General features: G+C 39.3%; 1 protein-coding gene across 5 annotated transcripts; it reads right to left on the reverse strand.

The window, feature by feature from the left end:
- Window positions 1-2,187: 2,187 nt before the first annotated feature.
- SYTL5 (synaptotagmin like 5) lies at window positions 2,188-114,510 on the reverse strand. Of its 5 annotated transcripts, XR_014136629.1 has the most exons (19): window positions 114,196-114,510; window positions 92,244-92,453; window positions 63,010-63,125; window positions 61,460-61,568; window positions 57,748-57,882; window positions 44,580-44,721; window positions 40,680-40,812; window positions 38,211-38,317; window positions 31,932-32,024; window positions 31,251-31,316; window positions 27,965-28,143; window positions 26,073-26,172; window positions 23,269-23,430; window positions 12,778-12,886; window positions 11,285-11,420; window positions 7,990-8,198; window positions 6,759-6,903; window positions 4,500-4,549; window positions 2,188-2,998 (listed from the first exon to the last, which is right to left on the reverse strand). XR_014136629.1 is itself a non-coding variant. In XM_081792364.1 (18 exons), the coding sequence occupies exons 1-17, from the start codon at window positions 114,312-114,314 to the stop codon at window positions 6,761-6,763; spliced, it is 2,265 nt and encodes a 754-aa protein (XP_081648490.1). In that variant the 5' UTR covers window positions 114,315-114,510; the 3' UTR covers window positions 2,188-4,549; window positions 6,759-6,760. The 5 variants fall into 5 exon arrangements, 4 of the variants coding, with proteins under 4 accessions (XP_081648490.1, XP_081648489.1, XP_081648492.1 ...); XM_081792364.1 differs by having other exon boundaries at window positions 2,188-4,549; window positions 40,680-40,809; XM_081792363.1 differs by having other exon boundaries at window positions 2,188-4,549.
- Window positions 114,511-144,179: the final 29,669 nt, after the last annotated feature.

Raw genomic sequence — 144,179 nt, forward strand, 5'->3', positions numbered from 1 at the left:
ATAAATTGGCAGCCAAAGCAGGTGGGTGGCAGAGACAAAGCAGAAATGAACACACTCACATGTAGGCTACCCAGCCTTTGGCAGTTTGGAAAATTACCCCTCTTATTTCTTCCCAAGGAGAGCTCCTGTTCTAATGTCCCAGTGAGCCAATGATCGGTAGCTGTTCTTAGGATATTGAGAGTTTGTCTTCCTTCTCCAGCCCACTAAACTCTTAGACTCATCTTCAGGCCCAGAAAAAAAAAACCAAATGGACTGCTTGTGACAACCACACTCAATCTAGGAATGGAGACCAAGTACATTCAGTCGGGCCAATTCTTGCACTGATGATATGGTGCCCCTCTCAGAGGTTCTGTAAATAATTGTATAACACTTGAGGAACACCTGCCTGGTGGAAGGGGTACAAAGGAAACCCTCAATGGAGGCACCCCCCCCCTTTCCCTATGTCCTTAGCAATTCATGTCTAGCCCAAACTGTAAACCTTATTCAACAAAACAAACGCTTTACCTCTAAATAGACCTGTCTTTCTTAGAATTTATCAACCATGAATCGCTCTTCAGGCATGGGTTCCCTTCTTCACTTATTTATTGAAATAGACATTATTTCATCCTCCTAATACCATACTCTTCCTTAGAGAAGTTCTCTGCCTCATTACCTTTTCAGGGATGTTTAGTGCCCCTTATAACTTGGCACCCCGGGAAGTAGCCAGGACAGCCCCTACCCAACCCCGTAAACTGGCTTTGTGCATTCAGATGCTTTGCAAGCATATGATTCTAACAGGGCTGGGTTTTGAGGTAAAAGGAAAAAGCTGAAAATTAACAATAATATTTCCATTAATCCATGTGGGATCATGAGGAGTTCCTAAGGTTCTTGTATAAACCCCATTAGTCAGAGGGACAATGTAGGAAGATATTTAGGAATTAAGGAGGACAAATTAAGTGAGGGTGATGAAGGTCAAAAGCAAAAAGATTCAGGAAATTCTAGACATCTATTTCTTCATATCAACTGAAAGCCAATGATCTCTCTTCAAAAATGTCCATTTGTGAATAATGAATATGAGGAAAGGATAGAAAAGAAAATATATTCCCAACCTACAATTGCTCTAACTATAGTTTAACCACAAATGATGGACATAAACTGTCTTGTAACAGAATGGTTCCCTTCCTTGTTTCCAAGTGAGAAAGATTTGAAAAGTTTTATTGTTTGGACTCATCATTTCTCATGGATTTGCACAAACGTTTGAGTGTCAACTTTCTGAAGACAAAATTAACCTTGGGCGAAGCAGAAAAAAATGCATGGAAGGAGCAATCAGACTCTTTCCCAAAGTAAGCAGATCTAACAATAAAGAGGTGAAACGAAAATATTTAGATTCAAACACGTATCTAGTTCTCTGCTCTTCGATAAGGAGCCTTTTTTTCCCTCACAAATGCCAATGACTTAAACTTTTGCTTTAAATTATAATAAAATATTTTACTTTCTTGCTGTGTTAATCTCTGCCTCAACCAAAGAAAAAGAAAAGCAGAGTTAAGTCTCCCTTTGTGCTGAAATACTAAAGATAAAAATATGATCTACTACCCCATATGAGTGTTTTGTCATGTACAGGCAATACTAACTACATATTCCACTTCCCTTTTCCAAATATGGAAGGAACCCCCTGCCAGAATAGTTTGATGAGTTCTAGGGAGGCAAATGAGGTAAAAATGCTGATCTTTGAAACACTGTGCATTCCTCATAATGCCAAGAGTAGTTTGTATTTCTATGGAATTTGTTTCAACAGAACGGTAAATTTCCTTCTGTAAATAAAAAGCACAATTCTGAACAACAACCCTGTGAGGAAGGCAGGTTTGATCTCTCTAGCATGAAGGATAAGCAATGGGCCACAGAAAGAGATGGTCTTTACACCAAAAGAGGGTGTTACGGAAAGGCATGGCAACATGGTTTGCTTGTAGATTCCACAACCTGTTAACAAAAAAACTGACCACAGTTTTTCTCCCCATCAAATAAAACACATTTTGAAATATTTATTATCTAGTCAGATGAAGTAGGAAATTCCAGCCTAAAAATAAATTACTATTACCCACAATGGGTAATATAGCACAAAATAAGATCGATCTTTCTTTCTTTCTTTCTTTCTTTCTTTCTTTTCTTCTTCTTCTTCTTCTTCTTCTTCTTCTTCTTCTTCTTCTTCTTCCTTTTTTTTTGTATTTCTATACACTGGAGACCACTTAATTGTACATAGAATGATTAAGTTCCAGCCAAGCACTCAGGAAAAGAAGGGCCCAAGAGATTATGAACAACAGAGTGCTGTATCTAGCTCACCAATGGCCTCCCCCACCCCAGTGGTTAAAATTTACAAAGCATATTTACATATATTACTTTCTTTCATATCTTCAGTAACTCCAAGTTATCCTGATTATTCCTGTTTTACAGGCAAAAAGATCAAGGCCTAGATTGGATACTTAACTTGACCGAGGTCACATAGTTGGTAAGCAGTCAAGACTTGAGCTAATGTCATCTGAGTCCGAGGTTAGGCTCCTTCCATTTCACCATGATTGCCTTGCAATGAACAATGTCCAAGTTAGGCAAATCTAACCTGCCATCATGACATAGAGTGAGTCCAGTTATTACAGTTGAGTTATTTTGTCTTCTTATGCAGTGTTTCTCAAACTGTGATCCATTTGTATCAGAATCACCCAAGAATCTTGATTAGAATGATGGGAATTTCTGAGGATTTTGTTCAGTAGGTTTGGAGCAATGCTCTGGAATCAGTGTATTAAATTCATACTCCGGATGATTCAGATAATCCTTTGGAATCCTCGATGTGGCTCAGTTTCCATGGCTATTGTTCAAACTTTGCTAGATCCAATTTTTGTTATAGTGTTACCTGTGTAGATTTCCTCCTCCTGTTTGTTTTAATTTCAGAGGCCATAAATGACACCATTATAGGAGGAGAGCCCTTCTGCCAACTTCTAAAGGCAATGCTCTGTTTAATGTGAAATATCTATATGGAACAAAAAAAATAAACATTGATCACAGTCCCACATGCCATAGGCTTTTACTCTGAGGTACTTCCGGGATGATTCAATATTTCGATCTACTTTGCTTCTAAAAGTAGGATTTGCCCTTGTTTCTTCGATGACTTTCTCCTCCCCCATCAAATATAAACCTTAGGGTAGCAGGTGATGATGAGATGATATTACTGTGAATCAGGCGGGCCATCCATTAGTTACTTAAACACTTAAAGATCAATGGTCATATATTTGTGTGGGTTTATTAAGGAAAAGGAGACTAGGATTATGAAGTTCCATCAAAGTATCTTTGTGTTTGGCATTTTTGTGTCCTGGAAGATCTACAACACGATGATTCCAGTTATAGTGACAATGTAAGTGAAATGAGAGCTGATAAATTATCTTCCAGATGTCCTGAAAGTACTGTTGACAATCTGAATGGATAAAGTCAGGCTTTAAAGCTTGCCCATGTCCCTTTACAACTTGTATGATTCAAGTGAGGGAATGCTGAGGGCTGAGATGTCCTGACAAGGACACTCCAGCAAGGTCATGGTATCTTCTGAGAAGGCGATATGGAGAGCTGGGCTGGAGAGCACTCTCTGTGCTTTTATCTGTGCTGAGATAGACTGGGCTGAACTGTCCAGCTGAACTGGCTCAACTGGGTAGATGACAGTACAAGGCACTGAGACAGGATATACTAGAATAGGAAGAATTGGGTACAAGGGGAAGGTGGAATAAAGGGTTCCATTTTGACTATGTTGAAAACATGAGCTATGCTGGTGGATAGGTCATATAGGTAGGTGGGTCTGAGTCTAAGGCTGAGAGGAAGGGTCTGGGTTGGAGATGTGAGTTTGAAGTTATAAGCATATAAAACTACGAGGGCAGCATACATGATAATGCCAGAGATGGTGTATGAAGTGATAAGAAACAACAAGCACTGAAGAATCCGATGCTTATCATTTAACAATCTTTAACAGAGAAGGAGAGGGAGCAACTAACGACACAGAAAAACTAGGCATATATGATATTGCAGAAGGCCTCTACTGAGGGGCTACTGGGTTGTTTTCTATCTTTTGCAATAAATACTTTTGTATGTACTCATTTCTCACATCTGTATCTATCTCTGTAGGACAAATACCCCAAATTGGAAATACCCAAAAATCTCATTTTGAATTTCGAAGTGTTGATGTTTGAAAGAAAAGGTTGTTCAGAAAAGCCACCAAACGTAGATAGCTTAGTTAACCATATTTAACATGGCATTTGATAGGAATGGTTAAATAAATGTGCTATATCCCTATAATGTAATACCCTATATGCATAAGAAAGAATGAGACTATCAATCATTTCTGCTATGGAAGGGGAGGAAGGCAGATGGACTTTTCACAATTTTGAACTATTTGAATTGTGTGCCATTCACATATGTAATCTAGATTTAAAAATATTTGTACTCCTACACAATACTTAGTAAAAAGAATGACATGAAGATCAATTTACCTTTTCTCTCTGAGAACAACATCGCAGGTTTCTGATGGACTTCTGCATACCTAGGTTTCGCATTGTGGAAATACCCAGTTAGATGTTGGATTTTATGAAACCATAATACAGAAAACTGCTCTAAATGTGGCAAAGATCTGAACACATAAAGTTTATGCTCATCTAGAGTTTAAGTTATAGATTTTAGAATTTATTATTTTGCCACTTTTATTGTTAGCGAATAAATCTACTTCATTTTGTTTACTGTATTTTTAAAATTTTTTTTAAATTTATTTTTGAGAGAGAGAGAGAGACAGAGAGAGAGAGAGAGCAAGCACGGAAGGGGCAGAGGGAGAGGGAGCCAAAGAAGTAGACTCCAGGCTCCAAGCTGTTAGCACGGAGCCCAATGCGGGGCTTGAACTCACAAACCGTGAGATCATGACCTGAGCCAAAGTCAGACGCTTAACTGACTGAGCCACCCAGGCGCCCCCATTTTGTTTACTTTAGAGATGTCTCCATACTTCACCATCATCTCCCTCTCACGTGTCCCCAAAATATCAATGAAGACAGAATGGGTCAGGTCAAGTCTGAAGACAAGTTTTCCAATACAGGAAGTAGTGATGATCTTACACTTTGTGTTTTGTTTCTTAAGAAGGGCAACATAGGGATGGGAGTTTGAGTTTTTAAAAAATATTCCATATATACTGAGCTACACTAGACTGGTAACTTTAATTTTTGAGAATTAGCCTTTTTTGAATAATACTGAAAATGGACTGCTTATTCCCTCAGAATAATGCTAAATATATTCTTAAATCAGTTTTCAAAATTCAAGGAGAAATTTAGAATATGGAAAAATTAGCTTGAATAAGCCTAAAGATGATTCTACCTTTCTTACCACTAAAATTCAGTTTCTATCCTTTCAAAGATTTTATATGAATCCAAGTAAAAAAATGAGCTGAGGTGCTAGACTAGGACTCTGGCAGAAAAGTCGATCAGGTACTTCATACTGAAGTAATCCGACTCTGCTCCACCTTCTTTCATCTATGCCCTCCTCTCCACCTGGATAAGCACAAGATTATGCCAGGGGCTACAGTAGAAAGAATACTGGCCTATAAATCACAGCCTGGATTTAAGTCTGAATACAGTCATAGCTTCTATATGACCTTGGCCAAGTCATGTCAGCTCCCTGGGCTTCAGATTTGGAATATGCAAAATGAGGAACAGGTCTGAGGTACCTTTCTGCTTCAACTACCTTTGCATTTAAGTTTGGCGGCTAAAGCATCTAGAATTCCAGGTAACAGAAAGTATGGTAGACTGAACTACTGGTAACAATTCTTCTTCCCTTTCTGCATCATCAGTCTTGCCATGGCTTCATCGTGCACAGATGGATTTTCCTGCCTCTTGATTTTAGGCTTGGCCATATGACTTCCTTTGACCAAAGAGATATCAGTAAATATGATACAAGCAGGAGCTCAAAATGTGCATTAGTTCTTACTTCCTTGTAGTTAGTGGCTTAGAATATTTTATAAACTAATTGTTTATCATAGAACTAATTGTTAGGTCATAAGTAGGGTGACCCTACATCCCAATTTTCCCAGTTCAATCCTGGTTTACATCTGTTGTTCCAGTATAATAATTTCGTTCTTCTCATTCTCAAAAGTGGGCTGATTTAGATTATAAATTATATAGTCACCAAAAAAACCTTTCAGTTCATCTTGAAAACTTACCTGGTTAATCCACAAGTTTGCTACAATAACAGGGCCACCTCCTTGTCCAAGCAACCATCCCCACCATGCCTTCTTTGGACTGCGGGGATTCCCAGGGTGAGAAAAGGGCAGCCAGTATTCCTTCTTACTCTTCAAGTGATCTATATTATGAGTGGCCCTTTGATCCCTCAAACCCTTTTAAGAAACCCAAAATAACTCATTAATAGAAGTTTAGGGACTCCAAATCTCTACTGTAGTTTCAAAGAAGCTTGCACCATTTCCCTTATGGTATAAAGCCCATGAATCACTGTACAATTTGCTTGCTGACAGGACAATGTGACACACTTTCCATCATCCAATCAAAAAGGCCGTGGTCCACGGACATATGGAGGTACATGCTCTTATAGACACTCAGCAAGTCCCTAAATGTTCATAACACTGACATCTCTCCCCGCATGTCCCAGTTCCCTCAGGTGAGAAATGGCAGGGAAACAGAATCCCAGGTACCAAGCCTGATAATAATAGGAAATGGCAGCCAGACAGTGCCTGGAGGCCCCATTTTGGAGACTGGTACCTTCAGAGTCTACACTTCCCCATGCTGGAACGGAGCATGAGTACACCCTCTACGGGAGTCCCGGGATTGTCGGCCATCTTCTGCCAAAGGCGTTGCTCTTCCCCCTGAGAGTCCATCCAATCCACGTTCTTCCCATGGCTCATACCTGAAGAGGGGGAAAAGGAGTGTTACACTTCACAGATGAAACATTTCGATCTTCTGGAAGACACTTATCAACCTCTAAGGGGGTCTTTTGAGCAGAGAGTCCTTCACTGGCTTGTTTTTCCTTACCACATCTAGTGAGTAGTGTTAGTTAGAACGAAAGACTTCCTTTGTAGTCGGACTACTCACTTCTGCCAAGATGAAGAGAAACAAATCAGGACGGCCCTAATGGGTCATTTCCACCACCCTCCAATTTGGTAGTTTATCACAGAGCAGGCTCTCTTGTGGACTGAGTTAACCTGACAGAAGAATAGGCTGAACGGGTCTCTGAAGCACTCGCTTTTTAACAAGGCCCCTTCTTAAACTCCCCACTGACCTGGGGATTTTTCACTTTAGTGGTATAGATATTCTTGGCTCTCCTTAATCTATAACAAAGTAGAGCATCATAGAGGCAGGGTTGTTCTTAACAGGAATATAGACCATGGTGCATGCAGACCCTCCATGTCTTACTTAAATTATGGAATAATGAGAATCTGGGGGGCTACATGTGCTCTACCACTGTCATTTCCCTCCAATTCACTCTGTTGGCTTGCACCTTGTGGCATCGGTAGTATGCTTCCATAATCTGTTTAAACAACATTAGATGTTATTTTTTAGCGGGGAAAATGGGTTTCCTTTCCATTCAACCAGTGAGTAATCTGAGAAGAGGATGAAGTAAAGTTGGTCTTGGAAATTGTTCTCTCCCTGTCAGAAGTTTGTGCTGTCTTGGTGATCTTCTCCTGAGCAAAACATGAAATAACACCCAAGCAGGTAGTTGAAATTCACTTAGACTAAGATGTAGGTGATATTTTATAAAAGGACTGAATACAAACATTTTATATCTTAAACTTATAGCCAAAGGATGCAGACTTATGTAGTAGTATTTTTAACAATGAACAGATTCTTGGCTAAAGGGATGGAGCATGTGTGGTAATTTCAGGAATCAGTTAAGCTGAAACTATGTGTGCATCTACTACACGTTAACCGGCAGGAACCACTCTTCTGCCCCGTGCCTCGTCACAGACCATCTCAGGGTCCCCAAGTCCCTCACCAGTTCCAGAATTCAAACGAACTCCTCCCAGAAAGATGTTGCTGGAAAAGGCCTCTTTGTCCCAGACAGTAAGTTCTAGGCAAACATTCCTTATGTCCTGGGGATGCAGGCCACTGAACATGAAAGTATGGTTCCACTGAGGGTTAACACTCTTTTTTATTACCAGAGTTTTGTGCTTGGTGGCTTTGCTATCATCAGGGAGCAGGTAGCTGCAAGAGAAAATGCAATCAAGCCATCGGTGAGACAGTAGCAATGGCATCCTTGAGTAGTCATTTCAATTCCCCATCATTCTTTTAAAAAATTTGTTTTAATGTTTATTTATTTTTGAGAGAAAGAGAGACAGAACGTGAGCAGGGGAGGGGCAGAGAGAGAGGGAGACACAGAATATGGAACAGGCTCCAGGCTCTGAGCTGTCAGCACAGAGCCCGATGTGGGGCTTGAACTCATGGACTGAGATTATGACCTGAGCTGAAGTCAGAAGCTTAACCGACTGAGCCACCCAGGCACCCCCAATCAATTCCCCTAATTCTTAGTATGTGTGTGTGTGTGTGCATGCGTGCATGTGTGTATGTGTGTGTGTATTTGATTTTTTTCTTCTAGGTTCTTCTATGCTTAAATCTAGATTTAAGTGGATTGGTTTATTGTTTATTTTAAGTAGGGCGATAGTAAAATTCCTGCACTTTCCTTTCTAATCCTATTTTGGTCCCTCATCTTGAAATGAAAATATCTCCTATAGTAGGTTCTTACAATAAATAAGACACCTTGCAACACTTGAGATTTCATTTCATGTACCAAGAAAAAGACTCCTTATCTCCCAATATTCATTCTCTCCTCCTTCTTTAAAATACTCATTTTTTTTTTAGTTAGGCATAAGATTGCCCAGAATAAAGACAACATTCCTAGCCTCCCTTGCAGCCTATATAGCTGTGTACTAAGTTCTGGCCAATAGGACACAAAAAGTGGCTCTATATGAAGTTTCTGGGAATTACCTTATGGCTGGAATTCGGATGGCATAGCTGAAACTCCAGCAGCTACCTAGGCCAATGAGGTGAATACCATAACAAGACAGAAGAAACATGGGTCGCTAATTATCATGAACCTTTCATACCTGCCCTAGATACTTTACCTTTTGTGTTTGTTTACATGCAACAGAAAAAACTTTGCTTTCTCAAGCTCTCTTAAAAAAATGTAAGGTCTCTTGAAAATCAGCTCAATATTTAAGTGTAACTAGGGAGACAATTTACTAGAAAGTCATAGGCCCTTTTTCATTATAGAACAAAGATACTATCTTTTATTATCTCTGCTTTGTAAATGTTCAACAAGATACAGTGAAAACTATTTCAAAAGATGTTAAATCACCCCTGTAAGGTGACAATGAGGCCATAGGAAGGAGCCATCCCCTCATCCCACCAGACAGTGAGCAGGAAGAGGCCGGAATGGATGGTGGGGCTGACGAGAGAAAATGCAATGGCAGGATACAAATAAAACATATCTTTTGTGCTTAAAACTATTGTGAGAAAGAATGAAGGACAGATGGACTGGGACTCAGGCCCACACACTCACCAGCAGGAAAGTCCCAGATATCTGCTTCTCTTTATTATTTGCTTTATCAAAATTAGAATGTTGTGAGGGTAAAAGTTTGACTCATTTTCTTATAGAGACAATTATACTTTTCTAAGAAGGATTGATGAGAAGAACAGTAATGTGATTGACTCAAAGAATTAACCTCATGCCTAAAATCTATAATAAATCCACAAAACATAAAGAGAAAGAAAGCCAAATATAACACTACAGAAAATCATCAATCACAAAGAAAGAGAGCAAGAGAAGAAGAGAGGAACAAAGAAGAACTACAAAAACAACCAGAAAAACAATGAACAAAATGGCAGTAAGCTCCTACCTATTCAAAATGATCTTAAATATAAACGGCCTAAATGCTCCAATAAAACGACAGAGGATGGCAGAATGGATAAAAAAACAAGATCCATCTATATGCTGCCTATAAGAGACTCACCTCAGACCTAAAGACACATACAGAGTGAAAGTGAAAGGATGAAAAAATTTTACCATGCAAATGGAAGCAAAAAAAAAAAAAAAGTCTGGAAGAGCAATAATACTTAGACAAAATAGACTTTAAAACAAAGGCTGGCTGTAACAAGAGACACAGAAGGGTATTACATAATGAGATAAGGATCAATCTAACAAGAGGGTATAATAATTGTAAATATCTATGCACCCAATATTGGAGCACTTAAATACATAAAACAAATATTAATGGACATAAAGAGAAATTGGTGGTAACATAATAACAGTAGGGTTTAACACCCTACTTAAATCAATTGCAGAAAATCAATAAGGAAAAGGTATCTTTGAAGGACACATTAGACCAGATGGACATGACAGATATATACAGAACGTTCTATTCCAAAACAACAGAATACAGATTATTTTCAAGTGCACATGGAACGCTGTCCAGAATACATCACATCTTAGGCAACAAAACAAGCTTCGATAAACTTAAGAAGACTGAAATCATACCATGTATCTATTCTGACCACCATGGTATGAAACTAGAAATCAATCACAAGAAAAAACTGGAAAAAAGAACTATGCCTCTGCCAAAGCACTCTTCAGTTGATATCTCTGGGGAAGGTGCTCTGAAATCTCTACTTTTTACAATTTCCTCTAAGAGAGCAAAACACCAATGATCTAATATTTTTGTTGCTTTTGTATATTACCAGTATCAAATGATAACAAAGCACAATAAAAAATATATTACATGTAGAAAATCATATTTTCTCCTCCTTTGAGAAATGAATCTTACAGGAAAATCTGCCAGTATTGAGGATGAGAGTGATGAGAAATCCTGAAATATGCTGGAAGCAAGCTGAAAGCTAGAATAAGCAGCCCCCTCTATACTTGTGTTGTTTCATATCTAAAAGCCAGTATTTATGGGGCACCTGGGTGGCTCAGTCAGTTAAGTGTCTGACTCTTGATCTTGGCTCAGGTCATGATCTCACAGTTTATGAGACTGAGCCTCGCACTGGGATTCAACTTTTGAGATTGTTTGGGATTCTGTCTCTCCCTCTCTCTGCCCCTCTGCTGCTCACTCTCTGTTTCTGTCTCTCAAAAATAAATAAACTTAAAAAAAAAAGGCAGCATTTAAGGGTAGCTCTTACCTTGTACATTTAGAGTAAGACTAACACAGAAGTCTCACAGCCACCACTGTCTTATGGATCACAGACCCTCTCATCTCCCATTAAGTATTTTCTAAAATGAGTTAAAACAAAATTACCCCTTCACAAAGCTATCGCAAGTGCCTCCCGACTTCACTGCGGTCAAATTCTTTGCCTCTTTGATGAACACTTCCAGTATTCCTCCAAATATTACAGGTGACTCCTTCTTCTTTCCCCTTTTGAAGCTCTTCTTTCCTGCATCAGCCATCAAAATGAGAGAGATTGAGAGAGACGGAGAGAGAGGGAGGGAGAAGGGAAGTGAAAGAAGGGAAGAGAGAGAGGGTTCTATTTCAAAGTTCAGAAAGAAAATCTGCAAATACTTATTTCATTTGCTGACTGAATCAGGTCTTTATGCTACCGTGTATTTTTCCATGTATTTATTTAAATGTTTTTTACCCCACTGGATTCCTTCTGGATAGGTCTCCCATTTGTGTTTGTTGAAAAACAAGAACAAATAAATTTATTTTTTTCAATATATGAAGTTTATTGTCAAATTGGTTTCCATACAACACCCAGTGCTCATCCCAAAAGGTGCCCTCCTCAATACCCATCACCCACCCTCCCCTCCTTCCCACCCCCCAGGAACAAATAAATTTAAAACTTTATTCCCCAACAAGGAATATCTTTTCACAGGTATATATAGAGAGAAAAGGGAAAAGACCCTGAGAGCTGCCTGAGCCACATTCTTGCTCTCAGTGAGAAACAGCTACAGTGAACACCACACACAAGTGTGCAGACTCCAAAAGAGAAAATTCCATAAGTTCCTTCTTGGATGTTTCAGTCTTACAAATTGAGAACTGTGCAAGGCCAGCTCCAAAGGCAATATATAGCCCAGGCACAACTACATTTCTGAGTGAGAGAAAACTCTTCCTGTGTCACATTTTTATTCTGATGAAATGTGCTCAACGTGAATAATCACCACCACCACCACCTTTATTTAGTGCTGCTTTAAGCACTTTACATGAATGAACCTATTTAATCCTTGCAATAACCCTATGAAGGAAACGGAGGCTGAGAGACGGTAATTACTTGCACAGGGTCACAATGAAGAGGGTGGTAACGAATGGAAGGACAGAGGAAGCTGGCTATAGGAGTTGATGGTAGAAGGGCAAAAGGGATTTAAAAGTTGACTCCATCTGGATTTTTCCTTTGGTGTGTTCTAGTCAACTTCCTCCTCAAGACTCCCTGAGTAACTGTCAATATCATAAATAGGTACAGCAGCTTTTTACACCTCCCCTCTCAGCAGACTGTACCACTCCCTCCCTCCCCACTCCATCCTGGGGAAGATTCTAGATCTCTGGGACTTCCAGGAAACAAATATCACTGTTAAGGCTGGTTTCTAAGTATGAAATTTGCCCTTTACTTGTAAAGATCTTGCACCCTTCCCCATATGTCAGATATACTTCTCAACTCTCTCCAGTTGGTGACACCTAATCCTTTACATTTTCATCCGTGTAATGGGAAAGTAACATAATCCAACAATTCCTGAGCCCTATTCCCACGCTTCTAGATACAGAATGTCCTTGATCAAAGTCACCAATTTTTACTCTACCTTGAACTTGTTCTAGAGGAAGCACCAGGTTCTCCTCTGGGGGAATGTAACGTAAGACAACTGTCAGCTCTCCTTTATAGTGAAGGCCTATGTCAGCAGCAAATTCCACCTGGCCAACAAAAACACGTGAAAAGAAAAAGTGACAACGCTTGCTTTATTATTTTGTAGCCCATGTTTGAATGTACAATATTAACTTGCTGGATTAAATATGACAATCCATTTCCGTTCAACTATGTTAGAATTTACTGGTTTAAGATATGCCTTAGGTATAAGAAAAAGAGAGGCTGGAAACTCTATGAAGGTATTTCTCTGCAACTTTTAACATTAAAGTAAAAGGAATTTGAGAGGAGATATAGGACACACGTGTGGTCAGTCAGTGGCTACTGACAGTCTATGGTACAATGAGGACTGGAACCCATCAATGAACATATAGGTTGGGGTATGAGGTGGAAATAAAGATACCACTGAAAACAGCCCCAGAAGATCCTTCTCCTTGTCTGTTCTTGAGGTCTCAAGGCTTTCCTAAGTGACCAAGAGGGGGAAAGTAGGCAGTAATGCTTGGTTCACATTGGGCTGCCAAGCCACCAAACATTAAAAACAATGTTGGTAATTCACATCATTAAAATTCAATGTGGAAGCGCTGCTATAAACATTGGGGTACATGTACCCCTATGGGTCAGCACTCCTGTACATACAATGGAATACTACTTGGCAATGAGAAAGAATAAAATCATGCCATTTGCAGCAACATGGATGGAACTGGAAGGTATTGTGCTGAGTGAAATAAGTCAGTCAGAGACGGACAGATATCATGTTGTCACTCATATGTGGACCTTGAGAAAATTAACAGAAGACCATGGGGGAAGGGAGGGGGAAAATAAATACAAACAAAGAGGGAAGGAAGCAAACCACAAGAGACTCTTAAATATAGAGAACAAACTGAAGGTGGATGGTGTGGGGGGGGGTGGGGGGGAGAGGGAAAATGGGTGATGGGCATTGAGGAGGGCACTTGTTGAGATGAGCACTGGGTGTTGTATGTAAGCCAATTTGACAAATTATATTTAATATAAAAAATAAGTTGAAAGTTAAAAAAAATTAAATAAATAAATCATTCAATGTGGAAAAACTGGTTCACTTGGACATTGCTGGTGGGAATGTAAAATGGTGTAGCCGTTTCAGAAAACAGTTTGGTAGTTTCTTATAAGACTAAGCATACAACTACCATACAACCCAGCGATTGTACATTGGGACGTTTATCCCAGAGAAATGAAAGATTATGTCCACATAAAAAGCTGTATGCAAATATTCATATCATCTTTATTTCTAATAGCCCCAAATTAGAAACAAACTAGATGACCTTCAAGAGGTGGCTGGTTCAACAAACTACGGTATAGCCATACCATGGGACACTACTCAGCAATAAAAAGGAATGAACTAGCAATATACACAGCTTGGATGAATCTCGACAGAATTATGCTGAGTGAAAAAAACCCATCTCAAATGATACATGCCATACAATTCCATTTAAATGACATTCCTGAAGTGACAAAATAAGCGGTTGCTCGGAGTTAGGGAAGGGTGGCAGGAGGGAGGTGGGTATGGTTATAAAAGATCACAAGGGATCTTTGCCGTGACGGAACTGTTCTGCATCTTGGCTGTAGTGGTATATAAACAAAGCTACACATGTGATAAAATTGCATAGAACACACACACACACACGAGAACTGAGCAAATCTGAAGAAGATGGGTGGATTGTATCAATGCCATTACCCTGGTTGTGGCATTGCACCATAGCCTTGCAAGATGATATCACTGGGGGAAACTAGGTAAAGGGTACATGAGATCTGCCTGTATTATTTCTTATGACTGAATGTGGATCTACAATCATCTCAAAACCAAAAGTTTCAATTCAAAAATTCAATGTGAACATATACCAAGAGCCTTTGTTCTGTAAGGCTCCTACTTGCCATGGAGTCAACAGAACTATGACTTTTCATAAGTGGGGTAAGAAAAGTCATATACTTTCTTAGGCTTTTCCTTCAGGTACCTGACTCCTGAGCACTGAGTCAAGGGCTGAGAACTGCTGTCTTCTGAGAGGGTAGACCAAAAGAATTCAGAAACCCCAAAACTCACAGTGAAGCCAGAGGCTGTTCAAGCTTCAGCAAAGACAGAGACCATTACCAGGAAAAGGAATCCTTCCCTGACTTTCCTCTTGGTCGTGGTAAAACTTATTAGTAAGGGTGGGAAAAATCATTTGAAGTATTTTATTCAATCTTCTTACTAGGGGTAAACATGAGATTGGATGGTGAAATAGACTATCCATCTAATTTTTAACTGTTGTAAGTCACGTGCCTTGTAAAAGGAATTTTGTTTTGACAGTTTTAGTAAATTTTACTTAATGAGAATGTCACAAATGGAAAGTTCTAATGGACACTGTAGAAGATTAAAGACGTCATAACTTTTTGATACTACAGCCAATGAGAGGTGGGGTATTTATCCTCTCTCTTTGGATGAGTGGACCTTGTGATTGCTTTGAATAGTAGACCATGACAAAAGTGACAATGTGCCAGTTTCTGGGCCCCAACCCTAAGATTAACAGCTTCTACTTCCCCTCTTAGAATGGATATTCTTGGGGTGCTCTTTTGAGAAGCCATGATGTTGAGGCCCAAGCTACATGGAGGAGCCACATGTAGGTGCTCTGGTTGGCAGGCCTACCTGAATTCCCAGCTGGCAGCTAACATTAAGTGTGAGACAGCCAACTTGAACAACCAGCAGAGTCAAGCCTTCATATGACTTCAGAGCCTCAGTCTACCATCTAGCTGCAACCACATGAGAGACCTTAAATGAGAACCACCTAGCTGAGCCCAGTCACCCCCAGAATCATGTGCAATAAATTGTTTTAAACCACTAAGGTTTAGGGGCACCTGGGTGGCTCAGTTGGTTGATTTCAGCTCAACTCTTGATTTCAGCTCAACTCATGATCTCACGGTTTGTGGGTTCAAGCCCCATGTCAGGCCCAGCACATAGCCTGCTTGGGATTTCTCTCTCCCTCTTTTTCTGACTCTCTCCTGCTCACATGTCCTCTCTCTCTCTCTCTCTCTCTCTCTCTCTCTCTCTCTTTCAAAATAAACATTAAACCACTAAGGTTTAGGGTAGTCTCTATACAACAGTTAACCAATGCAGGCTCTATTTGCTTTTGGCTGAAAGTTTTGGATAGGAAAATATGTTGTTAGGAAAAAGTGATATGTGTGGGTATCACATACTAATATATAGTATATTAGTAGAGGCTAAAACATGCATTATTGGGATTTATTAATGTTCCATTGGTATTTAGCTTAAAATATACTGGTGACTTTTTGTAAATACAGTCTTCAAATCTTTTTTTAAATGTTTTATTTATTTTTGAGAGAAAGACAGACAGACAGACAGACAGACTGTGAGTGGGGAAGGAGCAGAGACAGAGGGAGACACAGAATCTGAAGCAGGCTCCAGGCTCTGAGCTGCCAGCACAGAGCCCGACGTGGGGCTCGAACCCACAAACTGTGAGATCATGACCTGAGCCAAAGTCAGTCGCTTAACAGACTGAGCCACCCAGGTGCCCCCAGTCTTGAATTCTTATGAGAGTAGAAAATAGTACAGATAAAGTCCTGTAGCATTATAAACACATACCAAAGAAATTCAGTGGAGTGAGTTATCCTGTAGCCTGCATGTATCTAATGTCTTTGGGATATGTGCTTGCTTTGGCAGCACATATACTAATGTCTTGGGATATTTTTGGCATTCTTGCTCAGAAATTCCAAGGCAATGTCATCTTCTGACATACCAACATCTTACATTATTAAACCACCTTCTGCTCAGAAAAATGGTATAATGCAACGCATTCAATTCTACCAACACATATGGAACACCTTCTTGTAGTAATGCTTTTAAGGCATTTTGCTGAGTGCTGTAGGGACACATAAGACACAGACCTTGCTTTCTATGAGTTTTCACTCTATCCAGGAGACATATATTCAACAGAAGCTCTGTTAATCTGCCCTTATTTAACTGATTCATCAGATTAATGTTCTCCATTCCCAATGAAGAGCAGATCCTCTATACAAAGACCATGCATGCCTACTTCTATCAGCTGAACTGTGCTCATCAAAAGCTAGGTGAATTAGTCTCCCAGGCTCTTTATGCCAGGCATGTTTGTGGTTCTAATTATATAAGTTAATATTAATACACTAAAGAGAAGAAAAAGACAACTACTACTATAAAAATTAAGCTGAATATTTTTAATTTTTAAAAAATATTTATTTATTTTTGAGAGAGACAGAGTATGAGCAGGGGAGAGGCAGAGAGAGAGGGAGACACAGAATCTGAAGCAGGCTCCAGGCTCTGAGCTGGCAGCACAGAGCCCGGTGCGGGGCTCAAACTCACAGACTGCGAGATCATGACTTGAGCTGAAGTCGGACGCTTAACCGACTGAGCCACCCAGGCGCCCCAAAATTAAGCCGAATACTTCTGAAGACCTAAGTATTTGAAAATAAATTTGCTATTGGGTTATGTTTGGGCTCAAAGCTGTAAAAGATTAGAAAACAATCATGAGGGGCACTGGGTGGCTCAATAGGTTGAGCGTTGGACTCTTGATTTTGGCTGGAGTCATGATCCGAGGGTCATTAGAACGAGCCCCACGTCAAGCTCCATGCTGAGCGTGGAGCCTGCTTGGGATTCCGCCCCCCCCTCCCCACCCCCTACCCCTCTCCTGCTCATGAATGCTTTCTCTCTCTCTAAAATAAATAAAATGAAAAAATAAACTGAAAAAAATAATCATGAATATTTAGAAAGCTTTTATGTTTGGTTTACTTTGAAAGCATTCTTAGGTTCTTATTGCACTTTAGAAAAGCTCAAACTAGAAATTACTGATTATAATGCATTAAGGTCAGAATTTATGCCAGGAAGATATGGAAGAATTCTAATCACTGAAACTATACTCAAACAAAATGAATTATTACTATATTAGAAGACTTTAAAATAAATGCACATTTAAGTTAAAATAAATGATTAAGAAATGCACTGGGGGTGCATGTTTGTAGGTATGTAATTTCTGTGGTTTTATTAACTGACCTACTATTTCAAACTCAGGTCAAAGGATGACAGTTGCTCTGATACAGATGCAAAGAAACTACTGTGGGAAGAGAATAATCTAGATTGGGATAAAGAGGTGGCCTTTGCTTGGTGCTTAAAGGAGAGGAGATATGATGACTGATAAATACAGGATGGGAAGAAGGTCAGTCTGGGTTAAGAAAGAAGTATGAGCAAGATACTCACGAGCAAAATATAGTGGGGACTGTATAAAATGTGTTTAAGAACTGGTAGGAAGTCAGGTGTGATTAGAGGTGTGTGTGAAGGGAGGTTGTTGCAAGGAGGATGGAAACAAGGTGTCTACTCTGGGTTGCCTGGAAGACTTTAAGACACAACTTTATCTTAGAGTGTTTTATTAGGAAAGGGAGTGGAGAAGTGGGACCACAAAATGAAGACAGACTTAAGAAGGCTGTGATATCAGGCAAAGTTTTATATGGTGAGCAACTTGCTCAGTTCCACAAGGGAGCTTTGGAGACAAGACAGATCACATGTCAGAGCTGTCTCAACCAGAGACAAGGGAATCAGAGTGTTTATTATGTATGTTCCTTCACCCATCACTTACTGATCAAGGGCTCTGCCCTCAACCTCCAGGAAACTTACTCAGGCTGCTCTGGCTTTCCACTCCCACAGACCAAGACCACATCAGCAGCTTAAGGGCTGGCTCCTCCCCTACAAAGACTGGCAGGTGTTGGCTTATGTGAATGAAAGCCATGGGGAACCACATATGCATGAATGTGGGGGTACAGGTAGAGCACTGGCATCCTCCTCTGTTACAGAAGGCTGGGCCATATCAAGGGGCCACTAAGTACCAGGGTGATGGGTTAGGATTTATTCAAACCATATCCATAAGCAGTTGGGAACCAGTGAAGGCAGCGGACCAAGCAGAGGTGTGGCGTCATCAGGTAACACCTGTTATCGTCTGCGTTTTGAAAAGAGAGAGAGATCCACATTCCATCAGAGTTGAAAGCGGAGTTTCTAGTACATTTATAGGTGTAAGGTGGTGGTAATAAATTATGGACAAGTGTCTGCCCAAACTGCCAAATACAGAGAGAGCCTTTTAGCTAGGTAATAATTTCACAGGAACTTACATTTACTCTCTGCCTGAAGGCAGAACAGAGAAGATTTCCTTGGAAAACACTTGAGCTTGCTGTGGGTTTTCAAAGCTCCTTGTTTTTATAATAGCACCTTCTGGGAAGACATGAAAGGCAATTCATACTGACAAACACTTCTTGTCTAACTACCTAACATGCCTTTCAGAAAGATAATGAGTTACAGCTAATAAACAAGCTCATGTCATGCAGCGAAATAGAAGTTATACTGTGAAACTACTTTGCGGTACGCGTGACATCTTGAGCTCTTTCTCTGTCTGCACCAGCCTCCTCACCGGCTTAGTGCTGTAAGACCTAGCAAAGACAAAGGCAGGTGGCAAGGGACTTCCACTAACACAGAGTCAATAAGAAATAAGGCACTCTGTCCTTCCAGTATTCCCACTGCAAAAGGATGTCAGTATTTCCAAATGCTTTAAAGGACTATTAATTCTGATCCTCTATCCCTAAAGAAATTGGTTCTCTGCAGCTTACACTTTACCTCCTCAGCTGGATAATCTACAAGAAAACATCAAGACTCCGGGCTGCTCATCCTGTAGGTACAGCTGATGAAGTGACTACTGCCTTGAAGTGTCTGAGACAGGAGACTGAAAATGAAGTGACAGCTCTCATAGCTGTCACTACAGAGCCCATACAGCTCCTCCTGAGGACGGGCCACTAAGGGACAGGAGGCAGTGTACAGAGTTATGGTGCACCTGCCCTCCCCATTTCTGGAAGGCATGGCACCTAAGCGAGGCCGAATCTGCGGGCTTTCCTCTATGCGTGTCAGAGACACTTATATGTATCCATAGGTGTCATCTATTTCTTTGCAGAGAAAGATGATCTGGATTAGAGACGTGAACTATATTGAGTTCCCCAGAAGCTGACTCTGAAGTGAGCATTCTTATGCACGTGACTTATTAAGAATTGCTCCCAGAGTGCCGATTCGATGAGGCACATGCACCCCAATGTTTATAGCAGCACTGTGAACAAAGGCCTAACTATGGAAAGAGCCCAAACGTCCATCGACTGATAAATGGATAAAGAAGATGGGGTGTGTGTGTGTGTGTATATATATATATATATATATGTACACACACACACACACACACACACACACACACACACACAGTGGAATATTACTCGGTGATCAAAAAGAATGAAATCTTGCCATTTGCAAGAACATGGATGGAACTAGAACGTATTATGCTAAGCCAAATAAGTCAGTCAGAGAAAGACAAATACATGATTTCACTCATATGTGGAATTTAAGATACAAAACAGATGCACATAAGGGAAGGGAAGCAAAAATAAGATAAAAAACAGAGAGGGAGAGAAACATAAGAGACTCTTAAATACAGAGGACAAACTGAGGGTTGCTGGCGGGGTGTTGGGCGGGGAGAAGGCTAAAGGGGTGAGGGGCATTAAGGAAGGCACTTGTTGGGATGAATACTAGGGGCTATATGCAAGTGCTGAATCACTAAATTCTATTCCTGAAATTATTAGTACACTCTGTTAACTTGGATTTAAATTTAAAAAATAAAAAATAAAAATAAAGCCCTCAACAAAAGAATTGCTCCCAGGACAGACCAGCCAAGGGGTGATGGGAAAAAGGTCAGGGAAGGAGAGGAAGCCAGGTAAGGGCATAGCCTGATCTGGCAGCAAAGCTGTAGAGTCTAAGTAATGCCTTGGGGCACCACTCCTTCCCCCCCCCCCCCCCCCCCCCGCCGCTCTCAGGGAATTAACTGTGCTTTCAGACTCCCTCATCTATTAGTTATTGGTAAAGGGTTGCCTTGTGGCAGGGCGTATGTAAGCTCCTAGGAGCTTCTGGATCTCTGCTCACGTGAGAAAAAGCTACAGTAGCCTGAGGAGAGGCTTCTAAACAGAGACTCAGGTGAAAGCTGTTGGAGACAAAACTCCTAACAGTCATGGTGAAAGGAATCCAAGGCGACCTGGTAGAGGACCGAGGAGTCAGAGCTCCTTTCTCTGGAAAGACATTAAATGCAATCAGAACTTTTGAGCAGGCTCAGAGAACTACTTCTCCCTTACGATAGAAAGTGAAATCACTCGGTGGTAATGTGAAGGTGATTGCCACGGAAAGTGGTTGGTCCCTGAGCACAGAGGATGCCTGGGAGAGCTCAGATAGCGCCCCAGTGCACATCCTTCAACCATTTCCAGGCAACTGTCTGGAAGCCTCCAAGTTGTTTTCCAAATACCCCCTCTGTGTTTTAATGTTAAATTTATGACAGACAATTTTATGTATTGAAATGAATGTTACTTGTCCTTCATCTGTGTCCTGCATCGCATAATGTCTCGAACATCTTCTAACTTAAGAGTCTATGGTGCTCACCCATTATGCACAAAAGGAAGAAAGTGACAGGAGACTGTTAAGTCAGATTAAGTGCTATCCTTTATTGTAGGGCTTGTCATTCAATTCCAAGAGACTTAGTGTTGTGATGACCAAATATTTCCCCTAGTTCATGTCAGGGGAATGCTAATTCTACTGTGGACTTATTTCTTGTTAATATTGCACTTCCTATTTTTATCATATTTATGTGAGTCATGGGCTTGCAGTTATTTTAAGGACTTTTATTATATTTTATTATCACTTTACCCCAGCCCAAATATACTTCCCGAAGATTTTCCATGAATTATTCACACCAAGCTTAAGGTCTACAATTATAAAACTCCACCAGAAAGCTGTATGTAACTTCTGAGCCTCAATCTCCACACATAACACGGAAATAATGACACTTATCTCACAATGTTTGTTGTACCTTTAGCTGTGAACAGTGCTGCTATTGATGATGATCAATGCATGTTTTGCTGTCTGGCATCCACTCACCCACCATTCCTTTAGATTTCCTTTGGGGCAATACCACCTTCAGGACCAGAGTAGGTTCTGATCGTCTTAAGTCAGCTGATGTACCCCACCTCCCCGGCCGGCCACAGCAATTAGCTTAGGATGGGCAACTGATGTAATCAGAATGAGAACCAGGCCCAGGGCACTGGTTGGACTGCTGGAGGAGTAGGAAATCTTTCTTCTCCTGGACAGTGTGGTGCAAGCATGAGAGGCTTCCAGGTGTTGTAGTGGCCAAGAGAAGCATACTGGAACCAGTGAGGGAAGCCAACTGCAATGAGGTCTAAAGATGAAGCCGACAGACAGAAGAGAGACCAAGAGTGTCCAGGGCCTTGATAAGATTTGAGCATCTGGATCAAGCCATGCTTGATAATCACTGGCCAATAATTTCCTTTTATTTTTTGAGCAGTATGAGCTGGGGTTTCTGTCACTTGCAACATAGGGACTATAATGTAACATAAATACTACCTAGCATTGACTGAGAGCTTAAAATGTGCCTGACGCAGTACTGTAAGCATCATATAGAGTGCTTCTTCAAGCCTCAGAACATCCCAGTAAGATATATCCAATTATTGTATCACAAATGAGAACACCAAAGCCTGGGAAGTTAAATAATTTGCCTAAGGTCACACAGACAGTCACGAAGCCAGGACTGAACCCCGAAAGTCTGATTTGAGTCTACTATCTTTACCATCATGTTCTTTTTGCCTCTCTGTATATAAAGAACAATCTTTGGTTACGTAAATGTGACCTTTTTTTTTAAATCTCACTTTTGACTTAAAAAATTACTGTAGAGAGACTCCGTTGCATAGAGTGAATCCAAGGTACTGCTGGTCTAGTTCAGAACATGCTATATTGCACTTAATTTCTAGAATCAGCTTTAAGATGGCTTTTCCGAATATAACTCAAGACCTAGGTTAAGAATCTCAAAAGTGGGAATGTAGAAAACCAGATACTTTAGCTACTGGTTACTTCCTTATGTGAGCCAAGGCAAGATCACTCCTGCTTCGGTCTGTCTGAATAGTGGAGAATCAGGAATAGAGAGAATGCTTTGATACCGATTGGCTCTATGGATCTGTTTTTGCTTATGTGAAATTGAGTACTTTCTATTATGATAGGATCACATAATGCATTCCTTTTGTTTATCCATGGAGACCTGCAAATGATGAATACATTTTTAGCAAGTCAAATTAATAATATACATGACTATGTGACTTGCATTATACAGTCTGTATTAAAGGAGGAGTTCCAAGGAACAGATTTACGTTTATTATATTATTCCAAAATTAGCTGCACTAATCTGTTCAGATTATCACTTGAATATTAGAAGTCTTCAGATTCTTTAGGCCTATGACATCAATTTTGTTCATAACTTGTCTCACTGCAAAACTGTTTAATTAATCTGGAAGCATTTCCTACCTTGGGCTGAAGCACAAACCACTCATCACTTGGATTTTCAAAATTCCATGAGTCAAAAGGAATCTCCACCTCCCCAAGGAAGCTGTTACGTCCAAATCGATCATAATGCCAGACTGAGAGCTGCAGAGTTCTTGTTTCCAGCTGGGTATGGCTGATGGTGTACTGCAAATGAGATTCACAACATCACACTCCACATGGAGGGCTCTGCCCAATTCTACAACGGGCTGAAATGTATTTCCACCATCTTTCGGATATGCATTATGAACCTTATAATATGAACATTATATATAATGCATACACAATATGCATTATAACATTATAATATGAACAACAAACACAAAAACTTTATTTTTCTTTGTTTACGCTACAACTGGGGTTCTATTCCATAAACTGATTTTGTGTTAGACCTCGCGCTGAAAGATATTTCAGCAAATCATTGAGGACAAAGTCAGTAAACTTCAAATATATTAATAAGTGATGAAGCTTGTCTCCTTTCCAGTTTTACTTGGGTTTCATTTGCTAATCATTTTTCCAACATCTACTCTGTAAGCTTAAGGTTTGATATATCAACTCTCCAACTTTTTTTTTTTAATGTTTATTTATTTTTGAGAGAGAGAGAGAGAGTGAGCGAGCGAGAGAGCACACTAGCAGGGGAGGGGCAGAGATGGAGAGGGAGACACAGAATCCGAAGTAGGCTCCAGGCTCTGAGCTGTCAGCATAGAGCCCGACAAGGGACTCAAACTCATGAACCGTGACATCATGACCTGAGCCGAAGTCAGACACTCGACCAATGGAGCCACTCAGGTGCCCTCCAACTTCTTTTATTTTATTCATAATGAGAACCCCCAAATCCAGAAAAGTGTTGTCAGTGAGTGTGGGGAATAAGCTTAGGAATTCCCTGAGCTTGCACTGATGGGTTAAGGAGGCATAAAGAATTAGAAAGTCATAGGATGAACACACCCAAGTTTGGGTAAACAAGATTAGGTAAACAGGGCAAAGGCCCCCAGTATAGGACAAAGATATAGGAATAGAAAGGCCTCAGGACGAAAGCATGAAAACTGAGGTAAACAAGATTAGGAATTCAGGGTGGAAACGCCCCTCAACTTAATACAACAGCAGAAAGCTGCTTTCACAGGAAGGAAGGACCAAAATAGGTAAACAGGTAAACAGGACTTTAGACCCCAGCGGGGCAAAGTTGCCAAGAGTGGAGCTAATTAGCAAAAGAAAGGTGCCTTGTTGGCCCTGAGGTAGCATGCTCCGTCTTTCTTGCGCCCTAGGCCAGTTTAGGTAAACAGGTGGGGCCTCATGTATGCTATAAACAACCTTATGCCTAGCACCAGAATTTTGTTTTGTATTGACCCAAACCCCTAACACCACGTATCTTCAAAACCCCCTTGCCCCCATGCCTATGAGTTAATGTTCACAGTTTCATTGTCTCTTTGTGCACACCCATCAGGCTTATAAGCCTTCCTTTTTTTTTATTTTCAATTTTATTTTATTTTTTTAATTTACATCCAAATTAGTTAGCATATAAGCCTTCTGATCCTAATAAAAACGGAGCAAGGACCCTTACTCTGGGCACTTTTCTCCTCTGGGACATTAGCCTCTCTCACATTTCAATCCTGCATCTGCTCTCTTGCTGGACAAGAGAGAACGACAGACCCAGAGTCTACAATAAGTGAGAAACTTGCAAACACCAAACTCCATAAAGGGTAGCATAAGTGCAGGAATAAAGAGACAAATATGTAGACTGAGCAGAAAGAAAATATTGCTGGGGTAGCTTTTCTTTTTCCAGCAGAACATTATCCACTGACTCATGCCTACACACCCTCAAATCTCCTGCTTGCAACTACCACCTGAGACACACTTCAGACCTCTTCTTGATCTTGGATTTACATCCGTACCTGTCCTTACTTTTCCTGACATGGTTAACCTTGGCTTCCTGCTTCCTGAATTTGCCAGGTCACTCTATCTATTCTGCTTGGACTCAGCTTTGCTATCCTATTATGGCCACTGGATTCACCCCCTGCCTATATTCATTCGTTCCCATTTTGATCTATCTTCATATTGGCTCCTGCTTCTAAACGTGACCCCACTGATGGATGTTCCCATTCACCAATTTCCCGCTATGGTGGACTCTGACTCCATCACTCTGGGCACAAGGTCGATAAATTTCCCTGCAACTAGCAATAACTTCTACATTCCAGTCTCCTCAGATCGTTCTTACCAGGCTAGATTGGCCCAGGGTGAGAGAAGGGGTTGTCACATAGAAACCCATGGGGAAAAGTAATGTCTCTAGGATTGGAGACTAGCCAAATCCAACCTTGCATCTCCACTGTTCATTACCCACAAGCCTAAATTTAGCCAAATTCTGAAAGCTCACAAGAAACAGTACATATTCATGCTGTGCTAGCAGAACAATGAGTGTGTACAAAGTGACTTCCTGAGTTAGTGTCAAAATTGTGACAAACTCCTCTTAAGGGGAACTAGGCAAAAAAATAGCTTTCCCAAGTGTGAAATGTCTTTTAGACAAGATGCACCAGCTCAAATGTAATTTCACTGGATCATATTTACTTAAGGTGTAACTTTAGCAGCAGCAGAGAAATAAGCAGAGTAAGAGCGATTTACAGTTGTTCTCTTCCAAGAACTGTCAGGAAAGCCAAGGGTATTACACTAATTTATTCACATTCTACTTTTCTAAAAGATATTTACGCCTGGACATGCAAATCCTCCAAAGTTACTTTTAAACCCAATGAGGGTGTGAACAGTATCACCTGAGTTAATACGAGAGCGCACGTACTTACCTTTAATGTCTCGTTGAATTCTGGATTGGTGCCTGTTCTGATCTTGGTCTTGCGTTTGTTGTTTCTGGACTTGTCAGGAAGAAGGTACGACTTGACATAACTGTAAACGATAACACATGAAAGTAATTATTGGGAAACTTTTACTTTGCAAGAAATAGGGACTTCAGCGAATAAAAGAGGTGAAAGGAATAGGCCAGCACACATGAGAAACCCAAAGAGAATATAGTCTGCACAGCAGGACACCTTAAAATATAACTCTGGACCTTCAATAAGAGAAAAGTAGTATAGTGATAAATAGTGTGGGCTCTGGAGTCGATCCAACTAGGTCTGAATCACTCCATGCCTCACTGGTTTTGGTAAACTCAAGAAATTACTTAACCTCTCTATGCCTCAGTTTCTTCATCTGTAAAACTGGGATAGTAACAGTAACTTATAGCATTCTAAGAATTAAATTGGTTGATACGTACAGGGAGCTGACATATTATACTACTCAATAAATGTCATCTATTTATAGGATCAATGGTCTCAGAAAATACCACAGGGTTGTAGTCTTCTCCATTCAGATGCCAGGACTTAAGATGAGTGGAATCAATGGTGATGGGTAAATGAAGGAAAATGACGGAAAAGAACAAATAGGAAATCATAACCTGATGTCACAGTAACAATTCTACCCAACACCTTGTGTTGAGCTATCCCAGGAGTCTCTTGGAGCGGGGGCATCCAAGTCAAGGCAAACTTAGAAATGTACAAGACTGCAATGTACAAGATGGTGAAGCACATCTACCAGAGCTCTAAATGACCTGTTTCCATGCTACTCTAAATGACTATATTGGTCCTGAAGCCCACTGATAGTTAGCTGAGGAAGTAGGTAGACCAAACTATTCTCTGATCTTAAGACACTTGGAAACAGCTTCTTTGAGTTGTGTATTGAACCTAGGTCACCTATTATGAAGGAAAGGGGTGACATAACACAGCAGGCCTCATTTTGCTGTCCTGAGAAACGCTTGCTTACAAGGTTAGCGGTTGGCTGGCATCTGGAAACTTGGATTCCGGGAGGATTCTCATCACTTCCAGAACAGATAAAGGGGCTCACTGTGACTAAACTATGTGTAAAAATAATATGGCTTATGCAGAACACCTGCTCTCCTTCTGGGACACTGGAATTTTGGTATGTGACCAACTGAGTCTCTAAATGAGCTCCTCTGGTGGACAACATTGTACATATGCTGCCATAACTTGTTGCTGGGAAAATTAAGCACATCCTGTGTAATTCCAGTGGGAAAGGACACTTGGAGGTTTAAGCCTGGATTCTTTAGAACTTCACCACATATGCCTTTTTTCTTTGCTGATTATCACTACATGTGGAGTTCCGGGAGTCCTCCTAGTAAACCAGCAAACCTGGCAGTGATCTTGGGAAGCACTGACACATCTTTCATCTGGTTCCCTTCCAATGTGTCATGGTCCCCATCTGCCTCCCAGCTGATACCTGGAATCCTGAGAGCCTCAAAATTGTCCTTTTGAGTCGTTCAAGTGGGTTAACAGCTTGGTGATTTTCTCTGGAGGTTCTCCCAGAACAGGACACTCACATATCCTGGGGGGTGCCCATGTGTCAGCCAGCCTGTATCTCAAACGGCTGCCTCTGCGTAAACTACAAATGTGCCAGTCCTGAATCACGGTGACTAACAGCTTTTTAAAAACTCAGATAATCACAGACAAAATCGTTATATGTACACCTAAGAGAATATCTGGAAGTGTAGCACAGGAGAAAAGGGACAACCTCCTGAAAAGGCTCCGAATCAAAAGGAATGCTAAGAGTCTTCTGAAACAAAAACACACATACTGACAAAGGAAGCAGTGATTGAAAGAGTCTGAGGAATATGCTATATGCTTACGCATCCGTCCTCTGTTTCTTTTCATCTCCTATGGCCAGATTTCTGCAGTTCTTGACAAAAATGTAGAGCCCGCCAGTTTTGTAGCAGTAGCTGATGTGAAGAAGGATTTCACCACTGACCTTCACGTTGCCATAGTCTCCTGTTTCACTGTAAACACTCATCATGCTGTTAAGGCTGGTCTGGAATAAACGAGATGAAGACAGGTGTCCGGTGTTATTCTCATTGTCTCCTCACAGAAGCCACCCCCCTCATTCAATTACAATTCTTATTCGTTATAATGAGCAGGAAGGTGTAGGGTGAGAGAAGAAAGCAAAAATCACTTGTTTTGCTTGTTTCTCTGGTATTGTATAAAGTCCAAGCCTGGGAAGGGACAAGAAGATTTAAGGAGCATTAGTAAGGGAGGCAGGAAACTTGCTGAGAAGGGAAGCATTGCCTTTCTGGGTGGCAAATAGCCTTTGTTTGTTCACTTCTAATGAATACAGGGTCACTGAGGCATTTCCAATCCCACATCCTCTCCCGATTCATGTAGCTTTCACCTTTCTCACTGGTAGACTCAAGGTCTGTCTACTTCAAGGTCTAGAATGCATCCATCAGGACAAAGAAAAGCTCATATATTCTGTGCTAGCAGGAGACACAAGGTTTCCTCTCTGACACCCCCAGAGAGCATCCCATCAGTCTCTGGGAAGCCGTAACGGCAGCTTTAACAAGGGCAGGCCAGAAGAACATCATATACCCTTGGCTGTTGTGAATTCCCTGAGCAGCTGTTGTGGTCACATGGGTAGTATGAGACCAGAACTTTGTAAACCTCTATAAAATAACAACCCACAAAATCGGAGAGTAAGCAAAAAAATTACACACCAACCAACAAATAAAATAAAATGTGAGAGAAAAACAGTCCAAATCTACCCGAATGAATAAATGGCAAGGGACATATTTAAATTAAATGTAACAAAAGTATCCTTGAGTGCCCAAACTGTATCTTAGCAACACAACTGTCGCAAGAGACCACTTGAAAGGCTTTCATGAGTGACCCAGTAGTTTCAAAAGCCCTGTCTGTGAACTAGTGGGAAGGATTATAGTGAGTACAAAGAGAGCCCAGGCTTCCCACTTTTCAGATATGCCTAACAAAAGTCATCATGTTCCTCTAGTTACTCAGAGTAGAGACCGATCAAAGAACAGGATGTGGGTGATGTGCCTAGCATCTCTTCTCAGCTGGAGTCTAGGGCTTAAGAATTCCATGATTACTTAAAAATGATAATTTCAAGAGAGCCTAATGAGTGATCTAATTTGTCTTTCCCAGTCCTAAAACGCAACAAATTTTTCATAATAACAGGTGGCTTTGAGCAGTGCTTTTCAAACTTTAATTGCACATAAATCACCTGGGGATCTCTGTCAAATGATGATTCGGGTCCAGTTAGTCCCCAGTGGGGTCTGAGAGTCTGCTTTTCTAACAAACGCCTAGGCCCACAGCTTCCAAAATGTGTATTGAGGCATCCCAGAGTACCGCAGCACATGCACAGGGGCAGTACAGGATATTTTAAAGTTTCAAGGGAAACACAGCGACATCTATCAGACATGGTGCAAACTGTTTACGGTAGTTCACGATGTCAACATTAAATCACAATTTATTCTTTTCAGGTAAGTCCTAACGGTGTGAAGCTGAGTTTTTGACAGTTGCCGTGAAGAAAAAAAAAAGTGCTGCATAAAAATCAATGTGGAACAGGAAATAAAAGAGGTGCTGTTCAATCAGAGTCCAAGATTTGACAAGTTGTGAAGTGCCCAACCGGCAACCACATCCCATTAGTAAGGAATAAGAGCTATTGAAGAGTGGAATAAAAATATTTTTCTTTCAATGTATGTGTATTATTGTTCCACCTGTCTACTAAGTTGTTTGCATAGCAGTGCTTATTAAGTTTTTTAACCTAACTGATGTGGAAAACAAAGGCAAAAGAAATCTAGAAAAAATTAAATTTTCCGTTTCAGCCCATTGACAAGTCTGAGACAGGCAGGGTGACTTTCCTCCAGGAACTCAACTGCCTTGATGCTAATACTTTGCTAGAGGCAAAAGGCAACCTTAGCTTGACATCAGCCTGACCTCCAGGACCCTGTAAGTCTCTAACATAAAAATCCCTTTGGAAACTTCCTTTATCTCTACCCACCACTCCCCCTCTCCCTGCAAGATACATGTTTGCAATCATCCTCCAAGCATACGGCCCCCTGGTATGTATCTGAAGGGTCTCGTGACTAAGGTTTTACTAGACTATGTAAATACCCTTACCTTTCACAGCAGCTAGCCCCTCAAGGTCCCGGAAATCTTGCTTCCAAATTCCTTAGAGGCTTATACTATCCCTCACCCCCTCCCACTTTGAAAGTATATAACCAGTCCACTCCTCACACCCTCAGTGCAGCTCTTTCTGCCCACAGAAAGCTCTTCCTGCCTGTCCCTGTGCTTTCACAAAACCACCTTTTTCCACCAAAGACATCTCAAGAATTCTTTCTTGGCTGTTCACTCCCAGACCCCAACATTTCACATCACTAACTACTCGATACATGGGTTGGTCAGGTGTTATTTTTGGCTCAGGAGTAGGATCAAAGAATCACTAGGGGTTCTGTGAAATGGACAGTGTGAGAGTCTCTGCCCTAGGGGATGCGATGTTGCTGGTGCATAGACTATGCTTTGACTTTCAAGGGCTTCGAGAATACGCCTCTACTCCCTGTTACAGAAGACGAAAGTCTAGCCTCCAGAAATTACTGGCAGAGCCAAGGCAGGAAGCAAGATCTTCAGATTTTTAGTCTGAGGACCTCCCTACCATGCCTCCCCACTAAGTTGTGTCGACATCACATCCCTCAGTAGCCACATTTTCAAAAAGGTCCTCAGTAAGCAGGGGGGCCCTATAGATAGAAGAAAATGTAAGAACCCACAAATGCTGGAGCTTGGGAGAAATTAAGGCAATTTTGCTCCTAACCGACCGGTATGCTCTTAACCAAGTTAATGTGATTTAAAATAGAGATGTTCATTTCAAAGAGGTTTCGTAAATGGTAAATCATTTTGAACCATGTGTCTTTTGACTGGCACTCAGGTTCTCATGTTTAATGATCTTTTCTTCCCTTGGACTACTTGGATTCTGATAATGTTGTTTACCCTTTAAAGAGAAATTCTGGTTAATTACACACAAGGCAGGAAAAGACAAATGCTGGAAAATGTGCCCACCTTATCAGATTTCCCGTACCATGAAATTTGTGAAGTATGGTTGGAAAGAAGGCCAAGGAAAGACTGAAAACTCACAGTGTCTGAGTCAGCATCAGGGACATTCAGGTAGGTCCACTTCCTGTCAGAGCCTGCTGGAGAACTCTTTAAGAAAGTCGCCCAAAGGTCAAAAGGAAAAAGGTATTAGAGCAACAGACAGAAATCAGAGAACCAAAAAAAAAAAAAAAAAAAGACCTACAGGCATATACACATAGATGGATATGAGAACACGGGGGCTCCTAAAGCCTACTTCTCAAGCAAAGCCTTGAACATGAAAGTAAGAAGGGACTTTATTCCACAGGCAGTGAAAAGCTATGGACAGTGTCTGAGTAGGAGAGAAACCCGACTGGGTATGCATTTGAGGAAAACGACTAGCAGCAGCATGGTGGACGGTTGGGAAATAGAGAGAACGGGGGCAGGGAAATAAATGTATGCAGAGAACTATGATAGTTTATAGGTTTGAGGTGATGAGAGCCTGAACCGGGGAGGGAAGATGTTTTAAAAACTGGGCGAGGACCATGGAAGGAGAGGGAAGGAAAAACCCATACAAAATTAGACCAAAAAGTTTTCTGTGGCCAAAAGGCAAGCAGGTGATTATAATGACGTTTAACTCACTATCACACATATTCCCAAGAACATTCCTATCTCCTTTGAAAAAAAGTACAGAGAATCAACAAGAGAAAGAAGCAACTTCCAGTCACAGGCTAGATAAATGCTTACGGTTGACAGGCCACTTGCTAGACTGTGGGTGTTTGCCAAAAACCGTGAGGACACTAAGTCATTAATGCCTTCCCCAGTCTCTTCCAAGGAGTCCTAAGGAAGGAGGAGAACATCAGTGCTTTAGTTTCTTTCTTTCCTAGAAAGAGTTTTCACTTCCAAAACCACTTTGTTTTTAAATACCTGAACTATTAGATACAAATATCTATAAATCACCTTATTCTGAGGTTTTTCTCTTTTGCTATCCATTCAACGTGATTATTTCATCAGAGGATTGGGGTCTCCTTCCTACTGGTGCTTGTTTTATGAAAAGAACATGAAATTTAGAATCACACAAACCTGGGTGTTCAATTTCTACCTCCCTGATCTCTAAGCTTTGGGCAAGGTACTTAAATTATTTAACTAAAAAGAAAATGGGTTTATGCATGTGTGTATACTGTCAATATGGGGAAATAGATTTTAAAAATCTCTCCAACAGAATTAACTCTTTTAGACACTGGATTCTTGTCCAAAATTCCAGATTCTGCTTTTCTTCTCCTACATAATAAAGTGGCTTTTCCTTTGGTTAATCATGCAATGCATTTTTACAGTAAAAATTTGCAAGCAATATAGATAAATATAAATTAAACTCAGGACTCCCACTAATATCTTAATGATCAAGTTTCAATAGTTTTATGATATGTACACACACATGCCTACATACACAACCACACATAAATGGAATATATCATGCATACTTTTTTTTACATGAACACCTTTTTTGCTTCTCCTCTCCTCCGTTTCCTCTCACCCCAGGTTAAACTAATATTTTATATATTCTATTCCATATGTCCTTATTTATGTGAAAAATCATATAAAATTGTGCACACAGAAATCTGAGCAGTCATACATAAGAATTTCCTTTAACCATGTTGTTATAAATTGAGATACATACATATATATATATATATATATATATATATATATATATATATAATTCTGTGCTTTAAACTAAAACAAATTCTAAAATATCACACATGGAGAAAAGTGCATCAAACATAATTGTAGAGTATAATAATATTAAGTGATCGAGTAGAAGCCCCCTTTGTGCTCTGTCAATGTCACAGACCTCTTTCTCTCATCTTTGAAATAATATCTTAACTCTTATGGTAATCACATCTTTACTTTTCTTTCTATTTTTGCTACCTAAGCATTCATTCCTAAACAATATATTGTTTTGCCTGTTTCTAAATTGTATGTAAATACAATTAAATGTAAGAGGCTCTTTTGGGTTTTGCCTCTTTGTCTCGACATTATAGTCTTTTAAGAGTCATCCAAGTTGTTGCATAAGGTTATCATTTGTTCATTTTTATTTATTAGTCAATGGTTTCATACCCCACACTTTATCCATTTTCTGTTGCTAAATGTTTGGGTTGTTTCCAGAGTTTTTTCTATCATTATCAAAGTTGCTATGAATATTCTTTTTCGGTTATTTTTTTGAGAGAGAGAGAGACAAAGAACAAGGAAGTAAGTGCGTGCACACGAGTGGGGGAGAGGCAGAGGCCAAATCCCAAGCCCGCTCTGTGTGCTGTCCCTGCAGAGCCCATCGCAGGGCTCCAACTCATGAACTCATTCATTGCCCACCCCGGTCTGCTCTGGCAATCACCAGTTTCTTCTCTGTACTTATAGGTCTAGTTCTGCTTTTTATTAGTTTATTCATTTGTTTTTTTTAACATTCCACATATAAGTGAAATCATATGGTATTTGTCTTTCTCGGACTTTTTTCACATAGAATTCTGCCCTCTAGGTCCATCTGTGTGTGTGTGGATATATCTTTATCCACTCATCTATGGATGCTTAGGCTGCTTCAATATCTTGGATATTACGAATAATGCTACAATAAATGTAGGGGTGCGTATATCTTTTCAATTTACTTTTTTGTCTTATTTGGATAAGTACCCAGTAGTGGAATTACTGGATTATATGGAAATTCCCTTAATTTTTTTTTAATTTTTTTAATGTTTATTTATTTTTGAGACAGAGAGAGACAGAGCATGAATGGGGGAGGGTCAGAGAGAGAGGGAGACACAGAATCGGAAGCAGGCTCCAGGCTCTGAGCTGTCAGCACAGAGCCTGACGCGGGGCTCGAACTCACAGACTGTGAGATCATGACCTGAGCCAAAGTCGGACGCTTAACCAACTGAGCCACCCAGGCGCCCCATCCCTTGTTAATTTTTTGAGGACCTTCCATACTGTTTTTCACAGAGGCTACATCAATTTGCATTCCCACCAACAGTGCATGAAGGGTCCTTTTTCTCCACATCCTCATCAACACTTGTTATTTCTTGTCTTTTTGATTCTAACCATTCTGACAAGTGTAAAGTGACAGCTCATTGTGGTTTTAATTTGCATTTCTCTGATGATTAGTGATGCTAAGCATCTTTTCAAGTGTTTGCTGGAAATCTGTACCTTTTCTTTGGGAAAATGTTTATTAAGGCCCCTTGCTCACAGTTTAATTGGATTTGAGTTGTATAACATCCCTCTATATTTTGGACATTAACCCCTTAACGGATAAAACATTTGTACATATATTCTCTCATTCAGTAGGTTGCCCTTTTTTGTTGTTGACAGTTTCCTTCATGGGACAAAAGCTTGTTATTTCGGTGTAGTCCCAATAGTTTAATTTTGCTTTCATTTCCCTTGCCTGAGGAGACATATCTAGAAAAATATTTCTACAGCAGATATGAAAGAAATTACTTCCTATATTTTTTTGCTAGAACTTTTATGGTTTCAGGTCACACATTTAGGTCTTTAATCCATTTTGAGTTTGTTGTTGTGTGTGGTGTAAGAAGCTAGTCCAGTTTCATTGTTCTGCATGTTGCTGTCCAGTTTTCCCAGCACCATTTGTTGGAAAGACCGTCTTTTCCCCCACTGCATATTCTTGTCTCCTTTGCAATAGATTAATTGACCATCGAAGTGTGGGTTTATTTCTGAACTCTACATTCTGTTCCATTGACCTATGTGTCTCTTTATGTGCCAGTGCCATACTCCTTAGTACAGATTTGTAGTAGATCTTGAAATCTGGGATTGTGATACCTCCAGCTTTTTCTTTTTCAAGATTGCTTTGGCTATTCAGGGTCTTTTCTGGTTCCATACAAATTTTAGGATTATTTGTTCTAGTTCTGTGAAAAATGTTGTTGGTATTTTGGTAGGGATTGCATTAAATCCATAGATCGTTTTGGGTAGTATGAACACTTTAACAATATTGGATCTTCCACTCCATGAGCATGGAGTATCTTTCCATTTGCTTAAGTGCACTTTCTTTCATCACTGTTTTATAGTTTTCAGACTATGAGTCTTTCACCTCCTTGATTAATTTTATTTCCAGGTATTTTATTATTTGTGGTGCAATTGTAAATGGGATCATTTTCTTAATTTCTCTTTCTGCTACTTCATTATTAGTGTATAGAAATGCAACAGATTTCTGTGTATTAATTTTGTATCCTATGACTTTACTGAATTCACTCATCAGTTCTAGTAGTTTTTTGGTGGAGTCTTAAGGGTTTTCTATATACAGTATCATGTCATATGCAAATACTGAGCATTTTACTTCTTCCTTATCAATTTGGATGACTTTTGTTTCCTTATTGTTGTGGCTAGGACATGGAGCACTATGTTGCATAAAAGTGGTAAGAGTAGACATCTTTGCCTTGTTTCTGATCTTAGAGGAAAAGCTCTCAGTTTACCACCATTGAGTATGATGTTTGCGCTCAGCTTTTTCATATATGGCCTTTATGTTAAGATATGTTCCCCCTAGTTTCCCTTTGTTCAGGGTTTTTATTATGAATGGATATTGTACTTTGTCAAATGCATCTGATGATCATATGGTTTTCCTTTGTCTTGTTAATGTGATGTATAATGTTAATTAATTTGTGAATAATGAACCACACTTGCATCCCTGGGATAAATCCCACTTGATTGTGAATGATTTTTTTAAGTTTACTTATGTATTTTTGAGAGCAAGCGAGAGAGAGCGAGCGAGAGAGAGCGAGCGAGAGAGAGCGAGCGAGAGAGAGCGAGCGAGAGAGAGCGAGCAAGCGAGCAGGGGAGGGGCAGAGAGAGAATTCCAAGCAGGCTCTGTACTGTCAGCACAGAGCCCAATGTGAGGCTTGAACTCAGGAACTATGAGATCATGACCTGAGCCGAAACTAAGAGTCAGATATTTAACCAACTGAGTCACCCAGGCATCCCGTGGTGAATTATTTTTTAAATGTGCTGTTGGATTTGGTTTACTAATATTTTATGGAGGATTTTTGCATCTCTGTTCAGCAGAGATATTGGCCTATAGTTTTCTTTTTGTAGTGTCTTGATTTGGTTTTGTTATCAGTGTAATGCTGGCCTTGTAGAATTCATGTGAAAGTCTTCTTCCTCTTCTATGTTTTAGAAATTTTGAGAAAAATAGGTATTAATTCTTCTTCAAATATTTGGTAGAATTCACCTGTGAAGCCATCTGGTCCTGGACTTTTGTTTGTTGGGAGTTTTTTGATTACTGATTCAATTTCATTGTTACTAATTGGTCTGTTCAAATCTTCTATTTCTTCTTGATTCAGTTTTGGTGTTGAAGTCCTTTACCTTTTGTTCATCTGGGCAACTCTGTATCTCATTTTCAGTTCTGAATAACTTTGCTGAGTATTCTTGGTTGTAGGTTTTTTTTTTTTTTCCCAGCACTTTGAATATACCATGCCACTCCCTTCTAGCCTGGAAAGTTTCGGATGAAAACTCAGCTGATAGACACATGGTGTTTCCCTTGTATGTAACTATTTTCTCTTGCTGCTTTTGAGGGCACTTGTCGGGATGAGCATTGGGTATTATATGGCAACCAATTTGTCAATAAATTGTATTAAAAAATAAAATTCTCTATCATTATTTTTTTCCACTTTAATTATTATGTGTGTTGATGTGAACCTCCTTGGGTTGATTTTATTGTGGACTCTCTGTGCCTTTTTGACATGGGTGTTTATTTCCTTACCCAGATTATGGAATCTTTCAGCTATTATTTCTTTAAATAAGTTTCTGCCTACTTTTCTCTCTCCTTTTCTTCTGGGATCCCTATAATGTAAATATTATTATGCTTAATGATGTCACTGAATTCCCATAAGCTATTCTAATTTTGTATTATTCTTTTTTCTCATTGCTGTTCAGCTTGTTTGCCTCCCACTACCCTGTCTTCCAGATCATCTATTTGTTCTTCTTCATATTCTAATCTGCCATTGATTCCCTCTAGTATATTTTTAATTTCAATTATGGAGTTTTCTAGGATCAGGAGTAGTTTCATAATGTTGGAATTAGCTGTTCTTTAAAGGTTGAACACAAGTAAGCTTTGAAACCATTTGATCTTATTGCCCCACCCCCTTTTGTGGTAGATTTTAAAATACTTTCCAGGTTTTTTTTTTACTCTAGTAAATAACAGTGAGCTTTAGAACCCAAGTTTCCTGGCTTGCTTTGGAAAATTATACTACTGTCATTTAACATTGTTTTATAACTTTCTTTCAAAGAGTTCAAATTCCATTATAGCAATTACACAAATCAGAATATCAAGGTATTAGAACTAGAAGGAAACTTAATAATTTAACTCAACCTTCTGATTTCAAAAACAAGTTCACATTTGCACTAAATTTTACATAATTTAATCTCATTTATGAAGGTAGTTTATTAGGGGTAACTTGAGATGTACAAATGTTCATATAAAATATACAGTCAGATAAATCTGGTAATATATGATTTAGAAAATGTTAGCATCCTTCATTTTCCAGGTTTAGATTAAGTGATGTTAAGCCAGGAGTTGAAATCCCCAAGAGGTATTTTTTTTAGGGATAATCTTCACCCATTAACCTGATTACCAGTTAACTTTTCTAAATCATTATTTTTTCTTTTTTTTTTTAATTTAGAGAGAGAGAGAGAGAGAGAGAGAGAGAAAGCACGTGAGCAAGCAGGGGAAGGGGAGAAGGAAAGAGAATCTCAAGCAGGCTCCACATTCAACATAGAGCTCAAAGACGTGGGACTTGACCTCACAACAATGAGATCATGACCTGACCTTAAATCAAGAGTTTGACTCAACCAACTGAGCCACTCCAGGAGCCCTTCTAAAACATGCTTTAGTTGTTTTTATATATTGGTTGTGAAGACCAGTAGAAACAGATTCCTGTATATCTTCACTTTATTCTCACCTAAAAGTGGGAAGGTTTGGAACAAGACCGTGCCCTTTCCTCATGATCATTAGACTTTCTTCCACATCCAACTTACCAAGTCTTTGTCTAAAGCCCCAGGGACAGACTTGCTTCTTATGTTTACAGTATTCTCTAAATCTTCTGGAAATGACCCACTCAAATCTAATTCAGATCGACTCCGGTCTGGAGGAAGGAAGAGAACAGGAGGGATATCAATCAGCTAATTTTGTTAGAAGATTTCATTTTTTTAAATGTTTGTTTAGTTTTGAGAGAAAGAGAGAAGAGAGAGAGAGAGGGAGAGGAAGAGAGGGAGAGAGAGAGAGAGAGGGTGCCCATGTGAGCCAGGGAGGGACAGAGAGAGTGGGAGACAGAGGACCTAAAGCAGACTCTGCACTGACAGCAAAGACCTCGATATGGGGCTCAAACTCACAAACCATGAGATCATGACTTGAGCCAAAGTTAGATGCTTAACCGACTGACCTACCCAGGTGCTACAATCTCATTTTTCATTGCCAATGTTTTATCATTATTTCCATTCTTTCTAGGCACAGGGCATGGAGTGTTAAGAAAGCAACAGTCAGAGAAACTTCATGCTGCTTACACTAACATACTTTTTTTAAATAGTATTTTCAAATTTTCTTTGACAGCATTATCAACAATGATGCATTCATTTCACATTTGGTTAAAGGAAGTTAAATGTTCTGTTGTAAAATGCAAATTTTTAAGATAAGACTTCTGTTTTTCTCATAGACTAAAAAACTCTCACAGAACGGGGCCTTAAAATATAATGAGCTCTTAGAAAAAAATAAAGCATTAATCATTCTTGATTTATATATTTAGAGAATTCACTGTATTTTTACATTTGACATACAATGCAATTAAAGGATATAACAAATTTCTTTCACATAAAAAGGGAGTGGCCATAGGAAAACTGAGAGGAAGTTCCATTTCTTCAGACACAAGAATAGTCTTTCATCAGAGGAACATCTTGCTTTCAAATATGTAATTGTTTGAAATTTTTAAAAAAATTTTTATTTAATTTTATTTATCATTTTTTTTTTGAGAGAAAGAGAGACAACACAAGTCAGGGAGAGGGGGGGACAGAGGAGAGAAAGAGAGAATCTTAAGCAGGTTCTGCACTCAGCACAGAGCCTGACGTGGGGCATAATCTCATGACCATGAGATCGTGATCTGAGCCGAAATCAAGAGTCAAATGCTTAATCAACCGAGCCACCCAGGTACCTCTTAAAAATATAATTTAAAGAACAATGCACCACTCAGTAATGCTGTAGACAACTTACTAAGACAAAGACAGTTCATTTACACAGAGTGGTGGTTCTATGTCAAAGCCCTGCTGGGATAGACATAGTTGTTCACTACGAGAAAGATTAAAGAGAGCAAGTTCGTACTTGAGTTTGAAATGGTAAATGAAACACTGCAGAAGTGCTTAGCACAGTGCCTGACACAGAGTATGTGATCAAAAAACAGGAGCTGTTGACTAGAAGGAGTAGAAATATAATCTATGAGGTTGGCCTGTAGACTAGTTAAAATATTTTCTATTAACAGGAGAAACAATTTTGCAGTCCTGAACAAAATGCAACAAGAACCACATATATTTAGAAAACCCTTTGTGAGCTACATGACTAGGAAAGACTCCTCAACTCAGCACACAGAATCTAGCCTCAGGCTTTATGCAAATATCATCATTAGGTAACAGTTAACCTTTCCGTGTTGAGGATTCTGTCATGATTGTAATTCTACATAAAGGACTACTGCAAATGTCTCTAAAGAATTTTCTTATTCGTAGGTAATAAAATTGCAACATAAATAACACCTGTTTCACAGGGTTGTTGTGATGGAGAAGTGAAATGATATACAGTATTTGAATGTACCATCAGAATGAAAAGGGTTATTACTCACTTTAATGCAGCTTACAAGTAACATTTTATTTAAACCACAGGATAATTATTCTTTCTAGATATAGGGCATTTTAGACCATCATGTCTACTGAACTATCATTTCCCTGAATTCTGGAAAAGTGTTATCCTTCTACCAAATGAACCAATTATATTTCCTACACTCCTATACTGATGTTTGGTATAGCTCTGAAACTTGACTGACAAGCATATACACTTAATAAATGGATTTTGCATGAATGCAGGAGGCTCAAGGTGTCGCCTGGGTCCACATTTAACCTGTTCTTATGGAATGGACCTACCATCACGGGTCAAGGGACAGACGATTATTTTCTAAAGCATGAAATATCCATTTAATGTCACACAAGACTGTCAATTCCAAAACTTAGTCAAGGGTGCCTGGGTGGCTCCGTCAGTTATGCTTCCAACTCTTGATTGTGGCTCAGGTCATGATGTCAGGGTTTGTGAGACGGAGCCCTGTGTCAGGCTCAGCGCTGACAGCGTGGAGCCTGCTTGGGATTCTCTCACTCCTCTCTCTGCTTCTCCCCTATGTTCACGTGTGCGCTCTCTCTCTCTCTCAAAATAAATAAATAGATTTAAAAGAGAGTAGTCGTGCTGTAAATACCCACCTGAGGAGAGGGAGACCTCAGACACTGCTATGGACGGTGTGCCAGAAGTGTTTCTGCGACGACTCTTTGTGAGGTCGTCAGATGTGCTTTCAAGGGCAGCCAAATCCATGGAATTTTCGAAACCATGTTCCTTCTCACAAAGTAAAAATGAAAAAAGAACATTATGATGACTGTAGTTTACTTTCAAATCATATTAATATACTTCAGTATAACCACATTTATGTTGTATTACTCTTTAGGAGGGGCTAGTTAACATTAGCGGTGGGGGGTCCTCATCAGGGGTCCATATAACTCTAAAACTTACTATCAATAACCGCTCTATAAAACCCATTTGTTAATTAGGACAAAAGTTGTTCCAAATAATTTTACATTCACAAAACTGCGAGTGTTCCAATATATAATTAGCAAGAAAGATGATATAGGTACAGCTCCAATCTTAAATGAACTCTATATAAGAATATATAGAGGGGCGCCTGGGTGGCTCGGTCGGTTAAGCGTCCGACTTCAGCTCAGGTCATGATCTCACGGTTCTTGAGTTCAAGCCCTGCGTCGGGCTCTGTGCTGACAGCTCAGAGCCTGGGGCCTGCTTCAGACTCTGTCTCCCTCTCTCTCTGCCCCTCCCCAGCTTGCACTCTGTGTGTGTCTCTCTCAAAAATAAACAAAACATTAAAAAATTTTCAAAAAAAGAAAAAAAGAATCTGGCTAGCTTTGCATCCTCAAGTTACACACAAGCTTAGTATTCTGTTTTCTCCCATGTTTGTCCCCATTCTCAACACTCTCTTTCCCCAATGACCCCCTACCTCCTACACCCCCATTTAACAGAAGACCATGACCCACAATCCAGGTTAACACATGGCACAGAAGGGCTCCCAGGATACTGCCCCAGCCTTGCACCAGAGTCTGTTCTGATAGCTCAGTGCCTCTGCCATATCAGTTACTAAATATTTTGAATATCATTCCTTGTTAGGTTGCCAGCGAAGTAAGGGTAATCGCCAACTATCAATGCACTTTTCTGGGTATGGAACACTACTGCTTGCTGAGCTTAGTATAAATATTTATAAATTTTAAATCTGCCTTTTACCTTATCAGCAAGTACAATTCAGACTGTAAGTATTTAAAGAAATCTTCTATTTTTATTCAATCTGTCTGGATGCCTTTTAGCTTTTCCTTAAGAATATTTATAGAATCTGGCTGTTTACAATCTCTGCTTTTCTTTTTTAAGTTTATGATTTATCTTTCCGAAGTTGCACTATAGGAAGAGTCGCTATTTTAAATAAATATTTAGTTTTTATATTCAGTATTTAGATAACAACTATTTTTATTAAAGTATCATTGCCATATGATGTTAGTTTCAGGTAGATAGCATAGTGATTCAACAATTCTGTGCATTATGCAGGGCTCACTACCATAAGCATAGTCACCATCTGTCACCATAGGATGTTATTACAATATTATTGGCTATATTCCCCATCCTCCACTTTTCCTCTCCACGACTTACTTATTTTATAAATGGAAGTTTGTACCTCTTAATCCCCTTCACCTATTTCACCCACCCCCTCATTCCCCTCTCCTCTGGCAACCACCAGTCTGCTCTCTGTATTCATGAATCTGTTTCTGGTTTTGTCTTGGTGTGTTCATTCATTTTGATTTTTAGAATCCACATATAGGTGAAATTATGTGGTATTTTTCTTTCTCTGTCTGACTTCCCTTAGCATAATACCCTCTAAGTCCATCCACATTGTCACAAATGGCATGAACTCATTCTTTTAAAAAAATTTTTTTTTATATTTATTTATTTTTGAGAGACAGAGCACAAGTGGGGGAGGGGCAGAGACAGAAAGAGACAGAATCTGAAACAGGCGCCAGGCTCCAAGCTGTCAGCACAGAGCCTGATGTGGGGCTCGAACCCACAAACCGTGAGATCATGACCTTAGCTTAAGTCGGACGCTTCACCGACTGAGCCACCCAGGCGCCTCATGAACTCATTCTTTTTTACGGCTGAGCAATATTCGATTGTATACATTTACTACTTCTTTATCCACTTGTCTATTAGTGGGCACTGGGGCTACTTCCATATCTTGGCTATTGTAAATAATGCTGCAATAGGCATAAGGGTATGTGTATCTTTTTGAATTAATGCTTTCCTTTTCATTGAGTAAACACCCAGTAGTGCAATGGCTGGGCCGTAGGGTACTTCAATTTTTACTTTTTGAGGAACCTCCATACTGCTTTCTACGGTGGCTGCACCAGTTTGCATTCCCACCAACAGCGCACAGGATTCACGACCTCCATTTCTATCTCCTTGTTCCAAAGCCCAGTGTCTCACTTGCGGGAAGACAATGGCATCCTAACTGGTCTCTTGGCTTTTCCACTTGTTCCCCTACAGCTGCTTCTCAGCACAGCCTCCAGATCCTGTATAAAAGAAGCCACATCTTCTGCCTATTTTTCATTGGATTATGTCTTGGGGTGTTGGGTTGTGTAAGTTCTGTACATATTTTGAATTAAGGAGCACAGTCGTCACGATGAGCACCAAGTGATGCCCGGAATTGTTGAATCAGGATGCTGTACACCTGAAACTAATACAATCCTGTGCATTAACTATACTGGAGTTAAACAAACTAATAAAAAATAACAAAAAAAGAAGCCACATCGTGTCCCTCTTCTGCTCAAAACCCTCCAACTGTCCCCAGCTTATTCCAACTCAATGTCAAAGTGCATACGGTGGTCAGTCCCTATTACCTCTCTGAGCTCACTTCCTCCTCCTCCTCCCTTTGTTCACTCACAACAGCCAAACTGGCCTTCGTGTTCTTCCTTAAATATACCAGGCACGTTCCCACTTCAGAGTCTTAGCACTGGCTGTTTCTCTAGGGGCGTTAAAAATATTTTAGGCACTGGTTGAACAGTGCCTTGACCATCCAAGAGGGAGGCCGGCCGTAAGTAATTGGAACAGCCTTCCCTGTATGTGTACCTACTGAATATCAGTGCTGTCCCTACCTGGAGAAACACCTTGCTCCAGACTCCTGCATAGTTAATTCTTTCACTTCAAGTCTTTGCTTGACCAGGACCAAGATTTCTTAAACATAGATGTCAGCTCTATGTATGGAGCTTCCTGCTTAACAAAAAATCTAGATGCTCATTGATTCAAAAGAACCATTTCCATATATGTATATATGGAAGGTGTGTGTGTGTGTCCACACACACACACACACACACACATACACACACACACACACGTTTGTTTATTTTTGAGAGAGAGAGAGGGGGAGGGAGGGAGGGAGGAGCAGGGAGAGATGGGGACAGAGGATCTGAAGCGGGCTCTGTGCCAACAGCAGAGGGCGCGATGTGGGGCTTGAACTCACGAACCCTGAGATCATGACCTGAGCGGAAGTCGGAGGCTTAATGGACTGAGCCACACAGGCAACCCATATTCTCTCTATATTTTATGTATAATGCAATTTAAGTCTTTATGGTGTGTCGATCCCTAATTTTAACAGGTGTGCATAAAGAAAAACTATTCAAATATTTCAAGATTCTACTTTTCCTGATCTAAATCAGTCTGGGAAAGTTTTAGTGCAGTCAACTTAGGAATTCTTGGCAAATAACATGGAAGATCAAACTAGGAGACTTCTAAACATTATTTATATTTTGTTTAAGCCACAAAGCCATTTAACCCCCCATCATACAAATACCACCCTTGAACCTGCTCCTTCCCTTTCCTTCACATTTCTGGCTTCCCACCAAGAGCTAAGGGTGCAGGAAGTTCAGTCCTGATAACGAAGCATCTACAATTAAACGGCATAAACAACATGCTTCAAGATCCCGAGAACTCAGACCCAACCAGGCAATGGTGGTGAGGTCAAGTCTCGGAAGCTGGGTGTCCTTTCGCATTTGTGGACTTACTCTACTGCTGGCTGAGGTCACGCTGCGTGTGCTTGGGGCCGGTGACCGCTGCGTGACGGGGGTCACTCCACTGCTCCGGCTGCTCTTCCGAGTTGCCGGGCCGCCTTCCTGGTCATAAAGGTCTGATGAACCAGTGCTTCCCCTAAATGAGAAAGAATATTCTGACTTTAACTAGGATGCAGACCAGCAAGCAAAGACACAGCCATGGAAAAGCTTCCAAGAAAATGATGATGACAAGTGAACCCCCCCGAAACGCACTGCAGCCACACTGGAATCGGTCGCTATCTTCCTCAGAGACTCACTAGGCTCAAGCCCATTTGTCTGACTCCAGGGTTTCTGTAACTGAGCTTCACCGGACCATTGCAGCCTTATTTCCTACTGCTCACCAGCATCCTCCCACCTGCGCAGGTTCTCCGCTCCCCTCTCAACTCACCACACTCACGGCACCCACTCCAGCTTCTACCTCTAAGGCTTTTTCTCATGTTCTCTCCACCTGCTATGCTCTATTTGCCACTCTGCACTTATGCAAATCTTCGCCATCCTTCATGGCCCAGATGAAGGCCAGCCTCCCCTATCAGGCACTTCCTGTCATCTACAAGCCTTGTGAACCTCTGCTCTGCTCCGTTCTTACTGACTCACAGTCTTTGCCAAACTGTGTAGCACTTCACTCCAGGATGTCTTATTTGGCTTCTAAGTGATCCACATATATGGGCCTTGTTGCCTCTTTCAACCTGAGCTCCTTGGGGACAGAGTTCATGACATATTTACCACATTATCTCTACCACCTTCATAAATGCCTTGGTGCAAAGGAGGCACTCAGTACATACTTAATCAAAGAGTGGGAATTATGTTTTATTTCCCTATGTTGTTTCAGTGTCTGGCTCATGGTACACATTTAATAAATGTGGCATAAAAATAATGACATTTGGTAAATGGGCTTGACTCACTTTGTTTGCTAAAACTGATTCAATCCCATTCAATAATGATTATAAAATAATAGCTCCTGCCTTTGAGGTGATCATGATTTTCTGATTACATGGAGTTTCGTAAGTATAAGTTTTGAACAAATTAGATTTTAAGAGAAGTGTTTGCTCTATTTTATTCTTTATCCTCGGTGAACACAAAATACGCTAAGTGGTAAAACATAAGCCTTTGTAAATTTCACTATTTGATTTACTATTTAGTAAGTTATAAGTGCATCTATAATCATAAGCATGTTAAAGCCTAGACGTGATAGTTAACAGTGATTAGAACTTACGTTTGAGCCAATCAGAAAAGATATGCAAAAGAATAGAGGAAGAGTGCTTTAAAAAAAAAAAAAAAAGGATGTCTCATTGTGCATGTGACATTACTGGAAGACAAATCTGGCAGAAGAAAGAATCGGCAATGACCACTGCAGCTATCAACCACAGCTCCTAACTTTTTCAAGGCTCTGCACCAGAGAAGCCACCAAAATCAAATCAAATATGCCCTGATTTTTACTCCTGGCTACCACCACCCTCAAAAATTATGCAAAGAGAAGCTACATTTACTGAGTATTTTCTAGGTGTTTGACACTTTCCATGTCCCAACATCCCTGTAACAAAAACATTCTTATTTTAAAGATGGGAACACTGAGTCCTAAAGAGGTTAGACAACTATTCCATGTACGTAGGCATAGGTGTGTGTACACACACAACACACACCACCCCCCCCCCCCACCACACCGTCGCACAGTTCGTACATAATAAAGTCAGGATAAAAACTGAAAATTGCCTGCCTACCCAAAGCCTATGCTCATTCTAGTTTCTCCTGTTGCTTACTCATCACTCACCAAGATCAAATTGATAGAACCAGGCAGGCTGTACATTGCTAGAAGGAGCTATCAAACAGAAAACAATTCAAGGGTGAGAGAGCTGGGGGTTAGTTTCTTGGAATCTGATGAAAAGATCTAAAAGTTCTCTGGGTAGCATTCCTACGATACCACATAGAAACAGTCTCTGGCTTCTTCCTCTAGATATGGCACCCTGAATGAATTATAGATTGCTCAGAAGGGTCTAGGACTGTGTCTTGATTCTGACAAGAGAACAAAGTTTTATGATTAAATAAATTTATATAATTCAAGATTCTAAGTTCCTTGGAGACTTTCCAGAGCCCTCCAAGCTCAGGTGCTACACTTTTACACTTGACGACAGTTAACCATCTGAGTGATTTTGCTCATCTCAGAAGTCCTACCTAGAAAGATCTTAGAGACCTACCCAGGAACACTGTGGTGGAACCACAAAACTTTTCTGCTATTTTAGGTAAAATCTCCTTGAAAAAACAAGGGCTAGACATTAATCTTGCAGAAATGAGCCAAGAAGTTAAGATCCAAAGGGACTCATGTCGATATATCTGCTTGTGCCTGTCCTGAAAGTTCTCCTTGACCCAGGTGGTTTTGAAAAAGTCCCCATCTCAGATGAGCTTCGCTAGAACCAAAAGTCCTACTTATGTAGAAGCTCTGGCAGAAGTTGATTAATTGTGGTGATGACATTCAAGAGGCTATCCTGTAATAATAAAAAAATTCTTATAAGTCAGCTACTGGAAATTGTTGCCAGAAGCACTACCTCAAAAATGACATATAATTTCACATTTGTCCCTGACATTTACCGTGAGCTTCTCAAAAATATTTTCCTCTCAGTCAGTTGTTTCAGTTGGTCAGACTAAAAAAGATTCAGTCTGATGAGGCATAATATCATAAATAGTTGGGTGCCAACTCTCTTAGATGTTATATAAAATATGACATAAAATACATGAATCATTGCCACTTAAATAGGAAGAGGATAAAAGAAGTCTAAATTCAAGAAGTTTAAAGTTCAGTTAAGAAACAGCTATTTTTTGGGTCAGAGGACCTGAATAGGTATCTTCCCAAAGAAGGCATACATACGGCAGACACACGAAAGATGCTCACCATCACTAATCATCAGAGACATGCAAATTAAAACCACAACGAGATCTAACCTCACAACTGTCAGAATGGCTAGATTCAAAAAGACAAGAAAGGGGCACCTGGGCGGCCCAGTTGGTTAAGCATCCAACTCTTAATTTTGGCTCAGGTCACAATCTGCCATGAGATCGCGCCTGCATCGGGCTCCACATCCAGCTCCACATTGGGCATGGAGCCTGCTTAAGATTCTCTCTCTCCCTCTCCCTCTCCCTCTGCCCCTCCTCTGTGTGCACACTCTTTCTCTCTCTCTCTCTCAAAAAAAAAAAAAAAAAAAAAAGAGACAAGAAATAACAAGAGTTGGGTGAGGATGTGGAGAAAAGGGAACCCTTGTGCACTATTGGTGGAAATGTAAATTGGTGCAGCCACTATGGAAAACAATGTAGAGGCTCCTTAACAAATTGAAAGTGGAAATACCATATGGTCCAGTAATTCCACTCCTGGCTATTTACCCAAAGAAAACAAAAACATTAATTCAAAAAAAATATATGAACCCTTAAGTGTATTGCAGCATCATTTACAATGGACAAGATATTGGCGCAACCCAAGTGACTAATGATAGATGAATGGATAAAGAAGACGTGGTATATAGATAATGGGATATTACTCAACCATAAAAAAGAATGAGATCTTATCATCTGTGACAACATGGATGGACCTATAGGGCAAGGGTATAATGCTAAGTGAAATAAGTCACAGAAAAATATATCATATGGTTGTATTCATATGTGGAATCCAAAAAACAAACGAAGAAATGAAGAAACAAAATGTAGAATCAGACGTATAAATACAGAAAACAAACTGGTGGTTGCCAGAGGGGAGGGAGTGGGAGGACAGGCAAAACGAGAGAAGGAGAGTGGGACATAAAAGCTTTCAGTTATAGAATGAGCGAGTCACAGGAATAAAAGGTACAGCACAGAGAATATAGTCAATGGTATTGTAATAGTGTTGCGTGGTGACAGACGGTAGCTATATCTCCAGTGATCGCAGCATAACATACAGAGTGGTTGAATCCCTGTTGTACACCTAAAACGAATGTGACGCTGTGTCAACTATTCTTAAAAAATGAAAGAGCTATTTTTGATTCAGATATCAGGTCACTGATACTTAAATTGGAAGTGTTAGAAATCAGTGTCAACAAAACTTCTAGCTAAAATTTGCTTAAAGGGAAACTGACAAGAAAGAGAGAGATTTTTCCTGTTCTAGAAGGGCCCAGAGTGTGGAGAAAGGACACCGCCTGGGGAGCTCAGACATCCCAGGTTACCTGAAAGACACATTGCCTAGAGTAAGAAACCGTCTCGTTTACTTTAGCTTATGAAATATACTTTAAAAGCCTTCCATTTTGTTATCTCTAATTTCACAATGGCCCAAATCTTGATAATGGCTTTCTAGATTTATTTTTAGATAAAGGATCTAAGGACAAGGGACAGAGACTATAATTTAATGAGTTGCCTTTGTGGATTATATAACCATCTCCCAGGAGTTGTAGTCCGGAAAGCATTTCCCAGGATGCAACCCTCCCAGAGTGGCCTGACAATGTTGAGTCTGTGCCCGCATGGTTAAATGAATACTCCCCTAAGAAAGCTCAACCAAAAGGCAGCATTAATATCAGAGATACTAACACTCACTGTGACAATGAGGCTAGTGCGTAGCATGACACAGAGACTGCGTATTCTTTCTGTGGTTTATGCACTTTCCTAATTTTTTTTTTTTGTTAGATCTGAAATGGATATATAAGAAAAGCAAGGGAGGTAACAGAAAGTGAAGTGATCCCATTAAATGGGAAAGATGTTAAACATGAGAAAGAAAAGAGAAAAAAGCTGAACATAGGTCAACTTTCCAGTCTCTGGTGATCCCAAAATGCTTTGCCTTTCCTAACAGTCTTATGAGAGATGGGTGGTCTTCATCCGTGGCTGCACATCAGAAACAGTGGGGGAGCTTTTAAAAATCTCCAAGCTTAGACTACATCCAAGACTAATCACATCAGACTCTGAGCATGGGATCTAGGCCCATAGGATCGATATGTTTTAATGACACCACCCCTCAGTGATTCCAATATACAGCCAAGGCTGAGAAACACTGGGCTAAACTCTTGATTGGTCTGAATTTATTCATCTCAGACATCTCTCCATCTGCAATTTGCCCCCCTCATACCACTATTTTCTTAACCTCAGTAATCACATCAATACAAGTGATCTGTCCTCAAGACTTAGCCTGTGGATAAATGGAAGGACACTTTCTTTGTTAGTGAGTGAACGTGTTGTACCAGGAATCAGCAAACTACGGTCCACGGACAGAATTGAGCCCATTGTCTGTTTTTGTAGCCTGTGAGCCAAGAGTGGTTTTTACATTTTTTAAGTAATTGAAAAAAAATATTTTGTGACATGTGAAAATTACATGGGGTTCAAATATCAGTGCCTCTAAATAAAGTTTTGTTGTAATGCTGGCATGCCCATTCATTTATCTATTGTCTACAGCTGCTCCAAGAGCAGAGTTGAGTGGCTGAGACAGAGACCGTGTGGCCCAAAAAGCTCAAACTATCAACTATCTGTATATCTACAGAAGCTGTGTTGACCCCTGTGAGTACTGCCCATCCACACAGGCACACAACATACAGATACGGGTATCTCCATTTAACAGTCAAATCCTTGGAGCACCCGGGTGGCTCAGGCAGTCGAGTGTCTGACTTTTGATTTCAGCTCAGGTCATGATCCCAACCACAGTTGTGGGATTGAGCTCCGCATCAGGCTCCAGGCTGAGCAAGGAGCGGCTTAAGATTCATTCTCATTCTCTCTCTCTCTCTTCCCCCCCGCCCCCCCCCACTCATGTGCTCTTTCTAAAGTGAAAAAAAAAAAGAAAAGAAAAGAAATAAAAATAAAACTCTTTGGAGAGGTTGACACATCCTAAAAGGATGAATTTCAGGTACTGTGTGCCTGTGTGGATACATGTGTACAGATGTATGTGTTTTATTCTTAGGCATAGGTGAACCATCATAGGAGCTTTGGAATGCAGAATTAGGGAAGCAGAGAAATGAGGAAAAAGTACAAGTTCATCAGGAAGCTTCTCTAGCTGCAGTTTCCTCTGAAGTCACTGGCTTTCTGTGATTTAATTACACACATTTTCCTTCTGTCTCCTTCTTGGAGAAAGGATACAATGTGGTGGGTACTCAGTGAAATTTTATTCAATGAATCATAGTGTTAATTATATAAAGAACCTTTATTTTTTTTAATTTTTCTTTACCATTTTTTTTTTTTTTTGAGAGAGAGACAGACAGAGACAGAGAGACAGAGTGTGAGCAGGGGAGGGGCAGAGAGAGGGAGATACAGAATCCAGGCTCTGAGTTGTCAGCACAGAGCCCGACATGAGGCTCAAACTCACAAAGGGTGAGATCATGACCTGAGCCGAAGTCGGACGCTTAACTGACTGAGCCACCCAGGCGCCCCCAAGAACCTTTATATTTGATTTACTAAAACAAAGGTGATTTGTTTGGTGGGTTTGAAAATGTTTAGCGTTTTCTTAAAGGACCTGCTTTATTTATTTTTTTTAATATAATTTATCGCCAAAATGGCTCACATACAGTGTGTAAAGTGTGCTCTTCGTTTTTGGGGTAGATTTCTGTGATTCATCGCTTACATACAACACCCAGTGCTCATCCCAGCAAGTGCGTGATGGGCATAAAGGACCTGTTTTAAGAAGACTCTCCTTAAAGTGGAGGAGACAGTCACCATGAGGAAAGGATTCTGAGTGGGTATGAAGGAAAAGAACAGGTAAAACTCCCAGTCTGAAAATACTTTTGTCTTTTACCATCACAATAGAATCCTGATCCCCTGTCTTCTTTCTAAATAATGGATGAAAGCCATTTGGAAGAGAGAGGCCACCAGCCATGAAAAACCTTGAGTGAATTGGAAGTCAGGGGCAAGAAAGCCGATTGCCTCCATGTGTAGACACCAAGGAAAACAAGTGTTTAGCAGAACTTAACTTTCAGGAACTAAAGGGAAAAGGCACATGCTCTGTACTTAATAGCTCAAATTTGCCAAACTCTTGTTCCATCTGGGATGCTATGTTGCTTATAAAAACAGGTCCTCAATGTATCCGAAGCCAACTGTATCTCGGTCCAACTTAGCTCTTAATTTCATCTCTTTCATACAACACTTCAATTTTTACACTCTAAAATCCCCCAACAGTTCATTTTCCAGTACACGCAACATCGCTTTATGCCTTTTTTCCTTTATACTTTCTCTTTCCTCTGTTTCATTCTTATCTTTCTTCACCTGGCAGGGTCTTCTTCATCCCTTAAAATTGCTTAGAGGTCATCTCCGTGAAGCTTCTCTGAATCCTCTCAAAGGATAAATGCCTCTCTCTGGTTTTCCCATAGCACACAGAACATCTTTTTAACATGATACAATATTGTCTTGAAATTATGTGGTTATATCAGTCTTCCTTGACAAATTGGATGTTCATGAAGGGGTGGAATAATATCACTGTCTAAAACCTTCCACAGTTAACTACCATTTGGAATACGGCACTAGGACAATAATGTTGACAGAACTGTGTGTTGAAATTATTTGTATAAATAAAATTCACAGGTGAGCCAGTCATATACCTCTACACCTTAATGATTTGCAGACGGAGAAGACCATTGGTGTATCTTAGATACCCTGAGAATGGACACACCACAAAATACGCCTGAAAAAAATTATTATACCAGAAGGGGGAAATGTGTTAAATTTAGTTCATAGAAATAGGACATGTCAAGGCAGTGAATCTTTGAGAAACGGCTGCAGAAACAGATGAGAGAGCAAAGGAGCTGTCCTTGGGCTCACAATCATTTGACCACAAGAACGAGGCAAGTCAAGAACCCAGTTGTAATCCAACCAAAGTATAATATCAAGAGTCTGGCTGAACGACCAAGTCTCCATAACTCCTCAAATTACTGTCATTACATAAAGGAAAGTCACACCTATATAAAGTTAGCATAAATCAGGAGCTGAGCAACCAGTGGTCTGACAAACTGCACCTTTGGAAGAGGCCCAAGAGCAGTCTGGGAAGGATGCTGTAGCAGACCCCAGTGCCCCCGCCCAGTTCCCTTGGCACTCACCTCTACCCACAGAATCCTATTTACTGTGAACACCCATAACTCTATGCCTGAGGACATTTTTTTGGATCACAAGAGCATGGAGCACCTGTGCACAGAACAAGTCAGAAGTGCCAAAGAGTCAGTGCCCCAGAATTAGTCCTCAGCCAGTGATGAACAGGGAGCCGGTGTATAAATACCCCAGATTCCCAATCTCTTGACTAGATAATTCTAAAGTGTGTTGTACACTGTTTCCTGCAGGTGTCCACTGAGAGTGAGCACTGGATCCCCATAGCAGTAAACGGCTTCTTTCCTTTCTCTGGCTCACTTCCCCACTCCTCTTGGGTTTCCAAAACCACCTCCTAAATAAATTATTTGCTCTTGAATCCTTATTTCGGGGTTTGCTCTGAGGGGACCCAAATCGGGGTAGGTGTGTATGATGGGCAAAGGATAAGTAGAAAGGGATGACTATGTGGTATAAACAGAAGTTTCTAGCTGAAGATGTATTTGGCAACTCCAGACTTCATATTACTCCCACCGATAGGGTCACGGTCTAAGCACATGAAACACTGGTGAATCTGATACGATTGCCATATTCTCCAATGTCACGACAGACCTGCCGCAGAGAAACACAGCATCTTCCTTTGTCCATTTTGTACTGAACTGAATGAAGGTTAAGTTCAAAGGTCCGTTTTTCCTTTATGTGTTTTAGGGGACATTGTTCATGTCCTACCCAGATCCCCTTATATCACTTGTGCTGGCTCTGCACGCTCATCTCCAGCTTCTGAGCGCTTGCCTGCTAATGCCTGCGCCCATGGCCTTCAGAGATCTGCCCTTTAGCACTGGAGCAAGGGGCCTAGACATGCTTTGGAGTGGGTCTTCCCAGACCCCCGCTGGAGAGGTGTCAAACAAAATGCAGGACTCTCAGTTACATTTGAATTTCAGGTAAACAACGAATCATTTTTAGTACAAAAATATACTAATACTTATAGAGTATATGAATGAAAATGATATTGCATGGGGCATACTTTGTATCTTTGTTTGTTAAATCTGGAAACCCTATCCAAGGGAATTCATTGACGAATTGGTAAAGGAGTGCGATGGTCCAGCTCCTCAAAATGGAAAAACTCAAGAGACACATCTTATAGCTCCAGAATCCCTTGAGGGATCAAGCTGAGTTCTCAAATTCAGACCTCATCTGAGAAAGCACATTGCTTAGGTTCTTCCCATTTATTCTGCTTCCCTTACTCCTGTACTGGTTTCTCCTGGAATCACTTCATTAATAAATCACTTACTTATGAATCCTTGTCTGAGGGTTTGTTTCTGGATGGGCGTGACTTCACACAGATCCCTCACAAATCATACCGCATTGCCAAACTCAACATAACGTAAAAGGGCTTAGGACCCGCTGCCCTGAAGAGCATTCTATTTATTAACCATAGCTTCCATGCATATTCTTTTGAAAAAAAGAAGTCTCCTTTGCCTCATCTGTCAAGTCCCTAGCAGCAAGTGAAGGGCCGTGTGCTGTGCGCCTCTGGGAGGCTGCTGGGCCTTGCCTTACCCATTCATACTTTTCTCTGCTTTCAAACTACTGAAAAGAAAGTTAACCAGGCATCTGGTAAAACATCATTTCCATTCTGATAGGATAGGAGTTTTAAACAAGAATTCCCAAGCCCAGCTGCTCCAGGAAAAGAGCAACGGACCATGAAGAAATATGCATTGTGCAGGAGAAAGGGGGAATTCATTGCTGAGCTGGCTCAGGTAACAGACCAAAGAGACTGGCTGGGCCCTTACAGCCTCTTTAGGGAAATTTGCTGTTCCATATTCTAAAATGAGTTACAAGGGGGAATGCAATTCTGCTTGCAAAAGCTAAGGAGGAATGGAAGTCTGCCAGTTTTACTACTTAGCTTTGCAGAATTACTGCAGCTTCAAGCAAACAAAAAGGAGCTAATATTTTTTGGTGGGGGAGTTAGGAAAAGATGGGCTACTTCCTGCCCCAACTTTCCAAGGAATAGTTTTGGGATAATATAACTCATCTCACTGTGGCAGTCCATTAATGAGTCATCGTTATGATAAATGCACGTTCTAGGAAACGAACGTTTTGCTCTACTGATCTCCCCAATGGCTTTATTCTCTTTCTTACTGGGAAAACACTGTTCCTGGCATGCTTAACCAAAAGCATCCCCGACTACCATATCCTGATCTTCTATAAACCATTTCAGGTACTTGGGATTTAGAAGATAAAGTCTGCCTCCTTTCAGTTTACAACAAGAACAAGAAAACCCTAGGTCAATACAACAGTGTTTGGTGAAACATGTCCATATGGCTTTACAATATTATGATTATTTATACTCAGCAGTAGATAACACAGAAGAAATAAACCCAGGCACATGGATTCTGGAAGAACAGCAAAACCGTATTCTTGTTGAATAACTGTAACACTAATTAATTTAAAATGGAATAATCTATTTGCTGGGCAGGAGACTTTTTGGTTTCTAACAGGAACTCCATCTTTCCTCTTCAGACATATATATATACATACATATGCATGTATATATACATATATATACATATACACATATATATACATATATACATATATATGTGTATATATGTGTATATATATATGTATATATGTATATATACACATGCATATATGTATATATACATATATACATATATGCATGTACATATACATGTATATATACATATATGCATGTATATATGTATATATACATATATACATATATATGCATGTACATATACATACATATGTATGTATATATGTATATATATGTACATATACATACATATGTATGTATATATGTATATATACATATATACATGCATATACATATATATACATGTATATACATATATATACATGTATATCTACATATATACATATATGCATGTACATATACATATATAGGTATGTATATATGTATATATATGTATATATACATACATGTATATATGTATACATACGTATACGTATACATATGTATACGTATACGTATATATATGTATACGTATACATATATATACATATAGAGATAATATATTTTCCCTGTATGTGTATTTTTTATGTATATGTATTTTCCCTGTGTGTGTGTGTACACACACATACATACATATTTTTTTTAGGAAATATGTAATTTTTAATTGGGTAACTGGTTTTTCTGATTGTGTTTTGATTTGAAATCTCCCGATTTGAAGCAACCCTAGGATTGTCCCTCTCCAGTCGGCTGACGTCCTCCTAAAAGAGCAGAGAAGAAAAAGCCAGTTTGACAGAACTGTCACATCACACGAGGTGCCGGCTGAAGGTTTTGTTTTTTAGATGTGGTCCAAAGTGTACATCCACCCACACTGGGTCCCCAGGGTGTTGTTGTAGGGGGACAGGTGTGGAGGCCTGTGGGCGCGGCCACTCTTGGCCTCCTTTCCGTCTCGGAGCCGCTCGGCTAGTGTCTGGTGGTCAGGACGTGGATGACCCGCCAGGCTGTCAGTGTGGCTGACGCCATCCCCAGAGCGGCCCCGCGGCGGATGGCCAGCCGTTTGGCTGACAATCTGCTGGCCGGAGCTGGAAGGGCCTGGGCTGCCTCTGGACTCCTGAAGAGGTCCAGGTGGCTCTCGGGCCTTGAATACATTGTCAGGGTGATGCCAGGAGAGGTACCCGTGGCCACCGAAGATGTGACAGCTTCTGCAGGCCCGGGTCGGGGGACCCTGGCCACCGTGCTATCAGTGCTCTGAGGCGGCAGCCCAGCCTGTTTCTGGGCCTCCTCTGCAGCTAGCTTCCAGTCCATCCAGGTGGTGTATATATATATATATGTATGTGTGTGTGTGTGTGTGTGTGTGTGTGTGTGTGTGTGTATCACCCCTCTTAAATATTAGCCTGAAGTCTATGCCAAAATGGCTCATCTGTGGAGTCCCCAAGAAGCTGGGCAAAAATAGCAACACTAAGTTAGTTGGTTCTTATCTCTAAATAATGGGGACCACTGTCTGAGAGTCAGAAGTTCAACAACCGCAAACAAAAATGAAGTTTTTATACAAAGATTCTGTGGAACATGGCAGGGGGCTGCCCCAAGGTAAGTCGAGGAGACTATTTCAAGGACAAAAGCAACTATGGTTTGAATTTTTTTTAATCATAAAGGAAATATATCTACATTCTTGAAAATTTGAAAACTACTGAATATCGATGATCTTTTGAGAGTGGATCATAAATGATTTTATACTTCCTCATTTTTTGTGTTGTTTTACATAAAATGCACTACTTTGCAGCAATGCTGTAGAGAAAAAAGAAACCAGTATAGAGAGCCACCATGGGAAAAAACCAAAGTCATAAGAGGGTCCTCTCTAGGGGAATTTGCTGTTCCATATTCTAAAATACATTACAGGGGAGAATGCAATTCTGCTCACATAACCTGAGGAGGCTTCACTAGCTGGATTTGTAGAATTACTGCAGCTCCAGGAAAATGAAAGGGAATTAACATTTGGACAAACCAGTGAAACATGAGGGTACATCTTTTTTCTCATCACTGCCTTTGATAGTACACTAATCATGAAAATAAGCCTTGACTTATACCCCAACAGGATAAAGAAAATCAAGCCTGATGTGAAATGACTATGCTCTTGGCTATCCTTTCTTTTTGCTTTTCTTGACAAGGTGATAACCCTGGGCATAGGAGATTCTCACTTGGCCCCACTGATAACAAGTTGGACGAGGTGGAACTAGAAAGAGGTGGAATTTATGGAAATTCTCTGGAGCAGTTCAAGTGATGAAATTATTAATAACTTTTAAAAAGCTGCAAGGAATATATCTAATGCTCACATGTTTCTTTTCAGAAGCTTCAACAGAGAAAGATCAAGAAATCACTGAAAAGAATGTATTTTCCCTGTATATCCCCAAACATCAAGTCCCGTCCCTACACATCACACCGATGATTCTGATAGCTGTAATTCCAGAAGGCTAAGCGCTTCCCATTTCAACTGAAAAATACCCTCCTGGCGTTTCATGTTATGTTACAAGTTCTCCAAGAAGAAATACTTTACAGGTACCTAGAAGCACTGTTTGGATGGAAATAAGTCAACCTTATTCTCAGGCTATACCGTTGTGCAATCTGTATGTGCTTTACCTGTCTGAACCAGGGATGGACTTTAAACTCCGAAAGTTTTGGCCGTCTAAGTCCAAGCTGTAGCTCCGCCCACTTTCAGTTTTTGGAGTTACGATTTCTCCCCTGGTTGCTGATCTGAACTTGCTAAGAAGAAATCTGAAATTATATAAATATATATGTACTTAGAAATAACATCAGAGAAAAAAGCATTTTAAAAGATCATTTCAAGAATACCATTTCTAATATTTTCAACAGTAAATAATTCTTCAGTAAAGCGGCCTTGGGGCTGAGAGGTTCTGGGAAATTCCCAGTGCCTCGGTAGTATGCCATCAAGGGTAGTGGTAGAGGAGGTTATGACATTCTCCCAAGGCCATACCACTTGTCAGTAAGCCAGGCCTCTGTCCCTGCTAGGAAAAAGACCATCAACTTTGGAAATTACCTGGGAATAGGGAAACATTGCCTGGGTTGAGCCTGTATGCAGGGATGTTAAGACTAGGGAGCTTGCAGGTCATGATCTTGCGGTTCGTGGGTTCACACCCCTGCATCAGGCTCTGTGCCGATAGCTCAGAGCCTTGAGCCTGCTTCGGTTTCTGTGTGTGTCTCTCTCTCCGCCCCTCCCCCACTCACACCATGACACTCTCTCTTAAAAAAAAAAAAAAAAAGACTATGGAGCTTGAACTCATCTTGCTCAGAGAGGGGTGCTAGAATGATGGATCCTCTGGGACAAACTGAGGTGGTCATTTATTAGACTACAGCTCCATGAGAAAAGCAACCCTGCCCTGCTGGTTTCCTGTCAGGTCCCCTGAGCCTAGAGTGATGCCTGGCACATACTAGAACCCAATCAATTCTTGTGGAATGAAGGACTAAACCCCTGTGGTGGAAACCACCTTTATATCTTTCAGGACATTTCTCTCTGCGGGAATGAAGTTTGAACATTGGGGTGTCTCATGTGGGATGAAATCTGACTGTATTCCCATTTGACTAAATTATTTAGAACTTGAACAAAAATAGCTTTTCAGGAACTGAGATTTGAGTCATGATCCAGGCCAGTGAAGGCCCAAAACATGGGGGTTTCCAAATATACTTTAATAAACAACCAAGGTTATATTCTTTTTGTGACAGCATTTGGAAAAATTGGTTCATTTACTTTATATTCCAGTTTTCTAGGGAGAAAATGTATTCCAAAGGTATTGGGACAATCTTAATAGAATCTGCCAAGATGTCTCTGTTTCAAAGATATATAAAGAGTGTCTTGTCAAAGTGTCGGAAGCTTCAATCTAACTGGAAAATTACATTTTTTTTTGGTGAGAATAGTGTTCGATATAATGTCAATCTATGCTGCTCTGAGAACCACCTTGTTCATGTCCCCACATCCATACTTCTACTTAAGGTGTTTCTTCCATGTGGAATCACTCTTCCCACCTTTTGCTATCCTGAACTCTTGTCTTTCAAGGTCCTCATCTGGTCACACTTACAATTCTATGTCTTTCCCATTGTCCTCTGTGACCTCCCAACATTATCTAAGCCCCTTGTTTAATATTCACTTCTTTATTATCTAAGCCCCTTATTTAATATTTACCTAATTACTTATCACCTTATGATATCTCTTATAGTTAATTAACACCTTGTCTTATTTTAGAAAGGCTTTCAGGCAGCTCATATTGTCATCTTACATCTTCCTAAAATTCTTCTATACATATTAACGTTTCGGGTATGTACCTTTTCTACCCAACTAACTGTTAAATTCCCTGAAAACAGAACCATCAGATCTCAGTTTTGAGTTCCAACAGGGCTTAGGCCAGTGTTATGGCTGTTTTTAATTCAGAGCGCACCCAATTCATTGTGCTGGTAAGTTACTTATTGTCTCCCAACTCAAAGTACATCATTCTGTAACGTACTGAGTGAAGCCCGGGCTGGGGTCTGCAAACGACAGCTCCTACAAGCACTTGTGGGCTCTGAGTCACATGTTCAATCAAGCACAAAACCAAAAAGAAAAAAAAAAACCCCACAGGTCCAGCACTAAGGGAGCTCACAATTAAGTGTGTGTGTGTTTGGGAGAAGGTGGTGTCAGACTGCAATGTAAGAGTGATACTCAGGCACATGGCACTGTGGGAGCTCTGATGGGTGACCAATGGATTCAGTACAACAGAAAGGACCAATACGTAGGGTGTATGGTGACTCTAGGCTATCTTTCACATTCATCTCTGCTAATTGATGAAGACATGGTTAGTCACGGGTGTTTACATTACATGACATTTAGCTTTCACTCCTACTCACAGTTCAAGACTCTAAAAAACCAAACCAAAACAAAAACAGACGTTCTCTAGAGCCAGATCAAGGCTCAGATACTGGCAGTCTCGCACACTGCTTTCGGCTGAGAGAACAAAGCAATGCTACTTAGAAAGAAGCATAAAGTGACCTGGTGGACATTAGAACCCTCACTAAGCCACAAAACAGATCAACAGTTGCCTGAGAAATGAAGACTAACAAATGCAGAGCCGGGAAGCTGAAGTTTGCCTTTTGGTCCTTTTAGCCTGCATTTTCGGGGCCTCTTTTCTCCCCTGAAGAAGCCGTGTTGCCTCCAGTTTCCTAGTGCCTCCTTGACTCTTGCTTCCCTATGTGCCTCCCATTCTTATTCTTAGTACTTGAGACATAGATTTTCTGAATTAAGTTACTGAGGTAGCCAAATGTGACTTCTTCCTTAAGGAAGCCCCCATTTGAAAGAGGGGACATTATGTATTAAGCCCAATTAATAAATCTTTGATTTGGATATTTCATGTATCAGCACTCAGGTTGGGGGAGAGTGTTGGCATTCTACAACAAAGGCAGTTGTCACTTCTTTATAGACAAGGCTGGCCCTGACATGAAACCTTCTACCGAGAAGTAATGAGAACCATTTAGTGCAAGACCAGATATGTCAAATGAAATAAAAAGTTTTATTTATATGTTCAGGTCCAAGGTGACCTTTATTTATTTAAGACTGAAAGTACGTAAAACTTCATGTTCTAGGGGGAATGATAGGAGAATATTGCCTTGGTCAGGTATGTTGACCTTCTCTGGGTCACTGAAGTGACATCGAACTTGAAAAACTAAGGGGTCTCAGCAGTAGCACTGCTAGGAATTTACTCAAGGGATACAGGAGTACTGATGCATAGGGGCACTTGTACCCCAATGTTTATAGCAGCACTCTCAACAATAGCCAAGTTGTGGAAAGAGCCTAAATGTCCATCAACTGATGAATGGATAAAGAAATTGTGGTTTATATACACAATGGAGTACTACGTGGCAATGAGAAAGAATGAAATATGGCCCTTTGTAGCAACGTGGATGGAACTGGAGAGTGTGATGCTAAGTGAAATAAGCCATACAGAGAAAGACAGATACCATATGTGTTCACTCTTATGTGGATCCTGAGAAACTCAACAGGAACCCATGGGGGAGGGGAAGGAAAAAAAAGAGGTTAGAGTGGGAGAGAGCCAAAGCATAAGAGACTCTTAAAAACTGAGAGCAAACTGAGGGCTGATGGGTGGTGGGAGGCAGGGGAGGGTGAGTGGTGGGTATTGAGGAGGGCACCTGTTGGGATGAGCACTGGGTGTTGTATGGAAACCAATTTGACAATAAATTTCATATATTTAAAAAAAAAGAAAAGAAAAAAAAAGAAAAACTAAGGGGTCTTTATTTCAGAAGTTTCTGGAATGAATTCAAATATGCCCTTGGAAAAAGTGTGTCTTACCCCTTTTTCCTGGGTCCATCATGACTGGCCTTTTGCCTGGCAGAAGGTGAAGTGTCTGCCTTTTCTGCATCCTGGTGGGGTTGCTCTTGACTTTGTGTTTCTTCAGTTCCTCATTAAAAACAATCAGAAGATAAATTTACATACAAAATGGCCAGAAACGAGAGCAATTTTCTATTCTTCATTCACTTTCCTACGTTAGCAGAGGACAAAGAAGTCCACAATAATTGGCAATGACATTCCCATCCTGTTTCCTAGTCACACAGTTATTTCTAATCTGCTGAGTGTTCCAGAGTTAAATGAAGACTAAGTTGAGGACTCATCTGTGGGAGGTTTGCTGAGATAAGCTTTCTAGGGATGTCCACAATGGAGGAATGATACATCATCCCTCTACAGATATTTTTAGGGCAGAGGAGCCTGGGTTCATGAGAACTCCAAATCCCTAGAGACGGGACTGTAGAAACAATACCCTGATTTCTGAGCACCTAAATCAGATTTCCTGCGTATACCTCATGACTTGAGAGAGAGTCTACACTCTGAAAGGTGCTGAGATATGAGTGGGGAAAACAGCCAGAGCTAGCGGCTTAATTCTAACTCTACTCCATTCTGCCCTCCTGTGGCATCAGACCTGATCTTACCCATCTGGGGAAGCCCTTCCTTGCTAGTGCCACATCCAGAAGTGACGCTGGAATCAGTTCCAAGCCCCCCAGCTTTACCTGCCAGACTTAAAAATGAGGGGATTTGTCTCTGTATATGAAACATGAGACACCCTAGGGCCAAGCCAGAAGATGCCTGCTCCACCTTTACTGGGCCACACATGAGAAATATGCTCCTACACACAAGTTTCACTCAATATTTAACCAGTTAAATTGTAGTTTGAATGCACAGAATAGCATTCTCAAGGTGGAGTGTCATTTACATTTGGTGACAGTATAATGCTTCATTGAGTGAAAGGGTCCTGAGCATTTCAGGCCATTTAGCATCTCTGGCTAAATGCTATTAACCACCCACTACATGCTATTAATCCCACCTCTGTCACTGCCACAACCAGTAATGCCCCCATTGTATTTCTAAATGCTCCCCTGGCTTGAGGGAGGAGGGCCTGGTACACGATATCACTCCTTAGTTGAGAACCATTGGATTCATAAAAGGAACATTTAAAAGCAATTTTATGGAAATATATCACGTTGAAAAATCAAGGACTGCTTTCATAATGTGAATCATTTAATTCATCTGTTTTATGTTACTGTCTTAAATGCTTGGTAAAATATTGGAAGTGCATTCAGGAAAAGAACTATGTGTGATGAAAATAAATACTTCCTTTGAATATCTCAGCATGTCAGCTATATGGAAAATCACTGTGGATTTTATGTTCTGTTGATGTCCTCTTCCCTTGTATGAATTACAGATTGAGATTTCATGCTGAGTTTTGAAATGACCTAAGGGATTGAGGAAATTCAACTATGTTTATTTGCAACATATACAGGGGAATTATTTAGCTCATCAAAGTAAAAATTAAGACAGTTTTGAAACCAAATAATTGCTTTAGTTACCTGGGCTTCTTCTTAAGATGGACTGTCGGACTATATCAGTGCCCAGAAGATTGACTTGCTTGAAACGCTTTGCCTTTTCTTCAAAAAACCATTCACCGGTTACAATCCTTAGCTGCCTACTCAAGAGAAAAGGAGAGAGCATTGAAATTCAGTTATCTGGCCAAATAATTAACTCTCAAAAATCCCTAATTGAGTAAAAAATAGCCAGTCCTTTATAGAATCTATCTCAATTTCTAGAGTATTTTATGGTGATTATAATGGCAACTATTAGTTGAACGTGTACTATATACCAGGTACTTTCTAATTGATCTTCATACTTCATATATTTTTATTCACAGAACTCTGTGTAAATATTATCATCCTCATTTTGTAGATGAGTAAATTGACACTTAGAGCAATAAAATGACATGTCTCATATCACATAGCTAATAAGTAAAAGACTCAGGATCCCATTCCAAGCAGTCTGGTCTAGGGCTCAAGTTCTTAACCACCGCATTAGAGGGCGAATAATCTTCACTGGAAACAACGGGGAATGAGTGAAGGTTTTGAATTACAAAAGGGCCACAATTAGACTGTGTTTTAGAATGATACCTTGATATACTCTGATGACTGGCTTAGAGTAAAGAGCAAATGGAACAAGACAGGTTGGCCATGGCAATAGTCCGGGAAAGAGATGACAAGACTCATGCTGGGGCAATGGCAAGACTAACAGAAATGAAGAAATAAAATAAAAATGTAGGAGGTAGAAGGGTCTGCCTGAATTTTACAACCAACTGCTGAAGGTGGAAAAGAAGAATCTTTGAACAATCAAACCCATTTTTTTAAAGCCCCAGCTACAACGATAACACAAACCCTTCACTCCAGTTACAAAGGGTATTTACCATTCTCTGAATATGGATTATAGATGTGTTGGTAAAGTAGTGTTCCACTACTACTGTCTGAACACTTCTACAGAGGACTGTACTGGAAAAAAGGTTGAAAGGTAGGAGTGGGTCATATAATGAAAATCTTGGAATGTCATGGTAAGGAGTTGGAATGAACTCTTAGTTTTTCTAAAGTTCAGGTTGCCTCATATAATCTCTGGAGCATTATCTGCACAAAGGAGAAACCAGAGGCAGGCCGATGAGGAAGTTATTGCAATAGATAGAATAGGAAATGATGAAGATGCATATCAGTGATGATAAGAAAGATATAAGGTGAAAAGGGTGAAAAGAAAGGTATAGATTCTTGGGCCAATGAGAATGACAATCAGCAAGACTGGTGACAAGTCAGACATGATGGCTGGAGAAAAGCAGCTGAGAGCCATCTTGAGATTTCTAGCCCCAAGAAGCATATAGATGTGATTCAGTAACTAACTGGACTTAGAAATTAATAATTGGATCCTAAATTATCTAAAAATGACCCCCAAAATATGTCAATATGTTCCCCACAGCAACTACACTGAAATGCTACTTCTAAACAGAAAAGACAAAATTAAGTTATATACAAAACACAGTTCCACTACTGGGGAAAAGAAGTGAAAATGTTATCGTTGGAGCAAATTATTCATTGAAAGGAAAGACTATATATAGCATGTAAATCTCAGATTTATTCCCAAGTGGCTAGATCACCTGTTGCGAAGCAAGGGCTGCTGGATTAGTTAGAAACTACATATGATATCTTAATGGAATATATCAAATCTAAGAAGATCTAATTTACCAACACCAAATGCTTGAATGGGTTAAATTATTTCTGGATACATCTCAAGAACTCCACAGCCTTATGTATCATTACTTATGTTGGAAATATAGGGGCTAAGTGTGCTATTCTTATTTCTAAAGATGTCTCTTCAAGGTTCCTGTCCCTTAGTTTTTCAATCAAACACTAACCTAGGTACTGCTATGACTGAACTTTGCTAATGGAACTGAAGTTACTAAGCAGCTGACTTTAAAATAGGGAGATTGTTCTAGGTTATCTAGGCAGACCCAAAGTAATCACAGAGCCCTTAAAAACAGGAAGAGGAGGCAGAAGTCAGATCTGCAATGCTACAGAATGGGAAGTCAAATTCCACATGTGAGAAAGATTTTTAAGAAGGCTCTGAGATATAAATGTCTACATGCAAGGACCAGAGAGCGGATTCTTGGAGCAAAGGCTGGCTCTTAGCTAACGGCAAACAAGGAAATAGGAGCCTCATTCCTACAGCCATAAGGAATCAGATTCTGCTTACCAAATTGAGCTTGGAAGTGAAATCTTTCCAAAGCCTTCCAATAGGAGCTTAGCCAGCAACACCTTGATTTCAGCCTTGCAAACCTTGAGTACAGAAAGAGACCAAGCCAAGCCAGATCTCTGAGCCACAGAATTGGGAGATAATATATTTGCGCTGTTTTAAGCTGCTAAATTTGCTATGATGGCAAAAGAAAAGTAAAACAATAACTAAACATTGAAATATATTTGTTTGCATATTCAACTCAGGAATTCGGGGCACCTGGGTGGCTCAGTTGGTTAAGCATCCAACTCTTGATTTTGACTCAGGTCATGATCCCAGGGCTCATGGGTTCGAGCCCTGCATCAGGCTCTGCGCTGACAGTGTGGAGCCTGCTTGGGATTCTTTCCCTCTCTCTGTGCCTCACTTGCACTCGTGCTCTCTCTGTCCCTCAAAATAAATAAATAAACATTAAAAAAAATTCAACTCAGGAAATGACCCGCACAGGTTGTGAGAAAATAACTACAGAAACTTCAGAAGACTAATACGGGCAGAGGCTGGCAAATATGATGTGTGGGCAAAATTCACCCCACTACCTGTTTTGTATGGACTACGAGCTAGGAATGTTTTTTTTTTTTTTACACTTGTTAATGGTTCAAAAAAAATCAAAAGAAAAATATTTCATGACACACAAAATTAAATGAATTATACTCAAAATTCAGTGTCCATAAGTAAAGTGTTATTGGAATACAGCCATGCTCATTTGTTTCTATACTGTCTCTGGCTGCTTTTCTACTGTAAGTGCATAGTTGAGCAGTTTTAGCAGAGACCACATGGCCTTTAAAGTCTACAGTATTTACTCTCTGGAGTTGTATTTTTTTAAAAATTTGACAACCTCTTCAATAGGACAGGGTTTATGCAAAAAGAAAGAACAAGGGAAATAATAGATAGGTCAGCAACTGAAAACCACCCAGTAGCGGCATACCAAAATCTCACTTCTGTGTGTGTGTGTGTGTGTGTGTGTGTGTGTGTGTGTGTTTAATGTTCCTGGGATATGGGTTGAGACGGGTGGTGTGCGAACAGCAGTTTCACATATGACAGGTAAAATGGGACACAACCAGTCTACAGGCTCCAGGAAATGGTCCTCCACATCATCTTTACCGTATATGCCTAGAGCTGCCAACACCTAATACAAATAAGAACTTCCCAGAATTGTTAGTCATTACCTCTTGCTCTCCTTGTAGAAACAATAACTATAATCCCTGTATTTGCTCAACTTAGATAGGCACTTGAGTCATTTGTCATTTCAGAGCTCTGCAACATCAGAGCAATCTCTCGGGCTTATGCTTTTGCCACCTTCTCAGGTCCTGGAGGTACACGGGAGTCTTGCTGGAAGAAAGGGAAACTAATACCGAGTAAGCATATACCATGTACCAAGTAATGTGCTAGGCACTTTATATATACCTCTATATTTTATATATCCTCACTCTAAGCCATGAAGTAGCTACTATTATTCTCTAATTCTAACGTTTATTAAGAGAGAGAGAGAGAGAGAGAGACACAGTGCGAGCGGAGAAGGGACAGAGAGATAGAGACAGAGACACAGAATCAGAAGCAGGCTCCAGGCTCTGAGCTGTCAGCACAGAGTCCAACGTGGGGCTTGAACTCACTAGCCATGAGATCATGACCTGAACCGAAGTCGGACGCCCAACCGACTGAGCCACCCAGGTGCCTCTATTATTCTCTATTTCAGATGACAAAACTAAAGCTCCCAAAGGTTAAATAACATGCCAAAGTTATAAAGGTATTATGGCAGAAACAGGATTTTATACTAAAAGGTCATACCCTTTGCATTTGGCTAAACTGTCAAAAAAAGAACTCATAGTTGTCATCTATAACAAGCCTTTAAGCAAAGATGCAAACTTATAGAAGCCAAGGAACAATACACAGCATTTCATATGATGGGCTATGATTGTACACGTGTGCGCATGTACACATCCACACGCGCACACTGGCGTTAGAGTGACATGAATAAAGGAGGGGTGAAAGAGGAAAGAAAGTAAACATGACGACCACTGTGAAGTTTATATCCCTATCAGTCACATCAGTCTACTACTTGAAAAATACAAGGCTTGGAATATATTCGGTGTTTCCTCGAAGTCATGCTCTAAAAACTGAGTTTGACTGAAACTAAGCGGATTGCACTCATTTGTCATTAATGATTACTTATTCAGAGTTTTCTAGGTCCTGATTTTCTTTAACATCAACCTCCTGGGACTCCAAACTTTCACTTGGAAGCTTATTTAAATGTAAAGTCAAGTTAAGTTCTCCTTAGATTTATAGAGGGAAAATAGGTAATCTTATCCTAAAAAAAAAAAAAAAAGAATATGACTGACCAAAATATACATTTTCCTTGTTATCTTCTATTAACTACTGGAGACATCTGAGATAAGATATGTTTATTAGCTATGCTGAGATAAGATAGGAGTTTCCTTGTTATTATTCATAAGAAAACTAATTAGATTTACAAATTTATTCATTACACATCAAATATTTATTGCATTTTTACTTAGCCTTCTGCTAAGGCTAGGAGTAAAGATGCAAATAGGACAAACAAGAACCCTGGCCTTACAGAGATGATGGTCTATATTTATTCCTTTCCAAACACAAAAATTAAAAAAGAAATCCCTAGACACATTATGGTAAAACTGCAGAATACTCCAGAAAAAATAGCATCTTACAAATAGGTAGAGAGGGGAAATTCCCCCAAATTACATACAAAGCGATGACAATTAGAATGACAGTTGGCTTTCAACAGTAATAATAAAACTCAGAATCCAGTCAATGATATCTTCAAAGTTCCGAGAGAAAATAACCTTAAAAGTGTCTATACAAAAAACCACTGTTCAGAAATGAGGTGAAATAAAAAAAATTTCAGCAAAATAAAAACTGAAATAATTTACCATCAATAGAGTTTCACTCAAGGAATTTCCAAAGATTGTACTTCAGAAGAGGTAAAATAGATCTGAGGTATAGAAAGAAACAGCACATGGATAAATCTAAGAAACACGGATGTATAAACAATTATAATATCTAAAATGAATTTTAAAAATATATATCTAAACAAAAAAGCAAGCAAACAAAAAGATAGGTCTAAAACAGAACAAAAAGTATGTATAATCCAGGGAGAAGATATGTGAAGTTTAAGAATATCAAGTTCCTTTTATTAATTAGAAGAAAACTAAAACTATTGATTAGTAAAATAAAATGAATTTTGTGATTTTTAGTATAATCACTGGAAATAAAAAATCATATGTAATATCTGCACTAGTAGAAAAAATAAAATCGAATGAGAAAAATATACTTTAATCAACCTGTAGAAAGTAAAAATAAAAGCAAATAAAATCTATAGGTAATAATACATGAAGGCAAATATTACAGGGATCACTATAATAGAAACAAATGTACATATCATGGTAATTATGACTGTAAGTAGCTTAAACCATAGTTTAAGAAAAATATTGCCAGATTAAACTTTAAAAATTATATACAGTGAATATGTACAGCATGTATATGTATTACAACACATGTATTATGTATATAGCATACATGTATAGCAAATATTTAAATACATATAATTTAAAATAGCATATGTGCTATATAGATGAGTCTCACCATAAGCATATGGATACAGAAAGGCTGAAAGTCAAATGGTAGAATAATATATACTATGTAAATACTAATCAACAAAAAACTCGATGTAGTTAATAGCAGACAAAACAAACTTTAAAGCATTTCTAGAAGTGAAGAGGGTCACAAAGGAAAACTTCAAATTGGTAAAGACTGACAGTCTAATGGAAAAATGAGCAATGGACATAAATAGTCCTATCACAGAAAAGGAACCAAAAAAGGCCAATAAACCTATGAAAAGATTCTCAACCTCATTAGTAATCAGAAAAATTCAAATTAAAATCATAGTAAAATACCTAGTTATATCTCCAGGTTTGGCAAAAATTAAAAGTTTTCATTATTCCAAGTGTTGGTAAGATTGTGAAGTAAAAAAAAAAAATTATATAATGTAGGTAGTTTAAACTGCTAGAACCACCATGAGAAACAATTTAACATTATCTCATAAAGTTGAAAATGCTCATACCATTTGCCCTGCAAGTTCATTCCTAGGTGCACCACCTAGAGAAGTCTTCTCAAACATTTTTGGCATAGGTCACAGTAAAGAATATATATATTTTTTTGAGAGAGAGAGAGAGAGAGAGAGAGAGCGAGAGAGAGCGAGCGCACAAGAATCTTAAGCAGGCTCCATGCTCAGAGTGGAGCCCTATACAGGGCTGAATCCCATGATGCTGGAATCATGACCTGAGCTGAAATCAAGAGTCTGACACTGAACTGACTGAGCCACCTCAGTGCCCCAAAAATGTTTTATATCACAATCCAGAAAATATACACATACACTTTTACGCACATACATATGTACACACATTTATTATTATATTTTCACACACACATATAACTACAAGCACACTGACATTTTCTATTCTATTTTGTTTTTAGTGCTAGTCAATCACAGCCCCCTAAAGGGGCATGAGCCAGTTTTAAAACCCCACCTTAGGGAAACTCTTCTACATGTTTGTCAGGCCATATGCACAAGACTGTCATAGCAAGAAGAACAAAACCCAAACCCAGCAATAGGAAGGAAATAATAAAGAGAAGAGCAGAAAGAAATGATATAGAAACTAAAAAAAAAAAAAAAAAAATTGAACACATCAAAGAAACCAAGAGCTAGTTCTTTGAAAAGATCAACCAAAGTGATAAACCTCTAGCAAGATTCACTACAAAAGAGAGGATCCAAATAAACAAAATTACTAATGAAAGAGGAGACGTAACATCACAGAAATGCAAACAACTATAACAGAATATGATGAAAACTTATATGCCAACAAATCGAATAACCTAAAAGAAATGGATTAAGTCAGAGAAACATATAACCTACCAAAACTAAAGCAGGAAGAAATAGAATTTATTTTTTATTTATCACCATCAATAGAATAGAATCAATAATCAAAATAACTCCCAAAAAACAAAAGTCCAGGACCAGACAGCTTCACAGCCAAATTCCACCAAACGTTTAAAGAAGAGTTAATACCAATTCTTCTCAAACTATACCAAAAAAAAAAGGAAGGAAAACTTCCAAAATCATCCTATGAGGCCAGTATCACTCTGACATCAAAACCAGATAAAGACACCACACACACACACAAAAGAGAACTACAGACCAATCTCTCCATTAACTTTATGTTTCTGCAAAAATCTTCAACAAAGTATTAGCAAACTGAATCCAAAAATGCATTAAAAAAATCATACACCATGATCAAGTGAGATTTATTCCCAGGATTCAAGGGTGATTCAATATTCACAAAACAATCTATGTGGTATGTCACATCAATATGACAAATCATAAAAACAGTAAGATCATTTCAGTAGACTCAGGAAAAGCATTTGACAAAGTACACTATCCATTCATGATTAAAAAAATCCTCTGCAAAGTAGGTCTAAAGGAAACATATCTCAACATAATAAAGGCCATATATGCAAAACCCCCAGCCAACATCATACTCAATGGGGGAAAACTGAGAGGTTTCCCCCTAAGGTCAGGAACGAGACAAGGATGTTCACTATCATCACTTTTATTCAACACAGTACTGCAAGTCCTAGCCATAACAATGAGACAACATAAAGAAATAAAAGGCATCCAAACTGGTAAGGAAGAAGTAAAACTTTCCCTATTTGCAGGCAACATGATAGTATATACAGAAAACCCTAAAGACTCCACCCAAAAAATTACTAGAATTGATAAATGAATTCAGTATACAAGTTGCAGGATACAAAATCAATGTACAAAAATCTGTTGCATTTTTATACACTAATTATGAAGTTGCAGAAAGTGAAATTAACAAAACAATTCCATCTACAATTGTACCCAAAACAGCAGAATATCTAGGAATAAACAACCAAAAAGGTGAAAAACCTGTACTCTGAAAAGTATAAAACACTCATGAAAGAAATTCAAGATGAAACAAAGAAATGGAAAGATATTCCATGCTCATGGATTGGAAGAACAAATATTGTTAAAATAATTCATAAGCAATCTACAGACCAATAGCATTTTTCACAGAACTAGAACAAATAATCCTAAAATTTGTATGGAACCACCAAAGACCTTGAATAGCCAAAGCAGTCTTGAAACATAAAAACAAAATTTGAGGTATCACAATTTCCGATTTCAAATTATATTACACAGTGGTAGTAATTAAAACAGTATAGTACTGCCATAAAAACAGACACATAGATCAATGAAATAGAACAGAAAACCCAGAAGTAAACCCAGAATTATATAGTCAATTAATCTTCGACAAAGGAGGAATGAAAATACAATGGGAAAAGAGTCTCCTCAACAAATGGTGCTGACAAAACCAGAGAGCCATTTGCAAAAGAATGAAACTGGACCATTTTCTTCACTATACACAAAAATAAACTCAAAATGGATAAAAGACCCAAATGTGACAAAAAAAGAAGAAAGCTACTATAAACTTCACTGAACCTATCTTTTAGTGAAAAACATTGAAAATTGAAAAAACTAATTTTAACAAATTTCAATTTTTTTATTTAAAAAAAAAAAAGACCTAAATGTGAGACCTGAAACCAGAAAAATCCATGAAGAGAGCACAGGCAGTAATGTTTATGACATCGGCTAGAGCAACATTTTTCTAGATATGCCTCCTGAGGCAAGGGAAATAAAAGCAAAAATAAACCACAGTGAAAGAGACAATTAACAAAACTAAAAGGCAATCTAATGAATGGGAGAAGATATCTGCAAATGACATATCTGATAAAGGGTTAGTATTCAAAGTATATAAAGAACTTATACAACTCAACACCTGAAAAACAAACAATCCAACTAAAAAATGGGCAGAAGACACGAACAGACATTTCTTCAGAGAAGATATACAGATGGCCAACAAAGAGATGAAAAGATGCTCAGTATCACTCATCATCAGGGAAATGCAGATCGAAACTACAACGAGACATCACCTCACACCTGTCAGAATGGCTAAACTCAAAACACAAGAAACAACAAGTGTTGGTGAGGACATGGTGGAAAAGAAGTCCTCTTGCCCTGTTGGTGAGAAAGCAAATTGGTGCAGCCACTATAAAAATCAGTATAGAGGCTTCTCAAAAAATTAAAAACAGAATTACCCTATGATCCAGGAATCACACTACCGGGTATTTACCCCAAAAATACCAAAACACTAATTCCAAGGCATACATGCACCCCTATGTTTACTGCAGCATTATTTACAATAGCCAAACTATGGAAGCAACCCAAGTGTCCACTGACAGGTGCGTGGATAAAGAAGATGTGGTATATATACATACAATGGAATATTTAGCCACAAAAAGAATGAAATCTTTCCATTTGTAACAATATACATAGAGCTAGAAAGTATGATGTTAAATGAAATAAATCAGAGAAAGACAAATGCCATATGATCTGACTCATATGTGGAATTTAGGAAACAACAAATGAGAAAAGGAAAAAAAAGAGAAACCAAGAAAAAAATTGTTAACTATAAAGAACTGATGGTTACCAGAAGGGAGGTGGGTGGGGTGAAGGGGAATATAGGGGATGGGGATTAAAGAGTACATTTATCATGATGAAAATAAAATGAAATAAAATGGAAAAAAGAATGTCACAGGAGCATTTTATCTACCATTATAAATTGAAACAGTATAAATGTCCATCAACAAGAAAATGGATACACTATAAGATGACACAATAGTGAAGATGAATGTAATCGTACTCACATAAATGTGGATAGATTTCACACACAAAAAATGTTGAGCTAAAAATGTCACAAAGAATACATACAGTATGATTTCCATTTCTGTAGCACTCAAAAATGAAAAATTATATTACTTAGGGACATATCCAAGTGCAGCAAAACCATAAAGTAAAGCAAAGGAATGAAAAATACAAAACAAGAATATTCTCATTCTTCTTTAAAGAGTTCTTTTTTTAATGTTTATTTTTGAGAGAGGGACCACACGTGTGAGCAGGGGAGGGGCAGGGAGAGAGGGGAACTGAGGATCTGAAGCAGGCTCTGTGCTGTTAGCAGAGAGCCCAATGCAGGGCTTGAAGTCACCAACCATGAGGCCATGACCTGAGCTGAAGTCGGATGCTTAACCGACTGAGCCATCCAAGGGCCCCAAGAATGTTCTCATTCTTAAACTGGGTGACAAATACATGCATACTCCTTTTATTATTGCTTAAATTATACATATACATTATAGAGTATCTTGATGTGTACGATATTTTCACATTAAAAAAAATCTTTCTAGTCTATGTAGGTGTTAAGATACTATTCTACAGTCAACAAAGCTAGATTACAGAAATTTGCTAAAGTAGGGGTGGTTATGAAATTACTGTGTGGCAACTGTTAATGGCCATCAAACCAAAGATCACCAGGAACCCACATATGGGTGAACAAGTTGAGATATTTTTCATTGCAATGAAGGAAAATACACGCCATGGAGAACCATGGGGCATCTCAGTAACAGGGCATTTGGAAGACTTTCATATAGGATTTGGGGTGACATTAGGTAATTTTGGAGACAGTTCTAGGGAGCAGAGATTTGGTCAAGATTAGGTGAAGTCAATAAGCGGGGACAATGCTATGACAGGTATATTAATAAGTTTTATGTAGAAGGAGGGCAAACAAGAACAAGGCTAAAGGTGCAATTGTTAAGGAAATAGCAGGTCACAGGAGTCAAGAAAAGGGGATGTTTCATACTTTCTGGCTTCAACAGGCACCTTGTTTTTTCTATGCTTAGACAGGGCTATGAATTGCTCTTATTTTGTCTCACTTCATCATGATTGCCGAGTAATCTTGTGGGATGCTGATGCTGAGATTATGTCCAACAGATGAATACCATGGTCTACCTGTGAGTGTCAGCTCATCTTCTAACAGCGTCAAAGCCTGCTTGTAAACATCAGACCAGTTTCCACACATCAGGGGCTGTAGTTCTCTTTCTCATAACAAAGGACTATACAGTCCCTCCTTGCACTCTCTCTGTGTATGTTCCAACCATTGGTACTATCTGCTTTCAAGTTTACTGGCAGAGACTCCTATTTTATCCATTTCAGTTATATTTTATCTATTTCAGTAATCATTACCAATTCATCAAAAACAAAAACATCAATTTTCTCCTTCTTTAAAAGACAAAGACTCTCACAAGGATACACAACAACATGAAATGTAACGACATGGCATGAATATAAGATCAAGTGATCAACGCCATAGAAGTAACTTACTTTTTAGTTCCCTATCTCATTTTTCTGAGTTCAAATGCAGTGCTGATTAAGAAAAATGATCATTAGGACTGTCTCTGTGTTGGATGGCAACTGCATCAGCTAACATAATCATGTGGAATTTTGTAGGTCTCATTAAGATAGCAAAATGAACTAACTGGCTGCATCAGGGTCCCTTTCATTATGTTTCTACAGTTAAATTTAAAACTAGACCTATAGCAACCAACCTGTTAAAACGAGAAGGGGTTGTAGAAAATGTCAAGGGCTGCTCAGCCCAGGTAGCCTCCCTCCATCAGTCCTTGCTATAAATCGTTCCAGTGGTCCAGCAATAAAATCTCTTTACTTTTATCCAATCCAAGGTAAATGACAATAAAGGTTGTGCTTCCAACTGATTAAAGAATGAGTCACTTTCTGACTCATCTCCTCTCTTAGAGGTCAGGGTGAGAATTTCAATTTTATGGTCTATTAAACATGGAGACAGCCCAGTGGCACTGCAGCATTCTCTCACAACAAACAAAGGGTGTTCACTGCCCATAAAATATCATTCACGATTCCTTTTTGAAAACCACTCCATAAACAGCAAACAAGATACTCCTAATGCTGACAGATAGTTTAAGTTTCTGAGATCACAGAGGCTAGTAGCAGGAATAGTGGAGAAGTAATGGTCTCTGTTTTCAGCTTTAAAAACAAGGAGGGATTTTAATAAGTCAAATTAGATACGCACCATGTAAATTTCCAACTGTCACAGAAGGACATGATTATAAGCTGTAGTCACAGAAGCATAAGAATTAATTGAAAGTTCTGTTTCTTCCTCCAGACATTTGAATGCATAAAAACAGAATTTATACTACTGAGGAGACAATACTGTAATAAACTCATCTTCCTCCTTAGAGGGTTAAACCATTGAGGGTAACCCATGTTTTATTCACCTTTGTATTCTTATCTCCTAGTGTACCAACAGGTTATCAATAAATATTGTAGAAGGGATAGATGAATACACTGATGGGATCAATCAGCTAGGTGGATGGTTGGGTTTATTAAGTTATTGCTTCATCAATAAAAGAAGTACAAATGATTCAGAAGTTCTGTATTGATGCATTAACATCTACAAAGGAAGACAAAGAACTTTCCATTTGTTATTATTTATTCTTACATCCTTCTGACAACAGCTTGTATTACATCTTTGACAGCTGAAAATTTACTCTGTTCAAAGGTCAAATGTATCTGACATGGCTCATATTTTTTAATGTATTTTTTTAAACTTACGCTTCTGACAGAAGAAAACTACCTATGTTTCATAACTTGCTTAAGCCTGAAATGCTTTAACTGGAAAACTACCCTCTACTCATTCACTCACTCTTATTCTTCTAATCCATGAGCATGGAATGTTTTTCCATTTCTTGGTATCTTCTTCAATTTCCTTCATAAACTTTCTATAGTTTTCAGCATACACATCTTTTACATCTTTGGTTAGGTTTATTCCTAGGTCTTTTATGATTCTTGGTGCAATTGTGAATGGGATCAGTTTCTTTATTTCTCTTTCTGTTGCTTCATTATTGGTGTATAAAAATGCAACTGATTTCTGTACATTAATTTTGTATCCTGTGACTTTGCTGAATTTATGTATCAGTTCTAGCAGAATTGGGGAGCACTGAAACATATAAAACAATCACAAACATCAGCAACCTTATTGATAAGAATGTTGTAATTGCAGGGGATTTTAATACTCCACTTACAGCAATGGATATATCATCTAGACATAGAATCAATAAAGAAACAAGGGCCCTGAATGATACATTGGATCAGATGAACTTGACAGATATATTTAGAATTCCGCATCCCAAAGCAACGGAATATACTTTCTTCTCAAGTGTACATGGAACATTCTCCAAGATAGATCACATACTGGGTCACAAAACAGCCCTTAATAAGTATAAAAGAATTGAGATCATACCATTCACACTTTCAGATCACAATGCTATGAAACTTGAAATCAACCACAGGAAAAAGACTGGAAAACCTCCAAAACCATGGAGATTAAAGAGCATCCTACTAAAGAATGAATGGGTCAACCAAGAATGAATGGGTCATCCTACTAAAGAATGAATGGGCAATTAGAGAAGAAATTAAAAATTATATGGAAACAAATGAAAATGAAAATACAATCCAAATGCTTTGGGATGCAGTGAAGGCAGTCCTGGGAGGAAAATACATTGCAATCCAGGCCTATCTCAAGAAACAAGAAAAATCCCCAATACAATATCTAACAGCACACCTAAAGGAACTAGAAGCAGACAGCAAAGACACCCCAAACCCAGCAGAAGAAGAGAAATAATAAATCAGAGCATAAATAAACAACATAGAATCTAAAAAAAAAAAAACAGTAAAGCAGATCAATGAAACCAAGAGTTGGTTTTTTTGAAAAATAAACAAAACTGATAAACCTCTAGCCAGGCTTCTCAAAAAGAAAAGAGAGAGGACCCAAATACATAAAATTACAAATGAGAATGGAATTATTACAGCCAATCCCTCAGAAATACAAGCAATTATCAGGGAATACTATCAGAAACTATATGCCAACAAACTGGACAACCTGGAAGAAATGGACAAATTCCTAAGCACCCACACACTTCCAAAACTGAAGCAGGAAGAAATAGAAAACTTGAACAGACCCATAACCAGCAAAGAAATGGGATCAGTTATCAAAATCTCCCAACAAATAAGAGTCTAGGACCAGATGGCTTCCCTGGGGAATTCTACCAGACATTTAAAGCAGAGATAATACCTATCCTTCTTAAGCTGTTCTGAAAAAATAGAAAGGGAAGGAAAACTTCCAGACTCATTCTATGAAGCCAGCATTACTTTGATTCCCAAACCAGACAGAGACCCAGCAAAAAAAGAGAACTACAGGCCAATATCCCTGATGAATATGGATGCAAAAATTCTCAACCAGATACTAGCAAATCGAATTCAACAGCATATAAAAAGACTTATTCACCAAGATCAAGTGGGATTCATTCCTGGGCTGCAGGGCTGGTTCAATATTCACAAATCCATCAATATGATACATCACATGAATAAAAGAAAAGATAAAAACCATACGATCCTGTCAATAGATGCAGAAAAAGCATTTGACAAAATATAGCATCCTTTCTTAATAAAAGCCCTCGAGAAAGTCAGCATAGAAGGAACATACTTAAGCATCATAAAAGCCATTTATGAAAAGCCCACAGCCGATATCATCCTCAATGGCGAAAAACTGAGAGCTTTCCCCCTGAGATCAGGAACACGACAAGGATGTCCACTCTCACTGCTGTTGTTTAACACAGTGTTGGAAGCACCAGCAATCAGACGACAAAAGGAAATCAAAGGCATCAAAATTGGCAAAGATGAAGCTGAGATTTCACTTTTTGCAGATGACATGATATTCTACATGGAAAATATGCATTTTCACTAGATACATATTACACAGAGTCTCACTAACTTACAATTTTTAAAATACTTTTTCATCAACCAAAAGTTATCAGGTTTATAGGAAGACAATATATGACCCAAATCAAGAGAAACAAAGAAACAAAATATCAGTCCCATCAGGGACTCAGATAATATAACTGTCATTTGTAGACTTTTAAATAATTATAAATAATTTTTCCAAGAAACTACAAGAAAAAGGTGAAGGTCAACAGAGAGTTAGAATTGTAACAAAAGCAAAATGAAAAATCTAAAATTGAAAAACACAACTAAAGGATGAATAAGTGTGCTTAACAGCAAATTAGACACAGACAAAGATAAGATTAGTGAATTGAAAGACAGATCAGAAAAAATATACAAAATGAATTCAGAGACATAAAAGGATAAAAAATATGGAAAGGAATAGAAGAGATATATGAAAACCACTGAATATATAAGAATATATAAGCTATATATTTGGAGTATTTGGAGTAGAGGAGAGAGAAGGGGGAACAAGCAATATGGGAAGAGATATTATCTGAGAAATATTTGAACATGACAAAAGATATTAATAGATGCAAATTTAAGACACTCTAGATTCCCCAACATGGACAAATGTAAATAAAATCAGACATAGGCTAGATGTGTTATAGAAACTCTGTATATACAACAGAAAAGGGGAAAATAGTAAAAGTAGACAATGAAAAATATTATTACAGTTGATTCCTGGACAACACAACTTGGTGGGTTTCTTTTCAAGTTTTTATGTAAATTATAGTTAACATTTAAATTATAGTGCAATATTGGTTTCAGGCATAGTATTCAGTGATTCATCATTTAAATACAACACTCAGTGCTCATGATAACAAGTGCCCTCCTTTTTTTTTTAAATGTTTTTATTTTATTTTTGAGACAGAGAGAGAGCATGAACGAGGGAGGGTCAGAGAGAGGGACACACAGAATCTGAAACAGGCTCCAGGCTCCGAGCTGTCAGCACAGAGCCCGACGCAGGGCTCAAACTCACAGACTGTGAGATCATGACCTGAGCCGAAGTCGGACGCTTAACCAACTGAGCCACCCAGGTGCCCCATTACAAGGCGCCCCTCCTTAATACCCATCACCCAACTAGCCCATGCCCTACGCACTTCCCTCCATCAACCCTCAGTTTGTTCTCTATCTTTAAGAGTCTCCCATGGTTGGGGCAGCTGGGTGGCTCAGTTGGTTAAGTGTCCAACTCTTGATTTTGGCTCAGGACATGATCTCACAGTTCCTGAGTTCAAGCCCCACGTTGGGCTCTGTGCCTACAGCTTGGAGCTTGTTTGGGATTCTCTCTCTCCCTCTCTCTCTGCCCCTATCCTCCTTGTGCTCTCTCTTAAAATAAATAAAACACTTAAAAAAAAGAACCTCTCATCATTTGTTTCACTCTTTTCCCCCCTCCCATATGTTCATCTGGTTTTTTAAAAAAAATATTTTTTAATGTTTATTTTTATTTTTGAGAGAGAGAGAAAGAGAGAGAGAGAGAGAGAGAGAGAGAGAGAGAGAGAGAGAGAGAAGGAGCACAAGCAGGGCAGGGGCAGAGAGGGAGACGCAGAATCCAAAGCAGGCTCCAGGCTCTGAGCTGTCAGCACAGAGCGTGACACAGGTGGGGCTCGAACTCTTGAACTGCAAGATCGTGACCTGGGCCGAAGTTGGACACTTAACCGACTAAGCCACCCAGGTGCCCCTGTTCATCTGTCTTGATGGACAATACAAGTTTGAATGGTGTGGCTTCACTTATATGTGGAGTTTTTTCAATATATTATTAAAATTTTTGGAGATTTGTGACAATTTGAAAAACTCAGAGGAAATGCACAGCCTAGAAATATTAAAGAATTAAGGAAAATCTATGTCATGAATTGCATAAAGTATACGTGGACAGTAGTCTATGTTACCATTTACTGTCATAAAATATATACGAATATATCATAAAAAGTTAAACCTTATCAACATTTATGTACACAAAGACTTAGAGACTATATATGGCACTATTTGCAGTTGAGAAAAATGTATACAAAAGTAAAGATGCAGTATTCAATCATGGTTGCATCAAATTACCTGTAGTATAAGCTCTACTACTGTAGTAATTTTGTAGCCCCCTCCTGTTGCTCTTGCGGCGAGCTCAAGTGTTGCAAGTATCTACTTAAGGTGCCATGTGACACTAATCATCTCTGCATGAATAGTTCATCTCTACAGTAAACCACGTATCACAGTAAAAAGTGATCCCTCATGGTTCTCATAGTTTTCGCGTTTAGTGCAATACCTCAAACCTCAAATGACACCACTGGACCCATACAGAGTGCCACTAGTGATGCTGGAAGTGCTCCCAAGAAGTAGAGAAAAGTCATGATATTATAAGAAAAAGATGGGGGCGCCTGGGTGGCTCAGTCGGTTAAGCGGCCGACTTCGGCTCAGGTCATGATCTCGTGGTCCGTGAGTTCGAGCCCCGCGTCAGGCTCTGTGCTGACAGCTCAGAGCCTGGAGCCTGTTTCAGATTCTGTGTCTCCCTCTCTCTGACCCTCCCCCGTTCATGCTCTGTCTCTCTCTGTCTCAAAAATAAATAAACGTTAAAAAAAATTTTTTTTAAAAAGAAAAAGATGAATTGCTTGATATGTACCACAGATTGAGGCCTGCGGTTGTGGTTGCCCGCCCATTCAAGATATATGAATCCACTGTGAGGACCATTATAAAAAAGAGAAAAAGAAACTCATGAAGCCATTGCTGCAGTTACACCAGCAGGTGGGAAAACCTTGCCCTTTTTGCAAAATACCTCTCTACCTTGTATAAAAAAATGCAGCTTTTATGTAGGTGCAGGACTGTCATAAGAAAGGCATAACCTATAGACTCTAACGTGATTTGGGGGAAAAAAATGAAATCATGATATGACAACTTAAAGCAAAAGAAAGGTGTAGACTCTAAAGCTGGAGAATTTCATGCCAGCCAAGGATGGTTTGGTAATTTTAGAAAGAGGTTTGCCTTAAAAAAAAAAAAATGTCAAGATAAGAGGAGAAGCATCTTTAGCCAACTTAGAGGCAGCAGATGAGTTTCTAGATAGCACTTACAAACTCACTGAGGAGAAAGGATATTTGCTCGAATAGGTTTTTAATGCAGATGAAAGTAACCTATTCTGGGGGGAAAATACCACAAAGGACATTTGTTAGTAACGAAGAGAAGCGAACACTAGGATCCAAGACAGGAAGGGATAGGCTAACTGTACTTTTATGTGCAAATGCAGTTGGGTTTATCATCAGCACTGCCCTTATCTATAAAGCCGCTAAACCCCTAACCTTAAAGAAAAAAGATAAACATCACCTGCTAGTGTTTTGGTTGTACAACAAGAAGGTGTTAACAATGAGAACCCTGCTTTTAAATTGGTTTCAAAGATTCTTGTCCCTAAAGTCAGGAAACACCTTGACAGTAAAGTACTACCTTCTAAAGTTCTTTTGATTTGGACAATGCCCCTGACCACCCAGAAGACCATGAGTTCAACACCAATGAAGTAGTCTACTTGTGCCCCAACACAGTATCTCTAATTCAGCCTCTAAAGCAGGGGGTCATAAGGACCTTTAAGGCTCATTATACATGGTACTCTATGGAATGGATTGTCAACATTATGGAAGAGAACCCTAATAGAGAAAACATGAAAGCATGGGAAGATTACACCACTGGAGATGCCACTGTTGTTATAGGAAAATCCACGAAAGCCATCAGCCCAAAATAATAAATTTCTGCTGGCGAAAACTGTGTACAGATGTTGTACGTGACTTCACGGGGTTTATACAGAGCCAGCCAAGGAAATCACGAAAGAGATTCTGGTTATGGCAAAAAAGGTGAGGAGTAAAGGGTTTCAAGGTATGAATCTTAGAGAAGTTCAAGAGCTAACAGACATCACATCAGAGGAATTAGCAGAAGACGACTTGATGGAGATAAGCACTTCTGAACAAGAGCAGATGATGAAGAGTAAGACATAGAAGAAGTGGTGCCAGAAAACAAATTGAAATTAGCTAATTGAGCAGAGGAGTCTCAGTTACTCAACATGGCTTTCGTTTCTTTTACAACACGGACCCTTCTATGATAGGGGCACTCAAACTAAAGCAAGTCATGAAAGAAGGGTTGGTACCATAGAGAAATATTTTTAGAGAAATGAAAAAGCAAAAAAGTCAGAAATTACAATGGATTCCTGTAAAGTTACACTGAGGGTGCCTGTCTTTCCCGCCTTCTCTTGTACCTCCTCGACCTCTTCTGCCTCTGCCAGCCCTGAGACAGCAAAACCAACCCTTCCTCTTCCTCCTTAGCCAACTTAACATGAAGACGACAAGGACAAAGACCTCTGTGATGATCTACTTCCACTTAATGAATAGTAAATAATCATCATGCTGTACAGTTAATAAACTTCTATGTTCATAGAGTTAATAACTTATCTGTTACATGTGTGTGTGTGTCTCTGTGTGAAAATCTAATTAACTGTGCTGTTAAGAAACATATGAGACATTTTGTGTCATCATCATCATGGCCTAAGTATTCACTGAGTGGAACATTTTGTGCAAGACATGTATGGAAGTGGTCAGCCTATGCTCACATAGGCATAAGGTGAGTGATATTTAACATACAATGAACAATGTACTAGTTTCCTTACCATCTTCTAACATTCAAAGATATCATATATATCTTTAATATATATATGTAATATATATAATATCTACAGTATTTTATATCAAAGAAGACAATATTGATGTAGGTACTGACAGATGATTCATCTTGTAAACAGATGGTGTAAACTTAGCTTACAGTATTGATACAGTACAGTAATATAAATGTATTTTCTCTTCCCTATGATTTTCTAGCTCACTTTATTGTCAAAATATAGTATATGACACATGTAACATACGAAATATGTGGTAATAAATGGTTTATGTTACTGGTAAGGCTTCTGGTCAAGAGAGGCTATTAAGTTTTCAGGGAGTCAAAAGTTATACATAGATTTTTAACTATGTGGGGCATCAGTGCCCCTAACCCCACGTTGTTCAAGGGTCAATAGTACCTTCAAAAAAGCAACAATATAGTGGTATCTTACTTCCTGACAGAAGCATTGGAAACCAGAGGTCCATGGAATAAGGTCTTCAAATAAGTGAAAGTTAGTAACTTCTAACCTAGAGTTCAGTAACTGGCAAAAACATGCTTGAAAATTAAGGATAAAGTAAAGCATTGCTAAAAAAAACAAAAACAAAAACAAAAACTGAGTATTTATCACCAGGAGAACTACACTAAAGGAAACACTGAAGGGTAACCCTTAGGCAAGAGGAAAACTATCCCAGAAGGAAGCACAAAATGTAGTAATAAAAATACAGAGCAATGGAAAGGGTAACAGTGCAGTAAATCTAAGTAAATATTAACTATAAAATAACAGTACTGTCTTATGTGATTAAGTATGTTAGTCTGAATGTCTGTGTCCCCCTTGTAATTCATGTTGAAACACAATTCCAATGTCCTGGTATTTGGGGGTAAAGCCCTTGGCAGGTGACTGTGGCCCTTATCAAGAGAGCCCAGAGACTTTCTTTGCCCCTTTCACAATGTGAGGACACAATGAGAAGACAGCTGTCTATGAATCAAGAAGCAGGCCTTCAGCAGACAACATATCTGCCAGAACCTTGATCTTGGACTTCTCAGTCTCCAAAAGTGTGATAAATCAATTTGTGTTGTTTATAAGCCGCCCAGCCAGTGTTATTCTGTTACAGCTGTCTGAATGGGCTAAGACAAAGTGTATATGTGTATCTCTGTAAGTACAAATACATGTGTATGTCTACGTATAGATATATAGATATGCAGATATTTTACATGTATGATAGCACTAGAAGGGGAGTACAAGGAGTTAAAGGATTTTAACATTCTGGTATTTCTTGGAACTGCCAAAAGGACTCATTTATATTAGATTTTAGTAAGTCAAGAATGTATGTCGTAATCTCTCAAGTAATCACTAGATGAGTGATAAAAAAATCTATAAATAATAAAGAAGAGAAATAGAAAAAAATACTTAGACAACCTAAATGAAGGCCAATAATTTGAAATAAAGAAAGGAATACATGGGACAAAGAGCAAGTAAATAGGTGGTAGATTTTAAGTAAAATGTATGAGTAACTTTTTTAGTACAAATCGAATAAATATCTTAATTAATGACAACTGTTGGATAGGATTTAACACACACGTGCACAATTATATGCTACTTACAGAAGAGACACCTTAAATATAAGGAAACAGAAGGGTTGAAAGTAAAAGGATAAAAGAGGATTTACCAATCATACACTAAAAGAAACACACACACACACACACACACACACGCAAAATGCTGCTGCAGCCATAACAACAAATAAACGTTAAGGAAAAAAATCATAACTTGCCATCAGGATCAAGTTTTCATAATGTACACCTATAAAATATCAAAATCCAAAATATTTAAGCACTCAAGACGATCACTTTAACATATATAAATAAAATATTACCAGAACTAAAAGGATAGAGAGGCGCCTGGCTGGCTCAGTTGGTAGAACATGTGACTCTTGATCTTGGGGTTGTGAGTTTGAGCCCCATAGTGGGTATAGAGATTACTTAAAAATAAAATCTTAAAAAAAAGAACTAAAAGGATAGATAGAAAATCCATAATCATTAATTGAGAGAGGTTAGTATATACCTCTCTCAATATTGGATAGAATACACAGATTAAAAAAATCAGTAAGGATATGGGAGATTTGGACAACACAATTAACAAACATCATTAATAGATATATCTAGGATATTCAAATAAACACTGCAGAATTTTTTCTTTCAATGGCATAGGAAATATTTAACAACACTGACCATTTGCTGAGCCAAATTTCAAAGACTGAAATCAGAGAATTTCCTCTGACCACATTGAATTAAGCTAGAAATCAATATCAAAAAGAGATAAAGTTTTATAAAATTAGAAAAAAGACAATTATAAAGATCTCATATCCAAAAAAGATGATGGAAATTATTAAACAGAATGCAGTAAAGGTATTAAAATGAATTGACATAAAAATGTGTGGGATGCAGCTCAAGCAGTGAAAACAGGAAAATTTATATTCTGAAATGCATATGTTAGAAAAAACAAAGGCTAGGAAAGCAAGTATCTAAACACCTGAATCAAAAAAATCATTAATGAAAAAAATGGAAAAAAGGAGAACGAGATATAAAATATGGAACCTAGATGTACTAAAGGATGAGAATATATCCATTCAAATATCAGGGAATATAGAAACTTGAAAAGTTTGAGTCATCACAGCTTTAAAGTCACTTGAGAAGGAGTTGGGATCCAAATCTCAGTCCAGAGTAAATGTCATAGAGAGGATTCCATAGGGGGACGCAAGGCTATAACATTTATTCACCTAAAAGTCATCCAATACACGTAGGGAAATGGAATGATATTATTCTGAAATAACCTTCTTTTATAGACTGGCCATGCTTTAAAGTGACTTTTATTAAACATATTAATTATATTCACAATTTCTAAATTAAATATCCATGATGCAAAAAAGTCACTAGTGAAAGATACATTAAATCTAAAGAAAGCAAAAAGAAGGAAACAAATAAAGAAGGCAGAAAGCAATAAAATTCAAAACAAATATGCAATATGGCAAAAAAGATACAAGTATTAGAAAGGAAGAAATAAAAGTCATTCTTCACAGATGACATGATTGTATATAAATAAAATCTGAAAGGCTCCGCAGAAACTGTTATAAACAACAAGTAAATTTAAAAAGATTGCTGGGGCGCCTGGGTGGCGCAGTCGGTTAAGCGTCCGACTTCAGCCAGGTCACGATCTCGCGGTCCGTGAGTTCGAGCCCCGCGTCAGGCTCTGGGCTGATGGCTCGGAGCCTGGAGCCTGTTTCCGATTCTGTGTCTCCCTCTCTCTCTGCCCCTCCCCCGTTCATGCTCTGTCTCTCTCTGTCCCAAAAATAAATTAAAAACGTTGAAAAAAAAATTAAAAAAAAAAAAGATTGCTAAATACAAGGTCAGACTATTCAAATCAATTGTATTTCCACATAGCAACAATTAGAAAATAAAATTTAAAAAAGATACTATTCGGGGTACTTGGGTGGCTCAGTCAGTCAAGCGTCAGACTTCGGCTCAGATCATGATCTCACAGTTTGTGAGTTCAAGCCCCACATTTGGCATACTGCTGTTAGCCTAGGGTCCGCTTCAGATCCTCTGTGCCCCTCTCTCTCTGCTCCTCCCCTGCTCATGCACTTGCTCGCTTGCTCTCTCTCTTAAAAATAAACATTTTAAAAAGATACTGTCTGGAATAACATAAAAATCAAATACTTGGAATAAATCTAATAACGTGTAAAAGTTGTACCCAGAGACTATAACGTTTTATCGAGAGAAATTAAAAGCAAATAAATAGGCACATAGTGTTTATGTATAGAGAGACTAAATTCTGAAAGATGTCAATACTCCCCCCAAAGCATCTGTGGATATAATACAATTCCTATAAAAATGCCAATAGGGTTTATTTTGTGGGAACTGTTAAGCTGATTCTAAAATTTATATGAAAATGCCAGGGGCCAATAATAACCAGGGAATTCTGAACAAAAAGAACAGGGTTGCAAGTCTACTGGATATAAAATTTTATTTTAAAACTACAATAATCAAACCTGCAGCACTGGCAGAATGTTAGATTAGTCATAAATAATACTTGGTTTGTGAAAGTGACACTGTAGAACAGTGAAAAAATGATGATCATTTTAATGAATGTTCCTGGGTCATGTGCATATACATATTCAAATATAAAAATAAATCCCTAAATCATAAGCATACGCAAAAATCAGTTCCAGGCAGATTGTAGGTCTAAAGGTAAAAGTTAAACCTATAACGATACAGAAGATCACATAGGAGAATATTTTTATGATTTGAAAGTTAGGGAAAGTTTTCTTTAACAGGATATAGAAAAAAAAATCCCACTAATCAAACAGGAAGAGATAAACAAATTGAGCCACTAAAAATTCGAGATTTCTGTTCATTAAATGGCACCATTAAGAGTAAAAAGGCAAGTCAGAAAAGTATAACAGAAATAACCAACGTGGTTTGTATGCAGGATATATAAAGAGGTTCTTCAAATTAGTCAGTAAAAGACAACAGAAAAATAGGCAAGAGACTTGAACTAGCACTTCACAAGAAAGGATGTTCAAATGGTCAATAAATATACGAAAATATTCTCATTCTCATTAGTAATAAAGAAAATGTAAATTACTCCACTATACATTCAACAAAATTATAAAAGCAAAAAAGTAAAAATGTAAACAATTACAATGTCCGTGCACTGCCAATGAAAAGGTAATGTGGCACAACCACTCTGGAAAATTTAAAATTTGATCTGGCATCATCTACTGAAATGGAACACATGCGTATTCTGTGACACAGCCATTTTAGTCCTATGTATATATCCAACAGAAATGCATACACATGTGTGCTAAGAGACATGTACAAGAATATTTATAGTAACATTATTTGTAAGAGGTGAAAACTGAAAACATCCCATATATTCATTAATGATAGAATAGTTTATCAATTTATGTATATTTCTCTTTTTAATGTTTGTTTACCTTAGAGAGAGAGAGCGAGAGAGAGCATGCAAGCAAGCAGGGGAGGGGCAGAGACAGAGGGGGACAGAGGATCCCAAGCAGGCCCTGTGTGGACAGCACAGAGCCCAATGTGGGGCTCAAATCCACGAACCATGAGATCATGACCTGAGCCAAAGTCAGACGCTTAACCGACTGAGCTGCCCAGGAGCCCCTAATTCATGTATACTTCTAAACTGTAACATTACCAAACAGTAAAAACGAATAGATGACTAATAGAGGCGACAAAATACATTAGTCTCACAAGTATGATGTTAACAAAGTTATCAACAAACAAATACACACCATGTCATTAAGTTTACATAAAGTATAAAGGAGTCAAAGCTCATCTATGGCATTAGCAGGATAGTGTTTCTTTTTGGGAGATAAAAAAGGGAGCAGTGACTGGGAGGAGGAATGGGAAAGGCTTCTGGAGTATGAATAATGTTCTACTTCTTTACTTTAGAGATAACGGCACAGAAATTGTTACAATTCCCTAAGTCGTTCACCAGTGCTTCTCCAGCAGGGGCAAATTTTCCTCCTCATGGGACATTCGGCACCATCTGCAGGAATTTTTCATTGTCACAATGGAAGGTGGAGGAGGGGTGCTACAGGCATCTAGCGGGTGGAGGTCAGGGATGTTGCTAAACATCCTGCGGTGCGTTTAGACACTGTCACTCTCCAAATTATATCAACCAAGATATCAGTAATGCTGAAATTGAGAACCTCTGCTGTATACTTGTTACTTGTGTTCTTTTGTGTAAGTTAACTCTAATAAAAGAAACCCAGAAGGCCATTTGTATAAGGGTCAATAAAAAACAAGGACATTAGTCTCCATCCAAGTTTTTCTATTTCTCTTTCTTTGCTTCTTGTTAATTTTTAAATTCGATTTGTTGCCTGCTAGTGGTCACTAAGAATGGGGAGGGAGAAATGTCCCTCAAAATTGTGTAGACACAAAACTAAAATTGAGAAAATTCTGTCCATTAATTTATTATTTCCTTGGTGACTTAGTATCTGACTGTACTGGAAGAGCCTTTATAGCCAACTCTGAAATGCCAAATTAAGGGGAGCAGAATTGGAGAAAGCTATTACAACACACTCAGACAAACTTTCTAAAAAATATCCAGAGTTGAAAACAGCAACTTCTGCATTACTTACTTGACTCACAGAGGTATCGTGTTATTTTCGACAAGAAAGCAAAGTGATCGACTTTTGATAGTTTTTCTCAACAGGCATAAGGAGAAATAGCCAAAGGAAATGATTTGATTTCATGTGAAATTAAGATGTCTAACATTATTTTTGCATCCTGATTTGCAGATGACTAAACTTCATTTAGAAAATGAATACAGATTTGGGAATTCTGAGGAAGATGGATTCCTAAGCTCACCTCATCCCATGGATACAACTAGGTAACACCCACACCAGTGTACTTAACCAGAGAATGACCCAAAGACTGGCGGAGCTGACTTTCCACACCTAAATGTGGACAAGAGGACACACTGAAGAGGGTAGGAAGAGCACAGATGCAGTTCGGAGCTAAACAGACTCACAGGACTGTCCCTGGGAGAAAGGGACACTGCAGGCATGGAGGAGGAGATCGCCACACCAGGCACCTGCATGGTGAAGACAAAACCCGTAACATTTGGCTTTGAAAACCAGAGGGACCTTATTTTCGGAGTTCTTACAATCAGCGGGGCTTAACACCTGGAACTTTAAAAATCAGAGGGCGTGGCTCTGGGACAGCCAGGAGGGGGAAAGGAAACTGAGTCCCCATCCTTAAGGAGCACAACAAACAGCTCCACTGAGATAAAGCAGAGAAGCAGTTTGAAAAACACCTGAGGTATATGGGACGGAGACTTGTTTCTTAATCTCAGAGCATGTGCCGGAGGGGCAGCGATCATTGGGAGACTTCCAGAACAAAATTGCTGGAAGGCACCATTTCCCTCTCTTGCTCCACCCCCAATCTAGACACACAGTCATCTATGGGAATCAACTTGCTAACAGTGTGCCATGCCCTAGCATTCTTCTATGGACCTGCCGCCTCCAATACGCTTTGACCAGAGCTCATCCAAAGTGTTGCCACAAGCCTAGCAGTGTGAAAGCAGCCCTGACAGAGGCCGGTGAAACTCCAAAGTGACCCCTGCCCCAGGAAGAGGGGAAGATAACTACACACACCACTACAGACCCAACAGTGGGCTGGGGGGAAGACACCTGGTCTGACTGCAGGGACCGCTCACCAACAAAAGATTCCCAGGGGACAACTCAGGGAGAGTGCCCTGCAGTTCGGTGCCATTGGATACCTGGCAAATGCCAGGTCTGACTTAAATGAAGCATAAGACAGCCTCAGAGTGGCCCACTAACCCCAGAGAGACCAAACCCTGCCCACAACAGGCAAAGAGAGCCATTGCAGACAAGTGTACTGAAGGCAAATTGGCTCAGCCACAACAGTAGAGTGCACATAACACATAGGAGACACCCCTGAAGCACCAGGTTCTGGTAAAAAGGGGACACTACATCGCAGGGCACTCTAGGACTTCTTCTTCATAAGGCTACCACTATTAAGAGCAGGAGACATGGCTGACTTTTCTAACACATAGAAACAGACACAGAGAGTTAGACAAAATGAAGAGACAGAGGGACGTGCCCTAAATTAAAGAACAGGGCAAAATCACAGCAAGAGAGCTTAACAAGATGGAAATAAATAGTATGCCTGATAGAGAATTTAAAGCAATCATCATAGAGATACTCACTGGGTTTGAGAAGAGTGGAGGATCTCAGTGAGACCCTTAAGAAATGAATAGAAAACATATAAACTGTGGACTTTCTAAGTAATTTCCAAGAAATTTGTAAATTCTTTTTTTAATGTTTATTTATTTTTGAGAAAGACAGAGCACAAGTGTGTGTGGGGGGAAGCAGAGAGAGAGGGAGACATAGAATCCAAAGCAGGCTCCAGGCTCTAAACTATCAGCACAGAGCCCGACATGGGGCTCAAACTCACAGACTGTGAGATCATGACCTGAGCTGAAGTCAGACACTTAACCGACTGAGCCACCCAGGCTCCCTGAGCTAATTTTTTTTTTTTAGCAGATACTTGGCAGGCCAGAAGGGAGTGGCATGATATAGCCTAAGTACTGAAAGAAAAAACCTGCAGCAAAGAATACTCTATCCAGCAGGGCTATCATTCAAAACAGAAGGATAGATAAAGTGTTTTGCAAACAAAAATTAAAGGAATTCATGACCACTAAACCAATCCTACAAGGAATGTTAAAGGAGATTCAATGAGTGGAAAAGAAAGACCATAGGCAGGAGTAAGAAAAGTAGGAAGCAGAAAACCAGTAAAATTAAGCCTATCTATAAAATTCAATCAAGGTAATCATGAAATAATACAATATCAAGTATGACAATATATGCCTAAAGCGTGGGGGTGGGGGCAAAAGAGAGAGGACTCAAACAGAAATGAAAGAAGAGAAATAACAACCAATACCGCAGAAATACAAAAGAATTATAAGAGAATATTATAAAAAAATTATATGGACAACTGGACAACTTAGAAAAATGGATAAATTCACAGAAACATGTAACTTCCCAAAACTAAATCAGGAAGAAATAAAAAAATGTGAACAGGTTATCAGCAATTGTAATTGAATCAGTTCTCAAAAAATTCCCAAGAAACCAGGTGGCTTCAGAGTTGAAATCTACCAAACATTTAAGGAGTGCTAATACCTATTCTTCTCAAAGTACTAAAAAAAATAGTAGAGGGAAGAACCTTCCAAATTCAGTCTATGAGGTCAGCATGACCCTGATACCAAAACAGGATAAAGATACTACAAATAAAAAAGAAAGAGAACTACAGGCCAATATCTTTGATGAGTATAGATGCAAATATCCTCAACAAATACTAGCAAACTGAATCCAACAACACATTAAAGAAATCATTCACCATGCTCAACCTGGATTTATTCCTAGGATGCAAGGCAGGGGGTCAATATTCACAAATCAATCAACCAATGTGATACATCACAGCAATAAGAGAAAGGATAAAAACCATATGCTCATTTCAATAGACACAGAAAAAGCTTTGCCCCGCATGTGACGTGGAAAGCAGGCTGGATGGATATTTCATACTCTTCCTGCCAGTCACCCCACACATCTAAGGATGGCTTCAGGGAACTGCCTGTGCCTTCTGAGAAGACATGTGAGCCAAGTGGGGCTATAAGTGAAGAAAGCTTGTGCATGGTTTTCAAATGTAGAAAGAGACCTCATTCTGCCAGGCTTCCAATTTGACTGTTTTACAGTCTTTAAAAATATTGTTCTCTATTTTGCTAGTGTATGCTTACTCATGCACACGTGTGCGCACGCACACACACACACACACACACACACACACACCCCTCTCCAGAATTCTACAAAGGCATTGCTGAGCCTGTGTTGGGCTATATTTGTATTCTACTCTCTATCCCTAAATTTTAAATACTTTTTTCTGTTTTTCTTTCCCCACTCCAATCGTTTCAGTCATCAAATCTGGAATTCCACACAAAGACAAGAAACTCACGCGACTTTGGCACAGATGGTGCATTGCCAGCTGCCGTCAAGGCCCGAGACCCGACATTCGCTGCACACTCTCAGTGAGCAGGCCCGGCACGGGTCTCCTCGGTCGAATATTAAGCCCAGGTTTCTCTGACAGTAGACACAGACTCTGCTGGTTTCTTGTTGAGTCTTCCCACTTCTACGTTTTGCTTCTAAGAGTTCATTTTTCAGCTTCCTGGAAGGAGAGGGAGAAAAAACATCGCTGAACACAAAAAGAAAACAGAGGTACAGAGCTCTCTTCACTTAAGGGGTATTTTCACTTGGAAGAACACTTGAGAGAATCAAGGAGTCAGAGCCAAATGCTTTGAGGAAACACAATTTCTTTCTCTAACATCAGTAATCTTTCGATATCAGTAGTTGAAAACCACAGCGTTTGTGTTTTACGTTTGAATTCGGACATCCTCCACCGCCTCTACTATTTTGCTATTAGTACTGATTCACATTCTACTCTAACTTCACCAGTACGTCTCCGATATCTTAACAGCGGGAGTACAACCCATCTGGCAGCTCGCCCAGTACCATGTTCCTTACCTGCCTGGATACACTACATGAAGCAAGAGTGTGAAATCACTGACACTTTGCCCAAACGATCCAATAAACAGTTTTCTACAAAGACATGTCCCAACACTTCTCAGCATTGGATGGTTTCCGACAACTACCGCCGACCTGTATGTTCTATCAGGAATCAGCTGTCCAAACTGAGGCAATGATTTGTCAGCTAAACCTTAATTTCTTCATTTCTAAAATAGGGGTAATAATGTTCTTACGTGATTGTTTTTAACTTTGAGCAAGATAATATACGTAAAGTTACCGGCATGGTGCCTGGCATATACTAAATAAATGCTAGTTCTACGTCCCTTTGTTTAATGCCTGACACGTAATTTTTTAAATATACACATTAGAAATGAGCTATTCAAAGTGATGCAACAGGGAACTTACTGGGAATGCATAATTTCAGGCCCCACCTTAGACCTAGTGGATCAGAGTCTGCATAGTCACAAAATCTCCAGGTGATCCGAGTTTCAGAGGCACAGCTTTGGACCATCTGTGCTCAAATTTGGCTATATGCCGGAAACTACCTGGGAGGATTTTTAAAAGTACTGATTCTCTAGTCTCCCCTCCCCCCCCACTCTGATATTTTTTCAACGTGTGACTATTTATTCTAATATACTGCCAAATTTGGAGAAACAATACTCTAAAAGATAGGCTCATCTCCAGACCCTTCTTGAACACAACATTTCTATGTTCCAGAAGAAACAAACAACCCGGGATCACTTCATACATCACATAACATTTCCTTTTACATTTGTGGTACTGAGCTCTGTTATACAAAACCAGAAACTAGGTTTTTTAATTGCTAGTCTGATGAGAGATTCCTAACGGGGAGTTTAAAAAAGGAATAAGGTTTCCAAAACCTTTGATTAACTGTCTCATCCATTCATCCAACGAACATTTCTTGACTGCCTAGTGTATGCTGGGCATTCTGGCATTCAAAGACAAAAAATGAGTGAAAACAGGATGATCTGCTAAGGATTCCCAGTATCCTCAATGTTAGTTAAGAAGAGGACAAATGATGCAAGATGATTCATTCGTTACAACAGGCAGCCATACAGAATGCTCTCAAGTCCTCCTTCTTGTCCACCAAAACGCAGATGACAAGAACCCACAGCAAATTTTCCTAATCCCTGATTTAGAGCTTACAAAGTACCCTTATGCCCTTTTTCCCCCATGAACAACTGGCTTAAGAAATTGAATGTAAGAAAAGCTCCACATAATTTGCTTTTGAAAACTTGCAGAAGCTACAAGCTTTAAGATAACAAAATGAGTTCTCATTCGAAGACCACGATTATATTGTCCGGAGAATCACAACAGATGTCTGAACACCTCAGGGCACAGGAGAAATAAAACATTGCTTATTTGAAATCTACAACAATTCATGCAACAATGATAAAGAAACAAATTAAAATGGGTAGAGCAAAGACAGCAATCATGGATAGCAGTCCTAGCTGAATAGGCTGGTGGGCAGATCCTCTTCTGGAAAAAAAAAATTCCACGACCACTTGCGTGAATCACTTACCAGTTCCTTAATCACTTAGTTCCACAGAATGGGTGAGACCACTTGGAGAAATTATGGCCATAGAGTGAAACATTTTCATCGCATCTTTCTTTGTGCTCTACTGATAAGACTCTATTTAGCAATCAGGTTTGACCTAGGGCATTTCTAAAGTCTGAAAAGACTTGGGGCACCATGTAAATCATGCCACAAGGAAACAAGAATGTAAAGGTCCCAACATAGTAATGGAATTTCTAAGGCAATTGTTGCTAACTGTCCCACATACTCTAGGAGCTATCTCTGAGACTGTGGGAAAAGATGGGAAGACTTCCATAGACTGGCACAAAATACTAAACAGCCTGCTGATTTTTCAGATCTCTCTTAGCAATTGTCCTAATTTAATCATGCCTAGGATAATTTACATTAAATGGACATAACCATTTTCAGACACTCAAGAAGAGGAGGAAGGTTCGAGGGAGGGTAATTGCAACTGGGAAAAGAAAGTATGCAAGTGGAGAATTAACACCAAGGAGAAAGGGAGTATAGGCAGCTAGAAGAGAGGAACAGGATGAGAGAAGGCTCTTCCCTCTGCCTTACTAGCCAGCATTTACAAAAAGCAAGGCGGGTCTCCTTTTGTTCCTGCCTTGCTGACCCAGTCTCAGAAAGGTATCTGAGGAAGCTGACTTTCTGGGTTTCGAGCACAGTATCTATTCATCACCGCACCCCCCCCCCAACCACGTAAGCTAGAAATGCTTCTGGTTCCAAGTAACAGGCTTAAAAATAGGTTTCGTTTTTTTCCCTACATAACAAGAAATCCAGAATTAGTAAGTTCTTGCATTAGTTGAGCTGCAAATCAGGTCATTAAAGACTCAGGATCCTTTCGTCCTAATGGTCCCCTATGTTCAAGGTGTGACTTATTCTTATGCAAAATGGCCAGCCAGCAGGAGAACAGCATCCTTGTTTGAGACTGGAGGAAGGGGTGGGGTGGGTTGTGGCTCAGTGAGCTTAATTCTACTTCGACTCAGGACATGATCTCACAGTGTGTGAGTTCAAGCCCTGTGTGAGCTCAAGCCCTTTGTGGGGCTCTGTGCTGACAGCTGAGAGCCTGGAGCCTGCTTCAGATTCTGTGTACCCCCCTCCTCCCCCACACACTCTCTCTCTCTAAAATAAAAACATTTAAAAATTTTTTTTGTAAAAAGACAGGAGGAAGGGGCAAGCTGTGTCAGCTGTACCTGTCTCTTAACAGGAAAACAAAACTTGACTTAGAGCTCCTCACCTCAGACTTCTCCTTGGGTTCCTTGATCATGCACTGTCATATCACCACCACTTGCTACAAGGGAGGCTGGGAAAGTATAACAAGTCAGATGGCACATCCCTGCCCTCCTGACATTAAACGTCGTCCTGTGACCTGCACCGGTCCACAAAATGTGGTGTGTGATTCCAGGTAAGAGCTTTAGAGTGAATGCGTGGTTTAGCACATACCCTCTTCTTTGCATGGAGAATGGTAATGTCCCAGATAGTTTCCACTCTGTAAGTCTAAATCCTGGTCTGAGGATGCTATGAAGTAGAGTCCTCAGCCATCCTCTTCCGGATACGTAGCACAAATGAGAAATAAACCTTCATTGCTTTAAGCCACTGAAAGTTTGAGGCTGTTACTGCAGCATCACTTAGCCAATCCTCACTGCTAAGTCCAGCCTAGTTCTTCATCTGGCTGGTTCTTCACCTGACTTCCCTACATCCTTTTTACTTGAGCTTTATTTCTGCTTCCCCAGAGAGGCTATCTCTGACGACAAAATCTACAGCAGATACCCATCTCATTCTCACTCCCTGTAATTTTTATTTTAGAGAGAGCCTGCTAGCATGTGAGCAGAGGAGAGGGGGAGGGAGGGAGGGAGGGAGGGAGAGAGAGGGGGAGAGGGAGAGGGAGAGGGAGAGGGAGAGGGAGAGGGAGAGAGACAGAGAGAGAGACAGAGAATCCCAAGCAGTTTCCATGCTCAGCATGGAGCCCAATGTGGGGCTTGATCCCATGACCCTGGGATAATGACCTGAGCAGAAATCAAGAGTTAGATGCTCAACCGACTGAGACACCCAGTCACTCCTATAATTTTTAATTTTACCTTTATTCGGTAGGGTTTTTTTTAAACTAGTTTAAGGTTTGTCTTGCCAATTCCTCTATAATCTCCATTAGGGCAAGACCATATATGCTTTGTTCAGCTGTGCATTTTACTGCAACGTAGCGCCTGGAACATAATAGATATTATGTTAAATGAATAAAAGAAAACATGAGCACAAAATAGCAAGTGCCAGCAAAAGAGGACGAGGAAGAGGAAGAGGAAGGAGAAAGAAAAGAGATAAAGAGTGAAAGGAAGGAAGGAAAACTCAGCCATGCTGCTTACCAGATGTCACTGGGCATATGAGTTAACCTCTCTGGGTCTCAGTTACTTCAACTTCAAAATAAAGATAAGAATTACTTTCATATCTCCCTCTGAAGGTGTTTGTAAGAGTCAGAGGCAATAAAGTACAATAGTGTGCTTTGTGAATTATAAAAGCCTTTACGATATGAAGTCATCATTATTAAAAGGAGAATGAGAGGGAAACAAAGTACAATGTTGAGTCTGTTAAGGATAAAGTTAAATTAAAATTGGCTAAAATTGAGATCAAAAATACTCTGAAAAAAAATAGTTCAAGCCTGAGAAAACTACAGAATGCTCTCAAGTATTTGTTAAGTAATTACTTCCAGCACTTTTTCTGTCTTTCTTAACCTCATTCCTACAGTGTTAAGGAAAAATATTTTGATTTTTGCAAATATTAAAAATCTAACCCTTTACTCTGTTTGGTCTTCTCTGAAGAGGTGCAAAAAGTATGGGAGGTGTGGGGTGCCTGGGTGGCTCAGTCAGTTGAGCGTCTGACTCTTGATTTTGGTTCAGGCCCTGTTCTCACAGTTCATAGGATTGAGCCCCGTGTCAGGCTCTACACTGACAGTGAAGAGCCTGCTTGGAATTCTCTCTCCCCCTCCCTCCCTCCCTCTCTCTCTCTCTCTCTCTCTGCCCCTTCTCCTGCTCATACTCTCTTTCAAAATAAATAAATGAATTGTTTTTAAAAAAGAGTATGGGAGATACAAAGTGTAGCAGACATAAGCAAAACAAAGAAAAAGAAAAAGAAAAAAGTTTAAGACATTTAATATCAGCTAACACCAGCTCTCTACTTGAGATGAACTCAGGATGCTCTTGCATTTTAAAATATCAGCTTATTCTTTAGATTTCCTTCTTGCTACACAGATGCACTCATATTAACATGCAAATTGATGAGCTATATGTAATTGAAATCTTAAAGACTGAAGAGATGAACTATCTCAACTTCAGTTAAATGAAAGAATCTTTTCATTGCAGTATCCTGGTGATATACCGAATTCATTTTTTTCCATCCCATCAAAAACATTCAATGTATTACAAAGACTGCTTGCTTTATCATCGCATAGACACACTTCTTTCAAATCAGGAATTTCTTTCATTAAAATTCCTGTCACATTCGTGTGGCACTATTTTTCTTTTGTTACCCCATCTAGACTCAATTGTACTGAACTCTATTTTGAACCAAATAAGATAGGAATTTTGGAATGGACGCAATTAGCTGCCTGGAAGAGGAAGCTATAAATAACAATTCACAAAGCATCTTTGATTCCTTGATGCCTTAGACAATCCCAAATCGCATCCAGAAGAGCACACCAAGGCCCAAGAGAAATAAATAAGCAAGGATTATTTAGTGGCCAAGAGGATAGGACTCTGGAGGCAGACTGCCTAGGTTCAAATGCTGGCCTTGCCACTTATTACATTTGAGACCTTAAGAAAATTACTTAACTTCTCTATGCCTCAAGATACTCCTTCTGTAAAAAAAGAATTATAATAGTTGCAACCTCATAAGGTTGTTGTGAACATTAAGTAAAAAGTTAAGCCCTGCTTAACATGTAGTAATTACGGAATAGGCAATTCTGGTAGTTGCCTCTCCACCTGTTCTCTTCTATATTAATGGAATGTCTAACTAGGCTCATGGCCACTTAGAATGAAGACTACATTTCCCAGTATTCCTTGCAGTTAGGTTTTGTCTTGAGACTCAGTGTTGGCTGATGGGATATGATCAGAAATGACACAGGCAACCTCAAGGTCATGGCCTAGTGGGAAAGAGCCCTTTCCCTTGAACCCCTCGTCCCTTCCAGAGGCTCAGATGAGAACATAGGAATGAGCCATCTTGGATTAAGCGCTAAACTGTCAAGGTGGTGGAACAAGAAAGGCAAGGCACCCAGACCCATATTATCATGGAGCCACCAGAACAAAATCACAAAGCTGCCAACCAATCCAGGCTTTAATATTAACGAGCAATACATTTCCATCTTGTTGAGGCTATTTTTTTAATGTCCATTTATTTTTGAGAGAGACATAGAAGAATATGAGTTGGGGGAGGGGGCAGAGAGAGAGGGAGAGTCAGAATCTGAAGCAGGCTCCAGGCTATGAGCTGACAGCACAGAGCCTGACGCGGGGCTCGAACTCACGAACCACGAGATCCTGACCTGAGCTGAAGCTGGGCGCTAACCGACTGAGTCACCTAGGTGCCCCTTAAGCTGCTATTATAATGTATTTCTGTCACCTATAGCCAGAACTATTGTCCAGTAAAGACAATAGGGACTCAGTAAATATTAGGCGTTTTCAAAAACGTTGCCATCAGGTTCTGCTTCAGCTTCTGCTGCAATGCCTGCATGCTAAATCCTTCTCTAGAACTAGAGTTTGATATTCCTTTGAGACAGCAAAACCACCGTGGCTGATGAAAAGTACTGTTAAACCAAACGATGAGATAAAAATTACTAAAATAACATTTGCAGGCAGAATAATGTCCCAGCAGCCTGATGCCAATGGCCGCAGAGCTCCTAGCACCCCCATCTTTCATTCGCACCCAGAGGCAATGCCATCAACGCCGGGGCTATTTCATAATTGCCTAAGGAAGATCCAGGGGTGATCAGATCTCCTTTCTGTACTCTGAATATAAAAATACATTTTTCATTTTGATTGTATCCTCTGTGTGCAGAACTTATTATTGAAATCTAAACAGCACAACACTTGGCCACAAAAACGACAGGCACTCAGTTTTACGTGCCATGTCATTAAGCTTTGGCAGTGTCCTATGAGAAAGACATTTTTATTCTCATTTTATAAATATGAAAGTGTAATTTCAGAGAGGAAACTTGCTGTGGGTCACAAGGTTATTAAGCGGTGCTATCAGGATTCAGGTCCAGAAATTTATATTTCACAATCTGCATTCTTCCCTCAGATTCTCCTGGCTAATTCTTATTCTATTAACATATTTTTGCTCAGAAAAGACACTGCATGTATTAAAAACTGCTATCTCTTCCCTAGTTGTGCAAAGCTGTGCTGCACACGCTCAAAGTTAAACCTCAGTGGGGCGCCTGGGTGGCTTAGTCAGGTGAGCGTCTGACTTTTGATTTTAGTTCAGGTCATGATCCCAGGGTTGTGGGATCCAGCTCCGTGTTGGGTTCCATGCTGAGTGTGGAGCCTGCTTAAGATTATCTATCTCCCTCTTCCCCTCTCCCAAGCTTTGTGCTCTCTCCAAAATAAATTTTTCAAAAAGTTAGGCCTCAGTAAACATGAACAGTTGTTTTTGCCTGACTTCTCCCACCAAATGGCATCTGCCCAAGTAACCCCTTATCACAAAGTCTCTTATGATAAACCTTCCCCAATGGAGCTGTTCTTCAACCAACACGATTCTGGTCCTAATAAACTTTATAAAGCTGTTGATTAGTTTCACATCAGAGACTTTTTTTTAAATGTTTATTTTTGAGAGAGAGAGCACAAGCAGGAGAGGGGCAGGGAGAGAGGGAGACAGAGCATGCAAAGCGAGCTCCACACTGACAGCAGAGAGCCTGACATGGGGCTGGAACTCGCAAATGTGAGACCATGACCAGAGCCGAAGTTGGATGCTTAACCAACTGAGCCACCCAGGCGCCCCTACATCAAAGACTGTTGAAAAGAATCAAGACCATCTGAGAATTGGGAAAAAGTTTTGTCTACAGAGAAAGTTACTTCAGAAAAATAAAGAACAAGATTGAAAGAACACTTATCTAGACAAATCTTGTGAATTGTGCCAAGCTAATGTGTTTAGAAATTGTCTCAAGGATGGAGGGCATTGTGGAACCTTCATGTCTGCAGGCGACACCAAGCACTTACTGGCACTAAAACACTCAGCTCATAGGAATATACCGGGAGATTTCACAAAGCCATGTAAACAATTGTTTATTGACTATCGTCTTAAAATCATGGCAGAAACCGATCCTGTATGTAATGAGCAAACCAAGTTCCATAATTAATATGAAATAAGGAAGTGTTTTGCTAATCTAAAATCCAAAGGATACATTTCGTGAGTTTCAAAAACAGCAGAAAATTCTGTTATCGATATGGTAAATTATTCAGAAAAAGAGGGGGTAGAGATAGAATCAGTGCAGCAAAAAAGAAAAAACATGGATAAAATACGAGGCTTTTAAAGATTATTGCTCTGACAATGTGAGGATTATCTTGATGGGAAGAAATTGGGCTTTCACACACCAGAAAAAGATAACTTAAAGACAACATGTTGCCCTTGAAAAATTCTTTAAAACCACTTGTGCTACTGAATACAGGTACATGCTGGTTTTAATTTTTATAAACCATAGAGCTGACGTTTATTCTAAAATGTCTATAACTTGAATTTGCGTAAACTATTTTAAATGCATCAAGGAAGGATTTACACGCCCAGCAGAGACAGTTGTAATTTTTTCCATTTTACCTCTTTAGGGTGGTGCTTATGGGAACTCATATTTTCATAGTTAAAGGTGATTAAAAAAAAAAAAACCACTTCCAGCACTTTTCCTAGTTATCAGCATCAGTAAATAGAACAAGGAATGTAAAGTCACTATGTCTTTGAAATTCATTGAGTATGAATAGCAATAGTGTTTTCTTTATGTGCTTTTTCTTATATGCGTCATTGAAAGTAATCACTGACAATTGCTTTCAGATTTGATGAAACGGAAGATATAATTCATGACGAGTAATAAACAAATTTAATTCATAATTCTTAATCGCACCCATTGTTTCAGATTGTTGGTTGTTTCCCCAATATTCCTTCCACTCTTTTCTACCAATAAAAAACCCCAAATGTAGTTGGTCCCATGGCCACCCAGAACAAAGAATACATTTCCGTTACCTATCCAAGCTCCTTGCAGCTAAGTACGGTCATGCAACTACATTCTGACCAACACGATGAAAGCAAGGCCATTTATGAAACTTCTCAGAAATATCCTAAGGCAAGGAAACCTTTTTTTCTGCCCTTTGCCCTTCTCCCTGTTGACTAGAATAAGGACAGTATGACAAGTACTGCAGCAGCCATCTTGGACCACGAAGTGTGACTAAGATTGTCTTCTTGACCATATTTTAGACGGTTTCTTCTGAGGCCACTCATTGACTAGATCTTGTCCTTGGGCCCTATTTTTAGCTTGCATAGACCAGATTTAGCAAGAATCCTGCTAAATCGGCATAGCGAGAATCTCCCTACCCTTGATATCTGATGTCACCCTGGCTTGCCTTCAGTAAGTTTTTCCATTCACTGACCCCCCTCACTCTGCTCACTGGCTATAAATCCCCAGCTGCCTTTGCTGCATCTGAAGGTGGCCTGGATCTCTCTCCCTATTGCCATGGTCCTTTTTAAAATTTATTTATTTAAATTCAAGTTAGTTAACATACAGTGTAGCATTGGTTCCAGGAGTAGAACCCAGTAATTCATCGCTTACATATAATACCCAGTGCTCATCCCAACAAGTGCCCTCCTTAATTCCCATCACCCATCTAGCCCAACCTCCCACCCACCTCCCCTCCAGCAACCCTGTTTGTTCTCTGCATTTAAGAGTCTCTTATGGTTTGCCTCCCTCTCTTTTATCTTATTTTGCCTTTCCTTCCCCTATGTTCATCTGTTGTGTTTCTTAAATTCCACATATGAGTGGGGCGCCTGGGTGGCTCAGTCGGTTGAGCATCCGACTTCGGCTCAGGTCACGATCTCGCGGTCAGTGAGTTCAAGCCCCGCGTCAGGCTCTAGGCTGATGGCTCAGAGCCTGGAGCCTGCTTCCGATTCTGTGTCTCCCTCTCTCTCTGCCCCTCCCCCGTTCATGCTCTGTCTCTCTCTGTCTCAAAAATAAATAAATGTTAAAAAAAAAATTAAAAAAAAATTCCACATGAGTGAAATCGTATTTGTCTTTCTCTTACTTATTTTGCTTAGCATAATACACTCTAGTTCCATCCACATTGTTCCAAATGGCAGGATTTCATTCTTTTTCATTGCCAAGTAGTATTCCATTGTATATATATACCACATCTTCTTTATCCATTCATCAGTTGATGGACATTTAGACTCTTTCCAAAATTTGGCTATTGCTGATAGTACTGCTATAAACATTGGTGTGCCTGTACCCCCTTTGAATCAGAATTTTTGTATCATGGGATAAATACCTAGTAGTGCAACTTTTGGGTAGTAGGGTAGTTCTATTTTTAATTTTTTCAGGAACCTCCGTACTGGTTTCTAGAGTGGCTGCACCAGTTTGTATTCTCACCAACAGTGCAAAAATGTTCCCCTTTCTCCACATGCTGGCCAACATCTGTTGTTCCATGAGTTGTTCATTTTAGCCATTCTGACAGGTGAAAAGTGGTATCTCAGTGTGGTTTTGATTTGTATTTCTCTGATGATGAGTGTAGTTGAGCATCTTTTCATGTGTCTGTTGACCATCTGGATGTCTTCTTCAGTAAAGTGTCTGTTCGTGTCTTCTGCCCATTTCTTCACTTGATTGTTTTTTGGGGTATTGAGTTTGATAAGTTCTTTACAGATTTTGGATACTAATCCTTTATCTGATATGTCATTTGAAGATATTTTCTCCCATTCTGTCGGATTCCTTTTAGTTTCATTGTCTCCTTTGCTGTGCAGAAGATTTTTAAATGGTTTTATTTTTGCTTTTGTTTTCCTTGCCTCCTGAGACACATCTAGTAAGAAGTTGCTGTAGCCGAGATCAAAGAGGTTGCTGCCTGTTTTCTCCTGTAGGATTTTGATAGTTTCCTGTCCCACATTTAGGTCTCTCATCCATTTTGAATTTGTTTTTGTGTATGGTGTAAAAAAGTGGTCTAGGTTCATTCTTCTGCATGTCATTGTCCAATTTTCCCAGCACCATCTCAAGAGATGGTCTTTTTCCATTGGATATTCTTTCCTGCTTAGTCAAAGATTAGTTGGCCATATATTTGTGGGCCCATTTCTGGGTTCTCTATTCTGTTCCATTGATCTGTTTTGTGCCAGTACCAATACTGTCTTGATGACAGCAGCTTTGTAATACAGCTTGAAGTCTGGAATTGTGTTGCCTCCAGCTTTGGTTTTCTTTTTCAACATTACAATGTCTATACTACCCAAAGCCATCTACACATTCAATGCAATCCCTATCAAAATAACATAATCTTTTGTTTTTAATTTTTTGTGTGAAAGAGTTAAAATGTATTTTAGTCCTGAATAAAAAGTCTTCCTTACCATTTTCATAAGTGTCAGAATAACTTTTTAAGTTTACTTTAACAGATGTTAGCCCATGTTGAAGATAGCAGAGCAACCAGTTAGAAGGACCCCGGGCCTCTGATGAGCATGGAGTCACCATTACCAGTCCTGGATTGTTTTCCTCATGACTTTACCAAGGCAAAAATAAAAAATAAAAAATAAATAAACCTCGCTTTTTTAAGCTACTATTATTCTGGTTTTATGACACTCAGAGTTAAACTTACCCTAATTTGTACACCTACAAATAGTATGGATACTATTACAGAACTAGGGGAGAATGCAAATCCTGGTTGTAAAATATAAATGCATATAGCATCTGTCAAAGTTGTAAATTATTTATATTTTACACAAAGAATGTATCAATTTGGCTCAAGTCACTGTGAAAGTGGAGACTGCACAATCCAATAAAATATAATTTTGCTTCTGTTAAATTAGAAACTAATTCATGTCCATATCCTATGCCTTGCATATAAGTACTCAATGAATTTCTGTGCAATCTTGGAAATGTATCTCCCAAATATGACAAAAAGAATTCAAACAAATATATATTGTCTACAACACTAACACCTGATAGTAAATGGACAATGTGAATAAAAAATTCACAAGAGGAAATACAAATGGCTTGAAATCCTATAAATACCAATCAACACCTAAGTGCAAATTAACATAGGACACTGTCATATTAGTAGAGATTTATAGCAACAATTTTGATGAAGGCAGTGGTACAATGTAATAGTTTAGTAAAGAGGAAACTGACATATTTTTAGAAAACAACTTTTCAATTTAAAAGAAATATAAATCAAAATATGAATTAGAATATAATAAAAAAATTAAGACAGAAGACTTGAAAATAAGGGTTTTCATGGAAATTGAACAAAATATTGCACATCCATGTTATGAAATCTTATCCAGACAATAAAAATGCTTCCAGAGAATTTTTAAGTGAGATGATAAATGTGCATTAAATAATATCAAGCAAATATAGAGGATAAAAATTATATATATAATATGGTTTCAACTATATGAAAATTAAATGTATATGCAGCAAAGTGACAGGAAGGAAATTCAACAAGAGGAAACTATCTCTGGGAAGAGGAGAAGTAAGGTTTTAAAGTTCAAATTATATGTATTTTCTAATTTTTTTATAATGAATACATTACTTCTATAATGAAAAATGTATCAGAAGATATTAAATATTTCCATCACTGGATTGAGGATTTATGATATGAAAAATATTGTACACACTTATGCCCTTTACAGATCCTAGTGAGTTTAAACACTTGAAAAATCCCTTACTGTATAAAAGTTTCATTAATTTTAAACATTTGCATTGAATGTTTACCAGTGACAATTTCTCTGCAATGAAATAATGATTAGAAAAATTAGTAAATGCATGTCAGCCTAATATTATTATAGACTTATATAAATTAAGCCCTAATTTCTATTAAGATATAAACATTTACATAAACTATTGACATAAAATGGTCATATGCCTGAAATCTAAAATATTAGAAGTTGGGGCGCCTGGGTGGCTCAGTCAGTTAAGCGTCCGACTTCGGCTCAGGTCATGATCTCGCGGTCCGTGAGTTCGAGCCCCACGTTGGGGTCTGTGCTGACCCTCAGAGCCTGGAGCCTGTTTCAGATTCTTTGTCTCCCTCTCTCTCTGACCCTCCCCCGTTCATGCTCTGTCTCTATCTCAAAAATAAATAAACGTTAAAAAAAAATTGAAAAAAAAAAAGAAGTGACATTTTTGTTAGTGAAGTTTTCACTTGTATTATTTCCTTAGAAATAAAATGCCTATTTTCTCAGGAATTCAGTTGGCATTTATTTAATTCGATTTTCCCTAATGAACTGACCTACCTTTGGGCAACATGGGCTTTAGAGATCTTTGTTTCTTCAACCTACAATAAAAAGGAATGGTAGTTTCCTGGATGTGAGTGCAAATTAACCCATGCTGCATGGGGGCATGTCCTTTACACCAATTCTGGCTAGAGCAGTACATTTAGATGGGAAAAGGGGTACAAAAAGAGGAATTTGGAGAGGAGTCAAAGATGAGAGAGAGACACACACACACACACAGAAAGAGAGATACACATACATAGTATATACACACATTCTACATATGTGACAGTTTTACTTATTACTATGGTGACCACATTATTTCAAACAAAAAAAAATATGGTCTGGCAAATATATTTATTTATTTGGAGAATCCAACGTTGGAAATGTCCCCAAATACCAGGTATTTGTGGCCCTTTCCCATGGTGAGCCCTACAAGTAAGAATTACTTGGAGGAGAATGCAGAATAAAAACTGAAGTTAGTTTCCCTAAATATGCGTATATATCGAAATTCTGAAGTTCTTTGGTAGGAAAATCTCCAAGGTTTTAAACGCGCTTAAAAGGTGCCCTCCTCAATACCCATCACCCACCCTCCCCTCCCTCCCACCCCCCAACAACCCTCAGTTTGTTCTCAGTTTTTAAGAGTCTCTTATGCTTTGGCTCTCTTCCACTCTAACCTCTTTTTTTTTTTCCTTCCCCTCCCCCATGGGTTTCTGTTAAGTTTCTCAGGATGAGCACTGGGTGTTGTATGGAAACCAATTTGACAATAAACTTCATATATTGAAAAAAAATAAAAAATAAAAAAATGAAAAAAAAATATGTGTACTTAATTGAAAAAAAAAAAAACCTTGTTAATCAGAACAAACTCACTCCAAGCCTGAATAAAACATCTGTAGAAACTAAAAAATAAAATAATAATAAATAAATTAATTAATTAATTAAATAAATAAATAAACGCACTTAAAGCAAAGCTGGATTTTCTTTTTTCATTTCTCTGTGACTCACAAAGAGTTTGGGTTTTATTAGGGAGCCAGTATGGTCAGGCAGGGAGTTTCTGTTAATCCATTAAGAAGCTTCATGGCAATTCTATTAGGATTGAAACAAAACGTTTACCAAACTAAAAGTCCACTCCTATAGTTCTCTTGGTGTTTTATGGAGACAAGTGAGTCTTCAGGCTTTTCAGAAGGTCAAACTAATTTTGTTCCTAGTGGTAGTGATAAGATTTGGAAAAACGAACAGCCCCAGAGATCAAATATTTGTAGAGGATTAAGAGGATATTACCACTTGGCACTTACTGGTCTCCCTCACTTCCAGGCTGAATGTGTAACTCTTGAAATCAATTCAAATCCATTTGAACTGAATATTTAACTTATCTGCAGGATTACAAATAGCCAATTTGAATACACTTTCCCCTTCTGTTTCTCCCTTCTCTTCCCTTCCCCACCCTGCTCTAAAATGATGGAACCAACTGCACAAAGACAAAGCCATAACATGAATGGCAATTTCCAGGCTGGGATCTGTGGTCTCTTGATGACACTAGACTCTGGCTTGCTCAGTGGCCCATGTCAGCTGAGCCAACTGTTTGGAACAAAGCATAATACACTTTCCCTTTGGTTTCAGTCAGCATAAGGACTAGAACAGCATGAGGAACTCTTGTCAGTTTTCACTGTGTAAAAGCGATGCTTCTACAAAGGTCATAGTAACTTGAGATAATGTTACACAGCTCATAGGTCAGAGCTGTCCATAAATACCAGGCTAAAGAAATGTTTTCTGTTTTGCTCCATTTCTCTAAGAGTAAGGCAATGGGTGGACTCTCAATAGGGTCTGAAGAGGTGCCTTTATTGCATAAACAACACAACACAGAGAAAAGGGAAGGAACATGGAATGTGAGCGCCTCATCTCTGATGTTTACCAGCTTGGCCAATTGTTTAACAAGTTTCAGTTGCCACAGCTGTAGCCCATCAGAACAATAGCTACCCCACAGATGACATGGGGATTAAGTGGGGATACATTTTTGAATTGAGTAATACATTCTCCTTTGTGAGGCAGGTCTTGAATAGTGTACCATTCCTTTTTTGTCCTGGTCCTCAGAAGGGTCAGATACATCCCCTAGAAGTTAAAAGTGACCTAAGAGTGCCCTGTGAGCTCTGGGGCCAGACGGTAGGGCTACAAACCACAGTTCTGCCACTTACTAACTGGGCGACCTTGGACAAGTTACTTAACTTTGCATTTCAGTTTCCCCATGTGTAAATAGGATACTTATAGCTCTGACCTCATTGGGAAAATGAATTTGTAATCTGTCCCTCACAATTCTGCAGAACCTTCGGCTAGTTCTTGGTATTTTCTCTACCTCCAAATTCATTGTACTGTTCTCCTAGAGAAGCAATGAAACATTTAAGCTGTTCCAGCACATAAGCCACTACAGATTGAGTGAGGCATAAAAATCTCCTGGAGATGGCAGGGCTCTGTGAAATCATCTAGCCTCCCAGATAGAAGCCCATGCTCTGTCTCTGATAGCTGATGGATTCTAGTCTAACACCATTTTCTCTCTTAGACTATAAATGTCCTGCTGCTCACTGAGATGGCTTACCAAGGATTTTAGATGTATACAGCTATTCTTGAGGCGAGAACCTACCAAGGCATTGTTTTCAACACTAAACGTCAGCAAATTATAGCCCTTGGGCCAAATCCAGCCCACCACGTGTTTTTGTAAGTAAAGTTTTATTGGAACATAGCTATACGCGTCTGTTTACATGTTGTCTATCGCTGCTTTCATACTACAAAAGCAGGCTAACATAATCGTAATACAGAACATATACCCTGTAGAGCCTAAAGTATTTACTATCTGGCCCTTTTCAGAAAAAAAAAATTGCTGACCTCTGGTCTATGCCATGTATAGTCTGATCCATCACTGCAAACTTCTTTATGTTTATGGACACAACAAACATTAATATTGTGTCTCTGCTCACCTTTATTATTCCGATACTACATATATAGCATTTGGCCTATAGAAGGTTTTCAACAAATGTTGATTACTTCTGACTCTTAGAGATTACAGGATGCTTTGGGTTGCATGTAACAGAAAGCCAGATTCAAACTGCTGTAAATAACATGGAAATCTATTATATTGCTTAAAGAAGAAGCCCAAAGGTATGGCAGGTTCAAGTATATCAGGATACTAACGACAATTTTCTGTCATTCTTTTGGTTCAGCTTCATCACTGTGCTGGCTTTCATTCTCAAGAGCAACAATGACAACAGGTCTCATTGAATATGTCGAGTGGGAAAGAGAACCTTCTGTAAATATGGGCTATATGTTTGAGTGGGTCATCTTTGGTCTCATGTCTACCTCAAGACCAATGAGAGTTGCTAGAGGAATATTAGTCAAGGGATGAATATTTTTAAAAAAAAAAAATCCACTGCTGGAGCTGAGCAAAATCAAGATTTGGATAGGGAAGAAGAAAAGAACAAAAGGGGGATGTAAGGCAACCAACAGAGTTCATGACTGAGACAAGCCCAAGAATAGGTGCCAAAGAGAACATTAAGTCCAGATATGTTTTCATGTATTGTGGCCAAATGGAAATGAAATCTTCTTAGTAAAGATAAAGCCCAAATGAACTGCTGAAATGAAGAGTCACTTACAAATTGAAGATTTCTTATATAGGCCAATACCACAACCTATACATGTAGCAGTTTGTTTTTACGCATAGAAGATCAAGCAGAGTAAGATTTTTGTCAACGAGATTTTTTTAGAGTAGATACCATGAACCATCTCATCTTTTACGTTAGAGTGAGTTCTTCCAAAATTAGAAAAACTTAAGGTACAAAATGTCAGCAAAGGTCTTTATTGTGTGCTTCCAAACTATATTTTTTTTCCATTTGCATTCACTGTTGATAACTCAATTTTATTAGCATCACTTCCGCCCTCTGTCTTCACTGCATTAAAGCCATCACTAAAACCATGTGATTTGTTCTTCAAAGAGAACATTAAAAATATTCTTATTCTGTAGTAGTTGAAACCTGGTTCTAGATATCTCCTACCATTTCTTTCTGCTTGGTCTGAAGGAAAATTAATACATTTAAGCCCCTTGGGTGAACCTAAAATGCTCTGTTAGTAGGTAGACCCCTCTTTGCAGCCTATAATTCATGACTGGAGATAATTATCAGGCTTTCCATGTGCCTTCTGGGTTCAGAGCACCTTCAGGAGCACCAAATCCCATTTTAATTAATGCTACACTTGAGTGGCTATGTGTACCATAGAGCAAAGTTGAGCATCAGTCCTAATGCATTGATTCAACACAATTTTTACATTCTTCCATTTTTCTCTTTTCTTTAAGAATAACCTACTTAAACAAGTAAACACAGAAAGAAACAATAAATCCACTGCTTTCAAAAGTCCAATTTACTAACTTTCCATATCAGTTACTTCTCTGTAACCATCATAATTCTTAAAAATTTTCTTTGGCTTCCGTTTCCTTCTGAAACCGATTAGCAGAATCTGAAGGCAATTTTGCGGTTCATAGTCAACAGCTAAAATGCGGTTGATATATATTTGCCAATGCCAAATCTTTTTCACATGTCAAGGGCAAGCTCAAGTGTTACCTCTTCTGTGGAACGAGTCCTTCAATTTCTATCTTATTCATAATTAATTATGCTTCCCTGTAGATGCCAACAAAATATCAACTTACACCTCTGTGGCATGGTGAAAACAATTATTGCAACAGCTAGTACAAATGTTTACTGTTGTAACGAAATTGATTACACCATCAATTCCTTATGTTGATGATTTTAGAGGATAACAAGGAAAAAGAACAAAGTTCCCTGTTCCATCTGGCAAATCTCCTGGTTGGGTTCTCCAAAAGCTAATCTGAGAAGTAGATTTGTGTGCAAGTGATTTACAGAGTCCTCTTGGGAGGAACCTGTAAGGGAATAGGGAAGGCAGGAGCGATAAGCAGAGAGGGGCCAAGTAAGGTTGTGGTCTTTGGGTGACGGCAGTATGATTCTACAGGAAGCTGTGAGGCAGAAATTGCATTGCAAAGCCATTGGCTTGGGGATGCCCAGTAGGGACATAAACTCAAGGTTACCTGGCACTGGTGGCTCTCTAGTCCTAGGAGAAACTCTGGCCACTCAAAGTAGGCCTCTAAAGAAGGTAATAGAGACCATCCTTAGCAGTAAAGCATGTGGAAACTGTAAGATAAGAGCATGGATCCAACAAGAGACCCTAATGGATCTCAGTGGAGCACTGACAGTGTTCACTACAACACATACCAACAATAGGGCTAATGATTAATGCCAGCAATTAGTAAGTACTTACTGTATGCCAGCATTCTTCTAAACTCTTGATGATATCAGCTTATTTAATCCCTACAACAACCTCATGAGGTACCTAATGTTATTATTATCTCTGTTTCGCCAAATGAGCGATTTATTCATGGAACACACCTATCTAAAGTGACACAAAGATTTCATGGCTTAACGAAGATTTCAATCAATAAATGTGGATATGTGATTCAACAACACACACTCTAAATACCATGCCACTCACTTCAGTGTAGCTTCTCAATACACAAAGCTGTTAAGAGTGGCAGAGCCAGGGGCACCTGGTTGAGCGTTGGTTGAGCGTCGGACTCTTGATTTCGGCTTAGGTAATGATCCCAGGGTTGTGGGATCGAGCCCTGTGTCAGGCTCCACACTGAGCATGAAGCCTGCTTGGGATTCTCTCTCTCTCTCTCTCTCTCTCTCTCTGTCTCTCTCTTTCCCCCCTCTGCCCCACTCCCACTTTGTCTCTCTCTCTCTCTCTCATTAAAAACAAAAGAGTAGCAGAGCCTGAGTCATCTGGCTTGAGCCAGCTACCTTGGTAGCTCAGGACAAAATGAGACAACATATCTAATACAGTTAGTGCAGAAAATAACTCAACAAAATATTAGCCACTGCTGCTATTAAAGAAGGGAACAAGATATAGTAGCTTTAAAAATATCTATTTTCTATAAAAGTATCTCTTAGATCTATTAAAGCCTTTCTTCTGCTTTCCAGAAACAAGTTTGAAGGGCCAGGAAATCAACAACTTTATTCTCAATAGCTCTGTTGTATGTTACACATTTGCCTACATTTCTTTATAAAGAGTAAGGAAAAAAGGCAAGGGAAGAAAGAAAACAAGGAAAACAGAGTAAAACAGATTATTAGGAAAAGATATTGTGAATGACAGAAGCAAATATTCTGAACAAATCCCTATTCATTGTACTTCAGTGTTTGTGAGGATCTGGTTATTAAATTGGGTTTTCCTGGGGTGCCTGGGAAGCTCAGTGGGTTAAGTGTCCAACTTTTGATTTTGGCTCAGGTCGTGATCTCACAGTTCGTGAATTTGAGCCGTGTCAGGCTCTGTTCTCTCAGCACAGAGCCTGCTTGAGACTCTCTCTCTGCCCCTCCTCTGCTTGCCCACTGTCTGTCTCTTTCTCAAAATAAATAAATAAAACTTAAAAAAAGAAAGAAAAAAAATATTTTGTGTTTTCCTGAATAGAGTGATTTTTAATTCCCCACAGCATGTTATCAGTTACTAGCTAGTACCTCACCTCCCGTGAACAATTTAACTTTTTGCAGAATAGAAAATTTAGTCAGTTTTCGTGACTGGAATACAAATGCCAGAAACATAATTTCTGATTTCTTTAAAAATCATTAACTGCACTAACCTGAATTCTAGGCATAGAAAAATTTCAATAATTTTCATGAAAGCCTTTATTTCTTTAAGATTGGTTGAATCCTATTAATGATGAAAATAAAAATTCTGGGCTCTTAACTATGAAGTAAGCATCAATCAAGAATATTTCAATGTATTTCCAATTCTAGGATCCTGGTTCCTTTAGGCACATTGAATACTTTTGCAATATATAAAGATAATCTTATGACAAGTTTTCTCCTGAGTAAAAAAAAGGAGAATAAACTTAAGTTTTTGTGGTCTTTCCAGATTTTTTCTTGTGGTTGACATCTAGTTTCACAGCATTGTGGTCAGAATAACTGCAGTCTGGAGAGACACATAAAACACAAAATCTATATGTTGCACAGTAGGTGGTCATTGAGAAGGGAACTGTGTTTATTTCTGCTCCTCTCATCAGGATGAGATGTAATATCTAAATATGTTTCACAAGCAGCACAGTACAGGCTGCAACCAATCCTAATGTATGTGACAACCAATCAGAACAAGGCTGTGACCATTGAGAACGGAAGATGAAACCAATCAGAATGGATGCTAGCTGAAACATAGGGAAGGTCATGCTTGGGGATCCAGCTAAATATCAACCTTGCCTACAATTGATGTGAAACTCAACTGTGCCCATATTTCTCCATGTTACTCATACAGAGACGTATTATTTTTTAAATTTTATTTGAGAGGGAGAAAGAGAGCATGCGAGCAGGGGAGAGGGGCAGAGGGACAGAGAAAGAAAATCTTAAGCTGTGTCCATGCTCAGGGTGGGCAGAGCCTGATGGGGGGCTCGATCCCACAACCCTAGGGTCATGACCTAAGTCAAAATCAAGAGTCAGACGCTCAAGTGACAGAGCCATCTAGGCACCCCTAGAGACTTATTCTTAAAAATTCAGGCGACTTCTGGGGTAAAATGAGAATTTTTCACTCTCCAGATCCTCTTCTTCTTTTCTCAGCTATGGTGGGAACAAATTCCCAGAAAGACTGACCTGAGAAAGGCATTATAAATAAATAATTGTGAATTTAGGTACCAGGCACTGTACATGTATTATCTTCCTTAATCCTTGCAATGATGCTCTGAGGTGGGCACTTTTATTATCTTTCTTTTATGGATGAGGAAACCAAGGCACAGAAAAATTGAGTAACTTGCTCAAGGTCACACAACTAATACCTCCAGGCGCTGGAATTCAAGCCTTGGCAGTCCTTCCACTTAACTACTACTTATGATGGTATTAGTGAATGGGCATTCTCATCAACACTGTATTATCCCTGGGGCACCTAGGTGGCTCAGTCGGTTAAGCATCTGACTTCAGCTCAGGTCATGGTCCCATGGTTCGTGAGTTCAAGCCCAGCATCAGGCTCTGTGCTGACTGCTCAGAGCCTGGAGCCTGCTTCAGATTCTGTGTCTTCCCCTCTCGCTGCCCTCCCCACTGCCGCTTGTGCTCTGTGTTTCTCTCTCTCTCAAAAAATAAATAAATAAACATGAAATTTTTTTGAAAAAAACACTATATTATTTGCTCAATTACATCCTTCAATCCAGCTAAGTGATAAAATATCAAAGATGTTTTCTAATATGTGGGTTACTGCTGGGAACCCACGAAGGCACTGACCAACATTTGTCTCCAGTAGGGTCGCAGTTGCCCAATTTCTAATCTAGCTTGCTTCCAACAGACAGCAGTCGGGAAGGGCAGAAAAGAGAAAAGAATATTACCTTATTCTCTTGTCCTCCACTTTTTTCAAATATTCATCTCTCTTTAGGACTCCCAGGATCATTTCCTTCTCATGATCTAACAAAAATGACAGATTGATAAACTCCGAGTTCTTAGACATGGTATTTCAGAAACAGCTCTGAGTAGCAGTGGGTGAATCTTCCAGGTGAAGTGATATCCGCGATTCTTGAGGCGCCCCTGATCAACCCGGAGTCACTCGGCTGTTTGATGGCAGAGTGGGCTACACAGAAAAGAGACGCCACTGGGATTACATTCCAAGAAGGTCAATCCTTCAGAATGCTACAAAGCAGGAATCAGATGACCTGGGGTAGAATACAGAACACACAGGGAAGAAAGAGAAAGCAAAGGAGAGAAAAATTATTTAGAATTAATTAAGCCATGTTCCCATAGCACATAGTGTCTAAGTTTTGAAACAGTGATCTACTTTACTCAAAAAAAAAAAAAAATCAACATGCAACCATTAAATAATTACCATGTGTTTTATTACCATGAAATATAATTTATATTTCCTTGATTCCAGGTTCTTTGTGCAAATTCAGTTTCTTCCATTATAATTAATTTCCTTTGCCAGCCAGTGCTGTTACCACCCTTGTGGCTGACCCATGGGTGAACGGGGTCACGATTGGGGGACACTAAGTGCACAGACTGGACTGTCCATTAAATGGTTCCCTCCTATTCCTTCCCTTCTTCCCCCAACTAGGACCACTGTGCAAAGAGCACTGCTGTCAAGACAAATATAAATCGGTGCTATGTGTATCAACTGGAATGTTTCTCACAAACATAGCACTGAACGGAAAAAAATCAAGTTACAGAAGAATTCATGCAGAATGATGCCATATGTGTGAAGGAAACAATTTGTTACAACATTATATCTAATTTAGGAATATATACAGTTGTAGTATAAATATAAGGGATTTCATGGGGAATTCAGAGATCCAATCAAAGAGAACACAGGAACTTCAACCATATTGGATAATGTTTTATTCTCAAGATGAGTGTTTATATCTCATGATGTACAGATTTGTGAATTATTCCAGGTGTGAATTACATACTGTGAAACAGATGATACAAAACTACCCCACATCAACATAAGAAGCACGCCAGGCTGCGTTCCTCACCCTAATTCTTGAGCACATTCTTTCATTGGCTTGGTACCTGGATTCTCTCTGTACATCCCCTTACGAATGAGGACTCTTAGAGTGATCTATCTGGTTTTGTGATGTGGCCTCATCCCATGACCTTGTCCCTCAGCTTCCTTCCCAGGTCTACGGACTACAGTCTACGTGCAAGTTACGCTTGGCTTGCTTGGTTATAGCCAGTTTCCAAGCATAATTAGATACCTACTCAAAGGCTGCTTTGGGGCCTCCCAGTTGCCCTAAGTTTAGGCCGACATCAAAATCTCAGGTGATATGAAAGGACAGGATCTTGTCCAGAGCCTAACTTTTCAAAGTCCCTAGGTGTCTGTTTTATACAGTATACACCAAACCATAACTTTGCTGAAATGACTCAGAACAGAACCTCTTCCTATAGGTCAAGAGCTAGCCCCCTCTGAGAAAACTGCCCTGGTCAGCACAGACTTTGCAGATTGACTCCAGGCCTTTTCTTCCATCTCCAAAGTCCTAGAGGCAGCAGGGATCAGAGAGCCCCAAGGCTGACAAGAACAGAAAGCCACAAGGTTAGAGCAAAAAGGGCTCTTCAGAAAGGTTAATGGTTTGGTTTTTGCATCACCGTCCACTGTGGTCTCCTCAGATAAAGAGCGGAACTGGTTTTTCCACCCCTTGTGTGGTTCATCTGGTTTCACACTGAAATGGAAAAACCACTTGGTAACTCAATGAATGAATATGCTATAATTATAGCCTGGTTCACTTAGGACATATTTATATTCGAAATGTCAGATTTAGAAAGTCATATGTGAATGTTCCATAGAATTGTATTTAGAGATTATCCAAGGGGTTGGGAGCCACAAAAATGTTTGATCTGAAGCTTATGGTTATCCTTGCCTCGGGTTGCAAATGCAGACCTGCCCTCTAAAGGTCCATGGCTCTGCCCAGTGAAGAGAATAAAAAGAGGGAGGGCAGTGACACCGTGGCGGAGCATCTGAAGGTGACACAGAAGATGGGAAATCAGACAAGGATATAAAAGAAATAAAATTTCCCTGTAAGATTTTAATTAACAAAATTAGCCCTAATTGGATTTTTTCTCATTTGTACCAGGACTGACAGAGCTGATTTATAAATGAGTGGCCAAAGAGATAGATAAGAAGTAGCCAAAACTTTACTAAGAAAATCAGTGTGTGTCCTCCAGGCGGCAGGACTGGACTGTGCATTTAATAGGATGGAATCTAACTGGTGACAGTCCTGGAGAAATATGGGGCAGAGGAGAAAGTGAGCCTGGGCATAGACAAAGGAGATCTAAGGAGCTAGAGGCCGACGATGCCCATCCAGGTTCTGAGCACAGGAGAATCACTCGGGCCTCAAAATGAAAATAACCCATTTACTCCCTGCAGCGCATGCTCCATGTTGCAGGATGGGGCGTCAGTGTGGCAAATTTCATGACATTAATCACTCAACTATAGAACTGATGGTTACCAGAGGAAGAGGTGGGTGGGGTCATGGGTTAAATAGACGATGAGGATCAAGGAGTGCGCTTGTGGTGATGAGCATAGGGTGATGTATTGAAGTGTTGAGTCACTACATTGTGCACCTGAAACTAATATCACACTGTATGTTAACTAGAATTTCAATAAACACACGCACACGCGCGCGCGCGCACACACACACACACACACACACACACACACACACACACACACAGACACCCACTCAAATCATACAACCAAAGGGAAATATCCTCTTGCTTGAATTTCACTTCTTCCTGGACACTTCTGATTGTGGACTGGCTTCCCATAGAGCTCTCCTTTTTAAGGAGTGGATGTCCTGGTCCTGCCAATGGAACCCTCTGTGTTTAGTCTGAACCTACGTTTCATCTGTTCTCTGTACACCAACCAAAAAAAAAAAAAAAATGTACGAGCCTTTGGAGGACGAGCAGTTGGCATGGGATGAATTCACCTAAATTTGTACAATTTCTTGATGCCTCTTTTTAGCTAGTTCAAAGACCCTCCTGGAGAATCTTGTACCCTCTACACCCTTTACTTAGGTAAGAAAAAAGAAGTAAAAATAACCCTAAGAGCATTTTATCTAGAGTCGATCCTCTTTCTTTTCATTAAATGTGCTGTGAAAACACTAGTCAGATTTGGAGAAGAAATCCATTTTTATTTAATTCTTCAATACTTTCACTTTAACATATCTCTCTACGTCAACATTTTAGATGTAGATTTTCCCCTCTTTGGCTAGCAGCCTTGACAAACTGCAAAACTCTTCAAAAAGATGGCAGAATTGTTCCTAAGTCATTCTGCTGCCTTTCAGCATAGACAGATTGGGACAGATCATTAACTGCTGAGCACCACAAAAGACGCAATAATAAAAAATTCTCACAGCGTCACCAAGATACGTATGTATTTTTTTAAAAAGCATATTTTTTGAGTAACACACTTAAAAATCATGCAGGTTGATATTTTTGTCAAAGGAAAGACCTAAACATATCTTATTAAGGAGTACTTGAAATGCAGCTTTAGAAGTGAACTACTTCTGGCAGTGCCCTTAGGATGAAATTAATAAAAATAAAATCAATTTCCCGTTTTTCTGTCACTGTGTGACAGCACAACGGTTAGGAAGATTTCTGGCAGACTTAGAAATGCTCAGGATACAGGCGAAACAGCATTTGCAAAATTCACTTGGGAGTGTCTTTCAAATAGACAAGCAGGCAAGAATCCACATGACTGTCAAATGGTGAGAATGACCATGGAGATAAACACGCCGTGGGGAGTGAAATAAATAGTTCTTTCACTATGATAGACTCAAAGGCAGATAGTGTGAAATTATAAGCATTATTTTCAGTACAGCAGTTTATTCTTACATAGACAACTGTGTGCAACATTCAATGGGAATATAATTGAATTTTTTTAAATTTCACAATGTATTGATTCTCTGAACATTATTAGGGAGGCCAACTGAAAATATTACCAGCTTTATAGTGATGCTCCAAGAGTGGCATCCTCAGAATGTTACACAGTAATAGCTAACACTTATAGAACTCAACTAATCCTTATAACTCCCCTGCAAAGTAAATCCTAATACCCCCATTTTATAGATGAGAAAGCTGAGGCCTAGAGAAGTTAATTAACATGCAGTTAATTAAATGGGCAGGTAGTAATTCAGAGCACTGTGGTTTCAGGGACCCTGCTTCTAATGTGACATGTGACTGCCTCTCAATGCCTCCATGGAAGCAATAGCATCCCATAAGATGTCATGAGATATTCTATGGAATTTTTTTAAAAGTTCTTCAGTCCAACGAAAATTTTTCCATATTGAGTTAAATCAAATTATTTTTCTTCTACAGAACTTCTCAGAGTCTTTAATATTCTAATGTTAATTGTGAACTTTCACAGAACCCTCAGTTTGGAAAAAAGATATCTGACATTAACTGGTTCTTATCTCAGCATCACGTATTTTGGTATTTCTAAAGCAAAGACTTTTTATCCTACTTCTTTTAGAAGACTATTTCTATCCTAAGAGAAATCAGCAAGGAGAAAATCTAAATAAATTCAAAAGAGAAAGATTTTAAAGAAAAATGAGAAGATAGACTTAAATCTTATTTGATAGTTCCTCTACATGCTTTTTAACTACCAAGACCTATATAAAATTCTATACTGTCCCCCCAAAAAGTTTCAGAGAATAGATCATATATAAACTTAAAATAAGTGTACAAAGGAAGCCACGGCAAATAAAGTGAAAACAAGTGATGGTTCCATATAATGCAGGAAAAGGATTCATATCTAGAAAATATAAAGAGATAAATACAAGGGGCACCTGGGTGGCTCAGGCGGTTAAGCGTCTGACTTCGGCTCAGGTCATGATCTCCCAGTTTGTGACTTCAAGCCCCGCGTCGGGCTCTGTGCTGACAGCTCAGAACCTGGAGCCTGCTTTGGATTCTGTGTCTCCCTCTCTCTCTGTCCCACCCCCACTTGTGCTCTGTCTCTCTCTCTCTCAAAAATAAAGATTAAAAAAAATTTAAAGAGATAAATACAAGAAAATGAACCAATAAAATAAGGTGCACATAAGAATAGGCAACTCACAGTATTGGCAATTCAGAAACCAATCATAGAAACATGGAAAGAGGCTCAGTTAGCTCACTAGTTATATAAATGCAAATTATAACAAGGAGAAAACATTTTAGCTTTCCCATTAGGTTATAAAAATGTAAAATACAAAAATGTGTACCATCCAATTGTTTAATGAGAGTGGGTGGAAATGGGCAGGCTTAGGCCCCACCGATGGAAGGAGAAATCCGTTCAATCCCTAGCTGAGAGAGAAATCTCCGTGGCTCTCTTCCATATCTACCATGTCTTGGGAGGAGAGGCACTAGCTGCCCTTCTGTTCTGGGGAGTCCTTCCAAGGATGTTTGTTTGGTGACCAGCCAGGAAAGACACTGTGTCTGTCTCTGGAGCCGAGGACAGATTTGCTTACAATCTGTTCGACAAAGCAAAAGTCTCTCTCCAGGGCAGAGGGCAGATTTGCTGGAAGCTCACTGTAAAAAATTTGGGTTCCCTAAGTTCAGGGTTCCTCAGCTGTTACACAAGTCCACTGCATGCACTATTTTCACCTGGGCACTCGAGGACAAGGGCAACCGATGCCAACACGAAGCTCATGAGACTTTCTGTGCTCTGAGTAATCAAGTCCACGGCATCTGACCCCGGAGTGGGAGGTCTTTAATCACCATCCATAAAACTAGGACAGTCCTACTTGGTAGCTTGAAAGGAGGGTAAAATCTCAGAGGCTTTACATCTCTTGTCACCCTTCTTAGAGGATGAGTTAAATCTTTCAAAATTGGTCAAAGGGTAGAAAATTTCAGTTATTCTAGATGAGTAATCCCCAGAGATCCACTGTAGAGCATAATGCCTCCAGTTAACAACATTGTGTTATACACTGAAAAAAATTGCTAAGTGCCTTACCCTTCATTCATATATATCACTTTTGGAAGTGATGGATATGTGTATGGCACTGATTGTGGTGATAACTGCATGGGTGTATGCTCATCTCCAAACTCATTAAATTGTGTACATGAACTATGTACAGTTTTTTGTATGTCATTCATACCTCAATGAAGTTTTAAAAATTAAGACATACAAAAATAAATAAAATTAAAGAAATAAAAATTAAGACATGCATTTTTTGACCACTTTTAAGAATCCATCTTTTTTTTTTTTTTTTGAGAGTGAGCAAGCACACGCATGCACACATGTGAGCAGGGGAGGGGCAGACAGAGAGGGAGAGAGAGAATCTGAAGCAGGCTCCATGCCCAGCATGGGGGCTGATGCAGGGCTTGATCTCAAGACTGTGAGATCATGACCTGAACTGAAATCAAGAGTCTGATGCTTAACTGAGTCACCCAGGCACCCCAAGAACCTATCTTACAGAAAAATTAATAACCGTGTGTATATGTGAGGATAATGAACAGCTATTCATTGTAGCCTGATTATCCGCAGTGAAAATTCTGAAATAGCCTCATGTTACAGCAATACTGCGGTTCCATATTAAAGGAAAATATTTAAAAATATGTACCAACATGGGAATATCTAAACTACATTGCTAGTCAAAATAGGGATTATATTTATGATTTCAAATGCATATGTGTCTAATGCAATGACATTGATATATGCATATTTATAATACACACAAAGACATAGGAAAAGGCATAGAATAATACATACAGACCTACTAATCATGTTGCTTATAGGGATGGTAGCTAGGTTGTCAGGGGTTAGAGAAAAAATGAAATTTATTTCCATATTGTTTATTATTTGAGACACATTCATACAGTCATATGTTTATATATTTAAAACATTCAAGAAGCAGGAAGGTGTGGTGGCTGAGTGGGGTTAGAAGGAAAAAAAGAGAAGCCAAAAATAATTTTAAGAATTTTATCTTAAAAGAGTACAGGTGACATTGCCAGCAACAGGGAAGCTGGGTAGATGCGCTGGTTTTGATGGTCAATAATGAATTTTATTGCACATTGGGTGATACCACCCTGGCTTTTCAGTATTAGTTTCCTGCTTCCATCTTGCTCTCCTACATCAGATTCCTCCAAAACACAAATTTGACCAGTGTTGCTCCCGTGCTTAAAATCCTTCAGTGTTTTCCCTTTGCTCTTAGAAGTTCAAATTGTTTAATATGGTTTTAAAAACCCTTTATTATCTGGCTCTTGCCTACCCCTCTCTCATGTATTTACCATCTAACTACATTCAGCACTTGATTCCTCTAAAACAGCTGTGGCCTCTTCACCTCCAGATCTTTCTACTTAAAAGCCTCTGTGCCTGGAATACCCTATCCTTACCTCTTCACCTAATTCCTAAGTATCCACAGGCATCTGCTTAAATGCCTGACTCCTAATCTAGCTTAGGTACCTTTGACAGGTTGAATAACAGCCCCAAAGACGCTCATGTACTAGTCATGAGAACCTTTATGGATGTGACTAAGGATCTTAAGAAGGGAAGATTGTCCTGGATCATCCAGATGGGCCCAATGTAATCACAAGGGTCCTTAGCAGGGGGAGGTAGCAGAGTTAAAGTCAGGAAAGAAGGTGTGATGATAGCAGTAGAGGTTGGAGAAATGGGCTTTGAAGATGGAGGAAGGGGCCATGAGCCAAGTAATGCAGGTAGCCCCTACAAGCTGGAAAAGACAAGGAAATGGATTCTCCTCTGGAGCCTCCAGAAGGAAGTCCTGCCAACACCATGATTTTAGCCGTAAGACTTATTTTGGACGTCTAACGGATGAGATAAAAAATAAAACATCTTAGAAGCAATGCCTACAATAAAAATTGGAATATATACCATCTTATCTCAGGGGAGAACATTCAGTCAGCCTGGGGTGATGCTCTATGTCAAAATGAAATTGGGAAAAAGAAACTATATTCTGGGCAGATGCTTGGGATGGAAAAATTGGACAATATTCCAACTCAGTGGGAATCAGTGCGATACTAATGGGCTTAGAGTGGAATTTACCCCTGAAGCCACTGTAAAGGACATGATGGTGGCCTCTTTATTATGGATGCCATCTTCTTAGACTGCAGTAGGTTCTATTTAATCAGACAGCCCTCTTCCAATAATTCTGTTACCGAATGTCATAAAACATTGCCGTCTTTACAACAGATGTATGCAAAATGAACAGAAAAGTTCGCTTAATTAAAAAAAAAAAATAGCAGGGAGAATGTGACGACAAGAGAAGGATCCACCATACAAAATGCAGGAAGAACATTACTGGAATTTCCTCGGAAACCTTCTATATAAGTGGAGCTTATTAGCTCCAAATACAACAGGTGCACTCATTCCTTCATGTTTCAGTTACCTGTTGCTCAGTAACAAACTATCCCCAAATTTAGTGACTTCAGACAACGTATCGCTACTTTTTACAGTTTTTTGGATTGACTGGGCTTAACTGGGAGGCTTTCATTTTTGTGTTTCTGATGCTGCTGCTGTCAGATGGCAGCTGGGGCCAAAGTGATCTGAAGGCTGGACTAGGTAGGATGTTAAGGACGACACACTCACATATCTGGTACTTGATGTCAACAGCTGGCTGGGAGCCCCCCTGGGGCTACTGACCCCAACACCCATGTGTGATTTCTCCCTTATGGTGGTCTCAGGGTAGTCAGACTTTTTACATAGCAGCTGTCTTTCCCTAGACCAAGCATTCTAAAGGCCAAAGCAGAAGCTGCAAGACGTCTTAAATCTTACCCTCGGAAGTCCCAGAACAGTACTTCTACCATGTTTTATCTGTCAACCAAATTACTAAAGTCATCCCAGATTAAGGGAAGTGAATTCAATCCCAATGGAATGGAATTGTAGTGAAGAATTTGTACCCTTCTCTAATTTACCATATGTCACTTCCTAATCTATTAGGTGTATAAGAGTGTGGTGACCAGGAAGTTTGCAAATCAAGGGTCATGCATTCTTTGAGCTCTTGATAGGAATGAAGCTACTGGGTCAGTACAAGTATAGGTACTTTTAGATATGCAAAGCCCGGTTTGAAATGCTCAGCTGTGAAGAAGTAAGAATGCAAGAGTTATTATTATTTTACACACAGGAACGCATATTAGTGACTTGGTAGCACAGTTAGCAGACATGGAAATTGTATGAGACTCTCTTATAAACAAACAGTATCAGAGGTACTGGTGAGTATCCAGAGAAAATGTATTCCATGGGTTCCAGGGACACACAAAAAGGTAAGAGAGCAAGAAAATATAATGTTCTCAGTGCAGGGCCTGGCAAGTAAAACTACAGTCTCCTCAAAGGGTTTCTGCAAGACTTGTGGATGCTCCATTATCTGCAAGAGAAATACATAAAGCTTTTTGAAGGATACCTTAGACAGCCAAGAACCACAGACTCTCTACTTTGAAAAAGTATAAATATATTCTAATGTATCATAGACATGTATAATGTCTAACAAAGAGAGGTAATTTCAGGGGCTCAAAAACTGTGGTTACCCAAAGGTTTATACCCCACAGGATAAGCGTTGCTAATACAAAGCCTTCACAATCAAAGGCAACCTCGGTGTACCCTCTCAGAGTTGCTGTTAGAGACAGTGTGAAGCTTGAGAAACAAATGGAATTAAAATCTGACTCTCTGAGATAATAACCCGGACAAGGTATTCTAAGTTCCTGCATTTTAGTTTATTCATCTGCAAAATGGGAATATGAATGTCCACTTCCTTGGTTTGTTGTGAATATTCAAATGTTTGTATACAGAGTGTATATAAAATGTAAATACATGTATTAAAAAGCACATAAAATGTGAAATGTATATAAAGCACAGTATCTGGCACATAACAGATGCTCAAAAAATCTTAGACCCCTCCATCCATTTGCCTTTACACTGAAGTTAAGCGATATGTCACTAAGAAAGATTAGTCAAAATGTTCCTCCATTCCCTTTGATTCACAAAATGCCTACAGGTCTGTTTCTCTAGTTTCCTAGACTTTCCATTAAGAATTCACAAATTTCAAGGACACCTGGGTGGCTCAGTTAGTTAAGCATCCAACTTTGGCTCAGATTGTGATCTTGCGGTTTGTGAGTTTCAGTCCCACGTCAGGCTCTGGGATGACAGCTAAGAGCCTGGAGCCTGCTTTGTATCCTGTGTCTCCTTTGCTCTCTGCCCCTCCTCTGCTCATGTCCTCTTTCCCTCACTCCCTCCCTGTCTCTCTCTCTCTCTCTCTCTCTCTCAAAAATGAATAAACATTTAAAAAAAAGAACTCACAAATTTCTTGGAAATTGCTTAGAAAGTCCACAATTTTTATTAGTAAGATTCTCAACAATACTAAGATTCTCGTATATGATGACATGATGGAGGGCTCATAATATGAAGTGAAAAAAATCAGGATATAAAAGTACTTACACACTATGGCTCTAATTTTACTTTTTAATTTTTTTTAATGTTAATTTTATTGTTGAGGGAGAGACAGAGACAGAGCTCAAGCAGAGGAGGGGCAGAGAGAGAGAGACACACAGAATCTCAAGCAGGCTCCAGGCTTGGAACTGTCAGCACAGAGCCCAACACAGGACGTGAACTCACAAACTGTGAGATCATGACCTGAGCCGAAGTCGGCGCTTAACCAACTGAGCCACCCAGGTGCCACTATGGCTCCAATTTAAAAGGAAATGTATACACACCTAAATATTACAGAAGAAAGAATGGAAATAAATAAGTCAAAATATTAGGTCTATCTCTGGGGAGTTACATTATGGCTATATTTTAATTTCTTCTTTATAATTGTCTTTAATTTCACGTTTCTACAATGAATACACATAACATACACTATCCATAAAAAACGACAGCAAATGTCATTGCTGTCAAAAATACATTGTACCAGTATTAGCTCAGCTTCATATGCCATGATACACAATGCATATTTCCATGGATTATTATGCTCGGATATCAAACAGGAAAATATTTCAGTAGTATTGTCATATAGCTTTGAGGTTAATAAAGTTGTTTTTCAAGATAATGTTTAATTCATTAAGGCATGTTCGGTCTGGAAAAAAATAAAACCAAAGAAGAGAGAGAATGGGTCACAATAAGCATGTGTAAAACCATGTGTCAGAAACTATGCTGGATCTAGGGGATACCCAGAGGAAGAAAGCATGGGCTATATCCCAAGGAGCTTTCCATTTTCTAGCGGAGACAGACATACACATAAAAAGAACAGTCTTATAAATGCCAACTTGGCTGTGAGAACTCAAAGAAAAAGAACAATTAGGAAGAGGCGAGTAGCCATTCAAGGATGTAAAGACAGTAAATACGAAAAGTCACAAGGACATACAACTAGTCCAGGGAATAATGAATAATCCCAGGGCTGGGGTCCGAGTTAATGGTGGAGAGGTGAGAAGAAGGAGGGTGCCAGCCAGAGAGGAATGTGGTATCCAAATAAAGCATCTGGACTTTATCGAGTGTTTTTCAAACTGTGTCTTTGGGAATGGTTTCTTAGGAAACGCAGCAAGGCAGGTTGAGTGGCCAAGGCTGTGGCGCCGACCCCTGCTTCAAACAGAGCAGCTCTGCTTTTATCTGTTCTATAAGTTGGATTTCCTGGCACGGTTCTATTTGAAGAAAGAGTTCCACGACCTTAAAAAGTCTGAAAACTGCTCCCATGCCATCAAGCTGTTGAGTGCTTTTAAGTCAAGAAATAGCACAGTCAGCTTTCTCTCTTAGATTTGGCTTTTGAAAGATACCAGCATTCAGTGATTATACAAAAGAGAGGGCAGAAGTTATGCAGACAGCATGGAGGCTCCTGCAGGAGTGCCAGGGACAGATTAGGAAGCAAAAGTGGGGTAGTGGGGAAGGACCCAAGGGTCATTTTTTAGACATTTGGGGATGACCTCAATAAGATCCAGCTACCAACTAGATGTAGGTGGTAAACAGGAGAGGGTATGACTCTGAGGCTTCCAGCATAGGGAACTATAAAGATTCTTAAATGCTAGTGTACATAAAAATCACCTATGGGACTTGCTCAAACACAGATTCCGGAGGGTTCATCTCCAGAGATTCTGATTCAATAGGACTGGAGTAAATGGAATGCTGATGGTAATGCTGTTAACAGAGATAGAGGATACAAGACAGAAAAAGTTGAGAGAAAAAATTTGAAAATTTGAACATGTTGAGGTCGAAGTGCTTATGAGGCAAACATCAACAAAGATCTGTCCAAAAGGGCGTTTGGAATATGGAACTACAGTGCATCAGAGAAGTCTACACTAGAGGCATTTCAGTGGGAATCATTGGTGTTTATGTGGTCCCTAAGGTTATGCAAGTGAGAACATATGAAAAGGGCCCGGGATAGGAGCATGATGAATAATGATTAAAGAAGGGACAAAGGAACAAAATGAGCTGATGAAACACTAAGAAGGGATAATCAACGCAGTGGGGTATGCAGTTGAGTCTAATGAATTGAGAGTCAAGTATATCACTTAGACTCTATGTAGGCCACCGTTAAGTTAATATTTCAATTAACCAATCAAGTAAACTGTTACAAATCCCGCCAGCTACATGAAGTACTACACTAAACCCAGGATCTTTGGAAAATGCACCATATCAGTAAATTCACCCCAATCCAGGGTTATATCACAAATTCCTTGCCTTAACATCCTACCCTCTAATAATATAATTAGTAAATCCTTCAATTATCTTGGTGTATAATCTAATTCCGTCAAGGTCACACTTTGTACTTGTCCCCCTGGAGCATGCTAAAATCTGGCCACCAGTTATGGACCTTGTGGTAACAAGGATTATTTGGGATGGGTGTTGAGAACAGACAACGTCTTGCATCAAAGGTAGATAGATACATGGACAGACAATAGAGGTCCAGGCTAAAAACGAGTTATCGGTAAGGATATCTGAAGTTGTTTATCAAAACCAAAGGAAAGAATAGTTCAAGATGGACACCTGAGAAGAAGTTTGATAATAAAGACTATAGTGCAGGAGACCACTTGAAGCCTGGAGAATTTCGAAGAGTCATAATGTTTTAGCAGATCCTTTTCACAGGAATCAAAGTGAGCTAATGTTGGAAAATCAGCAGAAATGTCTTCATACATGTAAAATTCATGGTCAGATAACCCTAACCCTTAACAAACACCTTAAACATTAGGGGGCTTGAAGGCTGGTATAAGAAGATGCAACATTCTGCCAATAAGTTCAGCTAACTAGCATCCAACCCCAATTAACCAAGCTGTCTTTGTGGATTGCAAATTGTTCCTAGAGAATCCCGCTTCCAAAGTCTTGTCAACACGACCTAGCTGAGAAGACACTAGATCCTTTGTGGAAAGCTCTCCATGCTATTCAGGCAAGTAGCTTGCAACTCCAGGAAGATCTATGTGTAAACTAAACCAGAAGTTGACTCTCACCTACCCAGACCTCTTTTCTAGAGGAAGAAATATCCATAAATGCAGCCAGCGTGCTGCCCCTCATACTTACTATTCTTAGCCATCTGATTGGTAACACCATGTCTGCCAAATGCAGCAAAGAGCTGTGGAGAGTAAGATGAATAACATTTATTCCTCGAAGGTGGTCATACTTTGGTCTACACTAGGAGTTAACACAATTTTTCTATTAAGGGCCAGCCAGTAAATATTTTAGGCTTTCTGGTCCAAGAGGCAAAACTATTTTGTAGATACTTACATAATAAGAGAAAACAGATGCCCAGAAATATTTTATTGACAAAATTCAAAAAACAAAAAACGATTGAATATTCGTGTCTGGTTTTGTTTGTTGATTGGATTTTTGGTAATACAGGTTCACCAACGAGAAGAATGGGATTGTAGGGCAGATAATGTTTCACTTATCTGTTTCACGTTAGTATTCCTATAATCAAAATTATTGTGTGCCTGACTGCATCCCAGACCTACTAAATTTGAACCTGAATTTTAACAAGAGGCTCCAGTGATTTGCATGCACCCTCAAGTTTGAGAACACACCAGTCTAGAGTCTCTTAGTACCATCTGAGCTGCATCTCTATTCCTTAAATTCTTTTTAGCGTTCATTCATTTTTGAGAAACCGAGAGAGACAGAACATGAGCAGGGGAGGGGCAGAGAGAGAGGGAGACACACAATCGAAGCAGGCTCAACACAGAGCCCGACGCGGGGCTCGAACTCACAGACAGTGAGATCATCACCTGAGCCAAAGGCGGAGGCTCAACCAACTAAGCCACGCAGGCACCCCTGCATCTCTACTCCTTTGGGAAAGATAACAAGAGCTGTGGATCCTAAAAAAGGTTCACGACCATTTGAAGTCCATTCAAGATCTCCTACAGGGTCTGTAGCCCTGAAGCTAAGACCTCAGGGACTTTGCTGTCAGGCCCACCCCAGGATGAATATGTTCTAAAATTAGATTGTGGGGATGGTGTCTAATGTATGAATATATTAAAAAAACATTGAACTGCACACTCCAAATGGGTAGATCTCATGGTATGTGCATTTTCTCTCAGTAGAGCTGGGGTTTTTTTTAATCAAATTAAAGAATTTGGTGGTAAGGCACTGTAGTTTTAAAACTTCCCACGGGTTTCCAATGGACAGCTCAAACAGCCAATTGCAAGAACTCCAGGTTTTGGAGTCAGGAAGCTCTGAGTGGAAATCCCAGCTTTCCTACCTACTATGTTAAAGAAGCTATTTAATCCTTCTGAACCTCAGTTTATTCTTACGTAAACTGGAGATACTGATAAATACCCACCTCGTGGGGTTTCTGGGAGAATCAAAAGGAATGGCTAATGCCAAATGCCTAGCATCATTCCCTGTCACTCTTGTGAAGCCACAGAATTCCTCAGATAGCAAATGCAAAGCCAAAAAGAAACCATTATTATACTTCACGTTATCCAAGTCATAATCAATTATATCTGTTCTGTTATCCATGTGGCATTATATTTTACATTGGGTTGTATATTTCCGGCTTCATTAGTACACTTGCCTTAACTCCTTTACCTTATGGCTCATGGTAAAAATGATGGTAAACACTCACATAGCACTTACTTACAAAGGCCAGGCACTGTTACAGGGTCTTGGTTTACATATGTTAAGTCATGCAATCGTCGCATCAACACTTGGAGTTACTTATTTTTATCATTACCATATTACAGAGAGGGAAAACAAGGCAGAGGGAGACTAAAACACGTGCCCAATGCCACACAGCGCACAAGTGGTGGAGGGGGGATTCCAAACAAGCCAGGGTTCCTCTAGTGACTGTGTTCACGACCATTATACTGTATTGTATACCCACATAATTTTGTCTTGGTCAGTCTTATACCAAGGCCCGGTACTCCTGCTTTTGAGGGTGCACATCTGTAGGCACCAAAAGACTGCACAAAGATGGACATACAGACACATCAGAAAAATGAAAGACGGACTGCAGTAAATACAGATCCTTTGTTCCTAGGAAAGGTGGGGTCTGTGGCAATGCTGCTCTAAACGTGGTTCACCTGGGTGGCTCAGTCGGTTAAGCGTCCAACTTCGGCTCCGGACATGATCTCACGGTTCACGTGTTCGAGCCCCACATCGGGTTCTGCGCTGACAGTGTGGAGGCTGCCCGGGTCTCTCTCTCTCTCCCTCCTTCTGCCCCTCCCCCACTTGCACACGTGCTCTCTCACTCTCAAGATAAATAAATAAAACTTAAAAAAATAAAAATATTTAAACGTGGCTCACATACTGGTGCTGGGACAAGACACATACAAAACTGATAACATTTAAAAACTTTTATAGAAATTTGACAGTGACATGCCAAAGGAGTGTGTCATCCATGGAATCATGACACAACACAATTTACAAAAAAGTGTTAGTCTGAGGTGGCTTGGAAAATTAAAAACAAAGGAACTGGTTCTTTGCCACGGATCATTTGGGAAACAACACTCTTCTCGATGTTTTCTTTTTCTTCAAATGTTCCTCAAGCTAGGTGTTCTCTCTACCAAGAACAAAGCTTGGAGGTCAGAACATCAAGTTTTATTAGAAGACAGTATAGAGAAAACGTAGGATAAGACACTGGAACAGCTTCTCCTGACTAAAAAAGGAAATGAAGCCTCCAGCAGTGGTCAGGATGTGGAGAGGGTAAAGAAAAATAGGTTAGGAAGGGCCTGGTGCTACTTGGCTCTTGCAAGCATGGCCTGAGGAGCTCAGCTGGGGGAGGGGAACTTAGCATGGTTGAGATAAGAGGAAGTCTACAGGGACCAGCAGACCTACGAGCCGAGAGAATTCAGGCTCCTCTACCGTTGACAAAAGGTCATAGAGAGGATGCCAATTGGCGAGACATTGGGAACAAGGCCAAATCAGCAACAGCTTTATAGATGCCAGCACAGATTGGGTGAGCCTATGAACCAGGAAGAAAGGTAGAAACCAGGGGAGGAGAAAAAATATCCCAGGGAGATACTTCTAGAAGTACTTAATTTGACCAAGGTCAAATGACTCACAGACATGACTAAACCAAGACGTGATCATGGTTACATGAAAAACACTTGAATAGTCCTTGGGTCATAGTAAACCACAGAAAGTGTGACCAGTTACTAAGATTATTAGTGGCAGCAATGGACCTACATTTTATGTTGGCTGACCCAGGGTCAATAGTTTTTCAATATAATCAATCGAATATTATCCCTGGATTTTATCCTCATTGTTCAGGAACCTATTCTGTAGATCTGTGTGGTGCTAATACTTAGTTACATCCTATTGTGCTTAAGTATAAAACCAAACACACAACTATTACTCACAAGGACAATAAAAAAGTCAAACAGGAATTCACTTGAAAGAAAATCAATAGCTATTTTGTTTGTTGTATATAACTGATTTAGAAATAACCTTCCTGTGTTTGGAGCTCAAACTCAGTAATAGCCAACCAAATTAGATGACAGTTATGAGCAGTTTGAAGTAAGTTAAATTCTTCCTTCTTAAGCATGGCTAATGCAAACAAAACATTCTAGTCTTTTCTTTTTCCAAATTATTGACTGGAGTTCCTTGTAGTTATTTCCCCGGGCTGCTTTCTTAACCAGAGGGCAGTGATTCTTTGTCACAAAATGTTTTGTTTTGTTTTAATTTTTTTTAACATTTATTTATTTTTGAGACAGAGAGAAACAGAGCATGAACGGGGGAGGGGCAGAGAGAGAGAGACACAGAATCGGAAGCAGGCTCCAGGCTCTGAGCCATTAGCCCAGAGCCCGATGCGGGGCTCGAAATCACGGACCGCGAGATCGTGACCTGAGCTGAAGTCGGACGCTTAACGGACTGAGCCACCCAGGCGCCCCACAAAATGTGTTTTAATATATGTCTAGTCCTAGTCAAAATGTAAAACTTTAAAATCATACATTTGTTTGTAGACACAGACATCTTTGGATATACCATTATTTACTGAAAGTCGGAAAAAATGCCTATTTCTATTAGGCCCTTACTGCTTTGTTTGAGACCATATCCTTGATATATCAACTGATTTAAATGAAATTCATTTCAAACATTTTCATCATATACTGATTTTAATGTAATTTCACGCCAGGAGACTAAAAATCATTGCTGTCTACAAACGGCTCTTGGGAGGATCTATTAATGGATTTTTCTATACTCTCGACACATGAATTAAATAAATATGTTTATTACGACCTTTCTTGGTCTGTGTTTACCAAGTGGGCTGTTGCTGAACTATTTGCAATCCAAATAAAAGTATGTTTAGATTCAAAGTCTATTTTTGAATCCTGGAACATCATTATTTGATGGCGACATTCCAAGTATGATTTGTCTACATACAGCTCCCATCCCAACTCCATATTCTGTGGTAAAATCTATCACTTCCATTCTTAGAATAAACTGTTAATGTTCAATGAGTTTTTCAAAATTACATTGTTTGGTTTGGAAAATTTTTACTTGTTTTAGTTATTTATTTATTTTTAAAAAGTACCTCTTAAAGTTGCTTCTTTATACATCTTCCTAGTTTCTCTCCAAGTCCTGATAACGCTTTTGGGAATATTTTCTGACTGTACAACACCAAAGTGAAGTCTATTTACACGAACCACAGACCCCTCAATGAATTGGACGTGTTTTAATGTAGGAACAGAGTGCTTCCTGGCATTCGATTAGAAAGATTAAATCAAATTAGCCTGGATAAGTCAACTGTTGCAAGGACTGGAAACTGCTAAATTAAACTCTAACATGAGTTACAAACGGTATTATGTCTACTTGGAAATGAATAAAGTTATTAAGGGGTTCAGTGGAGGAAAGACTGATTTTAATATTTTTATTCAGTGAAGAAGAAAATGAAGTAAAAGCCTAGTAAATTATTTTTGTAGCCAATAATGCTTAAAGTAAAAAGAAAAACACGAAAGTGAAAGAACACTTAAATGAACAAGGAGTTAAAATAGGAAAATGAAATAACACAGCAATTCTAAATACTGAGTTTGAACTTTTGAAATGTTAGCAAAAACAAAGATGGAAACGAACACACATTCAAGAGAATATCCCTGTGGCCAGAAACCACAATGAAGTAACAGTGCAAAGTACCCGCCAATTTACAGTATGATATGCTGTCTAGGAAATAGAGAAGATCATTATTTGAGACCTTTGATGTTCACATACAGAATCATAGACGAGAAAAAAAAAATCAGACTCCTCTTGCAAAGACACTGGGAAACTTAGTGCAAATCTCATTTTAGTAATTTTTATATGTTATGAAAAACTATCAAGCATTTAATAGCACTTGTCAAGGAGAACTGGAGCAGCATAACCAAAGGCCAGAGCACAGAGGGGCCGAGATGATAGGACTCAGTGATGGAGAATATGGGCTTTGGCCCTGGCCCGCCTGGCTTTGAAACCTGGCTCAATTATCATTAGTTATGCATAACCTCTATGATCCTAAATTTATTCTTATGTAAATGGGATGATGATGATGATGGTGATGATATCTTGTGGGATTCTCATGAAGATTCAATTGTTTAAATAATTTAAAGCACTTCAAACCACTCGTGGAATGTTTTAAGTATTATTATCTGTTTTCTTAACACGGGGGAAAAAACCCTCGCTCAAACTAAACTACTGTGTGAGTAAAGATACATACTCTGGCCAATGGGCCTATAAATTGAGAAGAAGAGAATTTCTAAGGTCCCTTGCACTGTGAAATGTTATAAGCCTATGCTTGTTAAAGAAAGAAATTTCTAGAATACAGAGGATAGTTGTCTCTTTTTTGACATCTGGATACTGATATTTTGATTCCATGAAATACTGACATATTTCATGACTCCAAAAGGCAAACTATTTACCATTCCTTTTTAACTTCCCCAAAGTGTCTGAAAGACCATCATCCCTATCCTTGAACCCCAACCGGTTGTTCAGAATATGCATGGCTCCTCGATGTACATTTGCTCAATTCTGCGGCAGAGGGGAGGACCATTTTTTATGAGTCACGAGGGATTTAGCCAAGTATACGTATTCACTCTGTGGTTGTGTGTTTCCACCCTTGATGGGGCACTGATCTGCATAAGGTAACTCCATTCTAATATATCATTCCCACCTTGTATCCACATGCCCCACCACCACTTCCACACTTAAGAGTACTTAAAACGTGCCAGGCATTGTTTTTAAGTATTTTACGTCTATTAACCCTTCCAATCCTACAATATCCCTTTGAGTAGAAATTTTTACTACCCCCATTTTACAGAAGAGGAAACTCAGGAACAGAGAAGCTAAGTTTCCTAATTTCTTACAGCTGTTAAGTAGTAGAGCCAGGATTCAAAAGCAGGTGGTCTGGCTGGAGAGTCCAGCTGCCCAGTGCCTACACTATACTGTCCCAGTATTTAAGACCCAGGACCTTTGTTCTTGCCTCTTATTCTTCTATTAGCAAATCTTACTTTAATGTTTATATAGTGCTTCACACTTGAAAACGATTTCGTCTCCAAGATCCTGTTTGTTTCTTGTGACCACCGCATGAGATAGGAGAGAGAAAGTGCACAGGAGGCCCTAGATGTTAAAATAAGAACTTAAGGCTGGATATTTGGCTACCAACGCCTGTGTTCTTTCTATCACACTTATAATACTGTCACCAAGGTTTGGGAAAAGAAGATATCCGTGGACTTTCTGGTGGAGGTGGGGTCTAACCAAGAACTCAAGTTCTAAGTGGCTCTCAGACTGAGGGAGGAGAGGATGAGAAAATAAAGCATAAAAGAAAAAAATAATAACCAAAAAGATACAGGAGAAATGATTCTAGACATCATTGTAATGAAAAGAATAATTGGAACTGATAATGGTTTGGGTACTGAAAGCAAAGGAAAAGTCAGAATCAAAAGTGACTCTGAGGTTTCAAATGTGCAAAACCAGGAGACCATCAACACCATTAGCAGAAACATGGATGAAAAGAGGAGGATGAAAGACAGTGAGTTTGGCTACAACCATGACGAATATTAGGTGACAGTTGGACATATGAGTGAGAAAATACATAATAGATGGAACAATCTGGAAATGGATATATTACAAGCATTCACTTAGAGGTGATATTTAAAACTATGGTTTCATGGGACATCACGGGCAAGGAGAAGAAGAAAGAGATTATGCGCCAAATGATACACCTTTGGGGGAACGGACAAGTAAGGAAGAGAAGGAGACAGCGAGAGGCAAAGTTGTAGAAAAGTAGCTGAATAGATAATATAGAGTCATGGATTAACAAGGAAGGGAGGATTCAAGACGTAGGAAGTGATTATGAATGTCACATAGAGCAAAGGAGTCAAATAGAATGAGGATTTGGAAAAGCATCCTTCATAGCACCTATCATAATTGAAATGAATTATTTAGGTAAATTAACATCTTTCCTAACTATACTAGAGGTACACAAAGGCAGACATGAGAGTTGCATATTTACTGAATGAATGCATGAACGAATGACTGTAATTAGATTTCCTAATAGCAACACAAGTGACCCTTGGAAGTGCAATGCCAATAAAGTGACAAAGATAGATGTTGTATCACAGGGAAATTAAAATAAAGTGGGGTTTTATTAAAAGAGAAAACGGGGGGCACCTGGGTGGCTCAGTTGGTTCACCTTCCAACTTCGGCTCAGGTCACGATTTTGCAGTTCGTGGGTTCGAGCCCCGCGCTGGGCTCTGGGCTGACAGCTTGGAGCCTGGAGACTGCTTCGGATTCTGTCTGTCTGTCTGTCTGTCTGTCTCTGTCCCTCCCCCGCTCACACTCTGTTTCTCACTCTCAAAAAATAAATAAACGTTAAAAAATTTTTTTAAAAAGAGAGAGAATGGGTAGCAAGGCACGAAGGGGCAGATTTTATTAAGTACCTCTTAGAGATGTGTTGTGGTGAAAGGGGAGAAAAACCAGATCAAGTAAATTTCCTATCCCAGAGTGTATGTATTTATCAGAGTTTGTACCTCGAAGAGGTCTACCTGACTCCCCGATGATCTTCCAGAACTTAATGTAGCCACTTCAGTTGCCAGCTCTACAAATGATGGAAGCAATGGAACCACCTCTTTTATTACTGCTGTGTTCAGTATAATTGGATGTCTCTGGCTTAGGTGTGATGAAAGATGTGGAGAAAGCATGGTAAGCAGAAGTCACAGGAAGCAATGCTACTACCCACAGAAAGACAGAGCCAGGAATGAAACCAAGTTGGAGAGAAGTTAAAGAACCCTGTGAAATCATCCAAAAGTGGGGAAGTATGTGTGGGGGTGAACGTGTGAGATTAACAGTACATACACAAGCAGCATATGGGATGTACAAAAACAGAGTTACAAGTAGATTCTAAATAGAAAGTATTAAAGATGATTAGCTAAGTTATTACATATGCTGGCAAAACAGGCATAACATATGCCATTGTAGAAGAGAGCTTAGGTAAAACAAACTGCTCATTCCACATATTAAAGCTGCATTTCTTTAACATACGAAATTAGCATAAGAAAATAGTTTCAACAAAAACACTAAATGTGCCTCCAAGACACAAAGAGGTAGAAATATTATTTCATTCCCTAAACCAATTAGAAGACATTAACAAACTGGAATAAACTGAATGACAACACAGCTAACTCCCAAACTCCGGCTGGCAGAGAATTTCAGAAAATCCTAAGTGCCCAGAATAACCATGATTTGACAACAAAAAGACATTTTCTCATCTTCCTTCTTATCTGTTTCCCCAATATTAGTTGTCCATATGTAAATGTGTACACACACACTCAGGGATGTATAGATCCATTTAAGGATTTCACTAGAGTCCATTTGAATGTCCTCGTGCACTTAAGTCATGGGGTATAAATTGTAACGGTCTTGTGCTTCAGCTGTTGTCTAAATATGCAAACATCTTATTATAAAGTAAAAAAATTAAACACCAAATTCCTGTGCTTTAAAGACATTTTAAGGAGGCTAAGATTTTAAAATACGTCATCATATACAAGTAATATTTGCTATACATGATTTTGAATGCTTTAAATATATAACACCTTTTCTCTCCAAGTACCTGGTTTGATATATTGTGTTCCAAAATGCATTTTACACTTAAATGAGAAAGAAAGCACTGCTAATTAAAACAGTCTGTATAAAAAAGAATTTTCCGAAAACCTGATGCATCTTTCTAGTATACGTTCATATTCAGTCAGGATCTCATTTCCTCACGGTGTTAAAAACACCACATTCATGTGGAAAGTATTCCAAAGTTTTCAGACTTTTGCAATTTTTCTGTTAAACATATAACCACATTGGATATTTAACCATATCAAGAACAGGACTGTTATTCAACAATGCTAAATAAAACATCTGAGATTTAAACAAATGAAAGAAAATCAGAACACAAGGATTGCTACCTTATATACAAAGGTGCGACCGGTTTTTGGTAAAGTGACAGGACTTCTGCTGTGAACCTGATGTCTTTATGTCACTAGGAGATATATATTTGTTCACGGAGACACTCATTGTTCAGTAGGATCTAGCACAAGGTTACAACTTATAGATTCAATTAAGCCCTAGGAACCAGAAGATGCTTCTATTCCCCTCCTCAAGCCATCAAACTTACACAGCAGCCCAACGGTCAAAATGTCCCTTCTGTATATATTCCTTTCTTTCTCATTTCATTGTAAAATCTCATGTCAAATAGTGGAAAGAGTCATTCATTTCCTGAAAAGCAAACCCCAACCCCCGACCACACAGAGATCAAAAATCAAGAAAGGTGATGTCACTCTGAAGACCCCTAAGCACATGACTCTTACCTCAATATGATGGTTAGAGTATTTTGTAGATGCACTTTTCTTTCGGACATACAAGGTATACAATGCTGGTCTACTTGACCCTCATGGAGCGCTAGGAGAAGGAACTTGAAAAACCAGCCTCTCGTGTTCCCACAATCTATTTACACACTGAACACACCCAGTAGCTCAGAATAATGTTTATCTGTGGTAGACAGCTATTCCAAGAAGCAGGCAATATCTCCGCTTTCATAAAGGAATGCCTCTGCTGATTAGCAGGGGAAAGGTAATAGCTGTTTCGTCCTCTAAAGCACATTAGGGAAGACTTTTGAAAAGAGACACTTTTTCAATTAATACTTTCAATTAACGTTTTAATGTTTCAATTAATGTCTTAATTAATTAATGTCTTTCAATATTCTGTTCCTTTAAATATTCTACTCTTAAAAGATTCGAGGAAAATATATATTTGATGATCACAACTGACACATATGTGCCAGGTGAAATTCCAAGTGCTTTACATATATCATTTCCCATAAATTCCAAAACTTACGAAGGATGAGCTATTACTAGCCCCATATTACAGATGAGCAAACTAGGTATTTTGCCCACAGTTACCCAATTAATACATGGTAGAGCCAGAAGTTAAATCCAGGTACCCCGTCACCACAGTCCATGTGTCTAACCATGACAATGCACTGTGTATGATTTTTTTATACTTATGATTTTGAAAAGATAACTATAATAGAACGTCATTGCTCAGCTGAACGTTAGATAATGAGTAAAATTTTCCTAATGCTTGTACTATATACCGCATCTTAAGATGGAGTCAGTAAAAATTCTGGAAGATTATTTCCTTAACACAATTATTCATTTATGTTATCATAGCACGCTTCTTTCTAGCTGCAGTAGCCCTTTGGAGTCCCAGAGAAATGAACAGAAGATGAGTTCAGCTTTACATATCAAGAGAACTATTACTTCCTTATGTCCAAAGAGCCACACAGAAAAGCCAATATAACACTTTTTAAAAAAAAAAGTCTCAAGGATATCTGTTTTGTTCTATTTGTTTTTTTTTTTTTTCTGACTGGATAATTCCTATTGATCAGTCTTCAAGTTCACTGACTCCTTCAGCCACCTCCAAGCTGATGGTGAACCCGTGTAGTGTGTTTTTTAGTTGGGTTATTGTAATTTTAAGTTCCAAAGTGGTTTTTTTTTTTTTGCATTTATCTTTTTAAGACTTTATTTTTAGGTTTGTTTTCTTTTTTTAAGTTTATTCAGAAAAAGAGAAAACACACGCAGGAGGGGCAGAGAGAAAGAATCCCAAGCAGGCTCTGCACTGACAGTGTGGAGCTGGATGTCCTGAGATAGTGAGGAGCTGAAACCAAAAGCCAGATGCTTAAGGACTGAGCCACCCACAAGCGCCCCCGCCCCGCTCCCCCCCCACCTTTTTTTTTTTTTTGCATTTAAAAAGCACTTTAACATGCAGGTGAGACAAACAGCAGGCAGATACCCAGAAGGTGACATAGTTGTTTCTGGGGTACAGAAATTGGGAAGGATTTGGAGAAGTGACTCATTCAAATTCCCAATTAAGTTCTAAAGTTTTAATTTGGTTATAGTGTCCATTTACCTGTTGAAATTCCCTACCTGTTCATTAAGACTGTATTTCCTTTTATTCTTTGAAAATAGTCTCCTTTAGCTCTTTGATCACTGAATAAATGCTTTAAAATCATTGTCTAAAAAGTCCAACAATAGGGCATATTGGCTTCCTTTTTTTTTTTTTTTTTGACTATAGGTCACATTTTCCTGTTTCTTTGCATGTTGAATAAATTTTATTGTATACTGGATGATGTGAATATGTTAGAGATTCCAGGTTCTGCTATCTTCCTCTGAAAAGTGTTGATTTTTTGTTCCAGTAGGCAGTTCAATAGGTTTGTTTTTATGTTTTGTTAAGGTAGTTACGGAGAAAACCCAAGGTTTCCCCAAGCCTGATTAATTTTAAGGAATCAGACTCCAAATTTTATCTCCTCTACAGAATTTATAAGGGTAGGATTTCATTATTTTTAAGGGTGGCTCTATTAGAGGTTTTACTTTAGGGCATGGCCTTTACTCCTAAGGCATAGTTGTAACATCTAATGGTTCTCTCATGGGTTAAGGAAAACCTATAAACATGTTAGTTTCATATCTGTATGAACGTCATGGTTTTATCTTGTTCTGACAATTATCTTCTAATCATCTGAGAGGTCAAATAGAAATTCCCAATACATTAACCTACCAGAGCTAGGTAAATTTCAATATAAGAGAAGTGCACCTGAGGCAGAGTTTAATCCCAAGTGTGTCTTTCTTTTCTTGATGATCCAGGTGAATCCAAAGCACGAATACAATGATGTTGAATCTGTTTCTCTAGTTTTAATTTTTTTGATCTACTATCTCAGTCTGTTTTATTTTGGATACATTATAGCCCATAAGGTATTGCTGTTCTAAAGTAAAATGGCTTTTTGTTGTGGAACAGGAATGAGAACGATGAAATATAAAAGTGAGCATGTACAGAAAGCTGTAGAAGGGTCACAAAAATTGAACTTGAAAAGGGACGCAAATTTGTACTAAATTTTTCCAAATTGGACTCAATTTTCATAAGTTTATTTACAGGATTTTCAAAAAGAGATTGTGGTTACTTTAGTATCAAATATTATGGTGCATATTAACTCAATCTGAGGATTTGATTCGCTTTCAAGTAAGAAAGACCAAGTTTTGTAAGAGCATGGGTCTGGTCTTACTAAAAGACTATAAAAGGTCACACCTTAGCCATATGAGTTTCCTATGACTGCTCCAAATAATTACCAAAAGCTTCATGGCTTTCAAAACACATACATTTATTTGATTACATTTCTGAAAGTCAGAAGTTCAAAATCAGTTTCTCTGAGCTACCTTCTTCATAATCTGCCGTTTTGTATTTCAAAAAAATAACTTTTTTCAGTTTGTTCTGATTGCATCATGACCCTGATTATTCTCTTTAAAATAAACAGAAGTTACATAACTTTTGGATGGTTGTTTATTACATTGCCACTTTAAGTAACAGGTAGCCAAGCTACAACCATTCATGTTCGGGAGCTACCATAATCATTATCCTTTTTAAAAAAAATTTTTTAAGTTTATGGATTTATTTTGAGAGAGAGCAAGTGTCAGTGTGGAGCCTGATGTGGGGCTTGATCTCATGAACCATGAGATCATGACCAGAGCTGAAATCGAGAGTCTGCTGCTTAACCGACTGAGCCACTCAAGCGCCCCTCCATAATCCTAAGAGCTTAAGTGTCCTGGTAATTTTACTTTTTGCTTTCCCAAAATTAATACTAAATGAAAAATGAAACAATAATTCAAAATATATCTTGCAATTAAAACTCTGAGATTTCCCAGAAGGCCCTGAAAGTCACAAAGATTCTGTCACCTTGCAGAAAGAGAAGTAGTAGAATTATGAGATTTATTTGATATACTACTGTTTAAGAGTTGCATGGGAACAAATTCTCAAAAGAGGTGGTCAATGTTCTCTAGGTTAAATGTGAATAGGGTTAATATTACTAACATAAATATTTTAGAAATTGTGTCATATATAAGATGTTCCTAGAGATTTGTCACTATTCTCACTGGCCATTGTTTTTTTTTTTTTTAAGTTTATTTATTTATTTCGAGATTGAGAGAGTGAGCAAGCCTGAGTGGGGCAGGGTCAGAGGGAGAGGGAGAGAATCCCAAGCAGGTTCCACTCTGCCAGCACAGAGCCCAGTGCAGGTCTTGAACTCACAAACCATTAGATCATGACCTGAGCCAAAACCAACAGTCAGATGCTTAACCAACTGAGCCACCTGGGCACCCCTGTCCATTGTTTCCATTTAGTGGAATCCTGGTGGTACTTTACCTGATGATATTAAGGCAACAACACTACAATATTGTCAGTGCAACTTCAGTTAATTTTAAATGTTTGATTGCAATCTATTTTAACTTGCAACAAGTATCTTCTAGGTCAGTGCTTTCAAAATGAAGTTATACATAAAACTTATCCCTAGAGCTTTTATTAAAATACACATGTTCAGAACCTGCTCCAGACTTCTAAAATAGTCTTAATCAAAAGACTCATTTTTTTTTTGAATTGGCTTTATTACCTTCTTTTGCATACCACAGGGGCAAAAAGTAATTTTGCCTTCATTTGCATTATTTTTATGCCCTCCCACAGAAGTTTTTACGTGTGAAAAATTATCAATAATAAATTAACCAGCCATTATACATGTCTGTCTCCTCCAGATTGTTTTTTGTTTAATTCTGCTGGTTCCCACAAGACCATACAACCAGCTACAGGACAGAGGGCCTATTTTCAACAAAGGAGTTCTGAGAACTCCCAAGAAAAAGGACAGGTATTTCCAAGAAGAGGCTCTTGGGTACAGGCTTCTGATGTCACCACGTGATCAACTTTAATACCACGTCAGTGGACAGAGTCAGAATTTTCAGAACAAGATAACTGAGAAGCAGAAGTGTCTGTGACACGGCTCAACATAAGATACGGTGGAACAAGACCTACGTTTGCCAAGTACAAAGATAAAATCAAAGTATGAAATCAATCATTTTATCCAAACCTATCAGCATTTCCCAAAGAAAACGAGTTGCTGATGGCACTTCCCTAGATTCAAGAGACACACTGAACATTCAAAAGACAGTACTGACGAGTTCATCTTCTTTCTCCCAGAGGAGAACATGAAACACTGTCTGTCTCAAGGCCCATTTCTCGGGACACAGGAGAGGAGAGAGCCTCAACATCAGGTAGGAGAGACAAGCTCGCCTTCTGACTGTGAGGTGAGGAGAGAGGAGGGGATTACCATCTTGGGGCCAAAGTGCCCCCAAATATAAAAAGGAGATCCAAAAGAAGCCCCATGTACTGTAAGAACTTTCCTCAGGAAAAGCTCTTAGGGTGGTAATTGTACATATGTTTCAAGCAGACATTTAAAATAATGTCGTCCAACCTCCTCATTTCACAGCCATGGAAGCTGACGTGCCCTCACGTAAACTACATTTCCTGGAGACCAGAACCTACTGAATCTTCACCTGCAGTTGGCAGGAAGAACTGGTCTTGGCTAAGGCTAGGAGGGTTTCGTGGCTCTCTGTAACAACCTACCAAGGAGCAGTGGGAGGTCACACAGGTGGTCAAGGCCTACCAGGACCACCTACCACTTGAGGGCCAGGAAGTACCTGGCCAAGCAGACGGAGAGGAGGCTGCAAGAGATACAAAGCTGCTTAAAGAGGCCATAGATGCCTGGGATGGTACCTCCATGAGCCCCTCCCACATCACCATCACTGAATTATGAAAATAAAGAGTAAAGAAATTTGAAAAAGAATTTTGTGGGGTAGACATGCTGACAGTGTTTCTGTAAATATTCGGTTGAAGGGGAAGTAAGTGCGAAGAAAGGGTTCTTGTAGTTTTACAAGCGCATATTGTAACAAGCTCTAAATACAACCTCCACACAATTATTCTCAGGATACTTCTGTGAATTAGCTAAAAGCCAAGCTGGGTCTTGCTGCCTACACATATGGTGGCAGGAAGCAGAGAGAGGGTGAGTCCCCAGGCAGAGGGGAGCAGAGAGGAAACCAGGCTGAGGCCCCTCTGGTTCCTGGGTGTACCTCTGGCTGCTTCCTCTGCGTGGCACTCTGTCTCTCCCCGAGGTTCAGCCGGCTGCGGTCTCACAGCCAGTGGCCCAGGCCCCCCGCCATCGCGTGAGATCCAGGCCAGGGGCACCTGGGGAAGCACGCCTAAGCATGTGGTCTACAGAAAGGGAGAGACGTGCAGCTACGCACTCAGGGTGCACCCTGTGCCGGGCGCTGTGCTGTGCGCCAGTTGACAGGCACACAATGACTTAATCTTTGCAAAAATCCAAAGATGGGGGAACCCTTATCATCCCCATTTCACACAGGAAAGTGCTTTTCAGAGGCAACAGAGGAGTGTCCCAGATCACATGGCCACAAAGTGGTGAACTGGGATGGCCAACCCAGCTCCTCTGATCCCTTTGTCGACGCTGCCTAGGCAACCTCTGACCAGCCCTCTGTGACAGTCCAGAGGGCTGCGGGTGGGGGGGGGGGGGCCTTGAGCACATGATGAACCAGAGAAAATATTAAATGTTGACAGTCACAGGAAGGGGAAAGACTGCCAGAACACTTGATGTGACAACTCTTTTTAACCCAAAACGCCACAAGAGTCTTTGTAAGAACTGTATGTCCTCTCGAGTCCACCACTTGGGACAGAACTTACACGGAACACACTTGTACCTCTCCAAACACATATTCAGCCACTGATAACTCTATGTTGCTCCATCAAGTATATGATTGTAGACGGGTTAGGTGTTTCATGGAGAATGAGATTACTACAGGAGTTTATAATGGAGTATATTTCTAAATAAATCTATTAACAATAACCATTAAGAACTTCATAGGATTGGGACACCTGGGAGGCTCAGTCAAGGGTCTGACTGTTGGTTTTGGCTCAGGTCATGATCTCACAGTCCCTGGGATCGAGCCCCGCATCGGGCTCTGCGCCGGTGGTAGGGAGTTCCCTTGGGATTCTCCCTCTCCCTCTCGTTCAGCCCCTTCCCTGTATGCTCTCTCTCAAAATAGAGAAACATTAACAAATGGTTTTTAAAAAGAACGTCTAGGATCG

Source organism: Panthera onca, chromosome X (genome assembly GCF_046562875.1).
Source record: "Panthera onca isolate mPanOnc1 chromosome X, mPanOnc1 haplotype 2, whole genome shotgun sequence".
Classification (NCBI taxonomy): Eukaryota; Metazoa; Chordata; class Mammalia; order Carnivora; family Felidae; genus Panthera; species Panthera onca.

Excerpts from the sequence above, each read along its gene's own strand:
- SYTL5 (XM_081792363.1), bottom strand. The coding sequence starts at position 114,314 with ATGTCTAAGAACTCGGAGTTTATCAATCTGTCATTTTTGTTAGATCAT. Across the intron at positions 28,144-31,250 it reads CTGATGCTGACTCAGACACT|ACCAGCCTTAACAGCATGAT; the intron begins GTGAGTTTTCAG and ends CGTTTATTCCAG. Across the intron at positions 23,431-26,072 it reads AATTCAACGAGACATTAAAG|TACACCATCAGCCATACCCA; the intron begins GTAAGTACGTGC and ends TCTCATTTGCAG.